We start from the raw sequence: 144,179 nt of genomic DNA, 5'->3' as shown, positions 1-144,179 counted from the left end.
TGCAGGTGTTTGGCCTTGCAGCAATGATCAGAACACTTTTAAGAATTAACCGGTCTGGCACAAAAATTTGGATTTCCAGCTTCCCTTGAAATATGTAATAGGATCAATGTAACCATGGCAATGTGGTAGTTGTCACGAACCATGGCCTAAGGTCAAGTAACGGTACTTCTTTAGAGGGGTATATTTACTCTCTAGAGGACAGCCTCACCCCATGAAAAATTGTATGTATCCTGGCCTTTGCAGACATTGGAGTTTGCAACCACGGACAAAGCTGAAATCCCCCGCAGGAGTGTGAAGGAGGCGACTTTCACTCCTTCTGCTACTGTCTGCTTCCTCCACTTCTCTATCCCTTTCTATCTGCTGCTCCACGGGCTTCCCTTTGTGCCCTGGGCCAACCAAACTTTTCCCATGAGGCTGGCCAACCCAAGCTGGCCCCTAGATAATGTCCTGAATTCCATATCCTTCCCTAACCCCTCTGCCTCCATCAAAACTTTTCTGTGCTTCAACCCATTTTTGTTTCGGTTTGGCTTTGTACTATGTCGTTTTGGCCAGGAAACTACTAGCAATCTGATAAACTAATCAGTGGGAGTGGACTAGGTTACCTTCCCAGAAAACATACTTGAAATGGATTCCAGACTTTCTAAATACGTGCCATGCCTTCACCCAAGGGAACTTACCTACCTCGTAGTCAGATGTCTGACAGATTTCTAAGTACATAAGTCTATTCCTGTGTATTTTTTATAAATAACATCTGTATTTACTCACAAATAATATGCAAGTGAGGGAAAGGGGCATATCCTGACCATCGTCTGAGGTGATGGCCAATTCAGATTTACTCAATAGTTCAGTATATTTAAGTCAGAGAAGCCCTATGAATAATAATTTCTGGGGGCGCCTGGGTGGCGCAGTCGGTTAAGCGTCCGACTTCAACCAGGTCACGATCTCGCGGTCCGCGAGTTCGAGCCCCGCGTCAGGCTCAGGGCTGATGGCTCAGAGCCTGGAACCTGTTTCCGATTCTGTGTCTCCCTCTCTCTCTGCCCCTCCCCCGTTCATGCTCTGTCTCTCTCTGTCCCAAAAATAAATAAAACGTTGAAAAAAAAAATTAAAAAAAAAAAAATAATAATAATTTCTGCACCTGACATATATAGATAGCAGAGCTACAGACATGGGTTCCAGTCCATTGGACAGTCCAAGCCGTCATGCCCACTAAAACAGAACTCCCTTTGTAAACGATAAAGCCAAATTCGACAAGGGAAATCTTAGTAGGCTATGATTATTAATCAAAGTCAAAGGAGATTGTGGGTCCGTCCTAACCAAGGTGCACTAAATTATAAAGACATGCAGAGATTTTTTTTTTTTTCAGTTCGTCAAGTCTCCAAACATAGTTGTTGCTTCTCCAAAGATGGAGAAAAGTGTCCCAAAGTGAGCTTTCAGGAAAAAGATAGGAGGTGAACTCTACACTGGACATTGTGCTCATGAATCAGAAAATGACAATCTTCCTCATGAGTCACAACTGAATGAGTCTTGGCAGGGCCTTAGGGACAGGTTGAGAGTCTTCCTCGTGTGCTACCAGACTTCCTAAGAGATCACACACACAAACAGGCAAACACACAACAATACAGGAGCTCTCCCTACAGCCCAGCCAAGGGCCCCACAGATTCTCTTCTCCATCCTAACCCTCAGCCACACCCACTGAAGGCAATGCCCCTTCTCTTCCTGTTCTAAGCAGCTGAAGGATGCAGCTGGGCAGACCCACACAGATGTGAATGAAACACAAAATGAAGCCTCATTTGGCTTGAAAGGGTCGTATATCAACAGTAAACATTCTAACTGAGGTTGCCGACTTAGGATGGGGGATGCTCTAAGACAACTTCACCTAGCTAATGAACAATTTCTCAAGCCAGTGAAGAAATGATTCATTTAATTTTGGCCACGTTACTCTACCTCTAGTAGACGGAGCGATGGCGCATGTCCTGTTTCAGGGCAGCAGCTGCTTTAACTTTTTTCTGATGCACTGATAGCCGCCCGGCTGGCCACAACACCGCCATCTGTGCTGCTGGCAGGGAACCCATCAATAGGTAAGTCACACCCTGTCCTCCGACAGACATACTACGCAACTCTGGAAACAATTCTCTTCCTTAGAACATGCCTCCTCCGCATCCATTCGATCAACCATCTACTTCAAAAGCAATGTGGCCGAACTGAGCACCTTATTTCTGAGGTCTCCAGAACAGGCATCAGAGACTACTTTTGCAGTGTGTCCGGCATGAAAAATGAATTCACTGAGGCAAAGTTAACTTTCTCAAGGTAGCGCTCAAGTATTTGAATTCAGTAAGTTTCTTTAAGCTCTTGACATAAACATATTGATTTTGTTTTGTTTTTAGAAATATTGAACCATGGAAAATAATTATAGCAGTTCTAAAGTACTAGGACTATCACATTGCTGAAATTCAAGTGTCCGATTAGGTAGTGGCCCAATTAGGTAGCTCATCCACCCACCACACATCAGTGTAAGTAAATGGTTCTCTCACAGGGGCTCCAAAAATAACGTGGAGCAGACTGAGTCCTTAAACCCTGAAACTTAAAGAGGAAATTTATTTACAGATCAAGTGTCCTCTTAGGGAGAGGCAGAGGTGACACAACTCTGGACTAGGTAAAAAGAAAAAGCTTCTGTCAAAGATGCCCTTTTAAAGACTGTTTTGTTTTTAAGCATTCTTTTGAATAAACACAGCACTCACTGGGTCTTAGAGTTGCTTTTGAGTTTTGTATACAGGTTCGCATGGGCCTTGGCTACATTTCTCAGGCTGGTCTTGCGGGATAGATTTTTAAATCAGCGCTGTACCAATTACCATTTTGACTTAGCTCCCCATTCACAGTCATTAAAACTTAACAAAACAAACCAGAAGAGGACCAGGTCATCCACCCAGGCAGGGTTCTTTGAAAAGAAGCAAGTGTGGAAACTATGAAGCCTCGTAGTAGCACTTTTTTTTTTTTCTTTCTTTCTCGGATGGACTGTCAATCTCTTCAAAATCGAGTCCTTGCCTTTGTGCTTTGGATAGAAACGAACACCATACCCAAACCCAGGGGGATGCGGCTCAGGTTAATGGGGCGGAGTGAGTTGCTGGGGGGCGGGTAGGGGGAAAGTCAGAGCCGAGTGAGAAAAAGTCGGCCACTTCCCTGTATTCCCAAAGTGCCAACGGAAAAAGAACAAAACACTCGACTTCCTCCCGTGCGACCCGTTCGCGGTACACCCGAAAAGCGCCAGTCACCTCGCCCTCGGGGAGGGGGTGGGGGGTGGGGGTGTTTACTCGGCCTCGCGGCCGCGGAGACCCAACCAGCCGCGAGGCTGCCGGCTGCGCCCGGTCACTTTCGCTCTCAGCCACCCGCCCAGCGCCAGGTGCTCACCCTACCTGGCGCCCCCGCCGGCCTTTGTGCGGCCCGCGCCGCCCCCGCCGGCGTGTGGCTGCCAGGCGGGACAGCTGCTGGCGGCGCGGGGGGCGGAGAGGCGGCGAGGCGGGGAGGCGGCCGGCGCCCGTGCCCGCCGGCGGGGAGGGGGGCGCGGGGCGCGCGCAGGGGAGGGGGCGCGGCGAGCCGGCTCCTGCGCCTCGGTGCCGCGTTCCCCGCCGCCGCGGGCAGGACCGCGGGGGCCACCGGCGCTGCCCCCACCGTCCCCGCGGAAAGAGAGGGGTCCTCTCCGAGGGCCGTGCCCCCGACCGCAGAGCTGCCCCCACGCTGGCTTCCGACAGCTAGCAGCCATAGCAACCCGGCCACAAAAAGTTTCGCGGCGCCCAAAGCGGCTTGAAAGAAAGTTTTCCTTGGCCCCTCGCTCCCTCTCCCCCAGCCAGGGTTTACGGAAAGCAGCAGGCAATCAGAACTCGCGACGTGCCGACTCCCGCGTCCACCTTCTCCACCCCTGGCCTCGGCTGCGCGCCCAAGGTGGGTGCCCCGCGCCGACGCTTCCTGCCCGGTCCCAGGGTCAGGCGGTCCCGGGACGCCGTGCGGCCAACTCACCATGGTGACTCGCGCCGCGGTCGCGCCTCTGCCGGCGCCGGCTGCCGGGGAGCTGGGGCTGGAACGCAGGCTCCTGGGAGAACTTCAAAAGTTGGTCCCCTTCGCCAAAAACGGGCTCTCGACACCCAAGCACTCACAGGAGCCAATGGGAACCCTGGGGGGACTCCATCCAGGCGGGATCGGCGGCGCTAGGTGAGGGCGAGAAGGAGGAGACTCAGCAGGCGGGGCGCATGCTGCAGAGGGCAGGGGTCCGCTCGGACCAGGCGCTCGCCCCGCCCCCCCTCCGCCTAGGTGAGCCCGATACTCTCCGCGCGTCTGCCTGGCTGCCCAGCCTCGCTCCTCTTTTTTCGGCCACTAACTCTGTACTCCTCCGGCAGAGCCTCGGCTCGGGCTGGGCAATCTGTCCATAAATGGAGAATTCAGCTCAGGCCTGACCAATCAGGGTTTGTTTTCACAGCGTCACTCCTCAGGGAAACCGTGGTAGCCAACAAGCTTGGAGCTGCTGGAGTTTCCAAAGACCTCTGGATCCTGTAGTCCTCCACGCTAGCCTCCAAAGAGCGCTGCTGACCCGGCTCGCTCCGCAGTGCAAGACCTGAACTGTTGGGAACAAAACCCTCCCTGAAAGAGAGGTAAGCCTCTCATTTTTTTTTTTTTTTAAACGCGTAAGTTACAGTAGGTGTGGCTTCCAAGCTGAAGTGGTATGATTTTCCCATAACTTTTTTTTTTTAAGAAGGAAATATTTTATCAGCATCAAAGATCAGAGTCGTGGCAGCAACCCAAAGGAAATCCTTTTTCTTTCCAACGTCTGGATTGTGAGGAAAGTCAAAAATATCGTTTCCCCTACCCCTCCTTTTACCTGAATTTCCTTGGAAAACAAAGGAAGGCTTTTTTTTTTTCTTTTTTCTTTTTTTTTCTTTTGGACTTTTGGGTGGTGGAGAAGTTGCACTGCAGTGAGCAGAGAGACGAGAGAAATAACTGGGAAGAAAGCACTCTCCAACCTCTGTGAACCCTGTCTGTTGAGAACAATTAGTGAAACCGTCACGGCGCACGTATATTATTTCAGAGTGTGGACTTTCAAGACTGGGGGTGGGCAGTGTGGCCGAGATTGGAGGTGGGGGGAGAATCCAGAAATAAAGGCAGGGGCTCTGGTTTTATTGTTTCTTAAGAGTTTAGCAAGTAAACTTGGTTACAACAGGATTATCCTGCCAGGAATCTGTGTTAGGTAAGATTTGAAAACTTCACGGCCTGGATTAAGTATGAAGCATAATGATTTATTGTGATTTACTTATGAATTTTGGCGGTGGCCCTTCACATATGTATAGGATCCTAGAGTTGTATGGATGTTAAAAATGATCTTGTCTAGAACAGGTACACAAAATGTGGTATATTCACGCAATGGGATACTATTCAGCCTTTAAAAAGGAGGGAAGTGCTGACGTGTGCCACAACATGGATGAACCTTGAAAACATTAAGTGAAAGAAGCTAGGCACAAAGACCACATATCATATGATTCCATTTACATACAAGTAAATAATGGGGAAATCTATAGGGGAAAGTAAATTATTGATGGCCAGGGCCCAGGTGAAGGGGGGGGGGGGATAATTTATTAATGGGTATGCGTTTTCCTATTGGGCTGATGAAAATATTCTGGAATTAGATAGTAATTAGTCGTGATGGTTGCACAACTTTGTGAATATACTGAAAGCCACTAAATTGTATGTTTTAGAAGGATATGTAAATTGTATCTCCGTTTGAAAAATGGAAAGAAAATCAAATTGACTAAATTCTTGTAGTAATCATCCACACAGTGAGACAATAGATATAACTGAATGCCTACTATACGTCAACTGTGAGTACACTGCTTTCTGCCCTCACCAAGCTTACAATTTTAGAAGGAGGAAGACAGAAGATACTTATGGGAAAGGTATAAATGTAATGAGAAGTGGCAGTAGTTTTGTGCAAGGAACTGCCATATTTGCAGCCATGGTTTAGGGTAGAGAAGTCATATGGCAACAATCTATAGCATGAACTGGAAAGGAAACAGCAAGACATCTTCCACCAAATTCTCAGAGAAACAGATCCGATGTTTCAGGGGCATGACAGAATATGATCAGGTATTTTAGGAATTAATGAACAGAGGTTGCCAAAGGGAATATTGGAGTTTATCAGTTATACCAGAAACACTACTTATGTTGGAAATGACACGTTGCCTAAGCCACCATCCCATCCACGGATTGACTTGGGCTTCACGGGATACAGACAAAGATGTGGTTGTTTTCCCCAAGGTTAAACCAGGGATACAATGAGACACTGAAAAATCTTTTAATAATTCATCAACAACTTATCGATCTTGGATTCATCTATAACTATCTTGACACTAATTGTTGATTATATTAACATTTGAGGTTGTTTTTTTTTTTAATACTTACTTTTATTGTCCCTCATAACCTCTTTCCGGTTTCAAGTGTTAATTCCAATAGGTGCGACTCAAATGGAGATAAATGCTTGTGTTCATTTTGTAACTATATTTTGTAGTATAATTATTTTCCAGAATGAAGTATAAATATATGTATTAATTTTTATATCTAAGCAGTACTTAGATTATAAGATTTAGTGACACGTAAAGCTGAATTTGAAGTCTAGCTGTGAGATCTTGATTTCTCTGAGCTTTAGCTCCCTTATCTAGAAAATAGATTGATGTGAGTATGAAATGAAATATGTGTAAAGATGGCCAAGAAATATTGGTTCCTTTTCCCTGCCACCTATACCATGTGTTCTAGCTTAGGGATTCATATCTGGGTCCCTGGGTGCGATCACACAGATCGTGGCCCTCTGAATTGTAATGCCAAAATCATGGGGGCTTTTGCACGTGCCTTTTTCTTCAGAGAGTTAATAGCTTTCATCCCAAATTCTCAAAGATGCCATAACTGCCAAAACATGAAGACCCACAGCTCTTGATCATATTAGTTACGTCTTTCTGGGTCTTTGACTTTGTCATTGCATTTTTCTTGAGATATAGGGATTTGAATGGAGTCCGATACTCTAAGGGCAGAGCTTGGATTCTCAAAGCAGAACCCACTAACGCACAGCTCAAACATAGAATATAGAGTATGAGCACGTGATAGGGAGCCTATAATTTCACGAAGAATCCTTCAAGCCCTGCCCTGCCCCATACTCATCTCAGGAAGATACGTTGTCAGTTTGGGCTTGTCAGTCTTCTGCCCTGGTTTACCTGGGAGAGTCCTGGTTTATGCTTTTATCTCAGTGAAATTATTAATTGCACCCCTCTTGCATTCCCAAAACACCCTGATAGTTTGAATGATAGATTATGATGACCCTGAATCTGGGACCAAATTTCACCCCCCTCGAAAATCCTCACTTTATGAAGTTTTCCAGTTTTCTGGATTTACACCTATTTTTAAGAGGGCTCACCAATATATTACCAGATAGTCATCGTTATTCGAGGTCATAGTAGCAATGAAATGAAAACAACTTTTAAAATTGTAAAACTCATTATAGACACATGATGGAGCTAGTCAGATGAGACTACACATCCATGGGCATGATTAAAAATGCAGTTTTATGTGGACTGAATGAAAAGGAACAAAGAAAAAATCTCAGTTGAAAAAAATCACTGCTTATTCATTTTGGAAAACAGTAAGAAGATAATAGAAGGCAACGAAACTAGTTTCCATGTCAGAACCCTAACATCAAACTGTATTTGCAGCAATACAATTAAGGAAGAATTTGTTGATGGGTAAATTAGGCCAGAAATCTTTGACAAAGCACTAGTGAAACAGAGACTTGTGTCACATCAATGTGGAATGTTCTGGGCAATCACTGCTTCTACCGTCACAGGCATTTATTAGGTTCAGTAGGTATCAGCTATGAGCTGAATGCTTACCGTATAATATCTAATCTTCCATACAACCCTATTAACTTCATTTGCAACTAAGAAACTAAGCTGAGCTTTGCAACCTGGGCCACAGACCAGCTCCCACAAAGAAGGGTGGCAAGAAAAAGAAGAGCCATGATGCCACCAACAAGGTAGTGACCAGAGAGGACGCCATCACCGTTTACAAGTGCATCCATGGAAGTGTGCTCCTTGGGTACCCAAAGAGATCCAGAAATTTGCCATGAGGAAAGTGGGAACTTCAGATGTGTGCATAGATACCAGACTCAACAAAGCTGTCTGGGCTAAAAGAATAAGGAATGTCCCATACCATATCTGTATACAGTTGTCCAGAAAATGTAATGAGGATGAAGATTCACCAAACGAGTTCAGGTTACCTAGGTACCTGTCACCACTTCCAAAAATCTACAGGCAGGAGATTCCGGGTGTCCCTATTGGTTTTGGCTCAGGTCATGATCTCACGGTTCGTAGGTTCGAGCCCTGCATCAGTGACAGTGCAGAGCCTGCTTGGGATTTTCTCTCCCCCTGTCTCCCTGCCCTTTCCCTGCTCATTCTCTCTCTCTCTCTCTCTCTCTCTCTCTCTCTCTCTCTCTCTCTCTTTCTCTCTCTCTCAAAATACGTAAATAAACTTAAAAAAAAATCTACAGACAGTTGATATGGTTGAGAACTAACTTCTGATTCCAAATAAAGTTATAAAACTGCCAAAAAAAAAAAAAGAAACAAACTAAGCTGAGTTTGAAGTAACTTGCCCAAGCTATCACTCAGCTGTTATGCATCAAATCTGTATATTTGCCTGACTCTGAAGCCCCAACTCTTACCTATGAGCAGTAACTCCATAGTATGAATGTCCTACTACAAATTTCAGAAGTTTTCCCTGAGGCAGGCCCAATATGAGTCGGAACACCTTAATTAAAATCCTGGGAGCCTCTGCAAACCAGGGCAGTGCTCCTGGAAAAATTCTTGCTTTTTTATGCAGCCTAAAAATCACATTTGTATAAGAAAATTACATTTGTATGCAGAGTTTAACTCAACTTTAAACATCTTTTTTCCTTAATATGTTAATATTCCTTCCTACAAAGGACATTGCAGAATTTCAACAGTTGGGTAACATAATGTGATGCTACTTGTGATTAACATTTAAAAAGTAGTGCAGGAGACCTGGCTGGCTCAGTCGGTAAAACTTGTGATTCTTCATCTTGGAGTCATGAGTTCAAGCTCCAAGTTGGGTGTAGAGATTACTTAAATTAATAAAACTTTTTTTAAAAAGTTTTGTTATCACGTAACAATTATTTTATTGAAATAAAGGAATGATTTTTACCAAAATAAAGGAAGAGAAAATATTTAAACGTATGTTTAAATTAACAGCTTATTAAATGCATTTTTGTTGGGGCGACTGGGTGGCTCAGACAGTTAAGCATCTGACTCTTGATTTTGGCTCCGGTCATGACCTCCTGAGCTGTCAACACAGAGCCTGCTTGGGATTCTCTCTCTCTCCCTCTCAAAATAAATAAATAAATAAATAAATAAATAAATAAATAAACAAGCAAGCAAGCAAACAAACTTTTTTTAATTATTCATTTTTGTTATTATATTTTCTATGATTTAAGCCAATATTTTCTTTTTTTTTCCTTTTTCCCAGTTTCAATTTGACTTTTACATTCAGAATATAAACCCTGACCTTCTTCCAGATTTAAAAATGATTCAATAGTGAGTAATACTAGTTATGATGTTCCATGATCTATCAAGGAGTGAGGTATTCCATAGAAGCGAGCTTTGCAGATAACCGAATCTCCTGGAACAGCTTTGTGTCCACACCCTGATGTTCCTGCTTCTTCCTCTTTCCTGTCAATTATACTGCCTTCTTGGGTTTTGTGTATTCTTGTCAGTCATCTTTAATCTTTGCTTGAACAAGGCAAGGCATGTATAAATAAATATACGTATTTTAGAAACTAAAACATAACAAATAACTGCATGAACCTTGCCTTTTTAAGGAACCAAAACTTTGTGTAACTTGAAGGAAATTTTTTCTATGGTAAACCGCATGCTTCATTGGCTTTTGAAAATATGCTGAATGTCAAGCAGCTTGTGCCTGAAGTCTCAAGGTCATCACTATAAATACTAATCACACAGGGTTGTACCAAGCTGAGGTCCTTGGGGACGATTGAATGGAATGACTGTTTGTCACTAGTCTTCATGGCCCTGTATCGCTGTGCCTGTACAGTTCTTTCTTTTTCATTTTGTGTCTCTTGATTTTTTTTTTAAGTTTATATCCTCCATTGTCAGAGACAATCTGCTGTTCTAATGTAGTCTCTTTTAGTGACAAGAAGGTGAAAAAAAGCACATGGGTTGCTTCACGAGAAAGCTTTTAAAAATTTTTTTAAATATATGGATATTAAAGTTTATTTATTTTGAGAGAGAGGGAGAAAGCACGTGCATGAGCAGGTAAGGGGCAGAAAGAGAATCCTAGAGCAGAGCCTGACACAGGGCTCGAACTCATGACCATGAGATCATGATCTGAGATGATATCTCACCTCATGAGAAAAAAATGTTTAAAGGCATACATGCCCAGGAGCCAGGGAAAACAGAACACAAATGAAGGTGGGGCTGTGCAGCTGTCTGTCCTCTAGCTCTCCAGCTTCTGGATGTGGATGGATGTTCTCTGTCTCGTCAAGCCTTTCCTACTTCAAGCAACTCCCTCCTCATTGCTCCTCCTCCCATAATTTCAGCTTGCAAAATGTCCTCAGTTTGTCATCATCCTGACTCAGGCCCCCAGACGATCTTTCAGCCACTGTGCCCACAGCTAACTGGAAACTTTCCTCTTGGTCTCTTGGTTCAAGTTCCAGAGAGAGAAAGGGAGGAAGAGAAAGAGAGAGAATCTGACTCACACAGCTCAGCGTTTCAAACCATGCCACCCCGGCCGTAGGTCACTGGCAAGCCTATCCGAGGCTCTGCTTGGACCAGGTGTCTGTACAGCTGCATTCCAAGCAGATGTTGTCACAGGGGTGGTGCCCTAAAGCTACTGCCCCATCAAGGAAAGACAGAGAATGGGGACAGAGTCTCTGAGGAAGGGACATGGGAGGCACTTGAAATTTGGAGCACACAGTGGTTTGCCTACTTTGTCTGTCTGCTGCCTTAATTTATACACAATTATCTTGGTGAGGCCATGAGGGCGGTTCCATTCACCTCTTCAACAGGACAAAATGAGTGGGTTTTGCAACAATCATCATTTCAACGCATCAGCATGCACCTCTAAATGTATTTATATATTTAAGATGTGACATATGTTCTGCCTTTATTATCATGCACTTGTAAATGTGTGTTTATAGACCTGACTATAAATATTTGTGTATACACATTGATGTGTGTGCATGTGTACTTAGGATGACATATTTTTCAAGATATTGGTAAAAAACACTTGGGGAATTTACTTTTTTTATTAATATATTTTTATATCTATTTTTTAGAGCGGTTTTGGGGTCACAGTACAATTGAGGGGAAGATACAGAGATTTCTATATACCTTCTGTTCCCACACCTGCATAGCCTCTCCCATTATCAATAGGGGGATTTACTTTGAATTGAGTGTTTCTTGGTGTTGGTGCCTTGCAGGTTGGCAGCATGGTTTCCAAACCACTACTGTTTTCACTCACCAGAAGAAACATTTGCTCAACACTGCTGTAGGCACTGGAGAAGTATAAGACAAATGCCCTGTCCCCAAAGGATTCACATTTTTCCATGTACATCAAAAACATATACAATAACACAAGGGCTTCCTACTTTCATATACAACATGTTTTTGAAAATACACACCAATGCTAGATGTATGAAATTCAAAAACAGAATTGTGCTTTTTAAGGAGAGGGCTCTATTTCCAGAGGGCTAAAATGTAGTGTAAAATCCCTAATCATGCCTTGTCTCTTAGATCTCATCTTAGGCTATAATTCCAGAATTTAGTAAATGTTCATTTTAGGTTTATTTATTTATTTTTGAGAAGGCATGCATGTGTGTGTGTGTGTGTGCGCGCGTGCGCATGTGTGCTTGGGTGCACATGCACGCACGAGTGGGGGAGGGCAGAGACAGAAGGAGAGAGAGAATCCCAAGCAGGCTCCACACTGTCAGTGCAGAGCCCAATGTGGGGCTCAATCTCATGATCCATGAGATCATGACCTGAGCCGAAATCAAGAGCTGGATGCTTAACTGACTGAGCCACCCAGGCACTGCCCCCCTTTTTCTTTTAAGTAAGCTCTACCACCCAGTGTGGGGCTTGAATTCATGAATCTGAGATCAAGAGTTTCATGCTCTACCAACTCAGCTAGCCAGGTGTCCCAATAAATATTCTTGAAATTTGGACTTCCTTATCCCAGCTGAGCAGAGTTGACCATCTAAAGTCTAAAAGGAAGGCAGCTTTCCAATTTGAATCAGATTACTTACATCTCTACAAATCATGAATAGTTTTCCTTATCTGTAAAGACAGAGATAATAATAATACCTCATTTATTTCTTATATAGAATTGTGGGAATTCAGTGAATTAAGTCATATAAAGTGATTAGAATAGTGACTGATGCATAGAGAATTCTCAGTACGAGTTGTCATTATTGAGCCTAAAGATTGACTACCTTAGGATTTCCTCTGTCTCAATTGTTCTAAGATTGTGAGAACTACACTACCGTTCACTGGTGTTTGTTTTTATATTTTCCCATATTTCACTAATTTTGATAAAGCAACAAGGCTAAATGCAATGTAGTAGAAACATAGTTGAATAAATGCGACTGGGTTGACAGAGATGGTGACACTGATGGAACTGAACTGTGAGCTGAGTCATCAGACAGCACCCTCATGAGATGGATTAAAGTGTGCCTTTGTTACCTGGCTTATTGCCAGATGCCATATGGAAAGATGGCTCAGGTGCATGAATGCCTAATGACCTTATCTGTGTGAAAGTGAATGTACAAATACCAAGAGCACCAGGAGATGGCCCCTCTCTTCACTATATTAAATTCCTGGAAATCCCAAAGTAAGGCCAAACATGATAAATTTGATGATAATTTCCCATAAAAGGATGCTTTGATAAGGCATTATTAGAAATGAATGATATATTTCACCAAGAATGGGATTCTAAAAGCAGCTAGGATAGTTACAAGCTTCTATATCTTCAGGTAGTACAATTCCACTACAGTTTTTCTCCAAATGGTATAAAACAGATGTAAATGTGGGGCACCTGGGTGGCTCAGTTGGTTGAACATCCAACTCTTTATTTCAGCTCAGGTCGTGATCCCAGTGTCATGGGATTGAGCCCTGCATAGGGCTGCACACCGAATGTGGGGCCTGCTTGAGATTCTCTCTCTGTCTCTCTATCTGTCTCTCTGTCTATCTTGTTCCCTCTGCATCCCCCCTCTCTCACTTACACACACTCTCTCTCTCAAATGAAAATAAATAAATAATTCCAGACGTCAAGCTATACTACAAAGCTATAATCATCAAGACAGTATGGTACTGGCACAAGAACAGACTCTCAGATCAATGGAACAGAATAGAGAACACAGAAATGGACCCACAAACGTATGGCCAACTAATCTTTGACAAAGCAAGAAAGAATATCCAATGGAATAAAGACAGTCTCTTCAGCAAGTGGTGCTGGGAAAACTGGACATGCGGAAGAATGAACCTGGACCACTTTCTTACACCATACACAAAAATAAACTCAAAATGGATGAAAGACCTCAATGTAAGACAGGAAGCCATCAAAATCCTCAAGGAGAAAGCAGGCAAAAACCTCTTTGATCTTGGCCACAGCAACTTCTTACTCAACATGTCTCTGGAGGCAAGGGAAACAAAAGCAAAAATGAACTACTGAGACCTCATCAAAATAAAAAGCTTCTGCACAGCGAAGGAAACAATCAGCAAAACTAAAAGGCAACTGACGGAATGGGAAAAGATATTTGCAAATGACATATCAGCTAAAGGGTTAGTATCCAAAATCTGTAAAGAACTTATCAAACTCAACACCCAAAAAACAATCCAGTGAAGAAATGGCCAAAAGACATGAATAGACACTTCTCTAAGGAAGACATCCAGATGGCCAACTGACACATGAAAAAATGCTCAACATCACTCATCATCAGGGAAAGACAAATCAAAACCACAATGAGATACCACCTTACACCTGTCAGAATGGCTAACATTAACAACTTAGACAACAGATGTTGGCAAGGATGTGGAGAAAGAGGATCTCTTTTGCATTGCTGGTGGGAATGCAAGCTGGTGCAGCCACTCTGGAAAACAGTATGGAGGTTCCCCAAAAAACTAAAAATAGAACTACCCTACGACTCCGCAATTCACTACTAGACATTTATCCATGGGATACTGGATAAACCCATGGGATACATGGATACTGTTTCAAAGGGACACATGCACCCCCATGTTTATAGCAGCACTATCAACAATAGCCAAAGTATGGAAAGAGCCCAAATGTCCATCGATGGATGAATGGATAAAGAAAATGTGGTATATATATATATATATATATATATATATATATATATACATACATATACACACACAATGGAGTATTACTCTGCAATCAAAAAGAACGAAATCTTGCCATTTCCAACTACATGGATGGAACTGGAGGGTATTATGCTAAGTGAAATTAGTCAGAAAAGGCCAAAAATCATATAACTTCACTCATATGATGACTTTAAGAGACAAAACAGATGAACATAAGGGAAGGGAAACAAAAATAATATAAAAACAGGAAGGGGGACAAAACAGAAGAGACTCATCAATATGGAGAACAAACTGAGGGTTGCTGGAGGGGTTGTGGGAGGGGGGGATGGGCTAAATGGGTAAGGGGCACTAAGGAATCTACTCCCCAAATCATTGTTTCACTATATGCTAACTAATTTGGATGCAAATTAAAAAAAATAAAATTTAAATAAATAAATAAATAAATAAATAAATAAATAAATAAAATGGATATAAGTGTGTACTTATATAAGGGATGTCTGGATTGAAAACTGCATTATGGCACATAAAAATACCACACAAATATCATAAATCCTTACTATGTAGATTTTCCCTGAGGTAATATCCCAGCTCCTATAACTATTAATTAAACATTTCATTAAGAGTTTTTTTCTTAATTTCTTTTCACTCAAAAAACTGGAAGTGGTGGGGCACCTGGCTGGCTTGGTCGGTGGAGCATGTGACTCTTGATCTTGAGGTTGTGAGTTTCAGCCTCATGTTGGGTATAGAGATTACTTAAATAAAAATAAAACTTAAAAAAAACTGGGAGTGGGTCTGAGAGTGGTGGCAATGCTTGGTAATAATGTGTAAAGTACTAGAATTAATGTTTTTTCTTCATCAATTTTCCTATAAAGCTAAGTGATTGAAAACCATTCCCCTGGGCACCTGGCAGAAAGAAAGAAAGAAAGAAAGAAAGAAAGAAAGAAAGAAAGAAAGGAGAAAGAAATGAAAGAAAGAGAAAAACAGCTCACAGAATAGAAAGTGGTTGAATGAATAAATAAAAAACAAAAAAAATGACTAGGCCTCCACTTTTTCTTGTAGTACATTATTACTGGTTTTAACTTGCAAAAGAACTATACGCTTCTTGTTATAAAGCTTACGAATTTAGAGTTTGTAAAATGAAAAGTGAATGTCTACCTGCCCACACTCTCTCCTACCAGATTTTGAATGTGAGAAAATTGTGATTCCATTAGTAGAAAATGAGAAACTGAGAGGAGGCTCCAGGTTCAGTGAGCTCCACGTTAGATGTGCTCAGTTGGAGCCACCAGAGGTCCCAGACACCGTGGGGAGAGGCTGGCTGCACCTCAGCAAGATGTCAGTAGGATTTATTTATTTATTTATTTTTTATTTTTAGGACAGGGAGAGACAGAGCATGAACAGGGGAGGGTCAGAGAGAGGGAGACACAGAATCTGAAACAGGCTCCAGGTTCTGAGCTGTCAGCACAGAGCCCGACGCGGGGCTCGAACTCACGGACCACGAGATCATGACCTGAGCCGAAGTCGGCCGCTTAACCGACTGAGCCACCCAGGCGCCCCTGTCAGTCAGATTTGACACTGTCCTTGCCCCCGTAGGCCTGTATCCATTTGTCCTCTTATTGTTCCTGGTACCGACCACTCCTTCCTAAACCTTCTCTCCCTCCTTACCTCTCTCTTGGCAAGGCTGTGAGGAGACAGATTTCATCTGTATTTTGTATGGAAATATAAATAGGTAGAAACTCTATGGCAATTTGACACTATCTAGCAACATTACAGAATTGTGCACTCTCTGACCCAGCCCTTCTGCTTTCTGGAATTTATCCAAAGATATACATACACAATGCAAATTAACATATGTCTACAAAGCATCATTGGCATAGCAAGAGATTGGAAACAACCCAAATGCCCATCATTAGTGGAACTGGCTAAATATATTAGATGACAACATATAATAGAAAATTTTTTTTTTAATTTTGAAGAACTTTTAAAACAGAATGGGGAATTTCTCTCTGAACTGATACAGAAAAACATCTCAGCTAAACTTCTGAGATGTATTACTCTGTTTAAATAAAAAAGAGCAAAATACAGAATAATACGTATATCAAACAATAGTATGTATTTCAAGAATAGCATGTATATCAAGGTACCTTTTGTGTCAGAAAATAGGGATGGGAAAACAATAGATTTGTATTTATGTTTGCATGAAGAAGCTTTGGAAAAGACACAAAACTCAAACACAAAAAGTGTGAGATGTGGGAGAAGGGATAGGCCGTACACTAAATAGGTTTTCTAATGTTTGATTTTTCAACCACTGTAAACACTTTGCTCAGAAACGTTTGCTTTTCTGCTTTGCAGAATACATTGTTACATAGGGCAGAATAATACAAAGACTGAATAGTGAAATAAACAGATTTTGAAAGCATAAGGAGGGCTTCTTGGAGTGGTGGTATATGAGCTGGCTGTTCTTAAAGATCAATCTAGAAAGGTAGATAATTAGCATAAGATTGGCTAGGTGTTAGGATCCCTATAAGCAAAAGCCTTGGGGTGATGGGAAACATTTCTTCCCAAACCACTTTCTCAAACTCATTGAGAAAATAGAGCTGAGAGGAGCTCTCTTTGGGGCTGTTGCAAAATGAGTCTGGTTTTTCAGTCTTTGCACAACGTAAAATATAATTCATGATGCTTCTTATATACTGTTAATACCCCATCCTCAGATATGTCAGATCTCCTCCATTGCTCATCTTTGAGAAAAGTGATTGAGTAAATGTGAAGTTACTTATACCATGAAAATTGAATCCTAATCCCTTTTGGGACAGGATTTAAGGGAAAATCCAAATAATTAAACTTGATCTTTAACGTCTTTAAGCTTAGCTAAACGTAGGTCTATTGTGATGAAGGGAATCGAGATTGTGTAGTGATTTACTGGTGCGCCTGGGTGGCTCAATTGGTTGAGCATCCAACTTTGGCTCAGGTCATGATCTCACTGTGTGTGGGTTCGAGCCCCATGTAGGGCTTTGCACTGATAGCATGGAGCTTGCTTTGAATTCTCTGTCTCCCTCGCTAACTGCCCCTCCCCCATCCCCTCCCTCCCTCTCTCTCTCTCTCTCTCTCTCTCTCTAAAAAATAAATAAACATTTTTTAAAAAGACTAAAAAAAAAGATTGTATAGTAATTTCCTTAAAATAGTGAAGTCATAAGAGAGTGTGCCTTACTTGTATTTATCTTTGTATCTCTCCGTTTGTATCTTATTATCCTTTCCACTGAACATGGACCACAAGAAAAGCAGCTGAATATTAGAGTAGGTGATTCCTGATGACAGGATAATGGAAAGTCAACTTTGTTTTTACCAACCTCTTGAAGTTGCTCAATAATCCTAAAATGACTCATTTTAGTACTTTAAAATCACATTAATCCTGTTGCCTTGAAAACAGGGCTTTAGGGAAGTGGATCTAATTTTGTAAAAATCTCTCTCTCTCTCTCTCTCTCTCTCTCTCTCTCTCACACACACACACACACACACACACACACACACACACACCATTTATGCAAAGAACAAAAAAAGCCTTGAAGGAAATATAACAAATGTTTACATTGATGAGATTCAGATGGTAGGACCATGGATGGTTTCTCTTTTCCTTTAACTTTTTCTATACTTCCCAAATTTGATTTAATGAGCATGGATTATTTTTATAGTAAAAACAGAAAAGAAAAACAACCAAAGCACATATTTAAAAGCAGAGATTTAGGTGGACCGAGGCCAAGCGTGCAGCTCATCTCTCAGTTCATATTCCAGGAAGCCCTGAGTGTGCCTTCTGTGGCTACTCTGTATTTCAGTCTCAGATGTTTGCTCATCTCCCCAGAAGCCTTTACACAGTCAGCTCCGGGGAAAGAGAAATGGATGCCCACTATTCCTTCTACTTATTATTAGGGGCTCCTGGGTGACTCAGTCAGTTGAGCATCTGACTCTCTATTTTTGGCTCAGGTCATGATCCCAGGCTTGTGGGGTCGAGCCCACATTGGGCTCCACACTGAGTATGGAGCCTGCTTGGGATTCTGTCTCTCTCTCTCTCTCTCTCTCTCTCTCTCTCTCTCTCTGCCCCTCTCCCACTCTGTCTCTCTAAAATTAAAAAAAAATAATACGTTTTTTAAAAATAAAAAAGAAAGGACTGACCTAGGAAATGTCTTCTCTGGCTTGCAGGCAAGCTTGGTAATGTTGGACACAAAATTCTGGGGCCCCATGCATTATTCAAAAAACTGAAGTGATACCAAACAGTCCATGCCTAACTCATAATTTCTGTAGGTCCTTCTCTAGATGACTTGGGAAAATTCAAAGTCAAGGTTACTGTGTATTAACTACCAGTGCTGCTAGGAGGCAGGGGGTAGATTCCATGACTTCTAAAGGTTTTATATGCCACCTTAGACTCCTCTGCTCAACAGAGTATGGGGGAGCTCAGTAGACCATGGTGTACCCCGCAACCCTAGTGTCCTTTGGCCAGTTCAGAACATCAGAATAGGAAGTGATGGAAAAGGGGCATAGAAGCTGAGTAGGATGCTCTGGGGCTTCATGTGCTGCTACAGTCAATTCTATATCCCTGACTCAGCTGTGTGTTTCATGTGATCTCAGCCAGTAATGGAATAAGGACTGGACACAAAAATTATAGAGAGGGATTTATATAGACACACCTTGATCCTTAAATCAAGGCATACCTTGCAGAAGAAAATGTTTTAGGGTAGGGTAGTTGGTGAGGTGTCACAGAGAGTCCATAAAGCTTGACCTTTCTCTGAATCTACTCTTCTAATCCCCACCAAAACAAAACAAAACACCAACAAAACCCACTTAGAAGGAAGTACACTATCTTGGTTTTGAGCTAAATGTCATTAACTTGATACTTGCTCTGCCACTTCCATTTTCCTTTCAAAGTAAAGTCACTGGGAAGCACCACTGAATTTTGCAGAGAGATGGTATAACTCCTGATTACTATGGGTTGAACAGACTGGAGCCCAGGAGGCCAGGCTTGCCTTGGGTCATCATAATATCATCGTTAGGAAGACAGTTCACTCTATGCCTTACATTGTGGAGAACTTGCAGTGTTTCCATTAGTGAGGCAGAGAACAGTGGATGGTAGGAAAGGGGAAATGGGAGGGGCTACCGATTAGGGATAGGAAATAATAATGAACAGAAGTCTTGAGTAAGTTATCTCAGGACTTTTGTACTGGAGTCATAACCTCCAGGATCCATTTTGCTTCTGTGTATGCCCAACATGATTCATGGTAAAAGATCCCCCTGATGACCATTAACCCTGAGAAAGCATATGCAACTTCTGTAACATCTCTCTCTGAAAAAAATCCGAAACATGGGTTTTTGTGATCTCACAGAAAGTCACAAAAACACAAGTAGACCCCTAGCTTGGGTTTTACAAGAACGTAAATTGACATCCACGTGGGATTGCCGGATAATATATAGGACATCTTTGTTTTTGTTAAATCTGGCAGCCCTCCATCTGTGAGTCTCCAAATCTTCAAGCTTCTCTGATTTCATCAATAGCTAACGTTCTTTAATGTGTGAGACTGAAAATCCAAAAACATCTGAAGTATTAGAGAGCTATCATATAGGGCTATGCAGAATGAAAAGAAAAACTCCCACTGAAAACTAGAGTATCTCTTAGGCAGACTTTACCTGTTGAGTAGACTTTGGTGTCTGCCTTCATCATCATACATACCTTTGTCAGAATACCCATTTTGATTACCAATCAAAAAAGGAACGCTCTTAGAACCAATAAGTAATAACTCCCGGTCAATGAGCACCTGCTATTTGCCAAGCATTGTGTTAGGTACTTACGTGTGCCATCTTGTTTCATCCTCACTATCCCCTTGAAGATAACTATTTTTTATCTTCAGTGTAAAGCTGAGGAATCTGAAACCTAGAGATGTTAGAAAAAAACAAAAAACAAAACTTGTTCTAGGTCACATACGTGGAAAGTGGAAAAGCAGGATGATGGTGATGACAATGATGATAATGGTGGTGATGGTGAAGACAGCTAACGTTTGTTGAGAATATACTATGTGCCAGCCCATGCACAGAGCATGCTATATTCATGAACTCATTCAGTGATCACCACTGCCTCTTCCAATTGGTCAGTGTTCTCATTAACTCCATTTAAAGATGAAGAAACTCATTCATTCTTGGTCTGCTGATTCCCAAACACTGACTCATCTATTAGCCAATGCTGCTTTTGATCCTGCCTCTCCACCCACTGGGTCCTGACATTGTGTTCCCAGTCCTCCTGTTTCACATTGCTGAATGCATTTGCAGATCCTTTTGCCTCCTTAAATGTTAATCTTGGAGCTGGCTTATTGGTTCTTGGAAGATGATGCGTGGTAAAGCCTTAGCAGGCAGATCTCTGGTGACCCGGGTCCCTACCTTAAACCTGGCAATTTTGTGTTTTCAGGCCTTGAAAATACACTTTTTACAAGTTTCATGCAAATTACTCCCAGAAGCTGACACAGAGCCAGAAAAACAGCCTCGGCAAAAACTTTCTCAATTTTACCTCCAGGAAGCACTTGGACTTTGCTGACCACATTCTTAGAGACACTTCCAGCCAGTCAAGTAAGCAAGTCTGGCCTCCCACCAATATGGCAAATCTGGTTTCTGTCCAATGGTGCTGATGCCACAGATCCTTTTTTGAGCATATGCCTGCCCCATTGCCTCAGATGCAAGCTCAAGGTTGGAGAGACGAGTGGAGGAATGAGCACAAAACTTCCACCCTCCCACTTTCTCCTTATCAGCCTATGCAATATAAATTCCCTCCAGGAAAGGGAATAAAATTCCCAACATCTCAAAAGCCCTTTGTCTTCTACTAACTTCTTCTCCTAGAAAAACGTTTCTCTCACCTCATTCCTGTCTCTGTCTTCAAAAGGTAGTTCTGCTTTGCCGGGGCTGTCTTGTGGATTCACTGCCCAGGCCCTCTCTCCCTCTGCTTCCAGAGTCAACACATCAGAAGGCAGTGGAGAGGAGGCTGAGGATAACAGTTAAGGGTGCAGATCAGCCTCCTGGGATCAAACCCAGCTCTGACACACGTTTGCATATAAACTTTGGCACTCAGCCCTTTCTCTGCCTCGACTTCCTCATCTGTAAAATGGGGATGAGAATAGCCTTCTGCCTCCTAAGGCTGAAGATTGAATGAGCATACAGTGTATGAAGCATACAGCAGCTGGTCAGTCAGCACCAGCCATTATCATCTAGTGGGCTTCAATTCCCTGAGAGCACAAACCCCATATTTTTCTTCATACTGTACCCCTAGTAGCTACCATAATGCCTGGCACATAGTAAGCTCCCCCCAAAATACACGATCAACATTAACTGAATGTATGAGGACCTTGAGTGACACGAGTCCTTGCTGGGATCCCCCCTTAAGTATAGCCCTTCCCTGCCTGGAGTCCGTGTTTAAAGGAGAGCCCTGCCACATTGGCCACAATGGAATTCCTGGAGCCAGGTGGGTAGAAGGTTGAAAATCTGAGTAATATGTGAGCCCTCAGTGGCAAGGGAAAGAGAAGCTTTTATATAACGTAAGGGAGGGAAGTAATTTTATTGGGACTCCTGCAGCATTGTGACTTTGACTTTCATTTATTTACATGAATTATCTGATGACTGGACATGAATAGATGCTTCCAAGTCGGATCCTCTGACCTCTGTGGTAGAGGCTAACTTGCGCAAACCCTCGTGGACATCCTCTCGGGAGTGAGGCTACTTTGTGGAGTTCCTTTGGCAGGAACTCTGGACAAGGGATTCTTTCTTGTTCCAAGCTGTGGCATGTGACTGTGGGTTTGGAGCTGGAAAAGGAGAATCAGATGAAATATTGCCCAGTGAATTAACTAGTCATTTTAATTATTAAACATTGTTCCTCCAATAAAGAGGTATATTAAAGCTTCTGTTGGTTTAACACCGTGAAAGTCCAAAAATCCAGCATAATTGGGACCTTAACCCTGTAAGACTATCAGATTTGTCCAGCCATTTGGACATTATTCTACTGATAATGTGTAATTATTTTTACTTTAGATTTCTCAGATATTGTCCAAGTTTTGTGCTTTTATCGATCTCATGGCCATTGTTACTTTTGCTTATAGTTTGAAGCCTTTATCGAGTACAGGTGAGCCAATTAAAGCCGGAAACTGTTGGTTTAAAGGTTTAAAGCACCATCACCCAGTGTTTGACCTCTTGAAAGGCTCTGAGAGAAAAAGCGGTGAATTAATCAGCATAGACTCACTGCTAGAGTCTGTTAAAGAGTGTATCACCAAAACTGCTACAAATGAGCTGATCTGCCCAGATACACTCACTCCTCTGATCCTACTGAAATTCACCCTGAAATCTGTTTCTGCAGCTGGTGATGGTGACACAAATGCTGGCTATCAGGATTTTCCAGATTGCTTTCACTATTCCAAATGCCAAACCATCAGAGTTTTGAAAATTACTTTTGATTGGCCAAATACCACAACATCAGGACATGTAGACTAGAAGAGGCCAGTTTCAAGACATTGTGTGTGTGTGTGTGTGTGTGTGTGTGTGTGTGTGTGTGTTGGCCTTGTTTTCTGTGGGTTTACTGGTGGTATTATTTGACTGTGCAGTGCAAGACAGAGAAATTGCACTGGAGGAGAAATGGACATGGTCTTAACCATGGCATCACCTACAGGCCGTGAACCCTGAGACAGTAAAGCAGCATTTGGAGTGGTTCCACGTTTTGCCTTTGGATACCGGGCTGGCTTTCCGGTTACACTTGCAGTTATATGAGTGATTGACTGTGTTAAATGAGAGCAACTCTGGAGCCCTCTGCATAAGGTATAATAAACTCTGGCAGGGCAGATTTTGTTTCATTCTGTTAAGTAACAGCAGGGTGTGTTTTCATAGGAATAAACGCATGGAAGAGACGTTGGATAAATGAGGGTTCGATTTGGCTGCATGAGACCAAAACCCCGGAATATCCATACCTTGCACAGGATGGAGGTTTATTTCTCTCTTATGTAAATAAAGGTTGGTGATAGGCAGTGCAGAATGCATAGTAGCTCTGTGAGGTCACTAGGAAACGAACCCAATCTTTTTCCAGTTAAAGGCTTTTCTGTCCCCAAGGTTTGGCCTGTGTCTTCATGGTCCAAGTTGGTGGCTCAGCCATCATATTCAAATGGAAGAAGGAGAAGAAAGCCATGTCCTCCCCCGAGAAGATTATATCACAGAAGTTCCAAACATTTCCACTATCATATCATGGCCAGAATTTAGCCAAATGTCCATGCCTAACTGCAAAAGGTGCTGGGAAATGTAGTCTTTATTGCCAGCACCTTAAGCTGAGCTAAAAATTAGGGGTTCTGGTACCAAGAAAGAAAGGAGAGAATGGGTATTGGGTGTCTGTTGTTAGCAGTCCCTGCCACAGACACTGAACCCAGCCATGAACATCAGAAAAGGCCTCCTGAAGGAAATGATGTCTGAGCTCAGACGGAAATATGATTAGAGACCTGTCCAGATGAAAGGGATGTAAGAGAGGAGGAAGGAAAGAGTGCTTCAAGGGAGGGGGCAGCACATGTGAGGCCATAAGAGAGAGGAAGGAAGCGAGACATGTTGGAGAAACTAAAAGATGCTCGTTCTGGCCGAATTATAGATTGGGGGCAGGAGGATTCACTCCCTACACTGGGCTCAGGCCAGTTCTCATTCTCCAGTGATGTTCTCAGGGGTCTGGTGCTCTGCTCTCCTTTGTCTCTTGTTTTATCTGATTCTCCAAGTTTAAAGTTTAGGAAGGGGAGAACAGGTAGAACACCATATCTTTGTAAGGAGGCCCTCTACTTTTGTTCCCAGAATAGGAGAACTGAGTTTCTTTTCCAACCAGAAGGAAAAACAAAGCATCTTTGGAGGACTTTTTGGAGAAGCTACAGGGTCGGTAGAGGGTGGAGGGAGACCATCACCGAGAGGCTCTCTTCTGCCCCTTCATGCCTGGGAGATAGCTTCTGTCCATTACCATGGCAACCTTTGTAGGTGGGAATCTGTGAACTGGGAGACCAGGGGTCACCAGGAGATGCAAAGGCACCTCCAAGTCAACTTGGCCAAGACTGGCTCATGAGCTGACCCCCAATGCATTCCTCATCCAGCTTTCCTTGCCTCCTGAGTGCACCTCCACCCCTCCCAATGCTCAAATGAGAAGGCCAAGGGTTAGTCGAGTATCTCCCTCTCCCTTGCCTCTCATTCTACCCCTCACACCTCTAGTGACTGTACCTCCTCCATAGCTCTCACATCTGCCTCGTCCACACCATCACCACAGCCCCCAAGCTACTACTCTCTCTCCTGACTTGAGGCTGTGGTTGCCATTTCGGCTGCCTTGAACCCGCTCAGACCCCTTCACTATGTGATCATGCCACAGTCAGTGTCATCATTTCCCAGCACAAGATGATCGTGAGCCCCCTCCCTCACCACCCAAGAGGCTTGCTTTCTGTGCCTGTACAGCACTGAGTTGTCCAGTCCATGCTTCTCCGGCTATGAAGCTGGAAGCAGGTGTCATTGTCTCCCATTCTCCCCTCAATCCAGCCACCTTGGTCAACTTTCAGCTCTGCCAACGCTCTTCACTCCCTTGATCCAGGGCTTTCCTGCAAGCTGCAATGTTCCTCCTTCCCCCAGTAAGTGCCAGTCCTCTCTCTGCTCTCAGTTCCCACCGCTGTCCCCGGGGAGGTCATTCTGAAGCTCCCAGTCAGCTAGGAATCCTGTTTGCACGTTGCCCATGTTTCCTTCCTTTAGTGCATATGTTACCTTGTGAATTCACTTTCACTGTGATTTGATTAACGTCTCCCTTTCTTGATCACCCGTGGGGTCCACAGGTTCCTGTGCTCTATAGAGAACCAGAAGCACAAGCATAAGCTCAGGACAAGGGAAGCAGGACTCACTGTGTTCTGCACCACCTATGTTTCCTATGTTTCAATTTGTAGCATAATGAAAAATGGAAATACTTGAGAGGCACTAGTGGGAATTTAATATTTAAAAGACAGAGGTAGACCTCAAAAACCTAAAGAAGTCTGCTGCTTTTAAGAAAGATGCATGGGGGGCGCCTGGTGGGCTCAGTCAGTTGAGCATCCGACTTGGGCTCAGGTCCTAATCTCGCAGTCTATGAGTTTGAGGCCCATCAGTACAGAACTCGAAGTTTGCTTTGGATTCTGTGTCTCCCTCTCTATCTCCTTCCCCTACTTGTGCTCTTTCTCAAAAATAAATAAATATTAAAAAAAGAAAAAAGATACCTAGAAAGAGACTTCAGACCAATTCTCCTACATCCCTAACCCTAGTCAGATGATGAAGGCTTCTGTGCTGGGTCTCTTGAGCCAATGGAACACTATTCTCAGGGGTGGGCTCAGATATTGGGGTTCCTTGCTCTTCTGGCAGGTCTCTGGCCCCCAGTTTTGTCTTTAAGATCTGTGATGTCAAATGCAAGAAATGAATTTTAGTCAGTACTCCAGCTACACTGGTTTCTTTCTGCTCCTTGAGGACACAGAACTCATGTCTACCACAGGGCCTTTGCACATTCTTTTCCCTCTGCCAGAATGCCCTCTTTTAGACCTTTCCTTCTTTTGATCTCTCAGGACTCTGCTAAATTGTCACTTCCTCAGAGAGGTCTTCCCTGACCACCTAATCTGAACCAGTCACCCTGCCTCCTGCATACGCTACCTTTGCTAGCATTTCGATATAAATCCATTTCATTCCTTGCTCATTGTCTGTGTCTCCCACTAGAATATAAGGTCTCTGAGAGCAAGGTACCTTGTCTAGAACAGCCCTGGAATATGGCGGGAGTTCTATAGACATAGGTTGGATGACTGAATGAGCAGGTCAGCCTGCCAAGGACAGAGTGGAAATGGGGTTTGTGAGGGTGTGAAGTATGCAACTATATGCCTCTTTCCTCCCTGGATGACTGCTACTTCATTCTGTCCATCCCTGGTTTCTGCAAACTTCAGAGTAAAGTGTCCCCCCCCCCCACACACACACACAAGAGGCCTCTTTCTAGAGGCACCTCCAGTAATCCCATTTTGCTCCCACAGTCAGACTGGACTTTTCTGGGCTCACCTGGGCATCTCTCAGGCAACAGGAACCTGTGTGCACATCTAATTGCCCAGATCATATCTACCTTAGAGCATCTCCTAGGGCAGCCAGCCTGGGACGGTCACCAAGGGGCCTGGAGCACCTGTCCCCTCCACTCTTTTCATGTGCTTGGTAACAAATCTCATTCCTTGTATCCTCACAGACTTGACACATGGGGAGGTGAACGTCAATGTCCAGAGACCGCTGGAAAGGAAGGGTCCAACCGTGGAACCACTGGATACAGGGACATTGGTGAGCCTGAGAGGCAGGAAACATTGCTACAGCATGTTCTTTCCAGGTCATTTTCATTGAAAAATCCAGAATGAACTTTCCTCCCCAAGTCAAGAATGATCAACACTCACACCGCCCTGCAGGGCATGCCCACATTCCTAGCTCTAAGATAACATTTAATACTTGAGGAAGCAGTGGCTTTGTCCCAGTTTATCTCATTTAATTGGCATTCTGTTTTAGAGATCTGCAGTATCATCCCCACTGGATAAAGGGGGAGATTGGGGGTGAGGAACGTGGTACGCTTGTCTCCCATTCACGTGGTCTGCAAGCTGCCATGACCATAATGTAGGTACTAACTGCTATGTGGTTTGACACATCAAATTAAACCAGTCACCTACACTGGCTTTTTTTTTTCTTCCAAAAACAGCTTTATTGAGGCATAATTTACATACCATAAAATTCACCCACTCTAAGTGTGTAATGCAATGATTTTAGTAAACTTGTAGAGTTGTGCAACCATCACTGCAATCCACTTTTAGAACATTTCCACTACCCCAAAATGTTTCCTCATGCCCATTTGCAATTAATCCCCCCTCCCACCCTTAGTCCTTGGCAACCACTGATCTATTTTCTGCCTCTGTAAATGAAATCATCTGCATTATCTTTCATGTTATGAAAAATCACACTTGTTTTGTGAAGACTGGTTAGCTCAGTCCTCCACATGCAGTTCAGAGGTGTGCTCTTGAAGAAGGGATCATACCTCCATTTATGCAAGAGTCCTGGAGGGAAAGTTTTTGCTTGTGAGTTCACTATTCTGAGGACACAGACCTGGGCACTGCCAGTCTGGAAGTGAAGAATCAAGGTGGGGGAATCATACATGTTGATTTTTCTGTTCTTTTACTTCTTAAAACATGTGAAATTGGGGTGTTTTTGTTTTTGTTTTTTTGTAGAGAGAGAGAGAAAGCTGGGGAGAGGGGCAGAGGGAGAGAGAGAGAATCTTAAGGAGGCTCCACTTTCAGTGCAGAGTCCAATGCAGGGCTCGATCGCACGACCCTGGGATCATGACCTGAGCTGAAATCAAGAACCGGCCCCTTAATTGACTGAGCCACCCAGGTGCCTCGTGAAATAGTTCATCTTAATTCATGGGCTTCTAATCCAAATAGTTGCAGGAAGGGCTCCATTTTATTAATTTTCATCCCTGTGACTTACTGAAATGGTTCCGTTTTAACTAAAACATAGAGAACAAAATGAAGCTCTACAAATCCAATTCAAAATATGTAAGCCAAAGAAAGGGCCAACCTAAAACCACATCAGCCCACTGCTATCCAGTGAGGAAGGTCCTCCTTGGGAGGGGAAATGAGGAAGACAATAGCAAAAAGGGCACCTCCTTTTCCCTCCGCCCCCCCCCCCCCCCTCCGGCCAACATACCACCCATGATCGCCCTGCAAGGCTTGAACTTCTCGTTTCTGCCCTGGACCTGCGGCCAGTGCAGTTGATATTCCAGGGATCTTGCTGTCCTGCCTCTGGCCTCTCCATCACTCCCCAGTCACCTTTCTTTGGGACAAAGGCTGAAGTTACCTCCTGGAGGTGGAGAGACAAATGAGGGAGCTGAACCCCTTCCTTCCTCCCGACTATCATTCCCGTTCCTCTGAGTGAAATTACTATTCTGCCTGGAGAGGTAACAAAACCCTTACTTCATGACCCTGTGGTCCATTCCAGCCCCCTCACACCTCTTTCTCTTCTTACCAGGAACAAATAGCTGCCAGGGGGGGTGGGGAGCGAGGAGGGAGGCAGCAGAAGGCTCGGGAAGAGAGGCCCCAGAGCAAGGCAATGCTTTCCCTTCCCCACAGGTCAGACTGGTCACGTTGCTCTCAGGGGCTCTTTTCTTTATCAAGAGAAACCTGAAAACAAGCCAGTTTGGGAGCGCCTGGCGGGCTCAGTTGGTAAAGCTTGTGACTCTCAATCTTGGGATCCTGAATTCAAGTCCAACGCTGGAGATATACTTTATATACTTTATATATACCTTATAAATATATATATATAAATAAATAAATATATACTTTATAAATAAATAAATAAATAAATAAACAATAAAAAACCAACAAGCCAGTTTTCAGTTTTATTTACAAATTCCTCTTGTGCAAGGGTTGGGTGTGGCGAGGAAGAGACTGATTAGAAGCTTAACAACAACAGCAGCAGCAATAACAATAATAATAACTCACATTTATTAAGCACAGACTATGTATTCTGTATGCTTTATCTGTTTTTTTGTACTATAATGCTCAGAATAACTCCAAAAGATCAACATTATTATTAGCCTCATTTTACAGAAAACCATTTTATTAGTTTATTTATATTTATTATTAATGCAGATATTATTAGCATAGGAGTTTTACAGAATTAGTGTCATTAAATCATTAGCAGCACAGAGTTTTTAAAAAAAAATTTTAACATTTTTTTTTTTTTTTTTTTGAGACAGAGACAGAGCATTAGCAGGGGAGGGGCAGCAAGAGAGGGAGTCACAGATTCCAAAGAAGGCTCTAGGCTCTGAGCTGTCATCACAGACCCCGATGCGGGGCTCGAACTCATGAACCACACGATCATGACCTGGACCGAAGTCGGACGCTTAACCGACTGAGCCACCCAGGTGCCTCATAGCAGCACAGAATTTTTACTGTAACTATTATTAGCATAGAAATTATTGACATGTAGGGCGCCTGGGTGGCTCGGTTGGTTAAGCGTCCGACTTCGGCTCAGGTCATGATCTCACACTCCGTGAGTTCGAGCCCCGCGTCGGGCTCTGTGCTGACAGCTCAGAGCCTGGAGCCTGTTTCAGATTCTGTGTCTGCCTCTCTCTCTGCCCCTCCCCTGTTCATGCTCTGTCTCTCTCTGTCTCAAAAATAAATAAACGTTAAAAAATTAAAAAAAAAATTATTGACATGTAGAAATTATTAGTAAAGAAAATAGTGTAAGTACTACTATTTTGTGCAGAAATTATTGTTTCTGTAGTACAGAAATTAGTAGAGAAGTAGTATCATACTATTATTATAATATAGAAATTATTAGTACGGAAATTAGTTTCAGTACAATTATTGTAGTACAGAAATGAATTACTATTATGATTCAGAAATTACAAGCACAAACATGATACCAGTACTATTCTTACAGTATAGAGATTATTAGCACAGAAAATAGCATCATACTATTACTGTTGGCTCCCTTTTTCAGAAAACTGAGCTTAGGGAGGTTAGGCAAACTTCCCTAAGCTTACCGAGTTAGCGGTGGGGCTAGCTGAGTTCTTAACTCTTAACTATGAGTCAGTCCTCACTCTCATGGCCTGAACTTCCCTCCTGGGCAGGCGTGAGTGTGGGAGGGTGAGGGGGGCCCTGGAGAAACAATCACACAGACTGGAGAAGAAAGAGCTCCTGGCACATTCTGGTGACTGGAACCAACAGGGAAATGGGTAACTAATTCACCTGGGAAATGGTCCCACCGTCCTGTGTTAGGAAGAAAGAAACCATTTTAAAAGGCAGGAATGAGGCGCCCGGGGCTGGTTCAGTTGGTAGAGCAGGCAACTCTTGATCTCAGGGTTGTGAGTTCAAGCCCCACGTTGCACATAGAGATTACTTGAGGGCGGGGGGAAAAGAAAGGGAAAAAAGTTAGAAATGAGTTGGAACTAGGGTGCCTAGGGGGCTTGGTAGGCTGGGCGTCCAACTCTCGGTTTCAGTTCTGGTCACGGTCTCATGGTACATGGGATAGAGCCCCACGCTGATAGCAGTCCTGCTTGGGATTCTCTCTCTCCCTCTCTCTCTGCCCCTCCCTGCTTGTGCTCTCTCTCTCTCAAATAATAAACAAACAAACAAACAAATAAATAAATGTTTTTTAAAAAGAAATGAGTTGGAACAATGTTGCATTCAAGCTCAAGCAACAGGGGTTTCTTGAGTATAGATTTTACACTTCATTCATATTTTACATTTATATTCTACACTACATTCATACAAATATTCATATTCAATTCATACATATTCATTTTGCTTTTGACAGTGATGTGAATTATATTAGCTTTACAGTTACTTTATTTTTGAGTTTTGCTCAATGAATGAGCTCAGATCTCGTTCCCATAGGTCAGGGAGGAGCATGGGTCCGGCACAGAGCACAGGCTGAGATTTGCTTTGGGCACCATCGCCGGTGTTGCAGACATCCAGAGGGAGGTTCTTCCCAGGTGAGGCTGTGGGGAGCCCAGAGCTGGACTCCAAGAGCTAGAAGGAGACACAGGATGGACCTCGGTCGGCAGCAGAAACAGAGTGGCATGTGCACATCTTCCAAGCAGAGACCAGTGGAGCGCCCACTGAGGAAAATGTACAAACCACTCAGCCAGGAGCATGACTGCAGGAGGAGATTACTCAGAGTACTAACGGGAACTTCTACAGCAGTCCTCAAATTCAACAGACTCAACACAACCACACTGCTTTGAAAGAGGACCTCAACTACTCCATTTTGACCTCTGACTGTACTTTCTAATTGATAAACAAGCCAAGAGGGGAACAGAAATTACCCCCTCAAGCAATAACAACTGTCCTGAGCCAGGAAGACCCTGCAAGACTGACGCCTATAGGCAATGGTCCACCTGACCTGTACAGCCTACCTGCATGTCCCCACCAGCCTCTGTCCCACATTCTCCTTGCATAAATCCGGAAGTGTTTTCAGAACTTTGGAAACAGTCTTTGAGAAGTTAGTCCGCTGTCTTCTGGTGTTGGCCTCTGAAATAAATTCCTTTCTTGTTTCCCCACCCCTCGTCTCTCTGCCTTTGGATGTTGTCAGCAGCCAGTGGACCAGACCTGGTCTGTTGGTGGCCCCCGTAGCCAGGTTCTCTTGCACCCCTGCACCCAGGTTACAATTACTCCTTCAGAGCAGGGGACAAGCACAGGATAGCCCAAGTTGCTGCCCTCTATCCCACACAGAGAGGAGATGACCTCCATCCACCAGAGGAATACAGTGCTGTCTCTGTATCTCTCCTCCATCCATGCCTCTGGGTGGAATCTACTGCAGCCCTCCATCCAGTGAACAGGAAGCAAATAGGGGAAAGAGAGACCATCCTGATGATAAGAAAGGGGAAGAATGGGGAAGAGACAGGTAGGAGGGGTAGAGGGGAACTGGGAGGGGGAGAACTTCCAATCCGTGGGTTAGTTGCCCAGATGTGTACTTGAATCGAGCTTCTCTGCTCCTCCCTGAGTGTGGGGAGTGTGCTGGAGAAAGTCAGGGCTCCTGAGTGGAAAGGGGGTTGCAGTTTGTAATATGAAGAGGTAAGGTTGGAAGTTCAGGGCAGATGGTTTCGCATTTATGATGGAGAAGATTTCGTTTTGTTGGAAACAGAAAAGACTTGCTGGAGCATCATGGATCTGAGAAGCAGTTTAGGGGTATTTGTGAAGGGGAAGCTGTTTCTTCTGGTCTGAATTCAGGTTCCTATCCCTGAGGCTGGTCTCCAGACCCATCAAGAGACAGTTCCAAAATCACAGTGTTACGGTTACCCTTCTCTGAACTTTCTCTGCTGCCATCTGCTCCAGAGTGGCCTAAGGGGAGTCTCTACGCATCCAAGGGGTTCACTCAGCAGAATCACCTTGGCCCTTTCTGGACTTTCCTCTGTCTAGCATTAAAATTAGCCTTGAACCTGTTGAGAAGGTCCTTCCCTACACCCCTTGCAGAGAGAAAAATCAATCAAAAATTAAAAAGTAAGAAAACTCAAACATTTCTACCCTCTGTTTGAACCATATTACCTTGGGTAAGGTAGATTCAGATCAAGAGAGAGCAACCGGAAAGAGTGTTACAGTTTTGTTACACCCAGAGCTCCCTAGGGAGAAACAGCCTGTCTCCCAGGGCCACTCAGGGGGAAGCACCAGGGTCAGTCATGAGGCAGGGGGGGAATGGTAGGCAGGCACCTTGTGGTTTCCGCAGGAAGGGACAGCTGAGGAGGGTAAGAAGGTTAGGACTGGTTAATTTGGATAATTTCAGGCAGCTCTGGGGCATAGGGGCTGTCCCTCCTTGGCTGGTACCTGGCCCTGAGGAGATTAGGGAGGGTAAACAGAGGCTGAGTGTAAGAGTCCAATAAGGGAGGTGATTGAGGTATGGATTTAATTGTCTGCTCACGAAGGGGGACTGACTGGCCTCTAGCCAGGCACTCAAACTGAGTCAAGATGGCATTTTAAAGACCTATATTACACCTTGTGAACCTGGGAATGAATACCTCATTTCCTTATTTTAGGGGACATAAACGTGGGAACATATAAAAGTCTCTCCACTGAAGCCTAAATTGGCGGAGTTCTAAGCCATTGCTAGCCGTTCTTTATTTGCATGCAAGATTTCTTGTTGGGGTGCCTGGGTGGCTCAATCGGTCGAGCTTCTGACTCTTCATTTCAGCTCAGGTCATGATCTCGTGGTCATGAGTTCGAGCCCTGCATTGGGCTCCGTGCTGAGCGTGGAGCCTAAGATTCTCTCTCCCTCTCTCTTTCTCTATCTCTCTCTCTCTCTCCCTCTGCTCCTCTCCCCCTCTCGTGCTGTCTGTCTCTCAGAAGAAAAAAAAAAGTTCTTGTTTGAGCCATTGGTAGACAGCAGTCTCCACTTCTCAGGAAATGTCCTGCAAACAGCTTCTGCCCAGGCGTTTCCATTACGTAGAGAAGGGAGAGATGGGGGTCAACAGCTGTAAGGCTCTGACAGGTAGAACAGTGGCCTTCCCAAAGATGTCCACATCCTGCCCCTGGAACTTGTGACTGTCATAGCACATGGCAAAGGGGGATTATGAGTGCAGATGCCATTAAGTTTGCTAATCAGGAGATCTTGAGAGGGGGCCAATCTAAGCACAACAGTCCTTAGAGGTGGCAGAGGAAGGCAGAGAGAATATCAGAGAGATGCCATCTGAATAGGACTTGATCCACTGTTGCTGCCTTTGAAGATGGAGGGAGGGGCCACGTGCCAAAGACTTCAGGCAGCATCTAATAAATAGCTGGAGAAGAAAAGGGAAAGGAGCCTTTTCTGAGGCACCAAAAAGGAACATAGCTCTCCCAGTATCTTCATTTAAGACCCATGAGGCCAATATCGGACCTCTGGACCACAGAACCGTAAGATAATAAATGGTGCCATTTTAAGCCACCAAATTCATGGTTATTATTATTTTTTTATGGCAGCAACAGGAATAGTAAGAAGACTGAGAAGTGTTTAGCTGTCCTTGAGCGGGAGTTGGTCCCCATTCAGAAGCATTCTCTTGTATTTCTTGTACTCAACATTTTCAGTACCAAAGATTTGTTTTTAAGCAGAAATGGATTTCCTAAGGGACATTCAGTAGCTTATAGAATCTCTGGAAGAACCATAGACCAGGCTCTGGAGCACAGCCAGGAACAATGCCCAGCCATGACATGGGGCTGCTTTTCTGAAACATTTTTTGTTTTGTTTTGTTTTGTTGTTGTGGTTGTTTTGTTTTGTTTTGTTTTGTTTTGTTTTTATAGAGAGAGCAAGAGAGAGCGTGAACAGAGGAGGGGCAGAGAGGAGAGAGGGAGAGAGAATCTTAAGCAGTCTCCCTGCTCAGCACAGAGCCTGATGCAGGGCTTGGTCTCACGACCATGAGATCATGACCTGAGCTGAAATCTAGAGTCAAACGCTTAACCAACTGAGCCACCAAGTGGCCCTGCTTTTCTGAAACATTTTTTAAAAATCTATTTATTTACTTTGAAAAAGACAGGAAAGGGAAAAACAGCAACAACGTGCACTTTAGTAAGCGGGCCACAGGGGCTCAGTTCTACTGGAGATGGTCTGGGAAACAGTACAAGCCCCACAGTTGTCTCGCCAGAGGATGGGGGACTGGGACTTTCCCCCCACTGCTTCTTGTCCCCCTTGGGTTGAGGGTTGACCCTGAGGGATTCACCTGCCTCAGTTCCAGGTTGTGCCTAAGCAACGGGGTTTAGCAAATTCCTTTGTGCCATAGAAAGCCCTCTGGCTGGGAAGCAGAGGGACATATCATTTGAGGTGTAAAGTCTTGAGCATGGCAGAAACTGTGACCCACAGCTGTAAGCAAACTCAAACAGGAACAGAGGGGATGTGGCGTGGGGCATCAACGTCACCTGCTACAGTCCCTTCTAAGATTTACAGCCAGCATCTTGCCACCCCTTGCCATCTCTCTGTACTCCTTTACACAACAAATACATAGTATTTATCCTGTGCAGGACACTGTGCACCTGCTAAGTCCTTGAGTCTTTGTAATGACCCCATCGGGTACATTTCAAATAGCCATAGCTTAGAAGATATTGGAATGAACCCAAAGTGTGTTGGAACAGTTCAAATTTAAAATGTTACCATACTGGAAATTACATTTTTTGCAACTATTTGCACGCCTGGTGAAAATTTTCAGATAACTTAAAAATGTACATAAGGGTGTATTAGTTTTTCAAAATTCTCTGTGCGGTAAACAGTTAAAGAGTTTGTAACCCGCTGTCCCAGACTTCTGCAGATGTGTCTTCCCCAGGTGATGTGCCCGGAATCACTACGGAGATTGATGGGGGATGGGGGAGTGTGTGCCGAAGCAGGGGAGCTTCCATCGGTACCCAGAAAGAATCCTGGGAAATAACTTAAAGGAAAATCAAAACGAGAGACTCTATAGATAGAAAGTGAGTTCAGCTTGCTGAAGGTCCAGATGGATGAGTGCTGAATTACCAGGCTGTGCTCTCCAGCATCCTGATTTGCTCCCTCCCAGAGTCTGTGGAAGCTGAGTCAGTGACTTGAATACCATCCCAACCTGTCATCTCCCCTTTTATATTAACTTGATTTTCTTAATGTCGCCTTCTCAAGCTCTAAGTGTTAAACTTACGCTATGATTAATATAGCAACGTAAAAAAAAAGGACAAAAGGCTCATTCTATTTTACCAGGAATGCATTAAGCAAGGGGACACTTTTTTTCTGTTCTAGGGAACCAAATGAACGTCACAGCATAAGCTTCAGAGCACAAGCACATCGAGGTGTGAGGTACTTCTGAGACTGTCTTGAGAAACCAGCTGCAGAGGTGAGGCAATGAACAGTGACAACAGGAAATCCACCTTATGTAGAAAAGAGATGCCTTGGGGGCAGTTTATCTGAACTGATTTTTACAACCAGTCAAATTCATTAGCTGTAACTCTATCTTTCCCCTTTCAGAAAAAAATACTCTCAAACTTACAGGGATAAACAGGTTGGTTTTATGGTCTTTCTTGAATCCATTCTCTTTCATGGTAAGTTAAGAAAGCTTAGACAGGTTTAGAGAATTTTGGAATTATTTCAACTGAAGTTGCAAAAGTGCTTCTCAAGGCTGGTACAGTATTCACTTCTGTTCACGTATTCAGCTATTTTTTTCCTCCGAATATTGCTCATGTGAACACTAGGCATGGTAGAAAACCCTTAATGAACACCTTTTCTTGCTCTGATTCCCTTTTCAAACCTGGTAACATAAGGGTAAGAGCTTGGTCTTTGAAACCGGGCAGGCATGAGTTTAAACATAGGATTTATCACTTGTTTATTAGTTGTGAAGGTTGGCTCATGTACAGTGGGGGAGATAGTTCCTTCTCCCAGGACTGCTGTGAGGAACCATGTGTGCAAAGAGCCCAGAACACTGGTATATAATAGATAGTGGCCGATATCATGATGGTCATCATTATCCTTTGGTCTGAAATTTGGTTTTGGAATGGACCAAAATAGACTGACTTAGGGGCAAATCTTATGCAGAAGACTGATATAAATCTTTTGCCTGGTTTTATCTCCAGTGATGAAGTCAGAAGCTGATACTCTGATTTTAGATCAGTACTGGTAGGTTTCATTCCTGAGATCCTTTCAGTGTGGTTGACTTCAGATTATAAAACATTTACAACCACCATCTTACTTGATTCTCTTAAAAACCTACCGGTTAACCAGGACAAATACTATTCTTCTTCCCATTTAAGGAAGTGGACAGTAAGATGAAGAGATACTAGATAACTCTCACCTTTGTGCCTTTGCTCTCTCTCTTTCCTTTCTAAGAACTGCCCCGAATTCCTTTTCCATGTGTTAAATAACCACGTGTTCATTAGGGCCCATTTTAAGCTTTCCTCTCCTCTTTTCAGAGGAAGGGAACCCAGTCTTTTCTGACCTTCTGTAGTGCTCAAGGTTTGGACTCTATAATATCAGTTTATTACTGTGTCTTTTCTTTCTTCCCAGTGACTTCTTGTTTGTCTTTTAAACTCTGGCCAGAAAGACAAAAAAACAAAAAAACAAGAAATAAGAAACCAAAAACCTAGGCTAGGTTTCATGCTCCTTAAATATATTCTGGGTCTCACTAGCCCGACCGCTTTTCTCTTCACACACCCCAGGGCAGAGCTGGACTCAGAACAAGTGCTTGTATATACTTGATTGATTCACAGCGAGTGTGCCTAAAACGATGGCCCAGAAAACCCATTGCAGGATAAAAATGGAGAATCACTCCTTGGGGACTGCCCTCTAAGAAGCAGGACAAAAATGTTCGTGCTGAGAAGTTGAAATGCAAAAAGCAAACCTAAGCACGATGCTTATATGCAGCTTCTCGTGCTGATTCTGGCAATATCCATCATACCCCTATAAGTTTGTAGGACCAGGTTACACCTGGAGTCACAGTGTCCCCTAGTCATATCACTGTGACCATGTGTAGGTGGGGACATCCTTCTGTGGCTTTATGGCACTTTGTCCTTCCTGCAGTGATGAGAATTAACTTCATATTGTCTAGAAAATTAAACAACTGTTAACTGAGGGAAGCTAAATAGCGACTGATATTTTTGGAGGCTCTCTTGAATTGGGACAGCTGAGTTTAATGGAAAAATAAACATGTTTCGAACTGAATATCTGTTGCATATTGTTGCATACTGAGTACCAGCCTAGAGAGAATTTTCCCTCTTGTTTCTTCCTTTTAATCACATTTCTTCCTGGTTGTTTATATGACTTACTATGCCATCAAATAGATCTTCCTTATAAATTCCAAAAGGCAAGGCATTACTGGAGTTCTTTTAGAAGACAAAATTCCAGATTTTTTCCAATGATTCCAAAGAAGAGGTTTCCTATCTCCTGACCCACTGTTTCTTATGCAGTGAAGAATACAAAGTTCTTGAAGACTCCCATTTGCTAAGTTCTGGTGTGGTCCTGTGCTCCAGGTAAATGCTTCTGTTTCTTTAATAGGCATACACGTCAACTAAGGATCTTGTTAAAATGCAGGTTGTGTTCACTAGATCTGGTGTGGGACCTGTAAATCTGCATCTGAACACAGAAGTGGTGCTGGGGTCCTGATCCACACACTTGGTCATTGGGGATCAATGTAGGGCAGGTCCCTGGGAGCTTGGTCAAAGATTCTTGGTGGGAGCAGATGTGGTCTCCATCCCTGGAAGTCAGAAAGGCCCTTCAGGTCCCAGATGGCCCAGCTTTAAAACAAGACGAACTGGGGAATACTTGGGTTTCTGAAGGAAAATGGGTAGCTGCTTCTCAGGATGGAGTAGGAAACCACAACTGACTGGGAGCTTTACCTGGTGCTGCGTCTGACTTTTCATACTTGCTTTCCTCACAGCATCTTCTCCTGAATTGTTGCTCTTTTGTCTAAAACTGAAGCCCTCCATGGTCTTCAGTGCTTGGCTATATCTTACACTGATTGTTGGCCTATACCTGAAGGTTTTGATCTTGCCTGGGAAAAAGTTTTAAAGTCTTTAAGCTCTTTCTTTGGGGAAAGATTGTCTAAAGCAGCAAACCTTGTCTGTCTGCCTATCTATCTATCTATCTATCTCTGCTTTATTTTGTTTTTGAATGTTTATTTATTTTTGAGAGAGAGAGAGCGTGGGAGAAGGGCAGAGAGAGAGGGGGACAGAGGATCCCAAGCGGGCTCTGAGCGGACAGCAGTGAGCCTGACTCAGGGCTTGAACTCACAAACCTTGTGATCATGACCTGAGCTGAAGTCAGCCACTCAACCCATTGAGCCACCCAGGTGCCCCCCATTTACCTGTGCTTTAACTTCATGTTCAGGCCAAGAAAGGAAAAGAAAGTTTATAGTGGCTGTATCTTCAAAAACAAAGCAAGGTAGAGGCACATAACGTGTTTAATGTATGCTTTTTTTTAAAGGTAAAATTCAAATAAAATAAAATTAGCCATTTAAAAGTATACAGTTTCATGGCATTTAGTACATTTACAGTGTTGTCCAACCACTACCTCTGTCTAGTTTCATAAAATAGTTAATGTATAACTTTCGAAAGCTGTGTGAAAGCAGAGAGGACGTGGGCAATTCAGAAGAAATTTCTGTCACTTATTGAATTCACTAGGCAATTTACTGACTCTCGCAATTGTAAATTTTTTAGCTATATGAGTATCTTTTCACTTTGTTTTTTTTATTTGCCATTATGTGGTAATGCTAATAATAATGATAATATCAGCTATTATTTATGGAATGCCTACTATATGCCAGACACTTCACATATATTTTCTTCTTGAGGACTCAGAACCTAATGAAAAAGGTATTTTTACTAACTTTTGATAGAAAAGGATACTGAAGCTCAGAGATTTCAATTAACTTGCCCAAGGCCACACAGCTATCAAGTGGCAGAGCTGAGGCTTAATCCAAGCCAGTCTCTCAGCAAGCATAAAATTGGACACATGCAGATTCGAGATCTAATACTTTGAAACAAGGAATGAGAGGAAGCTAACAAAATACTAGAAATCTTCATAAAACTGTTCAATATCAAGGAGTTTTTACTGGAAATTTTTCATATAATTTAAGGGACTTCATTTAATTATTCACCTCCTAGGATTTTAAAATCATGATTTGTAACTATTACCTCCTTTCCCTTGCAGTTACTGGTTACTCTCCTTTTATTGAAACACTACTATCAGAAAAGAAACCTGCTCTACTGTCTTTTATTTTAAAAACAAAAAAACAAAACTAAAAACCTCCTTTGACTTCCACTTCATGCCCTGTGGCTACCTTCCCATTTTTGTGCTCCCCTTCGCTGCACAACTCCTGGAAAGCATTGTCTAGTCACTGCTTCTGCACCCATCTCCCATTTTTTCCTCAACCTGCTGTGACAGAGATCCTGTCCCCACCACTCTGCCGAAACAGCCCTCAAGACGGTCACCGATGGCTTCCGTGTTGCCAAATCCATCACTCACTTTTTGGGCCTTAACTGTGCAGCAGGCTTTGACCCAGCTGTCTATCAGGTCAACACCCTTCCTGAAACTCTTCTTTTGCCTTTGGTGTCACCAGACTCTCCCGGTCCTCTTCCAGCTACACAAGCTCCTTCTTTTTTTTTATTAAAAAAAATTTTTTTTTTTAACGTTTATTTTTGAGACAGAGCGAGACAGAGCATGAACGGGGGAGGGGCAGAGAGAGAGGGAGACACAGAATCGGAAACAGGCTCCAGGCTCCGAGCCGTCAGCCCAGAGCCCGACGCGGGGCTCGAACTCACGGACCGCGAGATCGTGACCTGGTTGAAGTCGGACGCTTAACCGACTGCGCCACCCAGGTGCCCCTCAAGCTCCTTCTTCTCAGTCTTCTGTCCTGGTTCTTGTTTCCCGTGTCTGGGCAACTGGTTTCTCCTTCTCTGCCCCAGGACTTGCTTTCAGGACCCACAAAATTCCCCATCTTTTTGTCTTCCCTAGATGCTCTCATCCATTCCTGTGGCTTTAAGTACCTTGTCTATGGTAATGCTGATCCAATGATATCAAACTTCAGTCTCATACCCAGCTACCACCTTGATATTTATTCTTAGAAATTTAATAGGCACCACATACTTAATACATCTGCAACTGAGCTCTTGATTTCTGCCCCTAAACCTGCTCCTCCCACAGAGCTCTTCATTTCATAAATGGCATCATAATTTATCCAGTGACTCAGATTAAAAACAACGACAACAACCTTGATTTCTCTTTCTTCCATCCTTAACTAATTCATGACCTTTACATTATATCCAATGTCAGTCCACTTGTGTTGGTCACCATCTCCCCTACAACCATTGTAATCCAAGCCATCATTATGCCTCCCTGCTACAGTAGCCTTGAAACTAGTTTCTCGGCTTTCTCTTGTGCCCTCATATAATTCATTCTCCAAACAGCCACCAGAGCAAATTAGATCAGGTTACTCCTCTGCTTAAAACTGTCCTTTGATTCCCATCACAAATAAAACCAACACTCTTTACAGTGGCTTTCAAGGTCCCACATACACTGCCCTCTGAATTCACCTAGTATCCTGCTCCCTTCCTCTCTAAGCTCTTACCCCACCAGCCTTCTTCCTAGTCCCCAAGTATGCCAAGACCCTTCTTTCCTGGTGATTCCTTCTGCCTGCAGTTCTCTTCTCCTGATTTTTCCCATAATTGACGTTAGATCACCCAGGTGTCGAATACTACCTTCTTAGAGAAGTCCTTACCAACCGTCCTTTCTAAAGTAGCCAGGCTCCATGCCTCTCACTATGCTATGGCTTTTTTGTTTTCTCCATGATCCTTATCACTATCTAAAATTGCTTTGTTTGCTTGGGGCACCGGGGTGGCTGAGTCGATTAAGCCTCTGACTCTTGGTTTCGGTTCAGGTCATGACCTTGTGGTTCACGAGATTGAGCCCGCATTAGGCTCCACACTGACAGCGTGGATCCTGCTTGGGATTCTCTCTCTCCTTCTCTCTCTGCCCCTCCCCCATTCATTCTCTCTCTCCCTCCCTCCCTCTCTCTCTCTCTCTCAAAATAAATAAATAAACTTTTACAAACTTGTCTTGATATTCTTGAAAAAAATTGCTTTGCTTGCTTATTTATTATTTTCTCCCCTTAAAATGTGAGCTCCTTGAGGGCATACTCATGTTCTACTACTATATCCCCTTTGCCTAAAATACTGCCTAACACAGTCTAGGTAATCAACAGATGAGGAAATTGAGGCTCAAAAATATTTAACAGCTTTCCCCAAATCATCCAGTTAGTAAGAGAAGGAATAAAGCCAACATTTAAACTCAGATCTTTTGGTTCTGAATCCTAGAGTCCTTCTGTTACGTGACAATTCATGTAATTTATTTTCAGCAGGCAAATTATTTCTATTATCTGAGTTATGGAAAAAGATCCCCCAACTTTTTGTTATTTGTATGCTTATAAAAAGCTAACTGAAATGATTTTTTTTCTTTTCCCATGCTCTAAAACATTATTATAATTCACACACACACATACATATCATACCTTAAGTGAATATTCAATGTATCTGGAAAATATTTTGCATTAATAAAATAGGCTTCACCTTAACTATTTTATTTTTAGTGAGTTAAAGCTGGCAGGAAAAGCCATATACCGATTTTTTTTTGTCAGAAAGTTATTAAAATATATCTGGAACATTTTACTATGCAGTCAATGGGTTTGTGTTCTTTTTTGAACAAAATTAGTTTTCAAATTAGTATCTTAAGTCCTCTGAGAAAGGTTTCACAATGCCTTCTCAAAAGGAAGAATTATAGTTTGCTAACCACACATTTTGCATGTGCCCTAAATAGAAATACAGAAATTATGTCCTAGGAAGAAAGGCAGCAATAAGGCTCTTAAATAAATAACCTGAGGACTTTTAAAATAATAGGTACATGTATTTTAAAAATACTCTCAAGATTTTTCCTCATAAATTTGGATTCTTTTATTTTTTATTTGCATCAAAGAAAAAATGTACTTAGTTTAGAAAGTCAAATATGCTAATACTGATATTTCTTGATCTTTTGCTGTTACACGTTATTGACTTCCTGGTATGGATTTCATTTTCTTAGATGCCTCAAACTGTTTTCTTCTCCCCCAACCTTCTCAATATAGTGACATAACAATTTTTGATTAAACCAATAGTGAGTGTTTACACTATATCTGTTCGCAGCTGAGCCATGGATGATAGTACAACTTTTTGGTTTTTATCTCTGGCATTAATAATTGCGTGTTTTGTCCATTGGTTTCGTTCTTTTTTGCACCGCCCACTAGTTCACCTACAAATGTTCTGACGGAATTAGAATTCCTCTCACTGTGGTCAAACATATTAAGTAATCTGTTTCTGTCTCTCTCTCTCTTTCTCTCATTTTCTTGGGCGTACCCTCCCTGTGGTGCTCTACTTTTGGCTTCAGTCTGCACTGGGTGCTTTTTTTTTTTTTAATGTTTATTTATTTTTGAGAGATAGGGATAGAGAGCACAAGTGGGGGAAGGGCAGAGAGAGAGAGAGAGAGAGAGAGATGGAAACAGGCAGATATAGAGGGGAACAGAGGATCCAAAGTGGGCCCTGTGCTGACAACAGAGAGCCCTATACAGGGCTCCAACTCATGAACCGTGAGATCATGACCTGAGCCGAAGTCAGATGCTTAATTGACTGAGCCATACAGGCACCCCGAGCACTGTTTGCTCTTTATAAGACCTGCTGGACACCAGTCCTGTGATGTCCTTTTATCATACTCCTAAGAATTCTTTTTGCCATTATCTTGAAGTGGATGTTTATTTCTTTTTAGTTTCTCAAATGGTTTACATTTCTCAGTAGAATCCTGAGAAAGGGTGTATATGGGGTACATTTTTGGGAATTAGCATGTGTGAAAATGTCTTCATTTTGCCCTCAGACTTGATAGATAGTTCAGCTGAGTGTAGAATTCTACAATGGAAATAAATTTCTCTCAGAATTTTAAAGGTACTCATATTTATTTCACTGTTGCTGTTGAGAAGTCTGATGTCATTCTGACTCCTGATTCTTCATATATGATATGCTTAGAGTCTGGAAGATTTTACGATTCTCTTTATCTTTAGTGTTATGAAATTTCAAAATGAGTTGCCTTGGTATGGTCTTTTTTATTCACTTGCCCAGATATTTGGTAGTTCTGGTCAATCGAGATACTTATGTCCTTCGGTTATAAGAATTTTTTTTTTACAATGTCTACAACTTTAAGGGGCTTAGTATAACAGTCTTATTGGTGTCCCATCCTTCAGTATTGCTAATAAAAATGCCTGTGTTGAGGGTTTCAAAAAACTTTATCATTTTCTCTTTTTAAACTGAGTGAAAGAAATGCTGATATCTCTTGTGCAGATTTTCCTATGGATAACATTATTATTTTCTCCCCTTGGATAAAAGGTAGACTCTTCCTTGGAGAAGGCAGTGTCAAATTGATTGTTAAGATCAGATACTGGGTTGGGTTTTAATCATACAATGAATTAGCAACAATTTTGTTTTTGTCATTGAAACCTGTCCAAACCAGATATGCTGACTGTTAAGTACTGGAATTATCAAATTCTGTCTCCATGGGTAAAATAAAATAATTGAACCAATAGTACTTAGTCGTTCTCTCTTTTGACGGGATTTGGGAGAAAATAAACCAGGAAAAGCTGAGCCATAACTTCTGAGGTAAGAGATGTGGGCAGAGATACTGATCAGGAACAAGACCACACCCTCTCCTGATGCTGCGAACAGGGTAGCAGGTGGAGGAAAGAATCATGGAGGGCAAAACCCAGGTCAGGTGGTAAGACTAGGGAGGTGAAAGTCTTCCTCATTCTGATGATGCTTTGAAATCTTATTTTATAGTTTGTGAGAATAAATACAACAACTGAAGGCAGGGACCAGATAACTGTGTGGTGTTGGTGGCAGCGGTGGTGCCATTGACTCCACAGTCATTGCTAGCTACATTCATGCTCAGAGATGTCCATTGTGAGGAGAATGACTTCGGCTGGCAGGAGGAAGGAGGATGGACCAGTGATGGATCCATCTTTCCCATGGCACCAAGTACATAGGCCTGTTTTGTTTTGTTTTGTTTTTTAAGAACCTGGGTAGATACTTAATTTGGCTGCATCATATAGGTGGGGCAGGAAGGAGTCATATATATAAGGCAGAAGATGTACTGTGACAATTTCACTTATTGTTCATAGAGAAGAGAGACCTTGGAATTTGTGTTAGGTGTAGCCAAAAATGATCCAGGATACTGAGAGCTGTACATACATTTGACTAGGACGTTGATAGCTACATGCAAAGGAAAGGGATGGTTTGGGGGTGTGACTGACACCAGAAGGATAATTAGAATTGTTCCAAGACAAGCAACATGAGTAATAGTGTGAGGAACCAGTCAACCAGATTAATTACCACATTGTGTCTCCCTATATAAGATAAAAGAGTTGAGCCGGTATTAATTAAACCTCCACTCTTCTGATTGGGTCTTGGGAGAAAATACTAACAATAAAATTTAAATGACATTAGATATAATAAATAATATTAAAATAGTAACTAATGTTATTCAAAAATTTTTACATGAGTTAATGTCTTTGATCTCCATTAGGACCCAGCAAGGTAGGCACTACATTACCCCTGTTTTACAGATGATGAAACTGTGTCAAGGAGAGGTTAAAGAACTTGCCTAAGCACATGCCATTAGTTTCTAGGAACTTCACAGCATGGATGCCCCCTAAGGAAAATAAGAATGTGTCAAGTTTATGATTTATGATTCTAAGGGGGAAGAGAAAGCTATTTCCTGAGTCCAGAGTGATGATAACCTAATTACACGACTGTTTGGGTCTCCTGCTCCTGATAGAAAATCCTACAACCATTAATATTGCCTAGAGAAATCTGTTACATATGCATTAAATACATTGAAGTGTATCCAAATATTGGAGGGGATATGAAGAGGATTATAGTTGATATTTCTCTTTTAAGAGCAATTGCATAATATTAATTTTAAGTGCAGAATATGTATGTCTACTAATTAAGACTTTTGCAAAGTATATAGCTCTAAATACCTTTTGCTGGCAAGCATGTGCTCATAAAGAACTTGCTTTAGTTTCATTATTTAAGAATATACTCAAACCCCAAAACATTTTTGGCTCTGTATGTTTCAAACTAAGGATTCTTTCATCAGATTCATTTGGAAAATTACACTAAATCTTGACTCTTTCGCTAGTACAGACCTGGGATGAAGGTGTAAGGAATCAGATAGACTGCTAACATTAATTTGCTCTCTCAAAATAATTTTTTTAGTATGTTATTATTCATATTCTTTGATACGTGCTCTCCTTGGGGGAAGAGAATGGGGAAAAGGAATACTATTTATTTAGGTCTCACTGTGCCACACATTTTACACACTGAAATTTGTGATACATTTTCCCTCTCTAGTCTCATGTGGTCATCGAGAGAACATCCAGCAGGTGGTTAAAGCATAGGGTGACATTTCAAGTGCCCATATGTAAATTCCAATTTCAGTGCTTAACAGCTTTGGGATCTTGGACAAGCCAAATAATGCCTCTAAATCTCAGTTTTACTTATGAATTATTGTAAGGAAGAAATGAAATACTATAGGTAAAGCATTTAGCACAGGGCCTGACATACAAACATTGGCCATTTGTACCACCAAGGTCAGGGCCAGTAAGGACAGGATTCTGTAAGGACAGGATTGACAATCCTGATGTTTCCCTCACCCAGCTTCACTGTGGTTTGGTGTGGCACTTTTACCATAACGTGTATGTTGTACGTGCTGTCACATAGTGGGTATTGTTTCTTTTTTGTTGTTGAACAGAAGTGAAAGTTGTCTTTTAATTCTCCTACCTGTGAGGATCACTGTCCAATAATGCGCTACTCGGCAGGGATGCTGAAACAAGAGCATCAGCTTATGTGGGACTTCATTGTCTGGACTGTGGTATCATGATTAACTAGTACAAGGTAAATAAACATAAACGTTTGCCGAACTATACTGAGCTGAGCCACTGTGGTATGAAACTTCAGAATAGCTTAAAAACCATGCATATATTTTTGCCTATTTTCTGATACTTGTTGGAAAGAAACATTTTCCGAAATCAATGTGCAATGGAATTTTCTTGGCTTTCCCTTGCCACTGAACTGGGTTTTGGATGAGTTTTTTTTTTTTCCTTTTCAAGATTTTATTTTTAAATAATCTCTACACCCAACACGGGGCTCGATCTCACAACCCCAAGATCAAGAGTCACAGGTTCCACCAACTGAGCCAGCCAGGTGCCCCAGATGAGTTGGTTTTATTACAAAGTTATTCTAGAATTTCTGGCCATAAATTCATTGGACAAATCCTCCTTTATTCCAAATTTTATTCTCTAGTGAGTAGTATTATGTTAAGGCTCACACACCATTTCAACACAATCCAGGCTGACTTTGCCCTCCTCTGTATGCCAGCAATTATCTAAGTTAAGGCAAATGTAACACTCCCTAAGTGAACCCTTCTAGGAAGAATCTTCCAATATTTTATGCCTTCTCTGCTGGTTGTACCTTAATGGTAGTTACTTTTCATAATCCTTGTGAGAGTGATTCACCAACAAATCCACAAGCAAAACATGATTTTTGAGGGAATTAGCCAACACGTGGATGGAAACTATTAACGGAAACAAGTAAGTCAATTATAATTTACTTAAAATAGATGAAAAGCCATTATTTTTGCATGTAAAAGAGTAAAAAAGCGATTTCCTTAATTCAGTTACTATTATCAACAAAGAAAAGCCATAGAGAACGATATATATTATGTTAACTGGTTGGTAACCTAAATTTTGAATTGGTTATTAAGAAAATATTGTCCCAAGGTCTGAACCCACCTTATGCAAGATCTTTCTTATTTGATGAAATATTTAAAAATTGAAATGGGGCACCTGGCTGGCTTCGTAGATAGAGCGTGTGACTCTTGATCTCAGGGTTGTAAGTTCAAGCTCCACTGTGAGTGTAGAGATTACTTAAAAACAAAATCTTAAGGGGCGCCTGGGTGGCTCAGTTGCTTAAGCATCAGACTTCAGCTCAGGTCATGTTCTCACAGGTTTGTGGGTTTGAGCCCCATGTCAGGCTCTGTGCTGACAGCTCAGAGCCTGGAGACTGGTTCAGATTCTGCCTCTCTCTCTCTCTCTCTCTCTCTGCCCCTCCCCTGCTCATGCTCACTCTCTCTCTCAAAAATAAACATTAAAAAGTTTTTTAAATAAAATCTTGAAAAGGAAATGGAAAAGTGATGATGAACTTAATGGTAGAATTTAGATTGAGTTAGTACAAAATGATATATTGCGTTTTCCATTTCTTCATGACTGCAACCATATATACAAATGCAGAGACCTTTTTGTCCTATCTTGAAAATGTTACTTGGTGCTTGAAACCTACTGATCTCATTTCTCATCTTCCCTCTACTGCCAGCTTCTCTAAAAAGGGACCCACACCCATTTCTCCAGCAGTCCATCTTTTCTTAACCCACAGCAATCTGACAACTAAAAAATACTTATGGAGATCACCAGTCACCTTCTGTTCACTTAATTTTCTTGGCTTTCTGTAGGACTGTCACCTTAAACTTTTCCACATGTGGCTTCTCTGACATTGTCCCTATGTTTCCTCTGGTTTTTCCTCCTTGTTCCCTTTGTGGTAACCCTCTTCCTTTTTCTGGTCCCTATATACGTGACCATTCCTTGCAAGTCAGTCCCTTGGCACCTTTTTATTAGTGACTCTGTGCGACACCCTGTGACATACCTCATGATGGATCTTGACACCTCACTGAATTTCAAGCCTCGGTTGAGAATTGCTGACTACAAGATAAAGTGTTAACTCTCTACCCTGCAGGGCTCACCACATTATTGACCTAACTGCATTCTAGCCTTTTTACAAATACCACTTTTGACCTATACAAGTCCTTGACCTTTACCTAGATGTGCGTGCCTGCTGGTCTCAGAGATGCCCCATACATCATATCTTAATGATTCAAGGTGGTGCTGAGACACAGGTAGGACCAGAATTTAGCCCTGCAATAAATCACTAAAAGAAAAAAAAAAAACTTCCATGGTGTCTAGCACATTATACTACACAGGTTATTTATATTTAATGACTTGTTGGTGAATAGTATGAAAGCCATCAACTTTATAAAATTGCTCTCCTGATGAAACTATTTCTGGTACCCTTTGCCAGCATAAAGTAATTTGTGATAAATCATAGCTTTTTAATTACAGTAATACAAAAAAATCCATTTCCTATAACGAGTCACAACCAATGACTCTAGATAGCTCTTTGAAATTTTCCTACAGAAATAGTTTAAGAGTTGGAAAACTAGGATAGGCTTAAATCATTGTGCACTAAATTTTGTCTTCTCAGGATTCAAAATAAATCACCTGGAAAGGAAAAAAAAGTCGTAAGTGGGAAGTTCTGGGTCTGATTCAAGATTGCTGTGAAACTTCAGGATTCCTACTGAGAAATTCCAAGTTTGAAAGAGCTGTTTGTCTTAATTAATCTTTTAAAAATTTGGATTTTATGTTCATTGGTGTTTTGTTTAAGAAGGATATTAAAGTCAGCCTAAATAGGAGGGTGTGTAAATGTGGCAAGGGCCCTCAGCATTCCAGCCCCTCCCCTTCTTTACCCTTGGAAGTGATGGAGTCTTGCAGCAAAAGAGCATCAAAATTATGCTTTGTAGGGCAGCAGCAACAGCAGCAGGGAGTTTCCTGTTTTATAGGTGATCTACTCTGGGGATGGAAGGGTCCACTGTCACCCTCCTAGGAAGCCAGGGATGGGTGCCCTGAGGCTCTGATTTAAGGCGGAGGGGCAGGGTGGAACTGGAACCAAGGAAGAGAGTGTAATAGTAGACAGAGAGGGGAAATGAGACCAAGAGGACTTGCATGTGCCCATCTGAGATACACGCCTTACACGCTGGAAGGCAACCCAATGGGGACAGGCAAGAAACATTTTGAACCTTTCTCAGGACTCTTGAGGATGGGCTCTGGGTTTGAATGGGCGCTTTCCAATAATACCTGCACACCCTTGCCTTGCAGACATGGTGGCAAAGTTACATATGAAAGTCACTGGGAAACTAAGGGATATTGTTATCACCATGACATAGGATTCAACTCAATATGCATTTACTGATTGCATACCATGTGCCAGGCAGTGGGAATCTAAGGAAGGAAAGAAATTAATCATTGAGACTTTGCAGCCATAAAGGGATGCTGTTAGGTCAGATCTCCGTATCATGGATTTCAAGGCCATGTACTCTCCTTAGCACAATGGCAGTTTCACATGCGTCTGTGATTGTTTCATTACTGCCGCTCAGTCTGTAAGCTCGATGAGAGCAAAGAGCTATGCCTCTCCTCCACCATTGTGTCTCAGAGCTAAGCACAGACTCGTATTTGACAGGCATCTGATAATATTGTTGATTGAATAGATGTTACCATGTATTAACCCTTTGTGTATGTGTGTGTGTGTGTGTGTGTGTGTGTGTGTGTGTTGGGGGGGAGGGGAGTATTATCCTGCTTTATAAGTGTGGAAACAATCATAAAATACCCAAGACCTCACAGAAGTAACTGATGAAGGGAGGATTCCAAACCAGCTCAGCTGACTCCACAACCCAGAATCTTTCTACTGTGTCATGCTCCATTCCCTGGGTTGGAGGGGCTCAGACTGGTGGGAGAGACAGACAGGAATACTTGCACTGGGTAAATACTAGCGACACGAAAGAGAGATGAACCGGAGGCGGTGAGGCGTGTAAAGGTGGAGGTCTTCAACTCTGTTTAAATCCCGCCCACCCAGAGGAAGCGAAACTGAGTGGATCGGCTTGTGCATCCTGCTCAGAGTCCAAATTGAGAGGAAGGGTGACAGAGTTAGGACGCCCCGGCAAAGGAATGAAGGAGAGGGGAGGAGGAAGGGCTGCGAGGAAGGGTGGCAGCAATTCCTTCTTGCGTCGTCTGTTGCGTCGCAACACAATCCTTGGACCCAGCGGGGGGTGTCAAGGTGATTCATGACATGGCACTTGGCAGCCGAGAGGGTTAGTTCACCTGCACAGGTGGGGCGTCAGCGCGCGAGCTGCCTACCAGACGGTGGCCTCATAAAATAGCTTCTCCTCAATCTGGAAGGGGTGGGGGGTGGGGGGAGATAAATAACGCTTTCTTGTGGGAAAGAGGTTTAGCGAATACGGAATGCTAGGGCTCCGAAGAGAATTACAGTGCAGGCACCACGGCTATTATCCTAATCGGGCACCATTTCAACACCTCTCCCTTCAAGTCAACCAGCCCTACAACAGGATTTATTTTCCAATAAGCGAAATCCCCGCCCGCCGACTCCGAGCCGCTTGGATGAGAGCTCTGTGGGAAACAGCAGCGACGAGGAGAGGCTATTTTGGGTGGGGGAACGCGGAGGGAGGAGGGGCGGCGCCGCCAGGCTGGGCGCGGGTGCGCGGGGAAAGCCTCCAGCTCGGGCTGCCACGGCAACCGCGTCCAGGCAACGCGCCCGGAAGCGGCTCGGGCGGCGCGCGGCGGCTCGCGCCCCCCGGGAGCCGCGAACCCGGCCGGGCCGCGCGCCGGGCCAGGCGGCAGGCGCGCGCTGATTGGACGGCGCTCCCCGCGGCGCGGGCCCGCAGCCGGGCGCCCCGCACAGCCCGCGCCAGCGGCCGCCGCACCCAGCCGCGCCGGCGAGGACATGGGCAGCCGCGGCGCGCCGGCCCCCCGCGCCGGTGAGTGCCGCGCCCCGAGGCCCCCCCCCCCCCGCGGGGCGTGCTCCGCGCCCCGGCGGCGGGAGCTCCCTGGGACGGCCGGTGACCTTGGGGCAGCCGCCGGGGAGATCGGCTTGGGGGGCAGAGCGAGAGCTGCGCGTGGCCCATGTGACGTGTTGCCGGCGAGAGGGTTAACTGCATGCTGACGCGAGGGGATGAAGTTGGGCACAGAACGCAAATGGCATTGCATTTTTGCGGGGGCAGGGGGGGAGTTGCGTGCTAGCAAACCAACAGAAGCCGGGAGGGACTGTTGGTGGGAGCTGGGGTGGTGCACAGATTGCCAGGGGGTGGTGGTAAGTCAGCCGTCCCACTAAGAGCTGAGTGACCTTGGACAGGTTAACCTCTCTGCCTCCCCCACCCCTCTCTCATTAAAACGGGCTTGGGCTCTTTGCAGTTCCACAGTGCTGTTGTGCCATTGTACTGTGAGCTGAGAAAGGGCCCCAAAGTATGGTTCTGCGGGTACAGGATGTACAGGACTTAACCATGTTTATTCTGTAAGAGATTTGCATTAATTGGCTCTCAAAGTGGCAAGGAATGTTATCGTTTTATGGAAGATTTTGGACAGAAAGCAGTGGGTGGTCCAGGGAGTGACTTGTCAGGATGCCCAGGTTAAAACCTCTCGGGTGCGCTAAAAGTCATGAACAAAATCAGGGTTAATACTCCCAAGTTGTTCTTTCCTGTAGTTGATCTCATAGGAAACTTTGTATTTGAACAGGTAAAATCAAAACCCAATAGTGGCAGGCAGCAGCAAATTAAGTGAGTCATTTCTTCAGTGTGCACGAGGGGTGTGTGTGTGTGTGTGTGTGTGTGTGTGTGTGTGTGTGTGTGCGCGCGCGCGCGCGCGCACGCGCGTCCCCGGCTGCGCTCGCGCTCTCATCTTAAAGTATGTCCGTGTTAGAAATTATTTCATAGGAGTAACCAGAAATAATGATAGAACCATTTAAATCCCCAAGAGTGCAGTTCCCTGGGAAGCACGGGCAAACATTTGCAGCTTGCTCTTTAAATAGGGAGTTGGGTTTGTGAAAGTAAATATGTTCTTTACTGAGGACCATCCCTAGGATTTGCACGTTGTGTCGGCCTGCCTTCGGGGCCCTGTCACAGAGTGTGTGTATGTGAGGAAGGTACTCCCGAGACCGAGTAGGCTGTGACATCTCTTCTATTTTTAGCATTGGCTGGTGCTAAAAAGATACTCAGGCTCTTTCTTTATTCTCAGTCCATACACTTCCCTCTTCCAAAGGAGAGGGAAGGGAGGAAATGCCCTGTCCCTCTCATGGATCCTTGGGAATGCCCCTTCTGGCTTTCTGCTCCAAAGCTACCCTAAATATTCCGTCCAGTCTGATTTCATCTGTATAAAAATGTGGCTTGGGAAGAAAAACATTTTTGGTGTTAATGAATAAGCTGCTGTGAGCTTGTTTACCTGACGGTTTAATAATCTTTAATGGTTTACATGTTAGAAATCTGATAGCATTCAGATAGAAAAATCCTTACTGCAAGAATTCAGCCAGTAAGCCCTACAAATCCTTTCATGAATCACACTTTGTTACACTTGGAAACCTCATTAACAAACTATTCCACCTTCTCTGTCTGTAGGCCACTGACCTGTATGTCTCCAAAACCTGCCTTTCAGTCTCTTGTTTTCCACATCCTGCAGCCATACTCCTGTATTTTCGTTTTTCTGCAGCTGAGCCCATTTTCGGTCCCTCCCATAGCATCAGAGCCTGAGTGAACAATTTCTCTCAAAACAGCCCTCTCCTGTCACATCCGAGAGGGATTGGATTTCCGGTTTCTCCGTGCCACTTCCAAACCATTAACCCATCACTAACAAAGTCTTCAGTTTAGGAGGCCATTCTGTCTGCTTGTGCCCCGTGCCCTCCTTCTTCTGTTCTGGGTCAGTGCTTGCCAAACCCAGTGGTTCCCCAGAATCACCTGGAGTATTGTGAAAAATGTGGCTCTTGAGACTGCCTCAAACACACCAAATGAGAATGATCAAGACGGGCAAGACCTACAAATCCTTATTTTAAAAACAAACGCAGAAAGAAGAAGGAGGAGGAAGGAGGATGGGGAGAGAAAACAGAGTTCTGTGGGTGATTCTGATGTACACCAAGGTTTGGCAAGCCCTTCGCTTGATGCTACAAAAAAGTGACAGACAGACAAACATGAGCAACCAGCTTGGTTCTCTTCCCTACCTGTCTCTTGCCCGTGACTTTGGGGTTTATGTTGAGACTCTATTAATCCATTGACCTTGAAGTTCCTCAAGGTCTTCAACAGCAATTCCCCCGGCCTTAATTTCCACTTTATTTAAACCACTCACATTTTGCACTTGTCTAGTCTTGGGCATTTCTTCCTCCTTCAAAATCTGGACTTCAACTTGGACTTCAGCCCATTCAACTGATTCTTTCCACTTACTGCACAGGATTTTAGCCATTATTGAGGACTCTGGTTCCTTAATTGCTTGCTGTTCCAATTCCTTTATGGCTCCATTTCTCCAGTTGGAGTCTATATGTTGCCAGCCATTTCAGTTCTGTCTCGAATCCTGGAATCTTTATTCTTAACATATTGGGCTTCTCATATTCCAGTCCTCAATCCAAAATCACCCTCATTATCTACTTTTTCTTCTCCCAGCCTGCCAAGTTCTCCAGGAGAAAGTCACAAAGACCTATGGACCGGTTCCACTGCAAATTTATGCTGGCTCTAATTTCACCTAGGTCCTGCTTTTCTATGAAGAAAAAAAAATCCATCTCTTATTAACTCTTGACCGCATTCCTTTAGAGGTTGTGCCAGATTTTCCCATTCCTTAAACTTCCAGTCAGTTTCCTTTCAGGAGATAGCCTTTTTTCACTAACAAGATCAACGATGTACATGCCCTGGGTTAGTGCCCTGTACCTCAATATAAGCTCCCACTGTACCCATCCTGCCACCCCAAGCATTTTTCTTTACCCATCTTTGTTCTTCTTTATTTCCTCTTTCTCCGAGGGGGGAAAATGTCTACAAGTCTCCTCCTCAAGATTAACTCACATACACTCCACACACTGCATTTTCTGGACTTTTTCCCCTGCCTTCTTGCCTCATGTGGAAACTTGCTCCATTTGTTACTCCCTTTCTTCAGTTTCTTGGGCCCCTCCTTGCTCTGCCCAGCCTTCATCCAAGCATATAATCAGGTCATCCTCCTCATACCAAAAGAAGCTGTGCTGGAGTCCCAGCTCTGTCCTATTAGAACTTTCTGCGATGATGGAAATATTTTGTATCTGTGTTGTCCAGTATGGTAGTCACTGAGCATATGAAATATGGCTAGTGTGACCGAGGAACTCAATTTCTAGTTTTTGTTAATTTTAAATTAATTTAAAGAACACACGGAGCGATGGCTGCTGTATCTGGCAGGATAGTTGTGCGCCCTGCTGCTGTGTTAAACGATCCTACGGGCTTCCCTCCTTTGACTGCCCGCTCACTGGTCTGGCCCCACCCTCACCTTTGTGCTGAAACTGCTTTGTCGTAGGGCTCCCGCAGAGGTGTCCTGGTTGCAGAGCTGAGGCCTTTACTCTGTCTTTCCCTCCTTGATCTGCCCTGCTGTCTGCTACCCAGATCTTTCTTTCTTTCCTTGTCTCCATGTCACTGGTTATCCACGTGCAACTCGAACCTCTTTTGTCTCCTGTTTCCTCCTGATTTCTGAATGTAGGATTTTTTTTTAATGTTTATTTATTTTTGAGAGAGACAGCGCGAGCAGAGGAGGGGCAGAGGGAGACACACACACACACACACACACACACACACACACACACAGAATCTGAAGCAGGGTCCGGGCTGTGATCTGTCAGCACAGAGCCTGAGACAGGGCTTGAACCCACAGACTGCGAGATCATGACCTGAGCTGAAGTCAGAGGCTTAACCGACTGAGCCACCCAGGTGCCCCTGAATGTGAGATTCTGTCGGGTCCTGTTCTTGGCCGTTTTCTCTTCCTCTGCTGGCCTCCTGCCTTCTCTCTCTCCCAGAGTCAACTCCCCTCAGAGCCTATGTTAGTTGTCAATGGGTGGTTGCCCTGTGCTTTACTGGGCACCACGATTCACTCGTATCCTGACTCGTATCCTGTCATTTTGTCCTCGCTCCGCCTCTGTGAGGCAGATACTCCTATCGTTCCTGTTAATATAGGTGGAGAACTTGAAGCAGAGAGAAATGAGAATAACCGAAGTAAGTGACTGGTTGTGAAGGAACAGACCTGAGAGAGGAATTCTGGCAATCTGACCTTAGAGCCTGCTCTGACTGGGCTTTCCCAAGGCCCTCCAGCAGTCTTCAAATCTGCATTTCTAGTCTGCCTTCTCCCAAATTCCATTTGGAATCTGATACCCAGAAGCCCGGCTATTTTGTCTGTAGCTTCCTTAATCAGTTCCCCCTCTTTCACTTTTTATTTACAGAAAAGTTGCAAGAATAATTTAAATAATTCCCATCTTTAATTCAGATTCCATAAATATTAACTGTTGGCCACACTTGCTGTATCCTCTTCTTTCTCATTCTCTGTATATGCACATATGCATGCACGCACACATGCTCACATACATATGTCGTGGTTTTTTCAGAACCATTTCAGAGTTAAGTTGTAGACTTGATGCCCGTGTACCTACCTCCCCCAGTACTTCAGTGTGTATTTCCAAAAAGAACGAGGACATTTTCTTGTACAATAAGCATAATACTCAATGATTATTAAGACATTATCATTGATTCTGTACTGTTATCTAATCTATAAACTTTACTCAAATGTCACCAATAGCTCTAATAATGTCTTTATAGTAAAAGAGGAGGGAAAAAAAATCTTTTCCTATGTTAGTTGTCATGCCTCTTTATTATTTTTTTAATTGTTTATTTTTGAGAGAGAGAGAGCAGGGGAAGGGCAGAGAGAGAGAGAGGAAGAGGATCCAAAGCAGACTCTGAGCTGACAGCACAGAGCCTGATATGGGGCTCGAACTCACAAACCGTGAGATCATGACCTGAGCCAAAGTCAGAAGCCTAACTGACTAAGCCACCTGGGTCCCCTGCCCCCCCACGCCTCTTTAATTTCCTTTCATCCGGATGGTTCCTCACTTCTTTGTCTTTCATGACCTTGACCTTGACGCTTTGGAAGGGTACAGGCAGTTATTTTGTAGAGTATCCTTTAACTTGGGTTTGCCTGGTGTTTCTCATGATGGATTTAGGGAGGCACCCATGAGACGACAGTGTGCCCTTCTCAGTGCATTCCTTCATGATTTCCATGCCTGTCACCATCCTCTGTAACCTGCTCTTGAGCGCTGGGGTTTTCCTAACTTTTCTCCCGTTCTCCACACTCCCACATCCAGGTGGTCATTGAGTGAGTGGTGGGGTGCTCCCTGCAGTCTCCCTCAGTTCATCACTTCCTTTCTGTTCCTACTGCCTCTCTCTTATTTTGGGAGTCGGCGCCTCTGCTCGCCATCCCGGCGACCCTCCTAGCTTTTGCTTCCGCTGCGAACCAACAGAACCCACGTGCCAGGAGTTTTCAGTAGTCAGTGCTTCCTCTGCTTTGCCCTCCCTCTACCCTTGCGGATGCCGCCCTGTGTGTCCTTAACTCATCCCTTTGAGTGTCCGGCTCAAATGCTATACCTGACGGCCCGGGTCACATCCGTCCTGCCTTCTGCGTAGAAGCAACGCCTGGTGTGTACCACTTACGTGGCGTGTACCAGCTTCTCTACTCTTGCGTGGCGGCCTGTTCTCTTTCCCTGTTGAATTGAAGCTTCTGAGCGTGGGGGCTGTGTCTTGCTCAGCATTGTGGAGGCTCAGTGAGTATTTGCTGACTGGATGAATTTACTTGATTAAAATCCTTTAGAAAAATGCTCAGGATGATCTTAGAGTTGTCTGCTAGCCTCTGGTACGTGCTGGTGGGTGTGAGCGAGACCCCATGCCTCACTCCAAGAGTCAGGTAGATGTGGGTTCAAAATCGGGCCTTTTACGAAGCGATGGATGATTTGAAAAGGTGCTTCCATGTTGTAAGTGGGATAAGTAATTTTCCCCTGATGACACCTTAACTTTGGGTATATGCGTCAAGACAAAGACATGGCATATCTGATTTAAAAAAAAAAAAGACTAGAGAAACCTAACATAGCATATTAAAAATGGCCCATCTAGTTCTTCACACCCCAAATGAGCAGCTGCGTGTGTGAGGAGTAGTTTCTCGGGCTCACATCCTGCCTTGGAGCCCTCGGACCACCTGTTTCTCTCCTCTTCATTGTCTAGCCGCCTCTCCTCCTCTGCTTACCCGTTGGCACTGCCTCTCTGCCTTCACTCTTGCCCCTCTTCTCCCTTGTCTCTCTTCCTGCCTGTTCCCTTCTCTTAACAACTCTTCTGCTTTCAGCCCTCTCTCTGTATGGATTATTCTTCTTTTTGGCTTATTGGATATGGTTTTATGTTCCATGCATTTTTAATATAAAAACAGGTGAAAAGAGATAAACAGGTTTTGTTTGTTTGTTTGTTTGTTTTACTACTTGCTGGTCTTCTATTGATCCCCCCCTCACCCCCCATGGCTCAGTGGTTCTTGGTATTTTAAGAACATTGTTACCAGTTACAATAAAGCGGTTCATTGAGTCACTCATTGAGTTACCTTTTTGGTACACCAGGAACGGTTACTGGGAATGTGCTGGTTGACAGACATCAAAAGGCCTGAATTTTTCAGTCTCTGTTAAAGCAAGATTGGCATTTAAAGTCAGTAATCAGATTTTATGGTGGTGAGTTGTTGGGATTGTTGGAAAGACATTATTCCTCCTCAAGGCGTGCCTGCGCTTGCTGGCTGGTGGTCAGCTTTTTTCTCATTCTTAAGAGAATGCTTTTGTGCAGATGACATCTTCTCTGGATAAAGTAGCTACAGAAGTGAAGGCAAGAGATTCTGTTGCTTAGCTGAGTGGGGCTTACATACAAAGCGTGTTTATGTGGGAGAGAATGTGTGGGGGTTGCTTTCACATTATGGAATTCTTAAAATTGTTTAACCGGGAAGATGTTATTCAGAAACCTCTGGTGCTTTCAGCTTGTTTTTTGTTTATTTCAGATTTCTTTTTTCCTCATTTTTAATTATCTCTGGAAGAGCTCAGGAGTCCTCCCCTGCCCTCTCTAAAATAGTTATAAAATTAATGCATTGAACTCAAGCTGTTACTCCAAATAAAAGAGTCTCTCACCGACTCCTGTGTTCAGCAGATACGTCCAGCCCCCTCCCACTGTGTATGAGAAAAAGGGCAGAAGCTGGAGGCTGGATCTTTCTTCCGTGGCCAGATGCATAGCTTTTCAGTCAGAGATGCATATAGGCTAGAACCCAGAAGTCACAACTTGCATTCTGTCTACACAAGTGTACAAAGTCATGCCTTCCTCTCCATGGTGCATCTGGGTGTGTAGGTAATTTAGTAGGTAGAAAGTTTACACCAGCTTTTAGTAATATTTTTTCTGTTCTAGCTGTTGCATTTGGCAGATTCCCTTTTTAGCATTTGGTAATGTGTCTTCTCTAATGCTAAAAAGAAAAGTTGCCAAATATAGCTGTTGATCATAATAAAACACCCTAAAAGTAATATTAAGACACTTCTTTGTGGTATAGGTACATGCATGTATCTGTGCCTGTGCACACTGTAGGGCAACCTGAAGCAGTCAGCCAGGCTTACAGCTCGAAAGGGACCTTGAGTCAGCAATCGATATGTCATCGGGGCACAGCAACTCAATAATTGAAATGATGGGCCTTACCAAATTAGAAAAACAAACAAGTGAACAGATATTTATGAGTGTCTGTGAAGAGGTGCTGTGTTGGGCTTCCTGAGGGTTCCAGAATCATTTGGCAGGATGTCCCTGCTGCCCCAAAGTAGCTCAGTTGGGGAGACATAATCCCTGAAAAGTTCAACTAACAATAGAAGATTTAAATAGTATTTCAAAATAGCTGTTATTAATAGACAGGAACAGAAACCAATCTGTTTTTGCAATGTTTCTCCTAAAAATGTTCACATTGTTCTGAAGTATAGAGAATGGATTAAAGTCACGTCGGTGGCTATTCCTTGGGTTCTGGGGGTTCAGATGATTCCAGTCCATTTGTGAATCCATCCGGACCTGACAGAGGCCACATGTATGTTGCAGATTTACTGGATCTCTTCAGTTCTGTAGCAATCCCTGTCCTTTCTAGCAGCCACCATAAATGGTTTGAGCATTTTAAAGTTTTTTGTTTTGTTTTGGTTTTGGTTTTTTTATGGTTCAGAAATACAGCCATTCTTCACCTTTCTACGTTCAACAGAATTCTTCTTGTGAATTGTGATAGAGTGGAAGGGAAAGAAAATAAGTCTTGCAAAGTGGAATCAAGGCCATTTCATAAAAGGCATTAGCAATAGTTGCCTTGGGACCTGCGGAGGGACTCACGCTATCTCTGGAATCTAAGATTTTTGGAATGCTGTGCTGCTAGCTCCCACCAATGGCAGCCACTGGACCTGGACACAATGCCTGATTGCCTACGTGAGGACAATCCAGGGCCTTGAGGAGGGCTTCAGTGAGGGCACTGGGCTCAGGCCTCATTATGTACACAGGAGAGAATGGGGCTTGGGTAACAATTCACAGCAAACTGGGAGTTGTTTGATGAGTGTAGAGTTTCAGTTCTGGAAGATGAAAAAGTTCTAGAGGTCTGTTTTTTTTGTTTTTTAGTGTGTGTGTGTGCGTGTTTTAAGTTTATTCATTTTTGAGAGAGAGAGAGAGAGAGAGCAGAGAGGAAGACAGAGGATCCCAAGCAGGCTCTGCGCTCACACTCAGGGCTCTAACTCACAAACTGTGAGACCATGACCTGAGCTGAAATCAAGAGTCGGACACGTAACCAGCTGAGCCACTCAGGTGCCCCTAGAGATCTGTTACACAACAGTGTGCATAAAGTTAACACTATGGTACTGCACATTTAAATTTTTTAAAGATGACAAATCTTGGGTTACGTGTTTTTAACCACAGTAAAAACAAAAAACAAAACAAAAAACCTCCAGCAAACTTATTTTTCTGAACCTTGGAATATCTGTTAAACCCAGAATCAGGCTTGTCTCTTGGTTTTGATGACTGTAAATGGACAATTTCTGATTTTTTTGTTTTATTTTCTCTCTTTTGTTCATTCTTTTATTCCAGAAGTTGTTATTTAAACTTTTGTCACTGTGAAAATAGTGTACTTATTAAAGTGTTTTGAAAATAAGGAAAAGTAGAATATTATTTTGTATTTTAGAGAGAGAAAGGGTGCACAAACGTACCCAATGTCACTATTTATATTTTGGCTTGTTTCTTTACATTGTTTTAGAAAGTTTTTTTTTTTAATGTTTATTTTGAGAAAGAGAGAGAGAACACACGTGCAGGGTGTGGAGGGGCAGAGAGAGAGGGAGAGAGAGAATCCCAGACAGACTCTACATGGTCAGTGCAGAGCCCGATGCATTGCTTGAACCCACAAACAGTGAGATCATGACCTGTGCCAAGATCAAGAGTCAGATGCTCAACCAGGCACCCCTACATTGTTTTAAAAAATATTATTACTTTTAGTACTGAAGCCCTGCCACACTCCCCTCAGGACAGGTGAGGGATTTCTGGGTTGCTGGGGTAATGTAGAATTGGAAAGAAATGTGAAGGTATGTCAGGGAAGATTCACTTGCCCTTGACCTAAGGTATCCAGAAAGGCACATTTTGGTGGGAGGATACCCAGTGTCTTAGGGGCTGTGTTGGGGGGTGGGGAGATGTTATAACATCCCCTTCTTTGGTGACTTACCCAAATTTCTTCTGGATGTATCTTATAACCATAATGCCATTTCCATCCCCCAAAGTGCTAGCCTAGTACATTTCTTGCAAGGATGGCTCATCTATCTGTTCTCCAAAACTCCGTCCAGTTTAGGGAGAGGGGAGCTGTCTACTAAGAAGAAGACAGGGCATGCTTACTTGTGCGGTTTCATTTTCTTTGCACATAACTTGGAGGCACTCCTTCAATCTGAGCCCTGTGGTTAATTTGTGGAAACCTCCTGCCATTATCAGTGGTTTTTCTTTGGCTTTCTTTATCAATCTAATATTTTGGCTTTGAAATTAGTTGCACAACTATCTTCCTCCTCTTTGTACTGAAAACAAATGATTTACCCAAACACCAGCTATTCGCATCCCAGAACAATGCCAGCAACTTGGCACAGGGTGGATTGGGGCAGTGGTATTAAACGTAGCTGCAAGTCAAGGAAGTGTCCACTCATAGAAGCAGAGTCCCGTGGTCGGTCGGGTAGGAGAGGGGAGGAAGGCAGAGAAGGATGGCCTCTGCACACAGTGGGGTGGTGGTTGTCGTGCCCTTGACTGCTCTACCCACCTCCACAGGCCCAGGGTCTGGTGAGCTCCTCATCTTGGGGAGGAGGAGGAGAAAGAGGGGTAGAACTTAAAAATATGAAGGTCCTTTAAACTCAAGTTAAAATGTTTCTACCATCTAAATTGTGGTGCAATGGAGCCAACTTGTGGTTTCAGGCCCTGTTTATGGTTTTATATAGTATTATAAATCCTTTTTCAAATCTTGTTCTTTTAACAAAAGTAACATTATAGCTAGCATATAAATATTTTCCATGTTACTTCATAGTCTTTATAACCATTATTTTTTTATTATTTAAAAGTCCAAGTTTTTTGTTATTATTATTTATTTTAGAGAGAGAGGGCAGGCACACAAATGGGGGAGAGGGGCAGAGGGAGAGAGAGAGAGAGAGAGAGAGAGAGAGAGAGAGAGAGAGAGAGAATCCCAGGTAGGCTCCATGCTCAGTACAGAGCCTGACACAGGGCTTGATCCCACGACCCTGAGACTGAGCCACCCAGGCGCCCTAAGCAACCATTATTTTAAATAACTATTGATATGTTCTTGTGTGGATTTGCCATGTTTTAATTAACTACTGTTTTACTGTTGGACATTTAACCAATAGCCATCTATAGAAACACTAACATTTAGATACGATCACATACCAAGTATGGATAAAATGCTTTAGGGCTAGAGATTTGATAAAGATTAGTTACTGTTCTAATTTCATGGTCCTCAGAATGTCTAGGGCAAGATTGCATTCTGTGCATGTACTGAAGAGACTAACACTAGGGCTTCCTTCCATCTCGTGGTCTTTACATGTTTGTTTTTAAGCGGGGGTGGGAAGAAGTTATTTTCTTTTTTTAATGATACAACGAAAAATTAAGTTTAAGAAGTAAAACATCAAAAACAATCATATATTTAGTTAAAGCCCTTTGTATCCCTGTGTCTGATCCCCTCTTTCTCTCACTCAGTGACAAATAGGACTCTGACTTGGTGTCTGCCATTTCCATGCTCATCTTTAGATATAGATTCAGCATATTATTTGGCATATTTTAAATCTTTTAAAAATTTTTTTTTTCAACGTTTATTTATTTTTGGGACAGAGAGAGACAGAGCATGAACGGGGGAGGGGCAGAGAGAGAGGGAGACACAGAATCCGAAACAGGCTCCAGGATCTGAGCCATCAGCCCTGAGCCTGACGCGGGGCTCGAACTCACGGACCGCGAGATCGTGACCTGGCTGAAGTCGGACGCTTAACCAACTGCGCCACCCAGGCGCCCCGGCATATTTTAAATCTTTATAAAAAGGTCTTCATGGGGGCACCTGGGTGGCTCAGTCGGTTGAGCGTTGGACCAGCTCAGGTCATGATCTCGCAGTTTGTGGGTTCGAGCCCCGCGTTGGGCTTTGTACTGACAGCTCAGAGCCTGGAGCATGCTTCAGATTCTGTGTCTCCCCTTCTCTCTGCCCCTCCCATGCTCATGCTCTGTCTCTCTTTGTCTCTCAATAATAAATAAATGTTAAAAAAATTTTCTTTTAATAAAAAAAAAAAAGGGTCCCCATGCTGTCCATATCCTTCTTCAGCTGGTCTTTTTGCTTAATATATTTGTGAGATTCATTCACACTGGGACGTGTAATTCTAACCCACTTATTTCCACAACTGGTGGTTCTTCCATTGCATGAATGTGTCATGGTTTATTCATCCCTTTGCCTAATGATGGGTGTTCAATCCACTTCCCCCACCCCCACCACCTACTTTTTTGCTCTTAGAAACAATGCTACCTTAAGTAGTCTTGTTAGTGTCTCTTTTTGAACATGCTTGAGAAGTTTCTGAGGTATTTCTTAGCAGTGGAATCATCAGGTCATGGAGTTTGTGCATCGTCAGCTTTACTAGATGTTGAAGATTGCTTTCCAGAGTGGTGGTACTGATTCACACTCCCATTTGCTATTCCTGTTTGTTTCATATATATTCCTGTCATTACTGGATCTTGCCACACTTGAGTTTTGCCAATATGATGGGGTGAAATGGTATCCCTTGTGATTTTATCTATTATGGCCAATTAGATTTATTTTATAATTTGCTTCCATTGGCCAGCACAGAGCCAATGTTATGAAAAAACTTGTTAAAGTTCTTGTTCTTCATTGTTTTTTTGAGATTTTATTTATTTATTTGTTTGTTTGTTTGTTTGTTTATTTTTAAGTCTGCTCCATAGGCAGAGTGGAGCCCAACATGGGGCTTGAACTGACAACCCTCAGATCAAGACCTGAGCTGAGATCAAGTGTCAGATGCTTAACAAACTGAGCCACCTAGGCGCCCCTTTTTGAGATTTTTTTAAAGCAAAGCAACCAGTTAGGAATTTATTAAATGACTTAAAAGGTGGATTATAAAATAAATAAATCTCTTCCCAGCGAGGAGAACCACACCCCGTGTGATTTGGTATCAGAATCCTGGGTGACTGCAGTTGCGGACTGAGTACAGGTGACTGCCGCTTGACTGGTCTCTGCTGTGTTCTGTTGGTCAGGAGCAAGTCACAGGCCCCGCCATACTCAAGGAGAGGGGATCACACAAATACAGACTTCAAGAGGCAGGGATCTTGGGGGCTACCTCACACATTAGTCTGTTCCCCACAATAGGTACCAGGTGGTGCTCATCAGCTGTTTCAGGTTTAGATGTTCAGCTCTGCTACAGCAGTCAGAGACCATCCGATTTCAGGAGACAGACTTTGGTTCCCAGCGCCACGAGAAGAGTAGCTGACAGCGGGGCTCATGCTGCTTCCTGCACGTTCTCCTTTTACACACATCCACATGGGAAGCTAAATGATGTGTGTGGTTGAGTGTGGGCTCAGGGCAAGAAGAGTGAGCAGGAATATCTCAGTGGCTGATGTCATTGGGCCATGAGAACTTAAAACATCCCTCAGCGTTATAGAACTCTTCCTGCTGCTGCAGATTCTTAGGTTGTTGGGATCAGTGATGAATTTTGCCTCTTCAACACTCCGCTTTTACTAGATATGCAATGTACACTATCCCCCTTTATGGTCACACATTCATTCTCTGGTCAGGATATAATTCGGTTGATTAAATTCAACATTATGAGATGTCTTCATTTCTGTCATCTGACCTTGAGATTTGTCCGTCTAGCAAACAGTTCATCAGCTGTGTGCCAGGTGCTTGGGATACTGTGGACAATACAGCTCCTCATGGAGCCCACAGTATAGAGCCAGAGACTAACACTGAACTAGTAATCACAAGTGTGAGGACTGTTTGCCCTGTTTTAGTTGTGAGTTATCAGCAGTGTCTTGGATTGTTCTCACAGATCCACTGATTTTCTCCCTTCTTGATTCTTTAGATTTTATTGTCTGAGTCTCACCTCAACCTGTTTTTAAAGTAGCTTGCACTCTGCCCCACTGACTTTTATACTACCTACGTCATTTCATAAAACAAAGGAAAGGAAAATAAGAGACCAAAAAGTTGAACTGAATCATGATTTAAAATAACATTTCAAGGGCACCTGGGTGGCTCAGTTGGTTAAGCGTTGGACTCTTGGTTTTGGCTCAGGTCATGATTTCATGGTTTTGTGAGTTCGAGCCCGGCATTGGGCTCTGTACTGATTGCTCAGAGCCTGCTTGGGATTCTCTCTCTCCCTCCATCCCTCTCTCTCTGTGCCCCTACCCTGCTTATGTTGTCTCTGTCTCTCTCAAAAATAAATAAATAAATTAAAAAATATATATAACTTTTCAGGGGTGCTTGGGTGGCTTAGTTGGTTCATGTCTGGCTCTTGATTTTGGTTCAGGTCATGATCCCAGAGTCACAGATCCAGCCCCATGTCTGGCTCTGCACTAAGTTTGGAGCCTGCTTAAGATTCTCTCTCTCTCTCTCTCTCTCTCTCTCTCTCTCTATCTCTATCTCTCCCTCCCCCCACCCCCCCCGTGCCCCTCCCTGACTTGACTCACATGTGGGCAGTGAGTGCTGTCTTTAAAATTAAAAAAAAAAAATTAAAAAAAAATAGTAAAGTGATACATTAACATCAGCAATTTCTGAGTGGTGGTTTTCACTTTATGCCTTTCTGTAGACCTTAAATTTTAATAGTCACAAAAAGCATTTTTCAGTTTAAGAAAAGGTGTTTTTTAAAATGTTTCAAATTTCTCCATATGAAATATGTGTATTGCAAACTGTTCTTTTCACATATGTGCCCTGGTTCAGAAAACACAAGTGACAGCATTGCTTCAGTCCAGCTGTAACCTCAGCACATGGTGGGGCCTGGAGGAATAGCATTGGCCAAATGAAAGAATTATAGCAGCTGCCTAATCATTTCCCCACTAGCCCCACATAGTAAACAATATCATATCTCCCTCCTTAAACAAATGAGTACTATTTGCTGAGCCATTTATATAAAGTTTTATTTTTAGCAATGGATGTATTTTCTATCAGATGTGCGTCAGCCAGGGAAGGGAAAGGAACCAGCCCTTACTGGAAGCGCATTCGGTGCCCTAAGGCCAGACCGCATTCTGGATTCCCCATAATCCTTCAGTGGTTAATGCCTGGGGAGGAAGAGGAGGAGGCCCTAGGTTCCCTGCTCTGTTCTTTCCTGGCCACGTATGGTTGGGCCACTTGCTGAACATTTCTGTTTCCTTTGGTTAAATGGCGATAAGCACAGCCCCTTCACCGATTCTGAGGATGAATTCAACTAATGCACATAAATGTGCTCCAGGAGTGCCTGATATGGGTAAACACTTGGTGAGAATGAGCAGCTATTCTTTATGAGGTCGCTGGCCCAACAAGGTAAGGCCAGCCTGCTAAGATCGTATTGTTAGCGGAGAAGCCAGGATTCAAATAAGGGTTTTTCTGACCTCGGTGCCCATGCTTTCCACGCTAGAGAATTTTGTCCGCGGTTGCACGAAGCAGAAGGAGGGAAGTATAGGCAGTGGGGGGAAGGAAAATGAGCAGCGAGAATGGGGAGTTAAGGAAAAGGAAAGGGCCAAGGAAATTGCAGGGAGAGCCCTGAGGGGTAAAAAAGGAAAAGAAAGTGGAGAAAACCCAGGCAGAGCGGGGCCAGGAGAAGAGTGGGAATAGTAAGGAAGGAAGAAGCTCCTCCCCCAGGCCCCGCCCTTCCGGGCTGAGTTCTGGTCCAAGGGACCTCTCCCTTCTCTAAACCCTCCACCCCTCTGTAGCTTGCCTTTCCCAGTCCCAGCCCTGGCGCAGCCGCGCTGCCCGTCCCCACACTGCCCCAGGACAAAGTCTCAGGCCCTGAGGTGGGTTAGAGCTCTCCTCCCTCCTACCCGTCTTTCTAGACACACCTTCCGCTGTTCTCTGCTCTCTATCCTTTCCCTGTGTTTTTAACTATAAGAAAATAGGCTTTCCCCCCTACCACCAGATTACAACCCCTTAATTCATACATGCTTGGCCTATTTTTAAAAAAAATTGTGACACGCTGCACTTCAGTGCTGTATTTTAATAGTAAACTGAAAAACTAAATATTTTTATAATTAGAATTTAATTTTTCAGTAAAACCTGTCATTTTAACTTATAAAAATCATATATCATTTTACATTAAGTGATACTGTAGGGATTTCTACCCAATAAGAATCCTTGTAATCCCAAATAATTTTTGGTTTAGATAATAGCGTTTCCCTTTACTCTTGTGTGAACAACCAAATGGTATAGTTATACTGCATATTTGGAGCGTTGCGATTTTACTTTCACTTTTTCTTTTTTTTTTCTTGTTTATTATTATTTTATTTTTAGAGAAAGAGTGTGAGTTGGGGGAGAGGGGCAGAGGGAGGAGGAGAGAGAGAGAGAGAGAGAGAGAGAGAGAGAGAGAGAGAGAGAGAGAGAATCTAAAGCAGGCTCCATGCTGAGCATGGAGCCTGATGTGGGGCTGGATCCCATGACCCTGGGACGACGATCTGAGCAGAAATCAAGAGTCAGGGGGCGCCTGGGTGGCTCAATCGGTTAAGCGGCTGACTTCAGCTCAGGTAGTGATCTCACAGTGTGTGGGTTCGAGCCCCGCATCGGGCTCTGTGCTGACGGCTCAGAGCCCGGAGCCTGCTTCGGATTCTGTGTCTCCCTCTCTCTCTGCCCCTCCCCTGCTCACACTCTGTCTCTCTCTGTCTCTCAAAAAATGAATAAACATTAAAAAAATTAAAAAAAAAGAAATCAACAGTCAGATGCTCAACCGACTGAGCCCCTCAGGTGCCCCTGATTTTATGTTTTCTTATTTCTTTCACTTCTTTTTCTCTCTTGTTTATCTACCTACCCCTTCCCCTAATTTCCCCAAGTTTTTTAAACTCATACTGGAGATTAATATTATTACAGCAAAACACAGCACAGTCAGAGCAGTATACAACCCGGATCTGCCCAATAATGTTGTAGACCCACTTGTGATGCTGGAGTTCAGATTTATAAATGTGCAGAAACTGATGACCACAGGCAGATAAGCCAGGATTGACAATGGGAAGATCTGGGAATGATCTTTGGGAAGTTATTTAACCCTGTGACTTACTTAATTTTAATCTTTATTCATTTGCAATATAGATCCCATTGTTCTGGCAAAGGATCGTGATACTAACCAACCAAGAAAACTAACATAAACCAATTCCTACCATATGCCATGCAGAGGGCACCAGTTCTGAACGGACCTCAGTGTGTGTTGTGAATTCATGCCATGTGACATTTCCCGTTGTAGAGAGTGCATAGTGCTTGGTAATAGGTTTATTCTGAAAAGCAATCTTAGACAATGAGTGGTGGATAGACTCTTTTTTTCAGAAATGTGGCTGGGTTTCTGTGGCTCAGGCAGGATAATTCCAGAGGGATGAAATGACCTTCAGAAAAGGAGATTCCAAAAGTCTCCATTTATTTGCAAATAATTATATGAAGTGGCTGTTTGGGATGCAGTCTCAGGAAAGAACTATGCTTTTTAACTAAAACATTCTCTAATGCCTTCATTGCTACAGTTTCTGACACTGGAATGCAAGTCATGCTCCCATTAGCAGGCACGTATGGAATCTTCTAGGTCAGCTCTATGTCTATTATGATTTGAAATATGCCTTTAAGGAGCATGTAGTTTATGGGAGATGAAATATTACATGGCTAAAAATAATAGGGTGTAATAAGTAGTATAAGACATACAGAATAAGTGCTGAAGAAATACAAACAAGGGAGCCATTTTATTGAATTGAGGGGCAGGCAGGTGAGGCCTAAAGGATGAATAGGAGTTTTCTAGGCAGGCAGGGATGAGAAGGGTGTTTGTGATATAGAGCTCATGGACAAAGGTATGAAGGCAGAAGAGTGCATGACATATTCACGGACCGTGGTGGGTGGCGTGGCATTGGGGGGGGGGGGGGGGCTGGCATTGGCTGGAGTGGCCCCATATGGAGCTGGGAGAGGGGCCTATGCCAGAGTGTTCCAAGAGCGTAGAAAGTACAGGTGGTGTTGGAGTATTGAGGGAAGGTGTGGAACAGTCTCTCTGTTCTCCACGTTGGGAAATCCTACTCATTTTCCTTAGTTCCTCCCTGACCTGCTGCTACCCAGGAAACAGTAAGGCATCTTCTTTTTTCCTCCCTATGTGTTTTTCGTTCATAGCCATTTATCCCATTGTTTCTCTGTAGGCTGTGAAACCCTTGAGGGGGAGGGTATTTTTGGTCTTACACATTTAGGTTACTCAGCTGCAAAACAGATGCCAAATAAATGTTTCGTACGTTAGGCTATTCTATAGATTAATATCTCAACTAAGGTATATTACAACTTTTAAATGGTAAAGATTCTATGATTCTAAATACTAACATCTTCCACACTGGCCTGATTTCATGTAATCTAAACGACAGATTATTATCTTGAGAACTGAAGAAGTCCTTTGGCATCATAACTTGTTTGGCATGAATCACTTTTTTCTTAAATGTAATTTCTTTAAATTCAAAGTTCTTTGTCTAGGAAAATGAAATGTTCGCATTTTGAAACTCTAAAAATAACACACTGGGGAGATGATGCCAAAACAGTGGTTTCAATCACAAATGCTCTCTGAATCCAGCATCTAAATGAGAACTAATTACTGAATCAGATCATGGTTACTAGGCATTCATTGTGTTAAGGCAATTAACAGCAGTATTGAGAAACTCAAGTAAGAAAATATTTTAAAAACTCTCCAGTTTTGTTCAAATTTCTAGTGTGCTGGGATGATCAACTGTTCCTTATATGCAAGGAATAATATGAATGATGATATCTTATTGTACAATTTTAATAAATATCAATCTTATTCTCTTAGTGGATAGATAGGTTCCACAAGTCAGATCTGATTGATGTATTGTTTAAGATTGATTTAGAAATAAGTGCTTTTAATTTGCTATGGAGTTTACTAAATTTGCTGAGTTCACATTCACTAAGGTAGTTTCCTACCTTACATGATTGAAAAAGCCTGTTAAAGAAACTATCTTGTTTCCCTAAAAGGGGTTTCTCAAGCTTGACATGCAGGTACGGGATGAGGAAACTTCAGGAAAACCCACTTAACAGTCTTTGTTGATCTGTCTAGCAAGGCTTCGTAGTATTAATTTTGATTTTGCTTGATTCTTTTCTCCTTATTTAGAAGCATTTGCTGTTTATTCCATATGTAAGATAGAAGACATTTAATAATACAACTGATTGGTGTGTTGGCATAATTTACGATCCACTTAGTAAGTTAATAATAAGCTTTAGACGTCATTTAAATTCCAGGTATAAACTGTTAAATAATTTAATGCTTATTTTTTTCAACAGATGTGAATTATTAAAAAGAAAATGGCCCGATGGTGCCCTGTATTTCCTTCTCTCGTCACCGAGGAAAGGTATAATATATGGAAAATATGCATCTAAGGTATACTTTTCCTTTCCACCAATCCCATGAGGGCTGCTAGTGGGTGTGATGGTTATTATAAATGAAGGCTTGTGGCTGTTACATTACCCAAGGATGATTTTGTTCAAGGGCAATAGAAGTACAGTTGTGTTCCCTCTCCAGCTTCCATTGTGTAGAATGCTGTTGGCTGCTCAGCGATAGTGAGACGTGAAGACCTCATAATAGCCCTGCAGTACAGCTGTACTTCTGGTCACTGGTAAAACGCAACTGTGGAGGCCTGGAGACTAGTGTCCCACTAACCCTTTTATTTTTATTTATTTTTTATTTTATTTAATTAAATTTTTTTTTATTTAAAAAAATTTTTTTTCAACGTTTATTTATTTTTGGGACAGAGAGAGACAGAGCATGAACGGGGGAGGGGCAGAGAGAGAGGGAGACACAGAATCGGAAACAGGCTCCAGGCTCTGAGCCATCAGCCCAGAGCCTGACGCGGGGCTCGAACTCACGGACGGCGAGATCGTGACCTGGCTGAAGTCGGACGCTTAACCGACTGCGCCACCCAGGCGCCCCAACCACTAACCCTTTTAAATAAGAAGTTGCAGATTGGGGGTCCATAGACCAGAACTGGCTCATGGAAGCGCATTGTTTGGCCTGCATTATCTTAAAATACTTTTTAAATGACTTGTTAACATTTAAAAGTCAGGTGATTTCACATACAAGTCTGAATTTCCTGGCTATTCTTAAAATATGAGATGATCTGGAAAAATAGACCCACCTCCCCAGATGGTTACTCATGGATGGGGCAGAACTGGGGCTGCCTTTAGTGGAGGAATGCCCTTTCCAGGTCTCTGCAGTCCCCTCCCGATCATATGTGATATGCATCATTCATTTATGTTACCTGCTTAACCCTTGTAGGCCTTTGAGTTTGTTAGTATGTTAGAAAACTGCTGTAGGGGAATGGAGGAGGAGGGCATGTCAGGAGACTTGACTTCGATCATACAGCTTAGTCTTGATAACACAGCTTCAACTGGGGAGACATCTGTGTGCCCAATTCCACCAGCCTCTTGATTTTGGCGGTCATGGAACCTACTACCAATACACTGAAGTGTCTGCGTATGATTGTTTAAAGTTTCCTGGCTCACAAGGAAAACTCTTTGGTGCAGAAACCCTCCCTCAAACCCTGTTTAGCTTGTAGGGATAAATAATTGGCATTTCCTTCTCTGGAAAGTCTTGACTCTGGCTTTGAAAATTACTTTTTCCCAATTAACAACCCTAGTAATGTGGCTCCCTTGCACAGGCGAGTTAGAACCATGCCCCGACACAGCCAGTCCCTGACCATGGCACCCTACTCATCTGTAAGCCTAGTGGAACAACTGGAAGATAGAATCCTCTGCCACGAGAAAACAACCGCTGCCCTTGTGGAGCACGCCTTCCGGATTAAAGACGACATTGTCAGCAGTTTGCAGAAAATGCAAAACAAAGGGGGAGGTGACCGCCTGGCCAGGCTTTTCTTGGAGGAGCACATCAGAAACATCACTGCCATAGTGAAGCAACTCAATCGGGATATTGAGGTGAGTAAGGTGTGTGCAAGTCAGCGTGGCCGCGATCCTTCCCACAGACCTGCAGGGGCTCAGCAGGCGGAATTCTTGCCTGCCAGGCAGTAATGCATTCAGACCAAAGCTTTCGGGCTGTGTATTCTAGCTTTCGCCAAGGAAACCCGCTTAAGCAAATAGCCTAATTAAATTTATTTCAGTATTTGATAGCAGTTACTGTCAGTGTCATTTATGTTTAATCTAAATTTACCTTGCTGACTATGAAATCTCTTCGTTTTGTTCGGCTCTCAATGAAGAGGCAGAAGAACTAGTCAAATAGTTTCCCTGTAAAGCCCTTCATATTGTCAAAGACAGCTATTAAGTCAATTACTAGGCCAGCCTTTGCTGCTTCAGATTAAATGTTTCTAGGTCATAATGATTACATATAATTCAGTTTATTATTCAAACAATTTATGCATTTGGATTGCTTCTCAGACTTCCCTTTTATTGCTTTATTTTTTTCTTTGAAATGAGCCCAATGAAAGGCCAGTAGTGGCTAAATTTTTAAAATTTGTAAATGTACTGCTATTTATTGAATAATCACAGGGAGCACACAATTTAGTTCAGAAGCTTAAGATTGTTTGGGGCCTGAGTTTTCACATTGAACAGTGTTGATATCCTTCACATGTAATTTTTAAATATATAAATAAAAGATATGTGGATAGATTAAGGAAAACCTTTGCTTCAAGTCATAGAGGTTGTACCTGACTTATGCTTCCTGAAATTAAGCCTTATTTTTTTCCATGTCAGATTTGTGTTTATTTACTTTTTAATATTTTATTGATGTATAATTTATAAGGCACAAAAATCCACCCAGTATGAGTGTACAATTCAGTATTTTTAGGAAATTTATACCGTTGTGCAACCATCAACCCAACTCAGTTGTAGAACATTTCCATCACCCTGAAAATTTCTTTAAAAAAAATTTTTTTTAATGTTTATTTATTTTTAAGAGAGATACAGAGAGCCTGAGTGCAAGCGAGGGAGGGGCGGAGAGAGAGGGAGACACAGAATCCGAAGCAGGCTCCAGGCTCCGAGCTGTCAGTATAGAGCCCAACGCGAAGCTCGAACTCACGAACCGAACCATGAGATCATGACCTGAGGCGAAGTCAGACGCTCAACCAAATGAGCCACCCAGGCGCTCCACCCTGAAAATTTTTATAGGTCTCTTTGCCGTCAATCCCTACTTGTACCCCAGGCCTGGGCAATCACTAAACTGTTTTCAGTCTCTATAAACGTGTCTCTTCTGGAAATTCCATATAAATGGAGTCTTAGGATATGAAGTCTTTTGCAACTGGCTTTTTTCAGTTAGCATAATCTTTCTGAGGTTCAGTCACGTTCTAGCATGTATCAGTGCAGGCATACATCAGAGATCTGGCAGGTGCGTTTCCAGATCACCGCAATAAAACGAATATAGCAATAAAGCAAGTCAAATGAATGTTTTGGTTTCCTAGTGCATATAAATGTTATGTTTACACTATCCTGTAATCTATTAAGTGTACAGTAGCATTATGCCAAGAAAATGTACATACCTTAATTTAAAAATGCTTTATTGTGGGGTGCCTGGGTGGCCCAGTCGGTTAAGCATCCGACTTCAGCTCGGGTCGTGATCTCACAGTTCATGAGTTCGAACCCCGCATCAGGTTCTGTGCTGATAGCTCAGAGCCAGGAGCCTGCTTCGGATTCTGTGTCTCCCTCTCTCTCTGCCCCTCCCCCACTCGTGTTCTGCCTCTCCCTCTCTCAAAAATAAATAAACATTAAAAAAACATTAAAAATATTTTACTGCTAAAAAATGCCGACCGTCATCTGAGCTTCCCATGAGTCGTAATCGTTCTGCCTCAGTGTTGATGGCTGCTGACTGATCAGGGTGGTGGTGGCTACAGTTGGGGTGCCTACAGCAATTTCTTAAAACAAGACAGTAATGAAGTTTGCTGCATTAATTGGCTCTTGTTTCATGAACAGTTTCTCTGTAGCATATGATGGTGTTTGATCCTCTTTTCCCCACAGTAGAACTTCTTCAAAACTTTTATCAACTAGGTTTACGTAATATTCTAAATTTTTGTTGTCATTTTAACAGTCTTCTTAGCATCTTCACCAGGAGTAGATTCCATCTCAAGAAAAGACTTTCTTTGCTCACTCATAAGAAGGAGCTCTTCATCTGTTGAAGTTTTATCGCGAGATTGCAACAATTCAGTCCCATCTTCAGGCTCTACTTCTAATTCAAGTTCTCTTGCTATTTCCATATCTGTAGTTACCTTCTCCAATGAAGTCTTGAACCCCTCAAAGTCATCCGCAAGGGTTAGAATCAACTTCTTCCAAGCTCCTGTTCTTGTTGATATTTTGATCTCTTCCCATGAATCACAAATGCTCTTAACAGCATGTAGAATGGTGAATGCTTTCCAGAGGGATTTCCAGAAGGAATCACTGTCTATGGTAGCTCTAGCCTTATGAAATGTATTTCTTAAATAATGGAAGTACTCCTTGATCCTTTGGCTGCAGAATGGATGTTGTATGAGCAGGCATGAAAACAACATAAATCTCATTGTACATCTCCATCAGAGCTCTTGGATGACCAGATACACTGTCAATGAGCAGTAATATTTTGAGAGGAATCTTTTTTTTCTCAACAACAGATCTCAACAATGGTCTCAAAATATTCAATAAACCATGTTGTGAACAGATGTGCTGTCATCCAGGCTTTGTTGTTCCATTTATAGAGCACAGACAGAGTAGACTTATCATAATTCTTAAGGGCCCGACGATTTTCATAATGGTAAATGAGCATTGGCTTTGACTGAAAGTCACCAGCTACATTATTAGCCCCTAACAGGGGGTGAAGCCTTGAAGCCAGGCACTGACTTCTCCTCTCCAGCTATGAAAATTTTAGATGGCATCCTCTTTCAATATAAGGCTGTTTCATGTACATTGAAAATCTGTTGTTCAGTATAGTCACCTTCATTCATTATCTTAGCTAGACCTTCTGGATAACCTGCTACAGCTTCTACATCAGTACTTGCTGCTTCACCTTGCACTTCTATGTTATGGAGACGGCTTCCTTCCTTAAACCTCATACACCAATCTCTGCTATCTTCAGACTTTTCTTCTGCAGCTTCCTCACCTCTCAGCCTTCACACAATTGGAGAGAGTTAGAGCCTTGCTCTGGGTTAGGCTTTGGCTTAAGGGAATGCTGTGACTGGTTTGATCTTCTGTCCAGATGACTCACACTTTCTCCATATCAGTAACAAGGCCCTTTGGCTTTCTTATCATTTGAGTGTTCATCGGAGTAGCACTTATAATTTCCTTCAAAAATTTCTCCTTTGCGTTCACAACTTGGCTAACCATTTGACACAAGAGGCCTAGCTTTTGGCCTGTCTTGACTTTCGACATGCCTTCCTCACCAAGTTTCTTCATTTCTCCTTTTGATTTAATGTGAGAGACATGCGAGTCTTCCTTTCACTTGAACACTTAGCGGCCATTGCAGGCTTATTCGTTGGTCTAATTTCAGTACTGTTGTGGCTCAAAGAATTGGGGGGCCCAAAGAGAGGGAGAGAGATGGAGGAATGGCTGGTTGGTGGAGCGGTCAGAACACACACACATTTTTCCGTTAAATTCACTGTCTTATATGGGTGCAGTTTGTGGCATGCCACAACAATTACTGTAGTAACGTCGAAGGTCGCCGATCACAGATCACCATAAAAAGTATAATAATAATGACAAAGTTTGAAATATTGTGAGAATTACCAAAATATGACACAGAAGCATGAAGTGAGCAAATGCTGTTGGAGAAATGGCGCTAGTGGATTTATTAAACACAGGGTTGCCACAAACCTTCAGTTTGTAGAAAACTGAAGTGTCTGGGAAGCAAAATAAAACAAGGTATGCCTGTAGTTCATTTCCTTTTATGTCTGAGTAGTATCCTACTGTATGGATATGCCACATATTGCTTATCCATCCATTAATTGATGGACATTTGGATTGTCTCCAGGTTTTAGCTGCTGTGAACACTTGCTTATATAAGCCTGTGTGGACATGGTTTCATTTCTCTTGGGTAAATTACTAGGAGTAGAACTGCTGACTGAGTCTTACAGTAAGCATATGTTTAACTTTTTAAAACATAGCCGAATAATTTTCCAAAGTGGCTCTACACATTTTACGATTTCATCAGCAATATATGAGACTTCTTGTTTCTCCAGATCCTTATCAACACTTGGTGTTCTCTCTCTCTTTGATTATAGTCATTATAATGGACGTGTAGTGGTGTCCCACTGTAGTTTTGATTTGCATTTCTTCAATGACTGAGGATGCTGAGCACCTTTTCAGGTGCTTATTGGTCATTTGTATGTCTTCTTTGGTGAAATGTCTCCTCGAGTCTTCTGCCCAGTCTTTAAAATTAATTTTTAAAAAAATTTTTTTTAACGTTTATTTTTATTTTTGAGACAGAGAGAGACAGAGCATGAACAGGGGAGGGGCAGAGAGAGAGGGAGACACAGAATTAGATACAGGCTCCAGGCTCTGAGCTGTCAGCACAGAGCCCGACGCGGGGCTCGAACTCATGGACCGTGAGATCATGACCTGAGCCGAAGTTGGACACTTAACCGACCAAGGCACCCAGGCGCCCCTAAAGTTAATTTTTTTTTTTCAACGTTTATTTATTTTTGGGACAGAGAGAGACAGAGCATGAACGGGGGAGGGGCAGAGAGAGAGGGAGACACAGAATCGGTAACAGGCTCCAGGCTCTGAGCCATCAGACCAGAGCCTGACGCGGGGCTCGAACTCCCGGACCGCGAGATCGTGACCTGGCTGAAGTCGGACGCTTAACCGACTGCGCCACCCAGGCGCCCCTAAAGTTAATTTTTTGATTGTGGTAAGATATTTACCATCTTAGCCGTTAAGCATACAATTCGGTGACATTAAGTACGTTCACTGTCTTGTATGCAATGATCGCCACTACCCATTTCCAAACTTTTTAATCATCCCAAACAGAAACATCGTTTCCATGAAACAATAACTCCCAGTTCCACAGCCCTCTCGGCCACTGCTATCCTCTATTTGACTTTCTGTCTCTATGAGTTTGCCTATCCTGGGTACACCATACAAGTGGGATCATACAGTACGTGTCCTTTTGTGTCTGGGTTATGTCACTTAGCTGAATGTTGTAGCAAATATTAGAAGCTATTTTTAAGTTGGGTTATTTGTCTAATTCCTGAGTTGTAAAAAGTCTTAAGTTAGTCTAGCTTCAAGTCCCTTATCATACATGTGATTTGCAGAAATTGTCTCCCGTTCTCTGGCTTACGTTTTCATTTTCCTAATGGTGTCTTTTGAAGTGCAGCATCTTAAAAATTTTAATGAAGTCAGCTTACCAGTTTTTTCTTTTATGGCTTGTAATTTTAGTGTTGTGTCTTAAGAACTGTCTTGCTTAACCCATGGTCACAAAGATTTTCTCCTATGTTTTCTTCTAAAGTTTTAGTTTTAATTCTTAACATTTAGGTCTGTGATCCATTTTGAGTTCATGTTTATGTAAAAAGTGAAATAAAGGTCTGAGTTAATTTTTTTCCCCATTTGGATGCTCAAGGAAAATTTTCCCATTTGTCCCTTTGTTGAAAATCAATTGACCATAAAACAAGGGTTTTTTCCTGGATTCTGTTGATCTCTATGTTTTTTGTATGCTAATACCACATTGCCCTAATTAATTTCTGGCTTTAGAATACATATTGAAATTAGATACTGGGGCACCTGAGTGGCTCAGTTGGTTAAGCATCTGACTCTGGATTTTGGCTCAGGTCATGATCTCATAGTTTGTGAGATCAAGCCCCATGCGGGGCTCTGCTCTGACAGCACAGAGCCTACTTGGGAGTCTCTCTCTCTCTCTCTCTCTCTCTGTCTTTCTCTCTGTCTCTCTCAAAAATAAATAAACATTTAAAAATATTTTTAAAATTTAAATATTTTAAAAAGTAGAAATCAGACACTATAAGTCCTCCAACTTTGTTTTCCTTTCCAAATCGTTTTGGCTTTTCTAGGTCCTTTGTGTTTTCATGTAAGTTTTAGGATCAGCTTGCTGTTTCTATAGAAAAGCCTACTGAGATTTTTTTGGTAATTGCATAATTATTTTAATTATTATATAATTATGAAAAATTTTAAATATGAAAGAGTTCTGTGTTACAAACTGATAAAAGTAAATCTCTAGGGGCACCTGGGTGGCTCAGTTCGTTGAGCATCCAACTCTTGATTTAGGCTCAGGTCATGATCCTAGAGTTGTGGGATCAAGCCCTATGTTGGGCTCTGTGTTGAGCGTGCAGCCTGCTTGGGATTTGCTCTCACTCTCCTTCTCTCTCTCTCTCTCTCTCTCTCTCTCTCTCTCCCCCTCCCCCATCCCTCTCTCCTGTTTGTGCTCTCTAAAATAAAACCAATAAAATAAAATAAAATAAAATAAAATAAAATAAAATGTAAATGTCTGTCTTAGTTGCAAGCCTACTGAGACTTTGACAGAAGTTGCTTCGAACATATAGATCAATTTTGGGAGAATTGCCATCTTCACCATATTGAGTAATTCATTAATCATTTGAGAGAACCAACTCTTGGTTTTATTCATTTTTTTCTCTTCCTTTTCTGTTTTCTATTTAATTGATTTCAACTCTGTGTGATTTCCTTTTTTCCTGATTGCTTTTATTAGGTTTGCTTACCATTTTCTAGTTTCTTAAGGTGGAAGCTTTGGTAATTGGTTTGAGATCTTTAGTCTTTTCTGATAATGGTGTTTAAAGTTATCCAGTGTCCTCCAGCTGCTTTAGCTGCTTCCCATGAATTTTGGTATGTTGTGTTTTTGTTTTCCTTCAGTTGAAAATTATTTTACTTTTAAGATTTTACTTTTAAGTAATCCCCACACCCAACATGGGGTTTGAACTCACAACCTCAGGACCCAGAGTCACGTGCTTTAACTGACTGAGCCAGCCAGGCACCCCCAGTTGAAAATACTTAAAATTTTCACTTTATTTTTGTAACTTTATTTTTGGCTCATGTGTTATTTAGCAGTGTGTTGTTCAATTTCCAAATGTTTGGGGTTTCCCAAAATTTATTTCATGTGGTGGAGCTCTTATTTAATTCCATGTGGGCAGAGAACATACTTTTTCTATCTTTGATCACTTCACATTTATTGAGACTCTTGTTCTATCAGTTATTTAAGTCTCCAACTCTTGTTGTTGAAAAATCTTTTTCTCCTTTCAACTCTGTTAGTTTTTGCTTCAAGTGTTTTGGGGTTCTGTTTGTCGGTACATATGCATTTATAATGATACATTGACCTTTTTATCTTTATAAAATGTTTCTCTCAACTTAACAGAAACCCATGGGGGAGGGGAAGGGAAAAAAAAAAAAAGAGGTTAGAGTGGGAGAGAGCCAAAGCATAAGAGACTCTTAAAAACTGAGAACAAACTGAGGGTTGATGGGGAGTGGGAGGGAGGGGAGGGTGGGTGATGGGTAGTGAGGAGGGCACCTTTTGGGATGAGCACTGGGTGTTGTATGGAAACCAATTTGACAATAAACTTCATATATTGAAAAATAAATTTTAAAAAAATGTTTCTCTCTAGTAGTATTTCTCATCTTGAAGTCTGTTTTGTCTGATATTAATATAACTATCTCAAGTTATATTGAACTCAAGTTATATATGAACTATCTTTCATGGCTACTGTGTACATATTTAATTTCGTTTTGTGATAATTCTCTCTTAGCTTATACCCAAGTAAGGTCCTGGTGTACCACATGGAAACCAACCTTCACTGTTCATTGAGATTCTCACATACCTTTACTAAGGACAGGAATTCACTCAAAACTGTACCCTAATCAAAGTATATTTGTTTTCAGGGTTCTAAAATATCTATTCTTCTTATGATGTTTAAAGAAAAGGATTATGTATTTGTTATTCAGGGGATGTAGTGGATCTTTGCCGTTTTGGTGCGTGACGTCATCCACTCCAATTTCTTCTGGTATACAGAAACTTGATTTCTTTTCGGTGTTTACCTTTCTTCCATCGGACACAGACTGGATGGCTGTTCATCAGTTGCCTTATCACCTTTTTTTGCTAAAGAGCATTGGAACCAGTAACTCAGGCCAGAGAATTGAGTCTCTCACTCCCTGGAGCTTGAAACCTGAGCAGGGTGATTCAGAGTGGAAATGATTGGAGCGTCTTCCCCACAGCAGCTGTGTCTGCAGGATACTGGCCAGTGTTCCTGCTGCATGGACCCTAGGAAACACCTTTTATGTCCCCTTCAGTCTAGGTCCCCACTGCCCTTTTGGTTGTCCTCTGTCCTCAGATCTCTCCTCTGATCCTTCCAGTAAATTCCATTTTTCCCCTAAGTTAACCCAGAGGCAAGTTTCCATTGCCTGCAACCAAAGAACTCAAATGACATCAGAAGGGCATGGGAAGTTTAAAAGATCCATAGATGAATTTACATGTTTTTGGAAGGTGGTGTTTTTACTTAGAACGATCTTTCCAGTTTCATATTTGTGAGCTAAAGCAGTTTTATTCAACCCAGAAGCTGAATAACTTGCCAACCCCAAGTTGGTACCTTTACTAAATTGAAGAACCCCAACTTAAAGATTTCAATTTTGAAAAGGGGTAGACGTCCATTAGGGGACTGATATCCCTGCTGTACCCAAATCTAGAGAGGGAGATAGATAAAATCAAAGTAATTGGGGATAAATGATTCTCACTGTTCCATCCCTTAACCAGTGGCAAAGAAGTATTTCATAAAAGAATACAAACACCCCTGTGTTTCATGTTAGAAAATATTATGACCTCTCCATGCCTTTCCATGCCCAGCATGTCCCTGGAGGTACTCAGCTAGGTTCCCTTTGCCTGTGTGGGTAGTGGACAGACTGGAGCCTGGAGCCAACCTACTCTGGCGGTACTGTTGTCAGGAAAAGCATAGAGTGTAAGTAACTGTGCCCTTAGAAAACCCTGGACTTGGGGCGCCTGCCTGGCACAGTCAGTGGAGCATGTATGTGACTCTTGATCTCGCGGCTGTGAGTTCAAGCTCTATGTTGGGCATAGAGCTTACTTAAAAAAGTAAATAAAATTTAAACATTAAAAAAAAGAAAAGAGGGGTGCCTGGGTGGCTCAGTCGGTTAAGCGTCCGACTTCGGCTCAGGTCATGATCTCACAGTCTGTGAGTTCGAGCCCTGCGTCAGGCTCTGTGCTGACAGCTCAGAACCTGGAGCCTGTTTCCTATTCTGTGTCTCCCTCTCTCTCTGCCCCTCCCCCATTCATGCTCTGTCTTTCTCTGTCTCAAAAATAAATAAAATCGTTAAAAAAAATTTAAAAAAAAATAAAATAAAAAAAAAGAAAAGAAAACCCTAGACTTAATTTTTGCAGTCATGAAAGCTGATAGTGCTTTAGTTGCAACTATGGGGCCCAGGGAATAATTTCCTCTTTGGTAGCTGCTATGTACTAATCCAATGATGAGAACCACTTTAAAACATATAATTTCCAACCTCAGTTGAGCCCTCAGTCTTATTTAATAGTTTTTTTCTTGATAGGAAGACCTCCGTGCTACCTCCTCCTTTGCCTCTAATTTCCCTTCCCTTAGGTATCCTGAGCACCCAGCACTTACCAGCATTACCACAGCATTTATGGAATAGGACTGGCATTGTTCCTTTACAAGTCTGTTTCCCCAATAGATTGTGAACTCCTCAAAAAGAAAGAAAGCTTGTCTTATTCATCTATGCATTGTCCAGCACAGCGTGTGGAGCAAAATGCCATGAATGCTTATTAAGTGAACAAATGCCCAATTCATAGTGAAGCCGGTTGCAGATTTGCCGGTAGCATAAAGAGAAGGAGAAGAGACCCTGAGGTCATCTCTACAGACTACAACCTTCTCAGATGAGGGAGCCAAGGCTCAGGAAGTGAGGGGACTTTCAGATTTCAAGGCCAGTAAGTGGCAGCTCTGAGACTAAACTCAGATCGTTAAAATCCAAAAATACGCTCTTTTTCTTTTCTACTTCTCCTCTTGGAAGCTCTTCTAGAACCCTGGCCTTAGGTAGCCAACTCTCAAATATTCAGCCATTCTTTGCTTTCTGAATATTTCTACCCTGTCAGGAAGAATTTCTTCATGAAAGTAGGTAATTCTAGCTTTGGTTCATACTGAGTTCTCTCCTGCCCCATCATTCCTTTGATGCAAGTTCATTAAACTGCTTAATTACAGTTATTAGCAAACATCCCTAGGAATCCAGTCATCATCAGTCATGTAGGATTTTGCTAATTGCTTTTAAGGTGTGTTTTTAAGATGTGATTTTTAACAATTTATAATGCAGTGAATTTTATTTTTTATTTATATATTTTAAACTATTTTATTTATTTCTTTTTAAAAATTTTTTAATGTTTATTTATTTATTTTTGAGAGAGAGAGAGAGAGAGAGAGAGAGAGAGAGACAGTGCGAGTGGGGGAGGGGCAGAGAGAGAGGGAGACACAGAATCTGAAACAGGCTCCAGGCTCTGAGCTGTCAACACAGAGTGTGACACAGGGCTCAAACCTACGGACCACGTGGCTCATGACCTGAGCCGAAGTTGGACGCTTAACCAAGTCCCCCAGATGCTCAAACTATTTTTTTAAATGTTTATTTATTTACTTAGAGAGAGAGTGAGAGAGACAGAGAGTGAGATTGGGGGAGAGTCAGAGAGAGGGGGAGAGAGATAGAATCCCAAGCAGGCTCCTGCTGTCAGCGCAGAGCCCAATGCAGGGCTGCTCAATCCCACGAACCATGAGATCATGACTCAAGCCAAAATTAAGAGTTGGACGCTCAGTCAGCTGAGCCACCCAAGCTCCCTGCAATGCAATGAATTTTAAAGTAATTTCAATTTTGCTGCTTTTCCATCTGAAACACATTGTATATGATGATTATTCTTGCCTTAACCAGACAGCACTCTTTTCCATTTACATATATTTTTGGATTTGTGGTTTTGCAAATGAAAAGATGATTTCCGTTGTAGAGAGAAAGAACTGAATAAAATCTGATTCTGATAAAAATTTACTTTGCATGTATGAGCATTTACTTTTTATAACTGGTAATAACTATGTATCATTATAAAGTAACAGAAGGAAGTTTAGAAATTTAATAGACTCCAATATAAAACACTAATTACATGGTTTTACATATATTATGAGCCTGAGCGTGTTTACCCAAACACAACTAAAATTAGGATGCTTGATGAGATATCAGAATTGCCACATTGTAGCCAAAATTTGTTAAAGTAAAATCATGGTGTAGATTAAAATTTAAAAAGTACTAAAAAGAAGTCTTTATTTATAAGTACTATAAAATTGGGATGGTGGATATTATGCAAAGACAATATTTGCATATTTAAAGCAAAGAGGTGTGAAGATATTCAAAGTGTATTTAAATGATGTGAAGGATGTATTTTGGTTGGTTTTTTTTAAAGTAGGCTCTGTGCCCAATGTGGGGCTTGAACTCATGACCCCAAGATCAAGAGTCGCATGCTTTACTGACTGAGCCAGCTGGATACCCCTTGTCTGTAGGTTCTTAATGAATTTCTTCAGTGAATTGCCTGGTGTTAAAATTATTTGTATTACTGGTTTACACTTGTTTTTCAGTTCAATAAGTAAAAACTTACTGGGTATTTGTTTTATAAAAATCTGTCCCTGCAGATGATTTTGTGTCACAAAACTAAAGCTGTAGTAAAGTTCTCTCCAGGCTCCCGATAGAGCTAGTCAAATTGAGATATGTTAATACTATATCTTGGCAAATTTGCCTGGTTAAGTCTTTATGATTCTCTGTCATGTGGCTTTAAACACAGTATACAAGAAGAAAAGCGAAATGTATTGTTAAACCTCTAGCCTGTGTGATCCTTAAGAGCTAGAACTAAGTCCTCATTTTTCTATTTTTAGCACCTACCACAGTGTCTGGCACAGAGTAGGAGCTCAAAAAATGTTTCTTTTTAAAATTTTTTTATTTTAGAGAAAGAGGGAGTGTGAGTGGGGGAGAGGGGCAGAGGGAGAGAGAGAGAGAATCTCAGGCAGACTTCATGCTCAGCATGGAGCCCAACACAGGACCTGATCCCACAACCCCGGGATCCTGACCTGAGCCGAAATCAAGAGTTGGACGCTCAACAGGCTGAGCCACCCAGGTGTCTCTCAAAAAAAGTTTCATATTTAAAGGCTCTGGGGACCTTGACCCTTCCAGAACCCTGTAATTATTGCCCATATTTTATCAGTGGATTCTAATGTCAAAACAGATGACTCTTGTGTGCTGGTACATAGTAGGTGCTTGATAAATGTTGAAGGAAAGAATCTATTGTTTTAATGTTTCCCCACCCATTGTCTCCACTGGCAATTTGCCTTACGATGTGGAGTATGTTATCAATTATTTATTCCACGGAAACATTCCACAAATAATCATCATCATTATAAATTCAGAAGAGGTAATGTGGTCAGTTATGAATTATACATGTCTGGATTATCTGTACTGTCTTTAAGCTTTTATCAATCCCTGGAGGCCAACTCCTGATAAGAAGTCCATGCCTTTTGTTGGTGGTAAGCTTCCCCTTCTATGACACTTTGATGGCTTGGGAAGTGGTTGAGACCCCCGTATCCCCTAAGGGCTTTCACTGTGTCTTTGGCCTTTGGGGAGTCAGGCAGTGGGGTCTGCTACCTTGCTGGTTGGAATCTGCAGACCTACTCCTGGTTTCCATGTGCTCAGGCTTTCCATGTGTGTCAGGCTTGGGGTGGCTCTGACCTAGTTAAGTTTTGGGAAACTGTATCAAGCCCTCACCTATTGACTCAATTACACATAATTTGCTAGTTTAATAATTTGCAAGTGGGCTATTGAAGAATTTTGTAAACTCAAGCGATGAGTGCAGAGTTGGGCCTTATCAGCATATCACAGCAGAGATGAGGACAATCATGTTCATGTATACTTGGATGCACAAATGGGAACTTGGTTCAGTGTGCATCTAGCACTGTCAGCAAAGCGAGTGTAGGCTGCCAGACTTCGTATATACATATCTTTAAAAGTTTATTTATTTATTTTGAGAGAGACAGACAGAGAGAATCCCAAGTGGGCTTGGGAATCCCAAGTGTTAATGCAGAGCCTGACACAGGGCTTGAACTCATGAACCGTGAGATCATGACGTGAGCCGATATCAAGAGTTGGCGCTCAACCAGCTGAGCCACCCAGATGCTCCAGACTTCATATATTTTACCTAAAAAGGGAATTCCAGCCTGAAGCTGAGTGATCTTGTCCAGTTGGAACAGGTGTCTCAGCAGAGGGACTTTGGTGATTATCATCTGTATTAGTCAGGTTTCTCCAGAAAAACAGAACCAACAGGATATCCATCCATCCATCCATCCATCCATACATCCATCCATCTATTATAAGGTAATGGCTCACATGATTATGGAGGCTGAGAAGTCCTACCATCTGCCATCTGCAAGCTGAAGACCCAGGAAAGCCAGTGGTATAGTACTAAGTGCTGGGATCCAGAGAGCTGATAGTGTAGACTTTAGTTGAAGTCTGAAGGCTTGAGCACCAGCAGTGCTGAGGGCAGGAGAAGATGGACGTCCCAGCTCAGGCAGAATGTGAATTCCCTTTCTTCCTCCCTTTTTTTCCCCCTCCTTTCTATTCTGCCATGGCTCTCAAGTGATGGGATAATGCCTACCCACTTTGGGGAGGGCATTTGCCAATTCAAATGCCTTTTGGAAACAACCTCACAGACACACCCAGAAATTATGTTTAACCAGCTATCTGGCTCAGTTAAGCTGACATATAATTAACCACCTCATCATCCATATTCATTTTGTTTTAAGTCTACCTGCCAGACGTGACTTGTCCTGTGTCTTGACTCTAGGGAGAGAAGACAGTGAATTGAATGCAATTTGAGTATTTGTTCAGTTCTGGTGATGGAGGTTTTTCAGTGTAAATTAACAAATTGGTGTTCTATTGTCTGCTCATCTCTAATACATTTTAGCTTGTCTGGGTCCATCTTTGAGGACCTGATCACCTCTGCGCACTGGCTAAATACAATCTCTAAGACTTGGATGTGAAAGACCAAATCCTGGAAAATGAAGCTAAATTAATTGGTCTCCAGTGGGAGCCAGGCATTATTAGAAGCACTGGGACTACAGTAGTGACCCAGACATGGAAGGCCCTTACTCTTAGTCCTGCTGCACATTCTAGTAGGGTTTACAGCCAGTAAACACTAAGTAACCAAGGTAATTTCAGCCTCAGTCCAGTGTTCTGGTAAGATAAAATGAAGGAGAGTAATTGTAGGGCTATTTTAGGAAGAAGGTGGTTTAGGTGACATGTGAACAGAGACTTAAGTGACAGAAGGGGCCAGCTGATGGGGCGTCTGGGTGGCTCAGTCGGTTAGGTGTCCGACTCTTGATTTCGGCTCAGGTCGTGATTTCTCTGTGGGATCAAGCCCTGCATCGGGCTGAATGCTGACAGCATGGAGCCTGCTTGGACCCTGTCTCTCCTTCTTTCTGTGCCCCTTCCCTGCTCACACAAGCATGCGTTCTCTCACCCAAAATAAATAAATAAACTTAAAAAAAAAAAAAAAAGGAAGGGGCCAGCCGAGCCAAGGTGGTGGTGTGGGAGGAGGAGACAAACAGGGCAGAGAACATTACAGAGAGAGGAAGCTGCAGGTTCCAAAGTCACAAGCAGAAGGAAGCTTGGCATGTTTGAGGAGCAGGAAAAGGACCAGTGGGATTGGAGTGTCATGGAATGAGTGGGGGCAGGTGGGTGAGGTGTGTGGGAATAAGAACAGATCATTAGCCTGGAAGGTTATGATGGGAAGTTTGGAGTTTAGAAATGGGTAACCATTATTTAATTTTAAGCAAAGGAATTTAATTCATACGCTTGGTGCTGGGGATACATCAGTGAATAAAACAGATAAAAACCCTTGCCCTCCTGTTGCTTACAGACTGATTTGTGTTTCAAAAAGATCGCTCTGCTGCTACATGGGGGAGGGGTTGTAGGGGAGCAAGAATGGAGGCAGGGAGATGGGTTCGTGGCTCCCATGGCAGTTCAGGGGCAAGGTGACTTGGATTTGGGGAGTCATGGTGGAGATGGGGAGAAGTAGATGGGTTGTGGATCTGTTCTGGAGGTAGACCCAACAGGACTTCCGGCACATTGGAGGCAGAGAGACTTTGTGCATGACGTGGCAAGTTTTAGGGACCCATTGAATGTCCATATGGAAATGCCAAGAAGGCAATTTGATACGAAGCTGGAACTCGGGGACGTTTTAAGTCCTAGTGTGCAGATGAAGCAGCCATGTAGAGAGATGCTATCTTATGAGGCCCTGACCTGTTGCAGTCGGGCCCTTCTCCAGGTGATACTGGAGTTACACTTCAGTTTCCAAGTCCTCACAAATCTGGGAGGAGTTGGAGAAGGAGAAACAAGCAGAGCTGTTTCTGTTCTGGTCATTCCTGGCAATCCTAGCTTGTCTGGGGGGGGGGGCGAGGTCCAGGGGGCATGGGTCTCACTTTTGCAGACACAGCATGATACAGCACTGTGGGGCTTACACAGGGCACCATTTTCTACTGTCTTTGGGAAGGGAGATTTTGTAAACATAGGGCATATGTTAGAAAAAATAAATGAAGACTTAGGACATCGCTTTTTCTTTCCTTTTTTTTTTTTAAATCTTTTTCTTAATTCTTTGGAAGAGAGAGAGACAGAGAGCTGGGAAGGGGCAGAAAGAGACAAAGACACAGAATCCAAAGCAGGCTCCAGGCTCTGAGCTGTCAGCACAGAGCCTAATGTGGGGCTCAAACCCACAAACTATGGGAGCCAAAGTCAGATGTCTAACTGACCGAGCCACCCAGGCACCCTGGGACAACACTTTTTCAAAGTGTCTCTTTGCTCTGGAAACATGTTATTGTATGCTTTTAGGGCGTGCACTTGCCACCCTATTGTCTTTGCTACTGCAGCTGAGCCTCCCTGAGGGCAGGCCTGGGGCACAGTATGTCCTAGGCACACAGAAAAGAGTTTCTTGCTTTGAATTGACAGTAATGGAGTGTCCGTGATAGAGTGGGGGTGTAACCTTGTTAAAGTAAACATATCATTTTGCTACATTGTTCCGAAGTGACAAATTAGGGAACATTACTGGCTGTACACAGGGTTTGCTTTTCTAAGACTTCATAGAATTCTCTAATACCCTCTGTTTTCTCATAACTTTTCAGTAGCATGAATATTGCATTAAGTTTTGATGAAATGCTTTTCTGTATTATTCAAAGAAAGCACTTCTAATACGATAGTTTACCCATCTGCTTAAGAATTCTGAAAGTTAAATGGGCTTTTCTTACTTGTACGCATTAAAACACACATACTCACACACACTTTTTTTGGTTATAAAAATAATGTAAGGCCTTTGTGGAAAATACAAAGAGGAAGCAAACATAATCCCACTCTAGAGAACAGCACAGCGTTAATATTCCAGTATTATTTTATATGTATCTTATACACAGCAGGAATCATGCTGTATATTTATTTTGTACCCTTTCTTTTTTGCATGATATTAAACTGTAAATTTTTGTTTTATTATTTTTTAAATGTTTATTTATATTGAGAGAGAGAGAGAGAGAACCAGGGTGAGTGTGGGAGGGGCAGAGAGAGAGGGAGAGAGAATCCCAAGCAGGCTCTGCACTGCCAGCACAGAGCCTGACAGGGGGCTTGATCCCACCTGCTGTGAGATCATGACCTGAGCTGAAATCAATAGTCAGATGCTTAACCAACTGAGCCATCCAGGTGCCCCTTTTTCCCTTAGTTTTAGAAGCTCTCTGTGAACTTCTTCCTGGTTGTGTAATAATGTATAAAACCTTGGAAAATACTTGGTGTATCTTACTAGGAAGATATCTTTGTAAGTACATTGTTGCCATTTTTCTTATTTCCTTGATTAATTTAAATAGCTAGAGTTACTGGATCAAAGGTTATGAACATTGTGAATATATTTTGATGGATCGTGTTCCAGAAAGATGTATCAGGAAGGGTCAGCTATGCCTTTTTAATTTTGAAATGCTATTTTAGTATTATAAATTTAATACATTTGCTTTTTAATTGATGAAAATGGCATGACTTTTTAATTTTAAATAGACTTTATTAGAGGAAGTTTAAGTTCACAGCAAAATTGAGCAGAAAACACAGAGTTCCCAGATGTTCCCCTTCCCCAGGGTCCCCCATTATCAATATCCATGCCATAGTGTTGCATTATCATGGTATGACTTTTATTTTTCATTTCTTTGCTTACTAGAAAGACTGAACCTTTTAAAAATGGTGTGAATTATTTTTAGCACCTCTTTTGTGGGTTGCTCTTCATTTCATGTGCTTGGTGATGTCTTGATTGAGAGACAGCTCAGAGGAAATAGGATTGGTTATAGCCTTTGTCATTTGTACAGCATCTGATGCAGTGTTTCTTCCAGGAGTGCTCTGTGGACCTTGAACATCCACTTTTCTGGGCCCATTCCCTAGCTTTGACTCTCCGGGGGTGGGGCCCAGGGATTTGTGTATTTAACAAGCCACCTGGGGATTCTTATGCACCCTAAAGACGTTTAAGAACCCCTGGTCTTAAACCTTTTTATAAACAAAGGTTTGAAGCATTACATAGAAAAATGGCCTACTCCTTTCTATAAACTCTAACAAATAAGTGTTACTTCCTATTGAAAGAGAGAACACCAGCGCCTTTTCATCAGTGGGAGAGTGTCAGAACCAGATTAGTCAGATCTGAAGGTTTCTTACAAGAATGTGTTCAGATGACTAACATTTTGTCATTCACAGGTATTGTAGCTGGTTTGCATTCTTCTTAACAGAGCGGGTTCATTCAGAAAAAGCTGGAAACTATAGCAGAGAACAGATAGGTCTAGTACTTCCAAATTCCCTTCAGTGAAACATTCTTTTTACTGTCACTGTCACTCCGTCTATAGTGGCTCCAACCAGGTTTCCGATGAGGAAAACGCAAAATCCTCAGATTTGCTAATTTCTCATTTTTACCAGGAAGTTTGAAAAATCCTTGAAAAATGTATGTAAGTGCAGTTGCCTGCATACTTGAAAAAGAATAGTTGAGAAAAGGCAGCACAAAAACAATTTATGTACATGTCTGTACACAAGCCTGTATGTTATGCTGTGCTCACTGCAAACGTGGCTACCGTCTGTCACCGTGCAGTGCTATTACAGCATCATTGACTGTGTCCTTTTCTTCCTGTGACTTTTTCCATGACTGGAACCCTATACCTCCCACTCCCCTTCCCCTCGTTTTGCCCATCCTCCTGTCCCCTTCCACCGCGGCAGCCATCAGTTTGTTCTTTATTTATGGGTCTGTTTCTGCTTTTTGTTTGTTCATTTGTTTTGTTTTTCCACTGTAAAGGCTCAGTGAGAAGGAAGGCAGACAGCTATCTGCAAGCCAGGGAAAGGGCTCCCCTAGAACGTGACCGTGTTGGCACCCTGGTCCCGCACTTCCCAGCCTGAGAACGTCGAGAAATAGATGTTTGTTGTTTATAAGCTGCTCAGTCTGTGGCATTTTGTTCTTTTAGCCCCATCTGACTAAGACAGGAGACTTAGGAGATCTGGGTGCAACATAAAATTTCTTTCTTGAACTTACGTTTTTAAAAGCCGGTAGATGAACCAGAGGCAAGGATGGTTAACTTTTATGACTTGAATTAGTTGCCCACAAGACAAAGTAGAAGAGAGAGAAACATCAGCACCAAATAAAAAGAGAGAGAAACCGTGAGGGAAAAGATGGAAGACTCAGTGGGGACACAGATCTAGGGCACCCAGCATGTGAATAATTGGAGTTCCAGAAGGAGACAAAGAAACAGATGGAGAACAAACAGTAGCTACATAGAAGAATCATCTGAGACTACAGATTGAAAAATTCACTGAGTTCCAGGTAGAATTGAATTTTTTTTGAAGTCCACAATTAGGTACATTCTGATAAAATTGAACTCCGAAGTAGAAGAATAAAATCTTACAAGCTTCTAGGCATAAGGAGCCGAGAAACTTACAGAGGAAGAGGTACCAGACTTCCCATCAGCCTCGAAGTTCGCTGGGAGGAAGGGCCTTGAGGTTAAGAATTCCATACCCTTTCAATTGATCCCCAGCCTTTGGGGTGAGGGAAGGAGGGTTGTCAACATGGCAGGGATTCAGAGAGTCTTTTATCCAAGCGCCTGATCTGAGGAAAATGTTAGGGAGTCTACACAGAGACCCTAAGATAGGGGGAAAGGAAAAGGAAGAAGGCAGAGGTCATCAATGATCCTTAAAAAAAGACCTATGTTATTTCATGTAAGTAGAGGTTGAGGAATGCTTGAGGCTGGGTAACAGAAGTACTGAAAAAAGGAGAAAAGATTATTGAAATAAAAGAGACATTTTACGGGCAAAAATTTTAGTTCCAGCCCAGTTAGAGGTACCACGTTATTTTAGCAAAGCATAACTGGGGTGAGGGAAGGGCAAGAGGGGAGGAAAGTAAAATCCTTCCTGATAAACCACCCGCGTTGGAGGGCCAAGGAGGGTGAGCGTGGGGTGTGCTGAGTGTTTCATACCAAGGAGGGGGGAGCTATGCAGGAACAGAGCCTGGATTAGACATGTGTGGTTATGGACATGGGGAAGGGAAGGGAGCCATTCATAGAATAGCGATGTCCAGGAACATTCCCCAGTCAACAAGGGGAGGGAGGACATTGGATGGTAACCTGGTTAAACCCATCAAAACAAGGAAAAGGAGCAAGGAAACAGCAACCAGAAGCAGCATAAATTGTAAATATAAAGTGAGATGAAAGGTCAAATGAAAACACAAAGCATTGTAGTGTCATGACTGAGAGCACAGTCTGTGAAGCCAGAGTTCCTAGTTCAGATCCCAGCTCAGTCACTTATTAACTGGCTTTGGACAAGCTACTTAATATCTCAGAGATTTCACCTCCTGTGAAATGGGGATAATAATAGTATCCACTTCGGAGGGTGTTGTGAGGATAAACGGGTTAATGTAGCTACAACACTCAGAACAGTGCGTGCTGTGCTAGACCAAGCAAGTATTTGCTTTATTATTTATAAAGTATGGTCACAGTGTTAATATTAGGTAAGATGAAACAACATTAAAAGCATTAAATCAGGGGCGCTTGGGTCGCTCAGTTGGTTAAGCGTCCGACTTCTGCTCAAGTCGTGATCTCATGGTTCGTGAGTTTGAGACCCACGGTGGGCTCTGTGCTGACAGCTCAGAGCCTGGAGCCTGCTTCAGATTCTGTGTCTTCTGCTCTCTCTGCCCCTTCCCCACTCATGTTCTGTCTGCCTGTCTGTCTCTCTCTCAAAAATAAATAAACATTTTTAAAAAGGCACTAAGGGGCGCCTGGGTGGCACAGTCGGTTAAGCGTCCGACTTCAGCCAGGTCACGGTCTCGCGGTCCGTGAGTTTGAGCCCCGCGTCAGGCTCTGGTCTGATGGCTCAGAGCCTGGAGCCTGTTTCCGATTCTGTGTCTCCCTCTCTCTCTGCCTCTCCCCCGTTCATGCTCTGTCTCTCTCTGTCCCAAAAATAAATAAACGTGGAAAAAAAATTTTTTTTAAAAATAAAAATAAAAAAAGGCACTAAATCAGAAGCACTAAATTATTGTGTAATGGTTAAGGTCACTTGTATCACAAATCTGTATGTGTCAAATAAAATGGTGGCTAAATAAAATGAAAAGTGTTAAAAACGTAAGGAGAACTTGATGAAAATATTTTACAATGGAGGAATTCATAAAACCTCTTTCCCAGATGGAGCAATCTGCTAGACAAAAATAAATAAGATCTAGAGAAAATGAATACTGGAATCAGCAAACTCAGTCTAACAGACGATATTGAACCTTTTGTTCCTTGAATAGTTTTTTTGCATGGAACATTTAGTAAACATGTGCTGCAAAGCATACCCCAATACATTAAAAAAATTAAGTATATTCCAGACCATATTTTTGATCCCAAGCCAATAAAGTAGAAATAAATAATGAAAATGATGGGGCGCTTGCCTGGCTCAGTTGATAGAGCGTGCAACTCTTGATCTTAGGGTTGTGAGTTCAAGCCCCACATTGGGTGTAGAGATTACTTAGAAGTAAAATCTTAAAAAAGTAAATAAACAAATAAAAATGACCAAAACACTTAACTGCTTGAAAATGAGGAAACACAACTCTAAGTAATCCTTTAGATACCTAAATATCAAAAGATCAAAGAGGAACACAAAATGGAAATTAAAACTAATAAGGAAAGCACTTCACACTCATTCTATGGACACAGCAGATATTGTTCTAAAAAAAAAGTCTTTGTTATTAAGGAACTTAGTACTCCTATTTTAAAATTACTAAAAGAAAGAGTAAAACCAAAAGAAAAGCAAGAAAAATTAAAAAATACTTAAGCTGGCATTAAACAAATGAGAAATTTTAAATGGTTGAAAAGGAGGTAAGGAATCAAGAGCTTTTTCTTTGCAAAGGGGAGAGGAGGTGGTGTGGTGAGGGGAGTGTGAGGGACAGAATGAAGGTGGAGGAAGGGAGGGCAGAAAGGAAGCCATGTGCGAAAGAATAAGGAAATATTCCGAAGGAACATTGGTCTCTTGCGACCTAGGACTCCGGTTCTCCTGTCTGTCTGTCTGTCTTTCTGACTGTCGTGCTTCAACTCATCTTCTTTGCAGAGTGGTTACAGGGAGGGTGGGTTTTGGGCCCAGGCTGCTCGGTCAGTCCTGACTGGTCACTTGCCGTCCGTGTGACTTTGGGTGCATCATTTCATCCTGAAACACGGGGGACCCCAAGAGTGTGGATTTGGTACATGCTCAGTAAACACCAGGGGTGTCCTCACCATCCCCACCGTTCCTTAGACTTGCCAGGATGGCTGCTCCGCCAGGCCATGCTGTGTTGGGGCACCTGCTCTCACTGAATGCCTTTCCACGGACCCCGTTCTGCTATTCCAGCAGAAGTGCTGTCATCAGATAAGTACCCTAAGAGGATCAACATTTGCTGTCTTGGCTCTGTGCTAGACATTGTAGGTGCTTTTTGCGCACCGTGTCACGAAACATTTACTGTGCCCTTAAGAGTACAGTCACTTAACAGATGTAAGTTTCCTTAACAGAGAAGGAAAAGGAAGCTCAGAGGACTTGACACATTTGCCCAGGGTCATTCAGCTAGAGGAACTGAATTTGGACGTGTTTGTCTGACACCCCCTGCCCAGCCCTGTCCTTGCTTGGTGTTGATTTATTATTTCCTGATCGATTTAGGGAGTCTTTGCCTAGAGCAATGACTATCAAAAAACAGCCTGGAGTGGTGGAAAGAGCTTTGAACTATAAGAGCAAGAGTCCAGGGACCTAGTCCGAGCTTTGCCCTTTCTTGCAGCGTGGGAGGCCGGGGAGGTGGTGAGGGGCTCTGTCAACTCATGCGGCATCCAAGTCTCAGTGTTTTGTTTTGTTTTTTTCTTTTTTTTTTTTAATTTTTTTTTCAACGTTTTATTTATTTTTGGGACAGAGAGAGACAGAGCATGAACGGGGGAGGGGCAGAGAGAGAGGAAGACACAGAATCAGAAACAGGCTCCAGGCTCTGAGCCATCAGCCTAGAGCCCAACGCAGGGCTCGAACTCACGGACCGCGAGATCGTGACCTGGCTGAAGTCGGACGCTTAACCGACTGCGCCACCCAGGCGCCCCCAAGTCTCAGTGTTTTTACTGGCAGATGAAGGGACTGTGTGTGTGTGTGTGTGTGTGTGTGTGTGTGAGAGAGAGAGAGAGAGAGAGAGATCTCTGAGGTCTCTCTAAGCACGTGTAAGTACTTTCTGTACACGTGTATATATCAGGTGGCTGTCAAAAAGGAGCTCTTAGGAATGGAGTTAAATGTTCTTATTTTTATCAAAAGTATAAAATGCTTTTGTGCCAGCATGTAAATTCTCAGAAGACCCTCTTAGTGGTTTTTTTGTGTTGCCCAGGTACTCCAGGAGCAGATCCGGGCTCGGGACAACATCAGCTATGGAACTAATTCTGCCTTAAAGACTCTGGAGATGCGTCAGCTCTCCGGTTTGGGAGACCTTCGGGGGAGAGTGGCAAGGTAGGTGGTCAAGTGTTTGGGACTGTACTCATCGAAAGCTGTTTTTCATCAACTCCATTTTACAAAGTATATATTCACAAAGTCCCAAAGCAAATTCTTTGCGTTCTTCTAAGACATTCCCTCCTTTGCCCATAAAAATCAAGGGTAGATGTTCCACCTGATTATGAGCATGCCACGATTTCTTATCTTGGAGTTGTGTTTGTGGAAGGAAATGATGGGAGGGCTCGGATGACCTGTGCAATTTGGCCGGGTAATAATTATGTTTACTGTCTCCAGTAATACAAAGTTGAGACTTACATTTTGTATGTCTCTTTTAAAAATGTCATTTCCCTTGTAATTTATTTTTTTATTATCTTCTGAAAATTTTGGTCTGTGATAGATTGGAAATTTGGAGAAGATCTTTGACCTCAGGTAGTACGAAAGGTGCTGTTCCGGCCCCTTTCTACTGAAGAAGTGCTCTGTGCACCAGCACCATTGGAGTCACCCCAGAACTTGTTGGAAATGCACGATCTTTAAAATATTTATGGGCCTCTTCTGCCCTCTGCTGCTGTTAAGAGTCAAGCACAAGTCTACAAGGGGAGCTGTGGAGCCAATAAACAATTCAAATCAGGCTGAAGTGAAAATAAGGGTGGTCTGTAAAGGGTGAGACGGAAGATAGAACAGGAACACAGGATCCAAGACCTCTTTGGAGCAAAGGAGAGTAGTGTTGGGGGATCTGTGCAAGACAACACACGAAGGACCTTAGATGCTGGGCATGTGTGTTTCGGTCTGCTGGGTGAACATCAGTCTTACAGCAGATGGCCCTATAGAATGAATGGAGGCCTAGTTGCCACTCTTGTGTAGTTATCTCTTCTCATTTGGGTCAGCGCCAGTCTCCTTAGCATGCCCTTTAGAGATGAACCCCCCACTGACCTCCTTATCTCTCTCGACCTTTGCACTGTACCTTTCGTCAGTAATCAGCTACTTGTTAGTCCCTGAATGGGTCATGCTCTCCCATCTCTGTGCCTTTGCACGTGCTTCTACACCCACCATGCCTTTCCCCCTTCTTTTCTAACTTCTAATCAGACTTTCAAGTTCAGCTCAAATGTCACCTCCTCCAGGAAGTCTTCTCTGATACCCTACTCTCCTGAGCTCTCCAAGCATTCTGTTGTATTGAGTCTCTCTACTGTTTTCAGAGTACATTTTTATTTTTGTAACCTACATGCATAGAACAGTCTCTGGAGAGCAGTAGATTCTCAATACATATTTGTTTGGATGAATTAATGATCTAGAAAAATTACTGTAATAGGACTGAAAAAACTTGACGTCTTTTTGTGGAGATTGGCTTAACAGAAAGCCTACTCTGTGAGACCTCCCAGAAGAGTGAGAAGTTTAGAAGGGCTTCAGAGCTACAGGGCAGAATAGGGACTTGTGGAAAATTTTGAGGATCTGCCTATGCACTTTAGTTGCAGATGAAGATTATGTGAGGCCAGCTATGTACGAGGCTTAGCACAGGGCATGGCATGGAGTGAACACAGAGCAAGTGGGAGCGTTTGTGAATCTCAAGGGCAGCGGCAGTGACATTATCCTCATGAAACTGTTCTAATGACCAAATGGAGAAATGACTTGGAACTATTTTCAGGAATTTTACATTTTTCCTGTGCAGTTTCACATTCAGTTCTTTATGCAGTATGTTCCTTCCCTATAGCAAATACGTTTGCAGTGAAACAATCACAAACGTTTGTTGTGAGCACCACCTATTTTTGCTTTGTTTTGTGGTTCTACTCGTCTTTCCCCTGGAATGCTAATAAGACTTTGTTGGAATAAACTTGTGTGGAAAAAAAAATCTTTGGCAAAGTTTTGGCTTTCTTGTATTGAATTGTATGAACGTGCTAAGTGATGGTCTTAAATTACTAGGCTGCTATATTATTTCAGGTTTTATTTTATAGTGTTTATGGATCCACCAGTGATGCCCTTGGTAGGAAGCTGGCCCTGATGCTCCCCCTTGTGCTTCCCTGTGGAGGTGGGGGGCACCCTCACCCCACTAAAAGTGGCATGCTCTGAACAGACTTTCTTAGAGAGTTTCCCATTTCTCCCTAAAGCAGAGCTCAGGGAGGCCAGCTTTCCTCTTCCTCCTGGAACAGTGGGTCCGTTATTTGGCCTGTCTTCTTCATTTTTCCCAGTGCTCAGCGGCCACTTCCATTCCTCCTTGAGGTCTGTTTTCATGGTGCCAGAGTTTTAAAGGAGAAATAGCTATATACTGACGCAGGTGTGCAAGTTCCCTCCAGGTAAGCAAGTCCAGGTGCAAAGGAAGAAAATGAATAAATTAGACATCATCAGCTTAAAAAATCTTTGGCTCTTTTAAATAATGCTGTTATGAACATTCACAGACAAATTTCTGTGTGGCCATATGTTTTCATTTCTCTTGGAGATATATATATATATATATACCTAGGAGTATAATTGTTGAGTAATGTGGTACTCTATATTTAACCTTTTGAGGAACAGAACAGCCAGACTGTTTTCCAAAGTGATTGCACCATTTACAATGCCACCGGCACTGCGCAAGGGCTCTGATCTCTCCACGTCCTCACCAACACTTACCTATTTGATAGAGCCAACCTAATGGGTATGAAGTAACATCTCGTTTTTGATTTGCATTTCCCTAGTGACTAATGGTGCTGAACACCCTTCAGTGGGCTTATTGGTCATTTGTAGATCTTTGGAGAGCTGTTTATGCAGATCCTTTGCCAATTTTTCATCTGGATTAATAGTCTTTTTATTATTGAGTTGCAGAAGATCTTTATGTATTCTAGATTCAATTCACTACCAGATACCTGATTTGAAAAAGCTTTCCCCCGTTCTAAGGGTTTTCTTTTCATTTGACTGGGTCCAATTGGTTCTTTTAAAAAATGATTACTGTCTCTTTGTTGATATTCTCTATTTGATGACACATTACCATTATACCTTCCTTTACTTTTTTTTTTACAGTTTTTATTTATTTATTTTGAGAGAGAGAGGCAGAGAGAATCCCAAGCATATCCGTGCTGTCAGCCCATAGCCCTTCGCGGGGCTCCAAGTCACAAACCATGAGATCATGACCTGAGCCGAAATCAAGAGTGAGAAGATCAATCACCTGAGCCACCCAGGCACCCCATACCTTCCTTTACTTTTTTAAATCATTTTTTCTCTATTTCTTTGGTCATCCAGTGTTTATAATGGCTGCCTTAAAGTCTGTGTCTTTTAAATCTGACATCTTTCCCTCTCACTTCCAGTTTCTTTTGCCTGCTTTTTTTCTGTTTTTAGTTCATATTTTCTGGTGTCTTTGCTGGATACTGGATACTGACAGCTCCTTCCCTCTGTTTGCTTTGGTTGGTTGTTTGTTCAGTGACTTGGCCGGATTGTTTTAGAGATGTCTCTTTCTCCGGCAGTATGAAGCATCTAGCGCACAGGTGCCCGGTGATGTCAGTGATCTTAGCAAGACTCTCTCTTTTCCCTGATCTTTTTAAAAATTTTTTTGAGAGAGAGAGTGAGAGTGAGTGCGCTCACTTGCCAGGGAGGGACAGAGGAAAAGAGGGAGAAAGGAGGCTCCACACCCAGCAGAACCTCACGCGGGGCTCGATCTCACAACTGTGAGACCATGACCTGAGCTGAAATCAAGCGTGGAATGCTTAACCGACTGCACCACCTGGGGGCCCCTCTTTCCTTGATCTTTTATTAAGGTGTCTGCCTCTACAGGTATCACGTCCAGATCTTCATCGCCATTAATTTCTGGCAGATTGCTGTACAGGGATTGTTTCTGACAATACCCTGGGACATAAATTGCTCTGGAGTCTGATTCAGTTAAATTATTGCCAGCCCTTAAAGGCTTAATTATGTATATACACAAGAATTATTATATGTATAGGTAATTATAACATGGAACATGAACAACTTAATGTTTTAAATGTCACTGCCTTTCTGGGAGCCTGGGTGTTAAGCAACTGACTCTTGATCTTGGCTCAGGTCATAATCTCGCGGTTCATGAGATCGAGCCCCCACCTCAAGCTCTGTGTTGACAGTGTAGAGCTTGCTTGGGATTCTCTCTCTCTCTCTCTGTCTCTCTCTCTGTCTCTCTCTCTGTCTCTCTCTCTCTCTCCCACTCTCTCCCTCTCCCTCCCTCCCTCTCTCTCTCTCCCTCTCTGCCCCTTCCCCTTCTCATGCTCTCTTTCTCAATATAAACAAATAAACACTAACAAAATTTGTTTTTAAGATTTATTTTTGAGAGAGAGAGACAGAGACAGAGACAGCATGACCAGGGGGGAGGAGGAGGAGCAGGAAGGGAGGGAGACATGGAATCTGAAGCAGGCTCCAGGCTCTGAACTATCAGCACAGAGCCCGACTCGGGGCTTGAACTCACAGATCGTGACCTGAGCCAAAGTCGGACACTTAATCAACTGAGCCACCCAGGTGCCTCTAGGTAAATATTTTTTAAAAATAATAAAAAAAAATGTCACTGCCTTTGGTGTGCTATGCCACCATGTCACAAACTGTAAGAGATGTTTACTTTAAGCATGTTGCCTGGTCAGGTCTGTGGCTAGACCTTTGGTACTCTGTTAATGAACTTCTAACCACCTCTTCGCCACTGATCTGATAAGCAGATGAAAAGTTATTCTGCCACACAATGGCTACAACCAAGAACTGCACCTGGGAGATAACAGTTATCCAAAGACCTGAAAAGGGAAATTTTGAAACGACTACATTATTGGTTCATTTATAACATAACAGGATAAAATAGGGCAACTTGTCAGATTGGTTGCAAATTCTCGTTTAACTAAAGCTGTTGAGCCATGCACACAGCTATATTTAGAACTCTGAGGCTGTCTTTTATGAGTGTTTTTTTTGAAAAGACAGGAACAGTGTCGTTGATTCAATATTAGCTGAGGTAGCAATATAGCTTCCCCCTTTTTTCTTATTTATTTATTTAGAAATAATTTGCAGGGTGCCTGGGTTTCTCAGTAGGTTAATCTGACTCGATTTTGGTTCTGGTCATGATCTCACAGTTCATGAGATCAAGTCCTGTGTGGGGCTCTGTGCCAAAAGTGCAAAGTCTGCTTGGGATTTTCTCTGTCCCTCTCTCTCTGCCCCTCCCCGCTGTCAAAATAAACAAACAAACAAACAATTTGAAACTTACAGAAAGTTTGCACGATTCACCAAGTGTTAACATTTCGTTCCATTTACTCTATTCTTTCTTTTTTTTAAATGTTTTTATTTATTTTTGAGAGATAGAGAGACAGAGCATGAGGTGGGGAGGAAGGACAGAGACAGAGAGGGAGATACAGAATCCAAAGCAGGCTTCAAGCTCTGAGCTGTCAGCACAGAGCCCAACATGGGACCTGAACCCGTGAACCAGCGAGATCATGACCTGAGCCAAAGTTGGGCACTTAATCAACTGAGCCACCCAGGTGTCCCAGTTCTGTTCTTTCATATGTAATATTCTTATGCAGCATTTGAGAATAAGGATAACTTTGTTTTTAACATAAGAAAACCAGAGTTGATTTCTTTGTGTATGTTTTCTGATGGCAGGCTTTGGTATCGTACCTTGCAGCCCTCCCTGCCGTTCCCACCTGCTTTGTCCCCTTACTTATAAAGGTACGAAGATGAAGTGTGTGGTATTAAACAGTCAGAAACATTATGAAATATGTAAAGTAGAGAAAAAAATTAAGTTCACCAGCCCCTTGCTCTGTTTTATTCCTTACAGGTAACTAATATTAACAGCTTGATGTCTGTCCTTTCAGACTTTTTCATACATAGTTATGAGGTAGTAATTTATCATTGTAGTAACATGATTTTCAGCCTCACAATTAATTAACAATCACAACAGTCTGATTTTGATTTTACAAAGTATTACATATATTATTCTGCAACTGAAGTGTTCCCACATAACAGTACATTGTGGGCTTTCTTTGAGTATATGCATAGTTCTAGTATACTGCTTACTTGGGTATGGAGCATCCTGCTACAATTGTGTGCCATAATTTATTGTATTTAACTACTGCTTGGTGTTGATGGAAATTTATGTTGTAGTATTTGTGTTTCCAAGTGAGAAATAATACTGAAGCCAAGCCAAAGCTAGGGAAAATCAGTGAGCCATGAACTTCAGGATAATTTCAAGATCTTTCTAAATAACTTTTTCAAACAGAGTCCATCCCTCAAACAGCTTTGCAAAGATAATGAAACTGGTCAGATGTAGTGATACCTGACAGTTCCTACCCAGTAAAAGCTGTGTTTGGATTGGAAAATAAAGCTTTTGTATAATATTTTTGTATTTCATGGTATGTTAAAACCCATGATATCCCCAAATAAGATTTAAATAATATTTTGCTAAACAGTTATGAACTCAAAAAAGAAAGGTCTTTATTTGGTGTTGGTTTTACTATCATTTGTGAAGTGAGGGATGATTTAAGACTAAAGGAAGTAATATGAATCAAGTACTTTGCACTGTACAGTGATTTTCTGTGTATTCATCCATTCACAAATACATTCATTCATTCACAATATCTGTTGGGCCTCTTCTACATGTAAGGCAATGAACGGGGCACTAGGGTTTTCGTGATGAAAAAGGCAAATGTCGTCCCTCTGTCTTGCTGTTTATATTCTGTCTAGGAGGGGACACAGATGTCAAACAACTTAATGGCAAATAGTTATTTAATTTCACTTGTTATTTGAATGATTTATTTGTAGATATTTGGAGTTTTATTTTTTAAATATTTTTAAAGTTTATTTATTTATTTTGAGAGAGAGAGAGACAGAGCACGCGTGTGCACACACACAAGTGGGGGAGGGGCAGAGAAAGAGGAGGAGAGAGAATCCCAAGCAGATCAGGACAGTGCAGCACCCTATATGGAGTTTGAACTCATAAACCATGAGATCATGACCTTAGCTGAAGTCAAGAGTCAGATTCTTAACTGACAGAGCCACCCAGGTGCCCCGATATTTGGGGTTTTCTATAGAAATCATATCATTTGCAACTTATGATAATTTTATTTCTTCTTTTCTGATCCTTGTATCCTTAGTCTCTCTTTCTTGTCATCTTACAATGGCAAACCCCTCCAATACCGTGTTAAGTAGATGTGATTGGGGGCATCTTTCTCTTGTTTTTTACTTCAGTGAAATTATTCCATTGTTTTTCCATTTTGAATGATAATTGCTCATGTTATTTTTTTTTTAACATAGATTTATCAGATTAAGTTTTCTTCAATTCCTAATTTACTAAGATTCTATGAATTTGTATTGGGTTTTCTCAAGTATTTTTTGCATCTGTTCAAATCTTTTGATATCCTTCCCTTTTGATCTGTTAATGCATACTTAGCAAAATGGCTAGATGTATTAATATACAAAAGTCAGTTTCCTTACTATTAAACAAAGCATACCAAAATGAAGATACCATTTAAAATAAAAGCAGATCCCAATCAAAATTGCACCAGCATTCTTCTCGAAACTAGAACAAGCAATCCTAAAATTCATATGGAACCACAAAAGGCCCCGAATAGCCAAAGGAATTTTGAAGAAGAAGACCAAAGCAGGAGGCATCACAATCCCAGACTTTAGCCTCTACTACAAAGCTGTCATCATCAAGACAGCATGGTATTGGCACAAAAACAGACACATAGACCAATGGAATAGAATAGAAACCCCAGAACTAGACCCACAAACGTATGGCCAACTCATCTTTGACAAAGCAGGAAAGAACATCCAATGGAAAAAAGACAGCCTCTTTAACAAATGGTGCTGGGAGAACTGGACAGCAACATGCAGAAGGTTGAAACTAGACCACTTTCTCACACCATTCACAAAAATAAACTCAAAATGGATAAAGGACCTAAATGTGAGACAGGAAACCATCAAAACCTTAGAGGAGAAAGCAGGAAAAGACCTCTCTGACCTCAGCCGTAGCAATCTCTTACTCGACACATCCCCAAAGGCAAGGGAATTAAAAGCAAAAGTGAATTACTGGGACCTTATGAAGATAAAAAGCTTCTGCACAGCAAAGGAAACAACCAACAAAACTAAAAGGCAACCAACGGAATGGGAAAAGATATTCCACAAATGACATATCGGACAAAGGGCTAGTATCCAAAATCTATAAAGAGCTCACCAAACTCCACACCCGAAAAACAAATAACCCAGTGAAGAAATGGGCAGAAAACATGAATAGACACTTCTCTAAAGAAGACATCCAGATGGCCAACAGGCACATGAAAAGATGTTCAGCGTCGCTCCTTATCAGGGAAATACAAATCAAAACCACACTCAGGTATCACCTCACGCCAGTCAGAGTGGCCAAAATGAACAAATCAGGAGACTATAGATGCTGGAGAGGATGTGGAGAAACGGGAACCCTCTTGCACTGTTGGTGGGAATGCAAATTGGTGCAGCCGCTCTGGAAAGCAGTGTGGAGGTTCCTCAGAAAATTAAAAATAGACCTACCCTATGACCCAGCAATAGCACTGCTAGGAATTTATCCAAGGGATACAGGAGTACTGATGCATAGGGGCACTTGTACCCCAATGTTTATAGCAGCACTCTCAACAATAGCCAAATTATGGAAAGAGCCTAAATGTCCATCAACTGATGAATGGATAAAGAAATTGTGGTTTATATACACAATGGAATATTACGTGGCAATGAGAAAAAAAATGAAATATGGCCTTTTGTAGCAACGTGGATGGAACTGGAGAGTGTGATGCTAAGTGAAATAAGCCATACAGAGAAAGACAGATACCATATGGTTTCACTCTTATGTGGATCCTGAGAAACTTAACAGGAACCCATGGGGGAGGGGAAGGAAAAAAAAAAAAAGAGAGGTTAGAATGGGAGACAGCCAAAGCATAAGAGACTGTTAAAAACTGAGAACAAACTGAGGGTTGATGGGGGGTGGGAGGGAGGAGAGGGTGGATGATGGGTATTGAGGAGGGCACCTTTTGGGATGAGCACTGGGTGTTGTATGGAAACCAATTTGTCAATAAATTTCATTAAAAAATAAAATAAAATAAAAGCAGAGAATATAAAATAACTAGGCAGAAATCTAACAAAAATTGCTCAAGACCTCTAAAGGGAAAAATTTTTTTTAATTTGATTAAGAAATGATAAGAGGAACACCTGGGTGGCTCAGTCGGTTAAGTGTCCGACTCTGGTTCAGGTCATGATCTCATGGTCTGTGGGTTTGAGCCCCGCGTCGGGCTCTGTGCTGACAGCTCAGAGCCTGGAGCCTGCTTCGGATTCTGTGTCTCCCTCTCTCTCTGACCCTCCCCCATTCATGCTCTGTCTCTCTCTCTGTCTCAAACATAAATAAACATTAAAAAAAATAATAAGAAGAAAACATAAGTAAATAGAGATAGATATTATATTCAAGGGTAGGAAGTCTTAATATTTCTGAAGATATCAATTCTTTCAAATTAATTTTTAGAATTAATGAAATCCCAGTTAATATCCTAACAGAGTTTTACATTGAACTTGATCAAATGACCCTAATGTTTATATGTAAGGGTTAAGAGTGAAAAATATCCGATACGCTTCTGAGGATGACCAGAGAGGGGAAAATTGCCCTACCCGATAGCAAGACTTGTTGTGAAACTCTATGTTATTGGCTTAGGGGTAGAGAAAGTGAAAATGGAATAAAATAGAGCATGCACAAATTGGACTGTGACCACATATGTGTGGGACCTTGGCACATGTCATAGATGGCATAGCAGATCAGTGGAGAAAGGAGGGATTGCTCATAAGTAAAGCTGAAAAATATATTATACATACCAAAAAAGAGTAATTTCTTTTCTACCTCCTACCAGATACAAAATCAGCTCTGGACAGGTAGAGGGCTTAAGCGCTAAAAATAAGACTTAAAAATTTTTAATAGAAAAATATAGATGCATATCTTTTAGATCTTTCGGTAGGGGAGAATTTCTTCTTGACATAAAAAGCATTGATGGATTTGATTACATTAAAATTTAAAACATTGCTCATCACAAGACCCTTTAAAGAAGAAAATTAAATGTTACAAACTGAGGACGATATTGGCTGGTAAAGGGTTAGTGCTAAGAGCATTTAAAGATTTCCTGCAAGTTAATAAGAATAATGCAAACAACCCAGTGTAACAACGGGTGAGAGACATGAATGACATTTTACCAAAGCAGAAACATATGTGGTCAACAAACACGTAAAGAGATTTAACTTCAGTGGTTGATGTTGAAATGAAAATTCAAAGCACAAAGTTTTTTTTTTTTCACCCAGTTGATTGGCATCTGAAACGTCTGAAAATAAGCGTTAGAGAGGATGTGGCTTCTTACAGTCTCTTATTCCTTGCTAGTGGGAGTATAAATTAGAATCTGATCTTACCTCCCAGTGTTGAACATTCACATACTCCATGATCCATTAGTTTCTGCCTGAGAGAAATTCTTGTATGAGGGGTCTTGTTAATAGCAGCATCATTCACACTAGAAAATACTGAAATAACCCAAAGTGCCCATCAATGAGAGCATGAACAAATAAATTGTAACAAACAACAGAATATTATTCTGTTGTCAAAATGAACCTCAGTGCTGTATGGCAATATGGATGAATCTTAGCAATATAATAGGTGGAAAAAATAAATACCAAAATATTGCATATGACATAATGTCTTTTTTTTTTATAAATTTGTTTATTTAATTTGAGAGAGACAGAGAGCTAGTGGGGTAGGTGCAGAGAGAGGGAGAGAGAGAGAATCCCAAGCAGGCTCCGTAGAGCCCGATATGGGGCTTGAACCCAAGAAACGTGAGATCATGACCCGAGCTGAAACCAAGAGTCAGACACAACCGACTGAGCCACCCAGGCGCCCCTGACATAATGTCTTTTGTAAAAGTTAAGTTCAACTAAAACATGCATATATATACTTTTAAGAAATGCATGCTAAGGTTGTCTGGGTAGCTCAGTTGGTTAAGCATGTGGCTTTTGATTTTGGCTCAGGTCATGATCTCACAGTTGCAGAGATTGAGCCCCTTCCACGCTTTGCTCTGACAATGCAGATAGAGCCTGCTTGGGATTCTCTCTCTCTCCCTCTCTTCTGTTCTGCCACCTTCGCATTCCCCCCCTCTCTCTTGCTCAAAATAGACTTAAAATAAAAAAAAGAAATAGCATGCCATCATATATATACACATGTATTTGCATATATATGTACTTACATACATGCATGTGTATATGCAATTAACTGTCTTTTAATATTTTATTTTATTTTATTTGAATTCCAGTACAGTTAACATACAGTGTTATTTAAGTTTCAAGTGTGAATATACTGATTCAACACTTCCAAACATCACCAGGGCAAGTGCACTCCTTAATTCCCATCACCTATTTCATGCATCCCTCCGCCCACCTCCCCTCTGGCAACCACCAGTTAAGAGTCTGTTTCTTGGCTTGCCATTAATCGTCTCAATAGGAAAACAAGGGAATGATGACACGGGATTCAAAATGCTTACTTTCATGGGAGCCATTACTCAAAATAATTAACTGAACAAAGTGAGCCATGCTTGGGCCAGTGATGAGAGTATATTATGAAACAAGAGTATGTTATGGAAGATATCCAAAATAATAACAATAATAAGTTTTAATCGCAAGTCAGTGAAAGATTTATGTGGGACGTTCTCCAAGTATGTAACTGGTGTGTCTCATCTGGGGGCTCTGGGAAGGCTTCCTTAAGGATGTGATTTGCGTGCTTAGCTCTGAGGGTGGAATGGTAAGTACCCATGTGAAGAGGTCAGGGAAGAACATTCCAGACAGGAAACAACATGGGTCAGGCCTTGAAGTGGGAAGGAGTGAGGTAAGTTCGAAGTCCTGGAATATAATCAGTGTGACTAGATGAAGAGGGGAAAAGGGACTGAGGTGTGTGAGATGTTGCTGGAAGTTAGATGGATAGGGAGCAACCCTTTGGGGGCATTTTAAAGGATTTTGGCCAGTATTCTAAAATAGTAGCAAGTTAAACAGCAGGCATTTATACAGATAAAGAATTGTACTTAGTTTGCTTTTTTTTTTTTTTTTCTTTCTTTCCTGAAACTTTGTTTCTTTGGGGCTAATACCTAGATTGAAAGGCACATAGAAATATATTTATGTTTCAAAATTTGGGGCATATACTGCCAGGTTGCCCTCTAGAAAGCTTGTAAAATGTATTTTTCCACCAGTAGTATGTGATATAGCTTGATTCTACAAACTTTCTCCAACAATGGGCATTCACATTCAAAAAAGATTTCGAATACAGAAGAACAATGGCATAATTATTGCTTAATTGTATACATCGTACTATGAATGTTGAAAATACTTAAATGCATATATGCAGTTTTATCAGATTATTTAAAATATTTTTTTAAAATATTTTAAGTATTTAAGTCAATATTAAAAAAAAATTGTTCCATTAATTTTTTTCCTGTTACTTCTGAAAAGGATTATAGCATTTTAACAACATTACTGAGCTAAACAAGTTGTTCAGCCTCAAGTAAATGTGAGTTAGTACCAAGAAATGACTTTTATTTTTATTTTCTTGTTTTTAAAGAGGATGTTTATTTATTTTTTATTTTTATTTTTTTTTAATTTTTTTTTTCAACGTTTATTTATTTTTGGGACAGAGAGAGACAGAGCATGAACGGGGGAGGGGCAGAGAGAGAGGGAGACACAGAATCGGAAACAGGCTCCAGGCTCTGAGCCATCAGCCCAGAGCCCGACGCGGGGCTCGAACTCCCGGACCGCGAGATCGTGACCTGGCTGAAGTCGGACGCTTAACCGACTGCGCCACCCAGGCGCCCCTATTTTTTATTTTTTTGATGTTCATTTATTTTTGAGAGAGGGAGAGATAGAGCACAAGTGAGGGAGGGACAGAGAGAGAGAGAGAGAGAAGGAGACACAGAATCTGAAGCAGGCTCCAGGCTCCGAGCTCTCAGCACAGAGCCTGACACGGTGCTCGAGCCCACGAACCAGGAGATCATGACTTGAGCTGAAGTTGGACACTTAACTTACTGAGCCACCCAGGTGCCTCCCAAGATATGATTTTTAAAAGACTGGAATAATTGATCTGGTACCGTCTTCGATTTTTTTCGGTATCTTAAACATATTTATTTAAGAACTCATTTGGTCCAAGTTTTTAAAAATATTTATTTTTGAGAAAGAGGGTGGGGAGGGGCAGAGAGAGGGCAACAGAGGATCCGAAGCAGGCTCTGCGCTGACAGCAGAGAACATGAGACAGGGCTCGAACTCATGAACTGTGAGATCATGACCAGAGCTGAAGTCAACTGCTTAACCCGCTGAGCCACCCAGGTGCCCCTCATCCAGGTTTTTGTTTGTTCTTTTTGGTTTGTTTGTTTGTTTTTTGAGCTTTCCATAGCTAATAGGGCCCCCCACTCAGACCTCTGGTTTCAGTTACCCTGGTTCCTGTGTTCTGTCACAAGTGTGCTCCTGTGCGCTTCCTGAGTGGAGCCGGTTCTTGCCCGTCTTGCCGCGTGGGAACTAAAGCTTCTTCTCGATTCTGCTGGTTTTCAGATTTAGAGCCCTTCAAGCTCCTAGCACCGGCCGTAGCAAAATATACGCTTTGCTCCATCTCCTGCACCATTTGTCTGCTTTCTACTTTCCCCCATACTTTTTTTTCCCTCCCATTATTTTTTGTCCTTGTGGATTTGTACCTTCTTAAAATTCATCTGGAGTCATCTTGATAGGTTTTCAGGAGGGAGCCAAAATAAGGGCACGTGTTCTGTCCACCATGTTTAACTGACAGACCAGGTAGTAGTTTTAATTTGCAACATTTTAGTGCAAAATGATTAGTAAACCAGTTAAATCTTATTGCTTATTAGAAAGCCTACAAAGCACTGGCATGCTCTTTAATCTTTATTCATGGCTTATATACTCTAGATCAATATTTTGTTTTTTTAAGCTTGTTGCAAATATTTTGTATGACTTAGTCAATGAGATTCTTTTCAGTGTCTGAGTCACTTAGGGAACAATTTATAAAGCTCGTTGAGGCCTAAATGCAGATCTACATCGTAAAGAATTCATTCCTGGTGCTTTTAGGAAGATTGCAGACCGCTGATTTACTGAAACTGGGACCTGTCACTGGCTCCGTCTTCAGTCTGTGTATTTATAATGACTTGTTCAGCAAGTTCCCAATCTTCTGAGCTGATTTGTCTGATTTGAGGGATAATGAACAAGAACAAAATGTCAGATAAAATCTCCACCAATAACAGAAGAAAATATACATGTAAGCTGAGTAGGATTTTTATAGTGGTGGCATAAGAATCTGTTGTTAAATTTCTGGATTGTATGGTATGTGTACTGAAGAAAAAAGTTCCCACTATGTCTTCATTTTGTATAATTAGTATGTGACACATAGTGGCCGTTCTACAAATACTTATTGACTGAAAGAGTAAATTATGGAGTGGGGTTCCCATTGTCGCCTCTCTGCTTCTGCTACCTATTGCCTTGAACCTGACCTAACTTTCATGACAGTGACTCTAACCCACATTTCTCTAGCTCTGGATTCCTTGTAGTCCAGCCTCATTTCTGCTTCATGGGGACCCCAGAGAAAGATGGTAGGATAGTGCATATTCCATAAAATTGGAACCCATTTTTTGTACATGGCCGTTGATTAAAATATTTTCCTTGTGTAATTATTTTTCTGATCAGAGAAATTATACATACTTATTGTGGGGAAGTTACACAATTTAGAAAAGAATGAAAAGTCAAATAAAAATCACACATGATCCAAAGATAGCTGGTTAATATTTTGCATGCTTCCTTGTAAAATTTTATATGGATATATGACTATATGCATCAAGGTTCGGTCAAGAAGACAGAAACCACTCTAAGTATTTTAGCAGGAAGGTATTTAATCCAGGAGGTTAGAGCTTGCATAGCTTTTGGCAGATTTAAGCAAGCAAAGTGAAAGAAACTGCTGTTGGCTTTCAGGAAAGTGGGATGTGCAAGAATCACAGAACGGAGCCATTGAAAACATCAGCTGCCTATAACATGGGAGTGAGTGATTTGCAGGAGTGTGCCTAGAAGTGGCTGTAAACCTCACGTGTGCAGTTTATCCCATGTCTGCCCATCCCTGCCAGGGGAACATAAGGGCTTCTCTTCCACCTCTCTGTATAAGTAATTTATGGTTATTTACAACCAGCTGCCAAGGTTGTTTGGGAAGTACAATTTTTGGGCCTCTGCTCCCTTGATACAGAGAACATTCACAAGGACCACAAATGCTCTGTCAGTTTTGTTTCATTTTTTAATTTTTTTTAAATGTCTCTTTATTTTTGAGAGAGAGAGAGACAGAGCGTGAGCAGGGGAGGGGCAGAGAGAGAGGGAGACAGAGAATCTGAAGCAGGTTCTAGCCTCTGAGCTGTCAGCACAGAGCCCGACATGGGGCTCAAACTCACAAACCATGAGATCGTGACCTCAGCTGAAGTCAGACGCCCAACCAACTGAGCCACTCAGGCACCCCAAAAATGCTGTGTCAGTTCTGAGCAATCCAAATATATGGCTCTTTTCCTGTTGTCACCAATCCTCCAATATGTTTCTTCTATGTCTCTCACCATTAATCATGAACATCTGGCTATTTTTTGTTCTAGGCAGATACATTGTTTGAACTTCTGCCAACTGTGGGGGTTTCCCTTCCTTAACACCCCTGAGATCCACTCCCTAGTGGGCTTTTAAGTGTCAGTAGTCTACTTCTGGAAGGTGTCGGCATATTGACACCTTTCGTAAACCAGGTCTGGCTTTTCCTCCGCTGGTCCACCTGGTCATCAGGAGCTCCTCAAGAGGCTGTATGTGTGAGTTAAAGGAAAGTTGGCAGAAGCAAGAGTATATGCCACAGGAGTGTGGGCTCATGCAGTGTACTTACGCCTTTGGGACCTATTTAAGCGTGATGTCTATGCTTTTGTTCCCCTTGAAGATGGAGCACTGCTCATATGCCTCCCTTTATGGCTTGGTGCTCAGGATGGACTGGCCAGATTGCTTGGTCACTTAATGTCCCGTGCTCAGGAACGCATTTGCTACCGGGGCCCAGCAGCAAGCCAATGGCTACTTTTCAGAGCGGGATGATTGGGTTGGAACGGGGCTGACTTAGTTTCGTATTCCTGGGGAGCTATTCTGTGAATTTCCTACTAGGGCTCGACAGAGGCTTCGCACACGGCTTCTCTGCCACAGATACTTTGAGCACCATTGGCACTGCCAAGCTGTGAGGCCCAAGGGACTGAGCAGCCTACACTGCAGCTCAGACCCACTGCACAGCCTTCTCGAGCTCTGGACCCCACTCAAAGCTGACCGTCTTGAGGCGATTTGGTAAAAGGTTAGGAGTAGTACTTTCGAATGTAGAAGGAATTGCCTTCACGATCCAAAGAAGGCCCAGAGAACTTAGAGGCGTGGAGGTGGCACTGAAGAGTGACAGACCCCGTCCGGCACACTGTATAGGCCTTCTGTAATTGGGCTCTTACTGCATGTACGGTTTTATACTCATGAGCATTGTAAAGCCTTTGCTCCTTTGATGGTGACATCCCTACTCTTATTAAGCAGCATCCCTGTGGTTTAACTTAAAACCCATAACGAGGGCAGCTCTCTATATTCATTTGAACTTCTGTGTAAAAGAAGGAGTCAAAGTACAGTTTCTTTGAGTGGGGTTGTGTGTTTGAGTATGTCAAGGAGCTTCAGTGCTTGTTTTTAAACTTCACTCAGAGTTAGCTTTGTCGTTTGCCTGGCAGGTGTGACGCCAGCATAGCCAGACTCTCTGCAGAGCACAAAACGACTTATGAGGGGCTCCAGCACCTGAACAAAGAACAGCAAGCTGCCAAACTTATATTGGAAACAAAAATCAAAGACGCAGAGGGGCAGGTATGGCCTACTTCAGGTAGCCTTTTAAAAGGAGGTAATTTGTTCTTAGCTAAGTAAGAATAACACGGTGATGAGAAACCAGCCGGGACGCCTAGCACATGCATATCTTTTCCTCACTCCTTCTTTCCCCCTGTTTCAGTGCAGTGGCCCTTCACGGGTACGGCAACCAAAGCGCCAAGTTTTTTGGTAGAGTCCTAATTTTAAAGGTTCTTTTCCCTCATTCCTAAAACAATTAATATATTCCAGAAATTCTAAATTATGGCTCCAAAACTACTTCGTGCATAGGTGAATGATCAGGCATTCTGTTATATGCCATGTCCCCATTTTTGGTTCAGGAAATAGTTACTGTCCCGGGACTCATGTTACGTGCTACCTCATCACATAGTCTTTGGTGGGAAAGGATTCAGACAAAGGTAGAGGTAGGCTGGCCGGTGAATTTTAGAGTACTGCACCTTGAAACACAGATCAGTTTTATAAAGCATAACTTTTGGCATTTCACCATTTGCTTTTTGGCCACTTAAAAGCTTCCCTTTGCCATCAAGGGGCCTGTCTTCTAGGATTTGCCCCACAGTATCTGCCCTACTTGCTGTTCTTCATGCAAAGAGGGACCATTCCAGTAAAAAGGGGCACCTGGTCAATTTGCTGGAGTAAAAATACTTGTGTTCAAAATACATTCAATAAAGATCTAAATCTGCTTATGTGAAGGACACAGATATTCTAAAGCCACCAAAAAAACCCCACAATAAAACAAAATTCCAATAGTTTTTTTTCGGAGAATGAGTAAGGACAGAATTACCACAACAGAAAATAAATGCTCAGCAGATACTAAGCTTCTTGGTGGCCGAGCCAAGTCGGATGCATATAGAAATCTATAGAAGGAGACATACTTTTTTTTGTTCTGGATCTAATAAATACTTGTCCCATGAATCTGTGAGTGAGGAATATCGAACACCGTAATTCCTGAAGAAACTAAAGACATTTCATATAGGACGAGTTTCTATTAACTTTTAGTAGAAAGACCAGGGAAAGGGGTGGGTGGTGGGAACAAGGAGTAGGAGGGATGGAATTTACAAATTATATTTTCTGGTGACTTGACTTGATATGGAGGTAAATCTGGGACCTCAAAGGATTTTGCAAGCGATAAGAATTCCATTCTCTATGTCTAGCAGCCACATTAATGGTAGAAATCCCAAAGTAAACATAACTGTATTTTGTGCCAGCAGGTGGAAGTAGTGGTCCTGGGCAGAAACTAGGCTTGCTCATCAGAGAACTATAAAGTTAAGTACTCAGAGCGTCATGGATTTTGGCATCACTCCTGGTCTTGATTTCTGATGAGTGTGTATGATAGAAAATGGAAGTGGAAAGATGAGGTGAACTCCTAAAAGAATATATTAAATCATATTGAATCTTAATGTCATCGACTAGAATATAGCTTACCAAATGTTACCTGAAACTACCTCTAAAGATCATATGTGATATTACAAGCTAGGTTTCTTTCCCAGATTTCTCAGCTTTTGAACAGAGTGGACTTGTCGATATCAGAGCAAAGCACCAAACTGAAGATGTCCCACAGAGACAGTAACCACCAGCTGCAGCTTTTGGATACGAAGTAAGTAGTCAGCTTATAAACGTTTTCTTTTTTGGTTCGAGTTCTTGATAGCCCTATTCACTAGTACGTTTTTGTCCTTTTCATTTTTATTTATCACATAAAACAAACTGAAAACAATAATGGAAGTTAAGAGGAAAAGTTTCCTTGTAGCATGTTGCCACTTTACATTCCTTCTTATGGTTTTTAGTAGTTGGATAATTATCCATTCATCCAGTAGATATATAGGGAGCACTGGCCTAGTTGCTAAGGATCCAGAAATAAAGAAAAACAGACTCTGTTCCTATCCTTGTGGAGTTTATAGTCTAAGGAGTTGATGAGCATTAATCAAATAGTGACTTGAGTGAGTGTATGCCTTATTATTACTAATGGTTGTAATTGCTTTGAAGAAAAGGTGCATGGTTGTGGTAGACTGCATAATGGTCCCCCAAAGATCACCATGGCCCAAGCCCTGTGAATATGTTACCTTATATGGCAAAAAGGGACTTTGCAGATGTGATTAAGGATTTTAAGATGGGTAGGTTACCTTGGATTACCTCGTAGACCCCATGTAATCCCTAGAGTGTCTGTAAGAGGGAGACAGGAGGGTCAGAGTCATGAGAGAAGGTCACGTGATAATGGAAAAAGAGACTGGAGACTCAGAGATGCACTCTACGGATGAGGAAGGGGCCACAGACCATGAAATACAGGTGGGCACTAGAAGCTGAAAGAGGCAAAGCAATGATTCTCCTCTGAGAGCTTCCGGAAGGAACCACTTCTGCTCACATTTCAATTTTAGTGCAGTGAAACTGATTTTAGACCTCTGACCTCCAGAACTATGAAAGAATAAACGTGTTGTTTTAAGCCATCAAGTCTGTGGCAATTTGTCACCACAGCCACAGGAAGCTAATACAATGAATGGTGCTATGAGGCCTGGTTGTGGGGCCTCCTTCCTGAGGAGGTGATGTTTGAAGTAAGAGCTGAAGAAGAAATGGGATTCACTAGGTGAAGAGTGAGGTAAGAACGTATGGGATGGAGGAGTGTGGCATACAAGAAGCTGCAAGATGGCGAGGGTGGCTGGAAGAGAGATGGAGGGGAAGTGAGGCCTGGGGAGGAGGCAAGCCGGCAGCAGGGCCTTGTAGACCATACGCGGGGTTGTTGTCTCTGGCTTTAGTGCAGTAAGGACAGCCACTGAAGGGCTTGAGGCAGATGGGGTGATATAATAAGATTTATAGTTATTTTTAAATGGCCTTGGTGGCAATCAGAAAACGGTGGGGCACCATGGTAGCTCAGTTGGTTGAGTGTCAGACGTTGGCTCAGGTCACGATTGTGAGATTCAGGAGTTCGAGCCTCGCATTGGGCTTTTTGCTGTCAGCGCAGAGCCGGCTTCTGATCCTCTGTCCCTCTGTCTCTCTGCCTGTCCCTTCCTCATGTGTTCCCTCTCCCCTCCCCCAAAATAACTAAAAACATTTAAAAAAGAAAGAAAAAAAAAAAAGAAAGTGAATCAAAAGGGGCCAAAGCGTGCGGCGCCTGGGTGGCTCAGTTGGTTAAGCGTCCGGCTTCAGCTCAGATCATGATCTAGCACTCAGTGAGTTTAAGCCCCGTGTCGGGCTCTGTGTGGACAGCTCAGAGCCTGGAGCCTGTTTCAGATTCTGTGTCTCCAGAGACTCTCTCTCTGCCCCTCCCCTACTCACACTGTGTGTGTGTCTCTCTCTCTCAAAAATAAATAAAGATTAAAAAATTTTTAGTATATGTGCTGCCGAAGCGAGCACAAGATTAAAAAATTTTTAAAAAGTGGGGGGCAAAGCAGAGATGGGGACATCATCAGGTGGGGGCATTGCTGCAGTAGTGTAGGTGAGAGAGGTGTGCACTAGGGTGATTGTAAACTAGCCGGTCAGCACCCTATGATGTGTTATACTTTCCCATTTTGTTATAGTAACACTTTGAACTGTACTTGCCCACAGTGAAACTCATCATCTGCCCTTCTACTCAGTCACAAAACCATACATCTTCTCCCATCATGAATCTTCATGAGCTTGGCATTTTCCTGCCTAAGCAGAGCCAGTCATCACTATATATGTTTATGTGTGTGTGTGTGTGTGTGTGTGTGTGTGCGTGTGTGTGTGTGTATTTGACTTAATATATTGTTTAACAATGATTTTAGTGTGGAACTTTGTTAGAGACTTGTGGAGATTTTAAATTAATCATTCTCCTGGTTCTTATATCTTATCATCACCATATTTAATGTTGTGTCAAGGTTGTTGCTGAGTTAACAGGAATTCTCTTATGACAAGCATGTTTCTTTTTTCTCTAATTGTCTGCATTATATAATCGTTGAGTTATGTCACCACTTCTCATAGATCCTACACGCTTGCCAAGTACAGAAAAATCTCTTCAGTCCTCTTCCTTCCATCACAGAGGAAAAAATAAACATGTTGGTATTTTTTCCTATGTAAATTACTTCGTTAGGAGATATTACTAGTCAGCAGACACGAACATCTTTATTTTCCTTCCTACAGTTTAAAGTCTAGAAGTCTAGACACAAACGCTCTTCACAGGGGAGAGGGGACAAAGCCTGGGGCAGAAGGTCAGATTGATTACCCAAAGGGAAAAACCCTGGTTGTGTGAACTAGGGAAAATGCCCTTTCCACAAAGAGAGCCTAAGGAAACTCACCTGTCTAAATCTTGGCTCTGGGTAGAGGCATAGAAGATATTCCTTGAAAATTCAGGACCACAATATAGCCTTTATTTATTTTACTTATTTATTTTCAGTAAGCTCTATACCCAACATGGAGCTTGAACCCATGACCCTGAGATCTACCAACTGAACCAGCCATGTGCCCCCACAATACAGCCTTCATATAAATTTAGAGCTAGAATTCACATTACCCAAGCAGCTTGAAGAAAACCACAGTGGACAGTTTAATCTTAGAATGATCCTGTTTTGGTGGTGGCTTAAGAAGCTGGAAGAAACAGATGTAAATACCCAGTCCTGAAGGCTTCCCAGATCTTCCCAGAACAGATCAAGTTCTAAGGAGCATGAATGTATAATCAAAAATCGTAAAACAATACAAACAAAAAAGTCACACATGTGATAGAGTCAGGAGAAACAGAGAAAAGAGGAATTTGATGTCCAAATACTGCATATATAGGAATTATTGGATAAAATATACATGTACGTACATACATTTGTATGTGATGTATATGTATGTGTGAGTATACACACACACACACGCACACACACACATTTTGAAAGTATCCCTAAGGAATGAGAGATAATTAAAAATGATCAGTCAGAATTGAAAACAACGAAATAGAACTTCTAGAAAATATAATAATCAAAAATAAAAGCTGTAACCTGTAGCCCTACCTGACTGGGGAGCCTGCATAGTGACCCCAGGTGACCTTGGAGCCCCCCTATATTACCTGGCTGTGGAGCCCAGCTTACAGCCTTGCTTAGCAAGTGGAGCCCAGACTGCTCCCACTTATTTGTTGAGCACTGCCTGTAGCCTTGCCCAAGCAGAGAACCCAGCCAGTAACCCCTCCCCCAAACAGAAGCCCAGACAATGATTCTGCCTGATCTCAAAACCCAGCCACCAGCTTCACCCAACTGTGAGGTATAGCAGCTGGCACCACCTGACCAGGAAGCCTGGCCAGGAACCTCACTCAACAGTGTGGTACAACCAGCAGCCTGCCCAGTCCTGGAGCAAGCCTGAGGCCCTGTCTGATGATGAAGCCAGCTGAACTTGGAGGCTAGCCAGTAGTAACACTTGGCTGGTAAGCATAGCTTGGGGGTCCCACTTGATTGGGTGCAATTGTGGAGCCCAGCCTGCAGCCCTTAATCATGGAGTCCAAATAGCAGCAAACTGCCCAGCCAGCGAACACAGTCTGAGACCTCAGCCGGCCAGAGGTAATTGCCCAGTGCAGTTAGTGGCTGTGTTTGATCGTGCAGTCTAGCCCAGCAGCCCCACTTGGCCAGGGCGCCCAGCCAGCGGCCCTGCTTGAATGCAGAGCCCAGCTTGTAGGCCCATCTGACTGGGGAGCCCAGCCAGCTGTTCCTCCCATCCCCTGACCTCAGAGCATAGGCAGAAGCCCTGCCCAACTAGAAACCTAACAGACGTGTACAGAACTTTCCATCCAACAGTAGCAGAATACAAATTTCTCTTAAGTGCAAACAGAGTATTCTCCAGGATAGATCATATGTTAGGTTACAAAACAAGTCTTAATAAATTAAAGAAGATCAAAATCATATCAGGTACCTTTTCTGACCACAATAGCATGAAACTAGAAATCAATAATAGGAGGAAAATTGGAAAATTCACAAATATATGGAAATTAAACCACACATTCCTGAACAACAGATGGGCCAACGAAGATCAAAAGGGAAATTTAGAAAATCTTTAAATAAATGAAAATGGAAACCCAAAGTATCAAAACTTATGGAATGCAGCCAAAGCAGTTTTATGAGGAAAGTTTACAATACTAAATGCCTACATTAAGAAAACAGAAAGATCTTGAATAAACAACCTACCTTTGTATCTCAAGGAATATGAGATACTCTTGAAATATATGAGATATCTTGAAAGATATGTTCTTTCTTTTAGAAAAAGAAGAACAAACAAAGCATAAAGACAGCAGAAGGAAGGAAATAATAAAGATTGGACCAAAAATAAATAGAATCTAGAAAACAATAGAAAAACAACGGAAGGGGCATCTGGGTGGCACAGTAGGTTAAGTGTCTGTCTCTTGATTTCGGCTCAGGTCATGATCTCACAGTTTGTGAGTTCAAGCCCTGCATTGGGCTCTGCACTGATGGTGCAGAACCTGCTTGGGATTCTGTCTCCCTCTCTCTGCCCCTCCCTAGTTTGTGCGTGCTGTCTCTCTCAAAATAAGTAAATAAACTTTTAAAAATGTTTAATAAAAAGAAAGAAAAACAATGGGAAAAATTAATGAAACTAATTGTTGGGGATTTTTTGAAAGATAAACCACATTGACAAAACTTTAGGTAGACTAACCAAGAAAAAAAAGAAAGAACACTCAAATAAATAAAATTATGAATGAAATAGGAGTCATTATAACTGGTACCACAGAAATACAAAGAATCATAAGAGATTATTATAAACCATTAAATGCCAACAAATTCAATAACCCCCACCCCAAACCCCATTCTCAAACCCCTCCAAAGATTAAAGAGGAGGGAACACTTCCAAAATCATTTTATGAATCCAGCATCACCCAGATACCAAAGAGAGGCCAACATCCCTGATAAACATAGATGTAAAAATTCTTAACAAAATGGTAGCAAACCAAATGCAGCAGCAAGTTTAAAGGATCATACACCATGAGGGAATGGGATTTATCCCTGGGATGCAAGGATGGTTCAATATATGCAAATTAATAAATGTGATACACCACATTAACAGAATGAAGGATAAAAAAATCATATGATTATCTCAGTATGGAAAAAAGCATTTGACAAAATTTGATACCTTTTTCTTGATACGGACTCAACAAATTGGGTATAAAATGAATGTATCTCAACATAATAAAGGTCATATATGACAAACCCACAGCTAACATCTACTCAGCAGTAAAAAGCTGAAAGTTTCTCCTCTAAAATCAGGAACAAGGTGGGGGTGTTTACTCTCCCCACTTCTATTCAACACAGTGTTGGAGGTCCTGGCCAGGGCACTTAGGCAAGAAAAAGGAATAAAAGCACTCCAAATTAGAAAAAAAGAAGTAAATCTATTCCTCTTTGCAGATGGTATGATCTTATATGGAGAAACTCTAAAGACTACATCAGAATACTGCTAGAATAAGTGAATGCATTAAGCTGCAGCCTCTGTGGTCAGTCTTCCTGGTCAGGCAGGGCTGTAGGCTGAGCTCCACAGCTGGGAGGGGCTGCTGGCTTGCGTTTCCTGCCCGGGAAGCTTTTTTAATAGTGGCAAGACCCGGGCAGTTGTGATCCATTGCCCGACCTGGTCATATGGCCATACCTAGCTGCGAGAGAGGCTGGAAAATGTAGTCTCTGGCCAGGCAGCCATGTACCCAGTTCACATTTGAGGATTTCTTTCTTTCTTTTTTTTTAAATAATTTTTTATTATTTTATTTTATTTTATTTGAGAGAGAGAGTGAGCAGGGGAGAGGGACAGTGGGGGTGGGGGGGACAGGGAGAGAGAGAGAGAGAGAGAGAGAGAGAGAGAGAGAGAGAGAGAGAGAAAATATGAATCTCAAGCAGGCTCCATCCTCAGCACGGAGCACAACATGGGGCTTGATACCACGACTCCGGGATCATGACCTGAGCTGAAATCAAGAGCCAAATGCTCAACTGGTTGAGCCACCCAGGTGCGCCTCTTTGAGGATTTCTTAATAGGAAAGAAGAGGAAAACATGTAGCAGATAATTTAGGGGCTTCTACCACAGTGTCCATTTTATTATTACTATTATTTAAGTCATATGTTCTCTTCTGCTTTTATTCTATTTCATAATAAAACTAATACAAAAATAATGAGGAGATAGCAAGTGTGGAGTGTAATTTTAATGTATTTGGAAAGGACAAGGACTGGAGGAATGGAGGTTAGGGTTTTTTTCTTTCAGTTTTCTTTTAGGAAATATCGGTATCCGGCAAGAGCAATTTGGAGAACATTTGAGAGAAGGGGCGCCAGGCTCCAGTCCTGGGAGATAACAGGGAGAGGGAGGAAGAGCCCAGGAAAAGACAGGAGACTGGAAGGGTGCCAAGATACTGTGTCCTCTGAGCCAGGAGCACTGGGGGCCTTCTGAAGGCAAAGATGAGCACCGGGCATGGCTGTGTGTCACTGTGTGACACCTCAACACCCACACCATCAGCTCTACACCAGTAGGAAGTGTTAGCAGGTGCTTATCTGTTGTGTCATCCTTCCTGGCACCCCATCCCCAATTTAGTGCTAAGGACAATTCTAAGGGAAGGTAAGCTTGTAATTCCAAGGGAGCCGAGGTGAATGCTGACATATTTGTGAGAAATTTGATAGCCAGAGACTGAGGTTATATGATGTAATTCAAAAATTTTTTTTACATCTAACTTACTAACTTTCTTATTTTAGATTTAAAGGTACGATTGAGGAGCTCAGTAATGAGATTTTATCTGCACGGAATTGGTTGCAACAGGAACAAGAACGGATAGAAAAAGAACTTTTACAGAAAATCGATCAGCTTTCCTTGGTTGTTAAGGAAAACAGTGTAGGTATTGGTGTTTAGCACAATATAGTGAAGTTATTCAGTGGGAGCCTGCAATGTTTATGAATAATCCCTTGCAACTTAGTATTGACTTACGTAGCACCACATTAAGTTGTTCGGTTGTTTCTTGCCTTAGAATCCTTTCTGTGTACTCGTTATAAAGAGAGCACTTGGACTTGTTTTGGTTAATAAAGGCTAAATAGAAAATTTTAGTACTTTCAGCTAAGATGAATTTAAGTCAAGGCCTTAGTGAACCAAATTGTCCACCTGCATTTCTAAATAAAACTAACAGCTGCGAACTTCATCCTATTTGGTTTAATTTCTTCGTCTGGAAAACACGACGTTGGCCACGTTTCTCCCACTAGGCCCTGCCATCACACTACAACCACAGTATGCACACTCACGGTGCAACACGTCAACAAAATCTACTGTTTTCTTCTCCATTTTCCTTCTCTTTTTAGCCCATTCTCCCATAGAACTAAGGTTTGCAGAACTGCCCCATAAAACCATCAAGAAAGCCTTGCATGTAGAGTCTTCAAAGTCCGTAGGCTCTGAAACTGGTATTTGGCAGGCAAATCTTTTTGTGTTTTGGTTGTTTAGCCTGACCCTCTTCCTCTCCCTTCTCTTCTCTTGCACTGCTTCCTCCTATTGGACTTTGATGGAGCAGAAGCATCCGGTGTAGTCTGCATCTCTGACTCTGCTGGCTCTCAGTGTTGATCCGCTGGATTGCAGACCACATTGTATAACATCAAGAGAGCTAGGTCATGCAATAGCTGACTGAAAGCTCAGTGTTTGTAGTCTTGGCCTCCAAGGCTCACCTGCAGATTCAGGTTCCCACAAAAACCAAGCACGCTGGAAAGAAAAGGAAAGACAATATTTAATATATCAAATACTTCTTTAAGTGTTCTCCCATATATTATCAGATCTACTGATTGATTTGCCTAATTTCATACTACTACATTTGTAGGCTTCTGTGTCTTTGGATCACTGTTTATTTTTACACATGGATTGGTTAATAACTAATAGCAAACCTCAGGATAACGGTGGCTTTGATAGATGGCATCTTATTTCTCTTTCACATAAAAGATGTCTGGGTGTAGGGAGTGCAGCGCTGATGTGGTAGCTTATCAGTCCTCAGCAGCCTAGGATTCTTCTGGCTTACCTCTGCCAATTCTAGAGAGTGACCCTTGTTCTCATAGTTCAAGATGATGGCTAGTGCTCAACCTATTACGTCTGAATTGCAGGAACAGAAGGAAAAAGGAAGGGATGAGGCTATGTCTCAGCTGCCTTTTAGCTCTTCCTAGAAGCTGCCACATACATCTTGTTGGCCAGAACTTAATCTTATGGCCACACTAAACTCAGGGGACTATATAAAATGTAGCCTTAATTCTGGGTGAGCTTACACCGTGCTGAAAATTGGGGGTCTGTTAAGGAAACAGGGGAGAATGGATGTTTGAGTGAGCAACAAGCCACCTTTGCGATTCTGTTCCCTGCAGATTGTTGTTAAATGATACTAGGACTGATGCGAGTGCAGTACAGACTTTCCTTTTGGAATAATCAGGTGCAATTCTTATCACGGATCTCAGGGAGCCAGTGAAAGGGACATGGAGAAGAAGCTGAGCCAGATGTCAGCCAGACTTGACAAAATAGAAGAGAGTCAGAAGAAGAATATGGAGGTACAGAGAACAAAACAGGAAGAGGAGAAGGTTCATGGGCGCATCAACAAGCTGGAGTTACAGATGAATGAGGACATGAAGGAAATGAAGGCAGAAGTTGACGCTGGTAGGCCAAAAAGAAAACAGCTCTCATGGTTTATTTTCACTATGATCTGAAAACCAGTTAATGCAACTACTGTGACCCCGGCTGATGGTAATAACGGTAAAATGTCCTTAGGTGATTTTCTGAGTAGCTGTGCTGTAGTGAACTAAAATGTTCTGTCACTTCCAAGTACATGGAAAGCCACCGTGATGGACAGGCAAACCAACCAAAATTGCTCAGCTTGCAAATGTGCATTTTCTTTTCTTTCTTTCTTTCTTTCTTTCTTTCTTTCTTTCTTTCTTTCTTTCTTTTTTTTAACATTTGTTCATTTTTGAGAGACACAGAGAGACAGAATGTGAGCAGGGGAGGGGCAGAGAGAGAGGGAGACATAGAATCTGAAGCAGGCCCCAGGCTCCGAGCTGTCAGCACGGAGCCTGACGCGCAGCTCACACTCACGGACTGTGAGATCATGACCTGACCTGAAGTCAGACGCTTAACCGACTGAGCCACCCAGGCGTCCCTTGTGTGCGTTTTCTTTAATGCCATCTGAGGGCTGTTTTCTGGTTATAGCCACTGTCGGTGTGTCTCAGAAATAAACACATATCTTTGCGGGACTTTTGAAGGCTTCTTTTATTACAGCTGGCAGTATGCTACCACAGCAGTGAATGATTTTCTTCTGCTCACAAGTCAACAGGGTCCATTAATTCACACTTGTTCGGAAGAAACTGTTAAAGCTATATTCCACGTCTGAAGTATTATTGCATATAAAAGAGGGGCTAGACTTAGTTACTCTGTGAATTCAGGAATACAGACCTGGAACCAGTAAGTGAATTGGAAGTTACCTGAAGACAGATTTTAACTTAACACAGGGCAGAAATATCCTCAGGTAATGGGTTCTTTTTAAAAAGACACTGGTGGCTTGTGAGCCTGAGAGTTCTTTGCTGTTGAAAGTATTCAAGTGGAAGCTGGTTGGGTGCGATTGGGAAAAACAAGACAGTCTTACAATGTGACGAGGGGGACTACATTATCTCCCAGCTGCCTCCAATTCCATGATTCCATAATTTTCCCCTGCGGAATCGTTCTAGTTTGGCCACATGGGAATAAAAGTAGTTAGTTATCCCAAGAATAGTTTTTGTTGTTACCACCAGAAGTTTTATTATTTTTTTAAAGTAGAAATCACAAATAAATTTATGAATTCAAGAACTTGTGAAGATAAAAATGAATTTTCTTTCTTTGTCTTTGGGGCTATTAGAATATGGTATTTGAATATTTCATCAGTGATTTTTTTATGTTTATTTATTTATTTTAAGAGTGAGAGGGGCGCCTGGGTGGCGCAGTCGGTTAAGCGTCCGACTTCAGCCAGGTCACGATCTCGCGGTCCAGGAGTTCGAGCCCTGCGTCGGGCTCTGGGCTGATGGCTCAGAGCCTGGAGCCTGTTTCCGATTCTGTGTCTCCCTCTCTCTCTGCCCCTCCCCCGTTCATGCTCTGTCTCTCTCTGTCCCAAAAATAAAAAAAAAATAAAAAATAAAAAAGTTAAAAAAAAGAGTGAGAGAAAGCATGAGTGCAGGAGGGGCAAAGAGAGAGGGAAAGAGGGAGACTCTCAAGCAGGCTCTGTGCTGTCAGCGCAGAGCCCGACATGGGGCTCAAACTCACGAACTGTGAGATCATGACCTGAGCCGAAACCAAGAGTCAGATGCTTAACCAACTGAGCCACCCAGGCACCCCTCATCAGTGTTTACCTTTGAATCATTCTCTGGGTGGGTTTGTTATTGTATATTCAACATGCCACTGAGGTTGTTAAGATTTAGTAACTACTACTAAGAAAGGTATATGAGCTTTTTAAAAATAAAAATATTTACTTTTTCTTATTCTAAAAACAATATGTTTCTTAATGGAAAATAAGAAAGTGCAAAATATTTTTTTAAATACTCATAACTTCTCTCACTCAGCTGTCATCTTTATATAAATCTTTCTATACATATGTGATATATATATGTGCTTTTTCAAATGGAAGCTCATGCTGATTTGTAACCTACTCTTTCATATGTTGTATCTTTCTAATAAGAACATTTTTAAAATAAGTAATATTTATTCCTTATATGACATTAATTGTAATATAGAGAACACTTTTTGAGAAAATTCTAAATTTACTAATAAAACAGGAGCTGTTAAACATTTATCGTAAAAACCCACATAAATATAGAATAATATGAAATGTGTTTTTGATGGAGAATTTTTTTCTTTTTTTTGCTTTTTCTTTTGAAATTATTTCAAATTTAGAAAATCAGTAAGAGTAGCCCAAAAACTCTATATAACCAGTTGTTAACATTTTGGAAATTTGCTTAATCTTATTGTGTGATATGAGTGTGTGTGTGTGTGTGTGTGTAAATATAATTTTTTTCCCTAAATAATTTGGGACTAAGTTGCAGAAGTCATGATGCCTTTTTGCTCCTGTATTATTTCATTCTATATATCCTAAGAACAAGGACATTCTCTTAAATAACTATAATATAGTGTAATATGTTGTAGATTTTTTCAATATTCAGTTTTCAACTTTAACCATTGTTTCCTTTATAGAAGACCTTCCCTGGTCTAAGTTCTATTCCAGAATCATACAGCATAGTTAGTTATCATTTTTCTGTATTTACTGTCTTGTAGTGGATCAGTTTCTCAGTGATGTTGACATCATTAAAGAATACAGGCCAGTATTTTGTGGAATGTCAGTTTGAGTCTGTTTGCTTCCTCTTAATTAGATTCAGGTTGTGCATTTTATTATTTATGTATGTATGTATGTGCATTTTAAAAAATGTTTATTTTTTTATTTTGAGAGAGAGTGTGTGCACATGCACGCAAGTGGGAAAAAGGCAGAGAGAGAGGGAGAGAATCCCAAGCTCAACCCCATGAACCATTAGATCTGAGCTGAAATTGGGAGTTGGATAGTTAACCATCTGAGCCACCGAGGTGCCCCTCAGGGTGTGCATTTTGGACAGATGATGCCACAGAAGCAGTGTGTCCTTCACTTCTCAGGGAACCTTATCAGGGGTACCTGGTGTTGGTTTCTCCCGGCATTGGTGACATTAGCTTTGATCCCTTGGTTATAGCAGTATCTGCCAGGTTTCTCCACTGTAATAGTTCCTTTCCCCCTTTGTAATTAAAAAGTAACCTGTAAGGGGGCGCCTGGGTGGCTCAGTCGGTTAAGCGTCCGACTTCAGCTCAGGTCATGATCTCGTGGTCCGTGAGTTCAAGCCCCGCGTCGGGCTCTGGGCTGATGGCTCAGAGCCTAGAGCCTGTTTCCGATTCTGTGTCTCCCTCTCTCTCTGCCCCTCCCCCATTCATGCTCTGTCTCTGTCCCAAAAATAAATAAACGTTAAAAAAAAATTAAAAAAATAAAAATAAAAAAAAAGTAACCTGTAGGGAGATACTCCCAAGCTATGTAACTGTCTTGTTTCCTATAAAACTTTTACTTCATTAGTTTTAGCATCTGTTAATAGCTTTTGCCTAAATCAACTATTACTATATGCTGTAGAACTTGACACACATTGTTTTTTAATATTAACTCTTGTGAAATTTACCTCTTCTTAAAGGGTTTACAGCCATCTATGAAAGTATAGGATCCCTCAGGCAAGTTCTTGAAGCCAAGATGAAGTTGGACAAGGACCAGCTGCAGAAGCAAATCCAACAGATGCAGAAGCCAGAAGGTCCCATGTGAAGGGGGCTGGGACAAGGACCTCAAACGTGGTTTTGCTCATGGGGCTAGAGCTAGATACCTGTGTAGCCAGGCTGTCACTGCATTCGGGATTGTTCTACTCATGGCGTGCATGTGCCAAGAAATGTGTTTTCATGGGTCTAAGCGTTTACCTTGAGTCTCAAAAACACTTTTTTTAAAAGTATGAAATACAACTTTTACCACTTTATTCCACTTCTCTAAATTCACTGGAATATCCTCCCCGCCCCTGGATTTTGAAAGGCTTTTATCCCCTTCATTTTATGAATGAAAAGACTTAACTTTCCTTCAATGCTTGACGCTCTAGCCAAGACTTTACTATTTTGAAAAATGTCATGGTGATTTTTTTAAAATTAAGAAACTAATGAATTATCACAGGAATGTGTTTCTCCTTCCCCTAAATTAAGAGAATGTCCTGGTAGATTAGAATTCAACCTTTTAGTCCATATTTGGATTTTATGATTGTTATCTGTGCATTTCTTATAAGGTTATCTTCTTGTAAATCTTCTGTCTTTTGTAGAGACAAGGGATTTAACATTTGGAAACCCCCTTCCTCATTTACATGATGAAAAAAGCTTAAAAATTGATAACTGCCATATACATTGCAGATTAAAATGGAAACTTAAGACAATTATCTAGATAATGCAAGGCACAATATCTACAGTGACCACCTAATTAAGCCAGATTTTAATATTGAAAACTTTTTTCAACTATCCACAGCCTGTATAGTGATAGCCATATATTTAATAATGGAATGGTGGTTGATAGTCTGTTTATTGCACAATTAATCGTTTGTTAATCATAATAGGATGTGAGAATTTTTCAGGCTTTATGATCTCCTCTCTAAATGTTTCCAAAATTGGCACAAAGTGCTAAGGTTTATATACACTTATTGTAACTGTATTCTTGTGCCTTGGTTTTACCACGTCAATGCACTGTATCCTATAAAAGTTTTACAGACAAAATAGAAGGCATGATAATACATCAGAATTATGATGTAAAAATGGGATCCTTTGTAATTTTTAAATGTTCTGAAAATTTTATCACTGTTAAGACATTAGTCATTCAGTATTATTAATGGAATAGAAATTCATACTTTTGTATGGACAGAGAATCAAATTGATATTGCATTTATAACACTGTCAAGAACCTTTCATTTTGAGCAGCTTTGTAGAGGATGGGTATTTTATTTTCAATCTCCGTATTTGACTAGTCATTGAAAATTGGTGCCAGTGAAGTTGTTGACCCGTGGATGTAAAACCTGATGGTGAGACACACACTGTCCTAAACTGTGAGGGTACCCAGGAAAAGGAAGACCATTCTTGAAAATTTAAAAAAAAAAAAATTGTGTTTTGTTGTTTGCCAAGGACTCAGGAAAATTAAAGCATTTTCTATTTTTAGGATAACTCATAAATGAATTATATAACTGGCTATTACTGTTTATCCATATAAAATATGCTGCTACACTACACAGTATTTTACCTTCTTTGGCTTGACAAAAAAATGTTTTTTTAATTAGACCTGAGGAATCATCTAAGGAATGTGTCATCCAACACGTATTTCCTTATTTTGTCACAAATCTTTGCATCTCTCTCTATAGGAAGACTATTTCCACTTGACAATGAAAAAAAAAAAGGTTAGTGCTCATTTGCAACCAGAAAGTGAATTTCTTTCTGTGATAGAATAACCACATTTAGTACAGTTTCCCCTGTTTACGCACAAGCCACAGCACAGAGAATCACGCGTCCTCCGGTGTCTCTCTCCTCTGCGGTCTCTGAGGAGGAAGAGTCAGCACATGTGACACTTGGGAAGAGGGACGGGGGGCCAGCTGGACTCGGGTTGTGGGGTGACGTGAGCAGGCGACGGTTGGATGTCCGCTGGAATTGCTTGGGTGCTCCTGATGCTGCCAAGCTCAGGCCATGAGCTCCAGCAGGGTCCCCCACCCTGGCCACATGTTGGAATCACCCGCGGAGTTCAAAAAGCTATTGATGCCTGGGCTGCCCCCCTAGACCAATTAAGCCAGAACCTCTGGGAGGAGGGAGGCAGACATCAGTAAGGTGTCAAAGGCCCCCTGGTGATTCAAAGGCCGCTGAGGTTGTAAGCCACTGAGCTACAGCGTGCTCTTATGACCAAAGTTTAAATGAGGATCAGCTTCCGTGTTCTTTCCTTTACCAGAAATTTGCAATAAAAAGAATAAAATTTCCAAATAAATGTGGTGTATGATTTTTAAACTTAAAAGTTTTTTTAGAGTGAGGCAACCTACTGGGAACTGGAAAGTCACGGGGAGCTGCTCCGTCTGTGGGTCTTCAAGGCTGGAATAATGCCAGCTGGCAGTTCCTACTGTGCACGTGTGCCTGTGCCGTGAACTTGGTGTGTGTTCACTCAGTTCATTATGGTGATGAGTTAAGGACTACTCACTTCCCCATTTTACAGATGAGAAAAATGGGTCACCTAAAGGTTGGGCAACTTGCCCCAAATCCCGCAGCTGGTAAGTGGGATCCTCGATTCAAACCAGGCAACCTCCTTCCACTCTCTGGGCACCTAACAAGTACACCACTGTCCCACCTCTAAAGATACAGCCTTGCTTCCCACATAGCTGACTTGCCAGCCCACCGACAACAGCCCCATCTCTACATGACCTTACAGCTCCACCATCCGAGGCCCTTTGCTCTTTAATGCCCTAGTTCCAAGCACCCGAGAGAGGCACCTTACTAGCTTCACTTGGGTCCACTAGCTTCCTCTGGTTTATCAGTGGAAGCAACGGAGGCGGGGCCATTTGGTGCCATAGGACGGTAGGGTCCCAGACACTTCGTCCCCTGTGCTTGGGCCGTCCTAGGCAGTGGACTGTGGTTCTGCATTGGGAGATGAGTTATGTTAGGTGACTTTCAGCTATTCAGCCTGGAAAAAAAAACCCACAAACCACTCATGACATCCTGGAAACTCAATGATAACTATACGGGGTTCTGTCACTGCCCTCTTCTCGCTGTGTGACCTTGGGCAGTTCTCTTCACCTTTCAGGATCTCAGTTTTCTCATCTGCAGAGTGGAGATTATAATTATATAAAAGAAGTGGCTCACTTATAATTTTTGAAATGCTGAAGTAGTTAATGCAAATTGGGTATTAAGTGGTGAAATATGGGATATTGGCGGGGAGATGGTGGTGGTGGGACATAGCAGGTAAATGGAGGGTCCATGTGTTGGTTGAGAGCATCCCATTACCTGCTGGGATCATTTATGGGAAGTGACTCTAACCTCCAAAGATAAGTGATATCCCGCCTGAAACACAGAAGAGCAGCTTGGATGCAGAGATAAGTAGACAGGACCAGACTGGGTCAGTCCCTGAATCTGGGGAAGCGCTGGGCAGAACCACAGGCTAGTTAGTCTCATCCTTGGGGCAGGCGTGACTTCTCCAGGGCTCAGCCTGGGAGGAGCCACATCCACTGAGGGGCCAGTGTTGAGAGGGCTGGGAAGGTGGGGTAAGACCCAGAAGGTGACAACAACTCAAGTGTACATTGATGAATGAATAAGCAAATGTGGTATATACCTACAATGGCATACTATGCAGCCATAACAAGAAATTCTGACACATTAACGGCATGGATGAATCTTGAGGAGGTTTTGTTGAGTGAAATAAGCAAGTCACAAAAGGACAAACCTTGTAGATTTCCACTTGGATGAGGTACATAGAAGAGTCCAATTCATAGAAACAGAGTAGCCTGATAGCTGCCAGGGGCTCAGGGGTGGGGTGGGGAATGGGGAGCCAGTACCAAATGGGTCCAGAGTTTGAGTTGGAGAAAATGAAAAACTTCTCAGATGGATGGTGGTGATGGTTGCAAACAATGTGAATGTACTCAATGACACAGAACTGTACATTTAAAAATGGTTAAATTACTAAAATGTACACATATCTTATCACAACAAAAAATAGGAAGTGGATTCCTAAGCCCTCCAGTTGAGCCTTCAGGTGAGACTGCAGCCCTGGCAGCTTTAATGCAACCTCATGAGAGATGTTAAACCAGAGGTTACCCAGCTAAGCCCTGTCCACACGTCTGACCCACAGATGCCGCGAGATGATAAATTTTTGTTGTTTTAAATTGCTACGTTTTGGGTTAATTTGTTATATGCAGCCATAGATCACTGATGCACTGGCACTGTGTAATCTTGACAGAGCTATTTTGTGGAACTGCTCATTGCTTGTGCTACAAATTACATGTTTACATATATAATCTCATACACTTTCTGAGCAAGACGTGATCTTTAAAAACTTATACTGAATGGCATATATACTTTATCCCATTTAATCTTTGTAATTACCCTACTTGGTGTGTACTATTATTTCCATTTTGTGGATGGAGCAGAGAGGGAGGTTAAATATTGACTAATATTGCAGTTGACTCTTGACCAACACAGATTTGAACTACGCAATCCACTTACATGTGGATTTTTTAATACAGTACAGTACTGTAAATGTATTTTCTCTTCTTTATGGTTTTCTTAATAAAATTTTTTTTCTAGCACACTTGGTTGTAAGAATACAGTGTATAATACATATAACTTGCAAAATATGTGTTACTTGACTATGTTATCGGTAAGGCTTCTGTCAACAGTAGGCTATTCGTAGTTAAGTTTTGGGGAAGTCAAAAGTTATACGCAGACTTCTGACTGTGTAGAGGAGGTGGGGGAGGGTTGTCAATGTCCCTAATCCCCTACATTGTTCAAGGGTCAACTGTATATAGAAGTTGAAAATGAAACAAAGGACATTGAGCTAATTGATGGAGGAGCGGGGATTTCAATCCATACCTGTCTTCTAAGTCTAGGCTGCCATTTTGCTTCAAGAAAGCCCATACCTACATATAAGGTGATTTGTTCAATATCTAACAATTGTTTGGAATGAGAATACTGTCTAGCTTGGTTGTCCTCAAAGTATCCCCAGACCAGAAGCATCAGCCTCACCTGGGAACTGTTAGAAATGTAAGCTCTCAGCTCCATCCCAGACCTCCTGAATCAGAAACTCTGAGATGGGCTCAGCAACCTGCTTTAACAAGTCCTGCTAATGATTCTAATGCAAGTTAAATTTGAGACTCACTGATATAGAACTGTCCTGTAATGCACTAGTCCTTAGCCCATTTACATTTAAATATACATTAATCAGAATTAAATACATTTAACAATTTAGTTCCTTGGTTGCGCTGGCCACATTTCAAATGCTCAATAGCCACCTGTGGTGAGTGGTTGTGGTATTGTCCCATGCAGACGTAGAACATTTCTGTTATTGCAAAAAGTTGTATCAGACAGCCCTGGTCTAGAGTAGTAAGTTCCTTGCTCTTTCAACTGACCACTCTGTCCAAATTCTGTACCTTCATCTGTCAGCCTAGAATGGGATTTGGACCCAGAACTTCCCTTCTGTCTCATCTGTACAATTTTTTTTTTAGTTTATTTATTTATTTTGAGAGAGAGAGAGAAGAGGGGAGGGGCAGAGGGACAGACAGAGAGAGAATCCCAAGCAGAGAATCTGCACTGACAGCGCAGAGCCCAATGCAGGGTTCAATCTCACCAACCATGAGATCATGACCTGAGCTGAAACCAAGAGTTTGGACACTTGCCCAACTGAGCCACCCAGGTGCCCCTCATCTCTACAATCTTATGTCAGTTGTCCCTATTAGAGATCATTTCGCAGGTCTTTATTTATAAGGTTTTGTCCCACTTGCTGGTTCTGATCAGTAGATGCTACTGCTGGGGGTGTTGTATAGAGAAGGACAGGGAGGCTGGTGCGAGACTCAAGGGGAAGAGCCAAAGTATGTCAGCCAAGGGGCGGGGCTGTGTGGTAGGTTTGTACCCGGACATTTAAGGCATGTGCCTGGCAAGGGGATGTCAGCCAGGGGACTGTTGAGTGATGCAGAGGCTCCCTAGAGAGAGGGACCCATGTCTCTAGGGGATTAGGGTGAGGCGAAGTGAGGCTTTCACCTTGGAAAATTTTAATATATATTTTTTAATTTTTTAACGTTTATTTAGTTTTGAGAGACAGAGACAGAGTGCGAACAGGGGAGGGACAGAGAGAGGAAGACACAGAATGTGAAGCAGGCTCCGGGCTCCGAGCTGTCAGCACAAAGCCCAATCGCAGGGCTTGAACCCACAAACTGTGAGATCATGACCTGAACTGAAGTCAGGCTCTTAACCAATTCAGCCACTCAGGCTCCCTTCACCTTGGAAAATTCTAAGGGACAGCAAAAACTTTAATCAAGATAATGTGTTAATGAGGACTTTAAGACACAGAACAGATGAACATAAGGGAAGGTAAGCAAAAAATAATATAAAAACAGGGAGGGGAAAAACATAAGAGACTCTTAAATATGGAGAATAAACAGAGAGTTACTGGAGGGGTTGTGGGAGGGGGGATGGGCTAAATGGGTAAGGAGCATTAAGGAATCTACTCCAGAAATCAATGCTGCACTATATGCTAACTAATTTGGATGTAAATTAAAAAAAAAAAAATGATAATGTGTTAACACAGTATTTTTAAAGATCAAAATTAATGCCAAAAATGCACGATGAGCAACATTTCAAACCTGAAAGACTATATTCAACCACATTGCCCAGAGCCATTTTGGAACTGACGCAAAACAGAAAACTCTGCTCCCCTAAATACATGTTGCATGTAATTTAAAATTTTTGACATTTTGTTTATTGCGGACTTTGTTGTTGTTTATGTAGATTTTTAGAAACATTGTACTAACATTTATCTTGATGACAGGATTCTGGCTGCTCCTTACATTTACCGTTTGAAGAGTGTGCCTCACTCACCTCACCCTAATCGCTGCCCTGCCTAGGTGTCTGGGAAGTTGGAGCTAAATTCAGCGCTCAGTTACCATAATTAGCTTATCTCCTGCGTGTCTGATTGCTTTAGATAGTCTCTGGTCTGTTTTTATCCCTAATTGCCACGCTTTGTTTCATTTTCAGACCTGTGACTTAATTCTTCCTGGAACCAGGTTGGGCCACACATTATGAAGAGATCTGACTCTTCTTTGAGACTCGAGGAAGAATGGCAGGGGAGTGGGGAATCTCTCCTGCCACCGGGCCAGCCCTGGGGATTTGCTGTCCTTTGCTGCCCCTGTGTGGTCACTGGAAACTCGGAGGAAATCTGGTTCAGTAGGAAGAACCACAACCAAGGAATGCCTCAGTGGGAAGGCCCTTGGAGATCACTGACCTCAATTCCCTCATTTTCTGGAACAGGAAACAGAGTGCCAGAGAAGTTACAAGTGGGTTTGTAGGGGAGTAAGTAGTGTGCTAGTGGGATAGGCTGTAACCATAATAGTGATTTAGTACTTACTCTGCACTGGCTGGGCATGGCAGTGGATAAAACGGACCAAAATTTCTGCCTCCATGGAGTTTTCATTCTAGCATGAGGTAGAGGTGGGGAGAGAAAATAAGCAAACAAGGAAATACCAGTATGTCAGATGATCATAAGAGCTTTGGGGGAAGATACAGCGGGTCCTGAGGGAGGGGAGTGCCAGGAGGGGAGCTACACGTGGAAACAGGATGGCAGGGAAAGGCTTGCTGCGAAGCAAAGACCTGATGAAGATAAGAGGGAGCCAGGCAGTGGAAGAATTTCATACCCGGTGGAATAAGTTACCTACATCTTATTGCTAGCAGATAAAACTATGTATAATTCAAGCATGCAGTGTCCATCCAGTGGCTAACTCTTTGTTCTTCCAGGTACAGGTTAGTAGGGGCTTTCTGCTGCTATAACCTCTGAACATCTCACCGTCCCCTCTTGCCTTCTCATTTCCACACTTTGGGTGACCAATTCCCTGTATTAAATTTCCTGTTTGAAATATTTGGTGAGGGCTCTGCTTTCCTGAATGGCCCCAAGCAAGGAGAGCCAATTTTATCTGTGATTATCATGGTTTCTCCACACCTGTGCCTGGATCTGTGCGGCTCCTTGCAAGTTCCCGGCTTGGGCTCTCCGATAAACCAATACCACCTCTACTACTGGCTAACGTTTTTTGAGTGTGTGCTATCACCGATCCCCACATCTACCAAGAAGCGCCAGGCTGAGCAGCCCCTTTGTCCTTGCCCCAGGCTCCTGCTGGTCCGTTAGCAACTCCCAGGCCCTCAGTTGGGCCCTCCAGAATCTGGCCAGGATACTAGTGGCTCAGGAAAACGTCCAGGAGTTCTAGCATCAATGTTAAGAACAGCAACTAACCATTGCTGAGCACTTCTGCGGTGCTGGGGCCACGCTAAGAACTGTATATGCTTTTTGTCATTTAATGCAACCCTCACCGTGACTTTAGGAGGTAGGTACTATCTCGGCTCCACTGTGCACACAAAGAAATGAGGCACAGAGAAATTAGGTAACTTTTCTGAGATGACGCAGCTAGTAAGTATTGGAATCAGAATTCGAATCGGGATCTACCTGATTCCAGAATAGAGCTCCTAACCACTACTCTGTGTTGCCTCAAAAGGAGTTAGCATTACGGATGGTTGTCTAGAGCAAAGAGGACCTCAGGCCATGACCGGAGGAGCTAAAGATGACAGCATGTCCTTGCCCTTCTTTGGCAAAAGTCTCAAGGGTAGGCCTACACTTTAAATTTTCTTTTAATGTTTATTTACTTTTGAGAAAGAGACAGAGTGTGAGTGGAAGAGGTAAAGAAAGAGGGAGACACAGAATCTGAAGCGGGCCCCAGGCGCTGAGCTGTCAGTATGGAGCCCAACACAGGGCTCGAACTCATGAACCATAGGATCATATCCTGATCTGAAGTCAGACACTTGCCGATGAAGCCACCCAGGTGCCCCATACGCTTGAAGTGCTCTCTGGCAGGGCTCACAACACTGGCTGCACATTGCAATCACCTGGAGAGCTTTAAAACTGCTGATGCCTGAATCCCATCCTCTGATATCATTGGTCTGGGGTGCTGCTGGGTCATGGGATTGTTTGCCAATTTTCCAGGTGATTCTAATATGCAGCCACGGTTGCCAGCTTGTTTTTCTAACTTTCAAGGGGATACTATAAACCTGTGGATCTTGTTAAAATGCAGATTCTGATTCAGGACATCTGGATGGGGCCCAAGAGTCACGCTTCTTTTTCTTTTTTTTAAAGTTGTATTTATTTATTTTGAGAGAGACAGCATGTGTTGGGGAGGGCTGGAGACAGAAGGGAAGGGAGAGAATCCCAAGAAGGCTTTGCACCTTCCTCAGCACAGAGCCCAACGCGGGCTGGATTCCACAGACGGTGAGATCATGACCTGAGCTGAAACCAAGAATCAGACGCTTCAGCCGACTGAGCCACCCAGGTTGCCCTGAGAGTCATGTTTCTAACAAGAGGTGATTCCAAGGAGAAAGTCCATCCCAAGTGGAAGTCTTACTAGTCAAAGTGGTGGCCAGCAGCATCAGTATCATCTGAAGCTTGTTAGAAACTTGGACTCCTTGGGCCCCACCCAGACCTGAGAGGGAAGGAGAGCCCAGGTGATTTTTATGCACCTTAGGGTGTGAAAAGCTCAGTGAGCCCAGTGCATATGTAAAGGAGTGCAGGTAGGGTGGTCAGGGGATTCAAAACTAAGCATCCAAGCAGCATGGATAGATTGGAGATGTTTAGCCAGAAGAAGAACAAGAAGGAGGCAGGTAAGTGTCTTGACCCTCGGATGGCTACTCCAAGGAAGAGGGAGGGGGCTGGCTTTCTGTGTCCCAAAGAATAAGCCGGGCACTCAGGAGGACTCCTTCCTGAACAGTGTGGTGGCTGGTCCCTCTGGGCTATGTTTGTTGTCAAGGAGGACACGCTCCCCTAATTACAGTAGAGGGATTCAGGCGTCACAAAGAGTCTGTGACTTGTAAGCTCTTTTGTTATTCTGAAATTTAGCGGCTGTACAGTTGAAGTGGCAAAAATGTCGGGTCACCTGGGAACATAGCACCTGTGGAGCTGAGATGGAACGTATTTTGAGGTCAGGACGAGTACATAGTCTTGGATTGAAAGACATAATATGGGGAGATGCCCACAAACAGGAGACCTATATGTTACACAAAGCTATATGGGAGGAGTTTTGGGAGCCCATGAGTCTGGACATGCAACCCCGAAATTCTCAGGTTCCAAAGTTCCCTTGGGTGTCACGCTGTAATCTGATAGGAGGTAATAAGGTGTGACCAGGCAACCGATGGGCTATGAGGGGCAAGAAAGCCAGGGCTGAGGCTGAGAATGGTAATGGGAGTGGGGGTGGGGGAGGGCGTTTATCCTCCACCAAGCAGACAGGAGGGGTTTGGATTCGGGTGTCCTCGTGCTGGTCCTTCAGGCAGAAACAGTTCTGGTAAGGGCAGGGGGAAAAGTAACACCTTGACTTCCCTGCATGGAAGGGCTAGGGTCCAATTATGTCAAGCAAGGCACGCTGGTTGTGAGGACGTATATTTGGGAATTTAGGGGAAACTGAATGGACTCCACCCAGGGAGGACTCAGATGGAGAGATCTGGGCCCCAGGTGGCTCCACAGGTCGGCAGCATGACTTTCTAGATTGTCCTTCTCGAGCTTCCTTTTGCACAATTCCCTTCCTGTGTACGTGTATGTGTCTTCAATGTCAGTTGGCTCCCCAGACTCTTTGCAGCTTCCTCCACTTCAATGTCAGTTGGCTCCTCAGACTCTTTGCAGCTTCCTCCACGCCGCAGCATGTCCAGACTCTCTGTCTAGGGCCCATGGCCTTATGACTGGCTCTCCTAGACCAGATGGAGGCCTGGGGCAGGTCCTATCCTTGTAACCCGAATTCTTCTCTTCCACAAAGGAATGTGCTTTTTTTTTTTTTTTTTTTTTTTTTGGTCTTTCTTGAAACACAAAGCCCTCTTAGGCGATCTTGCTTTTTATTTGGTAGAGCAAGACATTCAGAGTAACAGTTAGGCTGGGTTTCTAGGAGCCAGTTCTTGTGAGAGCTTAGGTGGGCTGGTCCTCCGGAGCTTTCCTTGCCCCCCATCATGGAGGGTTGCCTAGGGCATTCTCCCTTTTCTGTGTTTTGGGGGGTAAGGGACATGTGTGGAGGGGTGTGAGCACTGGGGGCAGATTTCTCGGGCCTTACTCCTCATCAGGGGAGCTTCAGACCCTTTACCCAGGACCTGGAAAAGGCAAGTCAGATGGAAAAGCAGTCTGGGACCTTGCATTGGTTTTCCTATTTTGGGGGAACTGAGGGGAGGCAAAAGGAGCTAACATAGATTGAGTGAATCCCTAGTATGAACTGTGCTATGTTCCTATTATCTTTTAATCCTCTGAAAACTCCCAATTTAGAGGTGAGACCCTGGCTCCCAGAGGAACCAGTTTGGCTCTCAGTTACCCACCCAGTGAGAGGCAGAGTTGGGGTGTTGGGAGGTCTCCTCCACTTGGTACTGGTGCCCTCACAGAGCTTTGGGCCCTTGTGGGGGGCACTTCCTGTTCAGGTGCTTTACTGCTGGGATACAAGGAAATAGATACTCCCTTTCGGACCAGACAAAAGCGTTATTGTTCTCTAGGACCATAGCCCATGCAGAGTTCTCTGGCCTGGGTTCTCTGGCTTTTAATTGTTTTTTGAGCTGGTTCTTCTAATCCCAGGAAGCCAATCTTTGATTTCAGTTACTTTCCAGTTTGTTTTACTGCTCATTTGTCTTGGAGGGCTCACCGGGAAGTAATTGTGCTCAAAGCAAAGTGTTTGAAAGGGTGTGTGTGTGTGTGTGTGTGTGTGTGTGTGTGTGATGCATGCCTGAGATGAAAGTTCTATTGTACCTGCCTGTTGAATATTTTCCAGCCAACAATTACTTGGTGTAGCTCTGCTCCAGGCGATGTGAGTCCCCTTCAGGTGAATCAGACTGGCTTCCTCAGCTCCCCTCTGAAGGGGAGGAGCCCCTGCCTCTTCAGGGACCATTCCCACGTCTCCCCCCAACTGATCACACCACTGCTGTTTGCCAGGGATGCCACCACAGCGTTCAGAAAATAATCCTATCTATAGGGAACTTCTTGAAGAATCGACAATTACTGTTTTTCTAAGTCAGGGGATGATTGTAATAGTCTGTGAGCTGATCTCCAGCAGATCCGAGTAGTCCTAATACTTTGTCAGGTGATGTCACTTCTCCCCTTAAAACCCGCCGATGGCCTCCTCTCAAGTACCTAGAATGATCTAACAGGTCCTGTATTCTCTTCTCTCCCTTTAGAGCTTCTTAGCTCACCCGTGCTTTTTGCTCTGTTCCCATTAACTTGGGTGCTGGTCCTCCAAGGCAAGTGCCTCTCTACCTCAGGGCCTTTGAACTTGCTGTTCCCCTAGATAGCTCCAGCTTCCTCACTGGAGGAAGATTAAATGCAATCTTTGTCTGGACTTTTCTGGTAATCCCGTATATTTTTCCTTTGATAAACCACCTATTATCTATTTTCTGTTCATTCCCACGAGGATTTAAGCTTCCTGAGGCAGGATGGGTTGTTTGCTTACTTGCAGAGAACAGTGCCAAACGATAAAAGGTACTGAAAAATATCTACTGAAGGAGTAAATGAATGACCGAGTCTCTAGGGCAATGCTTTCAGGGCCAGTTAGGCAACATAAGTGTATAAGCTACTGGAAGAAGAATAGAGAGTGGGGAAATGAGGCAGTGTGCCCCTCCTAAAGGCATTAACTTTAAAACAACAGCAATAACAATCACCAAACAGGCTTGGTGTAGCTTGGACTATCTCCAGGTTTCAAATTTAAGAGTGGGTATGCTACATTAGCAGATGTCTGGAGCCCAGACATCCTAGAATTGCTATCAACAAGTGGCTCTTTGGAGCGATGCCCGTGGTTCTTGTGGAATCTTCTAAGTATTTCTGTGAAGCTATAGTTTGGTCCATTCTAAAGACCTCATTCATTCATTACATACCTGTAAAACTGTTCCGACTGGCAGGTAGGTGTTTCTCAAGCCATTTTATTTTTTGAGTCAGACCCTAGAATTTGTGTTACTCTTATTTTGTGAGTTTTTTTCCTTCCAGTTAGCAAATTTAGAATTGGATTTATAACCTTATTAAAGGGATGTAAGTCTTGCTGCTATGCCTTGTGTATTTGCTGCCTTGTATGACCTGTCCTTTCTATTACTTCACTGCTTCCTCCTCATTCCTAACTTTTAAAGTATATTTTATATATATTGTAGTTCTTTTTAGGATAAGTATGGGTGTAAGGAAAGGAAATGAAGGGGTACCTGGGTGGCTCAGTCAGTTGAGTATCCAACTCTTGATTTCAGATCAGGTTATGATCTCAAAGTTGATGAGATTGAGCCCTGTACTGGGCTCGGCACGATCGTGCTGAGTCTGCTTGAGATTATCTCTCTCACTCCCTCTCTTTCTGCCCCTCTTTCCCTCCTCTACTCAGGAGTGTGTGCATGTTCTCTCTCTCTTTCAAAATAAATGTTTAAGACAAGAAATGACATGAACATGAACTTAGGCTTCCTTGAATTCAACACCTCTAGAAGAAAGAAGATAGTTTCTTTTCCTCCCACCCCAACCAGCACCCTCCAATTCCTAGGTGTCAGTTCTGTGACAGTCATTAGAGAGGGAGAGAAATACATTCGGGATCTAATAGAGGAAATAAGGTACAGAGAAGGTTTGGAAAGAGGTGGTGAGAGCAGGGCAGAACTCTTCCCTGAGGCAGAATGAAATTGCTCTTGAGGCACTAGATTCCCTCTCTTCGTACAGAAGATCAGACCTCAAGCACTACAAAGCTCATCCCACACTTAGCTGGCCAAACATCAGCCACTACGTACAGGTGTGTCAAAAGAAGTGTGGCCTCTCCTGTTGGGCCGTCCAGGGTGTCTGAGGGTCCTTTCTCCTCAGCTTTGGGCCCTTGCGGTTTGCCCATGACTCAGGTAAGCATGGGGTCCTGCCCAGCAGTGATCAACTACACTACCTCAGTAGGACAGACCCTCCTACACTGCCCTTCTCCAAGACTTCATATTTGTGGTCTCAACAGCTAAAACCACATGCCTGAGCCTCAGGTTGAATGAGCATAGCTGTGAGGCTGCCAGCACCCCTAACATTGGGGAAGGAACTGCAGTGGAGTTAGCAGAGAGGCAATAACCACTTTTAATCGGATTCCCTCGACCCAGGGAATGTCTTCATGTCTCACAGCCTCGATAACCGGCAAGTGCATTTACCATGAGAGCATAGAGTCCCTGTTTAACTTTGCTCGCTTTATCCTAATATCCATTCTAATACCTATATTAATTATGTGTTCACTTGTTGGAAGAGTGTTTTCCCATCTTCCCCTGGGAAGGCTGTAATCCTACACTTTGCCTGACAGCTAGAAGCCTTTTATGACAAATAGTGACGGTATGATTCCTGTCTACCTATAAACTCTTGTCGGTTTAAGGGAATGATTCTCTCTCTGAGTCTCTTGCTGCTTTCATCACACAGAACACCCCCTTTAATACTAAAATGCACCTTCAAAAAGTGGGTGGCCTACCTCATGTGCGGCTATGAACAAACAGTCAAGAAAGAAGTCTTAAAAACCTTTACCATGCAAAAAGGTGCTTTTTATTGTAGCACAGGGACAGGACCCAGGGGCAAGAAGAGCTGCACTGGGATTGTGAGGGGTGACTATATACTTAGTTAGCCGGGGTCAGGGATAGTGTAAGTTTCCAGGGAATTTGGAAGCAAGGCTTCTAGGACGTTGGGGGGCTAGCTGCTGTTAAGGCTGTTGACTACTGTCGAATAAAACATAAGTCTTGAGCCTCTTGAGATGTTTATCAGCAAGCCGTAAGTTTGAAAGATGATTGCTAACCTATATTTCATCAGAGGGAAGTAACCCTACCCAGAGCAAAGCTATAGTGGTAAAACATTAAAGGATGCCCTTGAGGGAGCTGGAGGAATGTTAGAATCTCTACAAGCCACAAGGAAGTCTGGCCTTTGTTCCTTTTTGTCCACCATGCTCCACCCTGAATAACTTTGACCCTCAAATCTTGAAGGTTGCTGCGGCTGAGAGCTCTTACCTTCTGTAACTTCCTGCTGCCTTGGGACATAGGCCCATACCTATGGGTCAAAGTTGATTGGTTGAGTCATGAAAGGCCGAAAGGCTGAGGCAGCTGTATCTGGGACTGATAACATGTGGGGCTCTCTTGAGCAGAAAGGAACACCTGTGTGAACGAAGCAACGGCACTGTAGGAGCGTCAGCACCAGGCACAAAGGCCTCAAATGCCTCAGAAAACAGCAAAACATGATGAAAATAAAAAGAGAGGGGCGCCTGGCTGGGTCAGTCAGAAGACTGTGACTCTTGATCTTGGGGTCATGAGTTGGAGCCCCACACTGGGTGCAGGCGTTACTTCAAAATAATAAAAAGTTCTTTTCATGAGTCTCCTTGAAGACAAAACACATTTTGCAAGAACATCAGAACAATAACTGTAAATGACAAAAGATTCAAAAAATGGCCACAGTTAACATCTGATGGGAGAAAAAAAAATCTGATAAGAGTTATTACAGTAGAGCTGGCAAGGAAATCTAGTCATTTCTGTGATACAACCATTCAATAGTCAGAATATCAAGTGATGGCTTTATACTAGGACCCATCAAACTTTAGGAATTTTATCTGTTTTCCAGAACAGAGCATTGACACATACAATACAACCGGAGGCTTATTTGACAGTGTTTTCCAAGTAACATACAAAATAAGTCTAATTAGTCAAATTTCATTTACAAACCAAATCTCTGAAGTGTGTTAAAATCCTCAGTTTTAAAGCACATGCCTAAGTAGGATTATAGATCATCATAAGATAAAAATGATTTAATGAAGGAAACAAGATCCCAAAGGTGAATGGGTCATATTAAACGTTTAATTACATTTATTAGAATTTTAATGCTTAGTTTTCAGTAGAGACTAAGGTTTTTTTTTTAATTATTATTTAAATATTTTTGAGAGAGAGAAAGAGAGCACAAGCAGGGGAGGGGCAGAGAGGGAGACACAGAATTTGAAGCAGGCTCCAGGCTTCGAGCTGTCAGCACAGAACCTGACGCGGGGCTTGAACCCACAAACCGCGAGATTATGACCTGAGCCGATGTAGGATGCTTAACTGACCAACTCAGATGCTCCGAGCCTAAAGTTTCTAAAGAGTAACCAATTGTGAACTGTTACACCAGAATTTAGATTGACTAACTTAAAACTTTATAATTTCTAAAAACTGGGTTTTTCATAGTACAGTGGAAACACAAAGCATGTATCCTCCGCTTCTCTGCAATGGGAAACCAAAAGCAGATAAGCCTTTTATATTTAGTAATTAGTGTTTTAGTATCCTCTCTTATTGGGAAAAGACTTAGATATCCAATGAATCCAATCTAGCCCATCATTTAAGTAAAACTTGAAAGTTTCAGGCCACCAAAGATTTTGAAAGCTGTTTTAACAATTATCCATTAAATTTTGAGACAGACAAAATTAACCATCACTTGAAGCCATCTTTTGTTGACAAATTGCAAGAGCTATCCAAAGCCAGTTTGACCATCAGTAAACCTTGGTAGAATAGAAGTTTTATATTGTTGACAACTCCACAGACCTGTCCATCTTAATAAAACTGACAAGCCCCAAAAATAAAAATCTACAAATTCTAATTAGCTTTCATACAGAATATGCTGCACCTATGTCTGCTTAAAAGTGAATCAGTTTGTTCCCCATTGTCCATTTTTGCCTGGGGGACCAATGGAGAAATCTGAAATGGGTGGTTTAGGCCCGGGAAGGGATAATCTTTGCTCCTTGATTGCTCCTTGTAGGAGGAGGAGGAGCTGATGGTGTTGGAGTCCCAAAGATGATATAGGAGCTGGTGATGCAGGCCACACCCTTAGTGGTGCAGAAACGGGGCAGGGGTGGGGCTAAGGTGCTACCAGCAAGTCTGGAGGTAGGTAAAAGTCCAGACACAAGAAAGAGGACTTCTGGTCCTCAAACTTGTCAGCTTATGGGGTACCTGGGAGACTCAGTCGGTTAAAGAGTCTGATTTGGCTCAGGTCATGATCTCACAGTTTGTGAGTTCGATCCCCCGCATCATGCTCTGTGCTGACATCTCAGAGCCTGGAGCTTGCTTCAGATTCTGTGTCTCCCTCTCTGTCTCTCTGCCCTTCCCTTGCCCACACTATGTCTCTTTCCATCTCTCTCTCTCTCCATCTCTCTCTCCATCTCTCTCTCCATCTCTCCCCTCCATCTCTCCCCCTCCATCTCTCCCCCTCCATCTCTCCCCCTCCGTCTCTCCCCCCTCCGTCTCTCCCCCCTCCGTCTCTCCCCCCTCCGTCTCTCCCCCCTCCGTCTCTCCCCCCTCCGTCTCTCCCCCCTCCGTCTCTCCCCCCTCCGTCTCTCCCCCCTCCGTCTCTCCCCCCTCCGTCTCTCCCCCCTCCGTCTCTCCCCCCTCCGTCTCTCCCCCCTCCGTCTCTCCCCCCTCCGTCTCTCCCCCCTCCGTCTCTCCCCCCTCCGTCTCTCCCCCCTCCGTCTCTCCCCCCTCCGTCTCTCCCCCCTCCGTCTCTCCCCCCTCCGTCTCTCCCCCCTCCGTCTCTCCCCCCTCCGTCTCTCCCCCCTCCGTCTCTCCCCCCTCCGTCTCTCCCCCCTCCGTCTCTCCCCCCTCCGTCTCTCCCCCCTCCGTCTCTCCCCCCTCCGTCTCTCCCCCCTCCGTCTCTCCCCCCTCCGTCTCTCCCCCCTCCGTCTCTCCCCCCTCCGTCTCTCCCCCCTCCGTCTCTCCCCCCTCCGTCTCTCCCCCCTCCGTCTCTCCCCCCTCCGTCTCTCCCCCCTCCGTCTCTCCCCCCTCCGTCTCTCCCCCCTCCGTCTCTCCCCCCTCCGTCTCTCCCCCCTCCGTCTCTCCCCCCTCCGTCTCTCCCCCCTCCGTCTCTCCCCCCTCCGTCTCTCCCCCCTCCGTCTCTCCCCCCTCCGTCTCTCCCCCCTCCGTCTCTCCCCCCTCCGTCTCTCCCCCCTCCGTCTCTCCCCCCTCCGTCTCTCCCCCCTCCGTCTCTCCCCCCTCCGTCTCTCCCCCCTCCGTCTCTCCCCCCTCCGTCTCTCCCCCCTCCGTCTCTCCCCCCTCCGTCTCTCCCCCCTCCGTCTCTCCCCCCTCCGTCTCTCCCCCCTCCGTCTCTCCCCCCTCCGTCTCTCCCCCCTCCGTCTCTCCCCCCTCCGTCTCTCCCCCCTCCGTCTCTC

General features: G+C 42.7%; 2 protein-coding genes across 7 annotated transcripts in view; one reads left to right on the top strand and one right to left on the bottom strand.

The window, feature by feature from the left end:
• Positions 1–4,376, bottom strand: part of MYO1E (myosin IE) — a 211,984-nt gene extending 207,608 nt beyond the window's left edge. The window contains exon 1 of the mRNA XM_047863927.1: positions 4,012–4,376. Coding sequence (XP_047719883.1) covers positions 4,012–4,014 — 3 coding nt within the window. The 5' untranslated portion in view covers positions 4,015–4,376. The remainder of the gene's footprint in view (positions 1–4,011) is intronic.
• Positions 4,377–50,322: 45,946 nt separating this feature from the next.
• Positions 50,323–128,281, top strand: FAM81A (family with sequence similarity 81 member A). Of its 6 annotated transcripts, none has more exons than XM_047863929.1 (9): positions 50,323–50,489; positions 70,246–70,313; positions 71,619–71,892; positions 94,823–94,941; positions 111,663–111,792; positions 113,295–113,401; positions 120,456–120,591; positions 122,175–122,370; positions 125,931–128,281. In XM_047863929.1, the coding sequence occupies exons 2-9, from the start codon at positions 70,267–70,269 to the stop codon at positions 126,053–126,055; spliced, it is 1,134 nt and encodes a 377-aa protein (XP_047719885.1). In that variant the 5' UTR covers positions 50,323–50,489; positions 70,246–70,266; the 3' UTR covers positions 126,056–128,281. The 6 variants fall into 6 exon arrangements, with proteins under 6 accessions (XP_047719885.1, XP_047719889.1, XP_047719886.1 ...); XM_047863933.1 differs by having other exon boundaries at positions 50,324–50,489; positions 70,246–70,342; XM_047863930.1 differs by having other exon boundaries at positions 50,441–50,455.
• Positions 128,282–144,179: the final 15,898 nt, after the last annotated feature.

This window comes from Prionailurus viverrinus, chromosome B3, assembly GCF_022837055.1.
Source record: "Prionailurus viverrinus isolate Anna chromosome B3, UM_Priviv_1.0, whole genome shotgun sequence".
Taxonomy (NCBI): domain Eukaryota; kingdom Metazoa; phylum Chordata; class Mammalia; order Carnivora; family Felidae; genus Prionailurus; species Prionailurus viverrinus.
This window is presented reverse-complemented; position numbering and strand designations above follow the sequence as displayed.

What these genes read in the sequence shown, in the direction of transcription:
- FAM81A (XM_047863929.1), top strand. Translation starts at nt 70,267, where the DNA reads ATGGCCCGATGGTGCCCTGTATTTCCTTCTCTCGTCACCGAGGAAAG. An exon ending in AACTCAATCGGGATATTGAG is followed by an intron (nt 71,893 to 94,822) that starts GTGAGTAAGGTG and finishes TGTGTTGCCCAG; the next exon opens with GTACTCCAGGAGCAGATCCG. An exon ending in CTGCAGCTTTTGGATACGAA is followed by an intron (nt 113,402 to 120,455) that starts GTAAGTAGTCAG and finishes TTCTTATTTTAG; the next exon opens with ATTTAAAGGTACGATTGAGG.